Raw genomic sequence first — 143,381 nt, forward strand, 5'->3', positions numbered from 1 at the left:
AATATATTTTACACAATTTCTAAAAGGAATCAACTTCTGGAAATCATATCCAAGGTGTTAAACTTCATATTGAAATATATATAAAAACACAATTGTAGCCTACAGGAGGGTGACATACATTGCCTTCGGAAAGTATTCAGACCCCTTGATTTTCTCCACATTTTTACATTAGCCTTATTCTAAAATGGATTAAATAAAAATCCTCAGCAGTCTACACACAATACCCCATAATGACAAAGTGAAAACAGTTTAGAAATTTTAGTAAATGTATTAAGAATAAAACAGAAATACCTTATTTACATAAGTATTCAGACCCTTTGCTATGAGACTCAAAATTGAGCTTGGGTGCATCCTGTTTCCACTGATCATCCTTGATGTTTCTACAACTTGATTGGAGTCCACCTGTGGTAAATTCAATTGATTGGACATGATTTGGAAAGGCACACACCTGTCTATATAAAAAGGTCCCACAGTTGACAGTGCATGTCAGAGCAAAAACCAAGCCATGAGGTCGATGGAATTGTCCGTAGAGCTCCGAGACAGGATTGTGTCGAGGCACAGATCTGGGGAATGTCTGCAGCATTGAAGGTCCCCAAGAACACAGTGGCCTCCATCATTCTTAAATGGAAGCAGTTTGGAACCACCAAGACTCTTCCTAGAGCTGGCCCCCAGGCCAAACTGAGCAATCGGGGGAGAAGTGCCTTGGTCAGGGAGGTGACCAAGAACCCGATGGTCACTCTGACAGAGCTCCAGAGTTCCTCTGTGGAGATGGGAGAACCTTCCAGAAGGACAACCATCTCTGCAGCACTACACCAAATCAGGCCTTTATGGTAGATTGGCCAGACGGAAGCCACTCCTCAGTAAAACACACGACAGCCCGCTTGGAATTTGCCAAAAGGCACCTAAAAAGACTCAGACCATGAGAAACAACATTCTCTGGTCTGATGAAACCAAGATTGAACTCTTTGGCCTGAATGCCAAGTGCCACATCTGGAGGAAACCTTGCACCATCCCTACGGTGAAGCATGGTGGTGGCAGCATCATGCTGTGGGGATGTTTTTCAGCAGCAGGGACTGGGAGTCAGGATCGACGGAAAGATGAGTGGAGCAAAGTACAGAGAGATCCTTGATGAAAACCTGCTCCAGAGTGCTCAGGACCTCAGACTGGGGGCGAAGGTTCACCTTCCAACAGGACAACGACCCTAAGCACACAGCCAAGACAATGCAGGAGTGGCTTTGGGACAAGTCTCTGAATGTCCTTGAGTGGCCCAGCCAGAGCCCGGACTTGAACCCGATCAAACATCTCTCGAGAGACCTGAAAATAGCTGTGCAGCGACGCTCCCCATCCAACATGACAGAGCTTGAGAGGATCTGCAGAGAAGAATAGGAGAAACTCCCCAAATACAGGTGTGCCAAGCTTGTAGCGTCATACCCAAGAAGACTCGATGCTTTAGTCACTGCCAAAGGTGCTTCAACAAAGTACTAAGGGTCTGAATACTTCTGTAAAATGTGATATTTCAGTTGTTTGCTTTGTCATTATGGGGTATTGTGTGTAGATTGAGGATAAAATATTTAGATTTTAGAATAAGGCTGTAACGTAACAAAATGTGGAAAAAGTCAAGGGGTCTGAATACTTTCTGAAGGCACTGTATGTGTCTAGAAAGAAAGTGTTAGCACACCAGAACATTACAAGCTGAAGCTGAACAGTCTCAAACATTTCATACAGTAGTTCAATATAGAAACCAAAGTTGCTTATGCTCTGCATACACATAGCTCTGACCATCGCTAAACAAAAGCTCAACTAGAGGCAATTAATTTCCTCTCACATGTACAATATATCAAACACACCATATGCTGACAATCATATACTGCGGACAGTAAAACGTAATTTTTTCAGAGCAAGAAAACTCCTCTGTGTTTATCACAAAGATAAGCGTAGTTGAACGGTTAGTTATTTGGGGCTTCATGGGAGTAAGTCATCTTAAAAAAGGCCCAGTGCAGTCAAAATTGTGTTTTATATTATACGGTCAAGTAGCTGATGAAAGTCCTATCAAAATTGTTGCTTGAAAGTTTTTTGCAACAAAAGCTATTTTTGCCCAATTTAATTGAAGTATATTACAGTAAGTACAGTTGTTACCCAGAAATGACTTGATATAAAAACTGCTCCATTGGACGTTTAATACTGACATGTGGGACCCATGGAATTACAAACTGACCCTTAGCATTTAAACGTATTGAACTATGGTATATTTTACACTTCTAACTCAGTATTGGTGACCTACCAACAATCTGTTTTCATGGAACTGTAGTCATGCATATATACTGGTACCATAAATTCATGAAACTTTCCCTGGAAAAAATCTGTTTTGACCAATATCAGTAACAGAAAAAAATGTTTTATATACAGAAATAGGTGCTCATTCAATTGTACCAGATTGTCAGGCTGAGCAGAGAATTCACACATGCCCCTTACTCCAATGAGTCAGACAAATAGTTAATAAGATTAGGTCTAGGTAGTTTGCAGAACCATTTACACATCAAGAAGAAGAAAAAACAAATCAAAAATGCAATAAAAAGGTATTACACATACACGCAAAGGGGACATGATCTTACTAAACCCTTGCCTTCCAAAATTCATCAGTAATAGAACAATTGTTTCACTACTTTCACTGTTAAGGTACAGTAACAGTTTAGCAAACAAACATTCCTCTGTAGTGCAAACTATCGAGCAGTCGGTTCTAATAATGTCTGTTCCATAACTTTGAACTTTGTTCTCAGGAAGAAATACATTATTTCAGTCATATGCAGATAGTTCTAGGTGGCACAAGAAAACACGCGCTTAAAATGTATGTTTTTTTTTTTTTTTTTATATAAGGGCATATTAACATGGACGGGTGGAGGGGAACTGCAATGCAAGTGAAAAAACATCAAGCATAGTTAGAGGATTTTTGCAGTTACCATAAGACACCTTGTGGACAGGAAGACACTGGTAATCTTCAGAAGGCTGTTAGAAGTGTCGTGACCTGGCAGTTTAAAAACACACACTGAAAAGGCGTGACCGACAAAAGTGGGAACCTCAGTTTTGCAGAGAGCAAAACATCAATCCCAAAATTGTGAAAAAGAGACCACAAGAACCCTTAAATCCAGTTGTCTGTGGAAGTCAATATGCCAGGGCATTCAGCTCAAAAGTGTGTTCAAGTTCCTGATATCACAGTGAGTTTAATTATAGATTATCTTCTTTCTGTTGTATAAAATAATTAACTATAGGTATGTATTTATGTAGCTAAGCCTTTACAGCAAGATATTTCAGTGCTGATGTGACCAGATAAGGGACCCAAACAAGGTGGCTGGAAGAAACTAGTAGACATGGTGGATGGAGGGAGAAACAATGCTTTGGCAACATCTCTATAGGGGTAGTATTTTGGCTCAGTCTCACTAGTTGGTGAAGCAGCTAGTTAGCAAAAGGAGGCATGAGGATGTTTGCTGTCTAGCACAAGTGTCGCAAGGCAGTATGTCCCAATGGCAATTCTCCCGGCAGCAAAAGCGGAGTACTTTCTCCGAAGGGCTCAAACGCTTGTTGGTACAGTCCATGCTTCTCATGACAATTCTGTTATCAATGACCAGTCTGTGAGGAACGAGTACTGAATATCTTCAACACATGTATATTCCAGTTTCATTATATCCCATCAACCCTTGTGTCCAAAAGCTTGAGAGTTTAGAGGGTTGTTGTATGTGAGCAGGTGCAGGTTAAATCAAACTCCCCACCCCTGCTAAATAGACATGGTCCCTTAGGCATAGATCTGCCCAGGTCGAGTGTTGTCCCCAAGGCGGTCCTGGCTGGGCTGGTGCTTGGTGTCGTTGGACTTTATGACACTGGCATAGTCGAAGATCCCTACCTCCAGGTTCTTAGCCCTAAGGGCTGCAGTATGAAGTTTCTCCAGAAAGTCAGGCATACCTATGAGGGAGGAGGGCAACAGTTGATAACCAGGAACGAGGATGACATACAACCACAGGGAAAACCATATGATAGCAGTGAAGACTGTAGACCACAATGACCTACTGTTTTTGTTTTACTTTTAAAAGGGTTTAATTGAATAGGCCCGAACGTGACTTTCCATCCAGATAACAAAAGTAAAATCAGACCATGAAGCAAAGCACTGAGCTACAATACCAACAGATCCAGTTCGTTGGTCATGTTGAAATCAGCCAATTACTATAGCCCAGCTACCTCAGGCTAAAAATAAAATGATCCCTCGCCCATTGAGTTACGTCTCAATAATTGTGCATAGTCAGTGGCTGCATTTGATGGAAAGATCAGGATTTGATTGTTACTTTTGTGCCCTACTGCCCTTCAGTGAAGCACTTTGTGTCGCTTCAGATAATAAATGTTTTTATTGTTGATATTCCAACAATGACTACATTCAGTTTACACCTAGGGATAATCATTAAGCTTAGTGAAGAGAAACAAGGAGAATGAGAGCTCACCACTGGACACCATCCAGCTCACACAGTAGCGGGGAAAGGCGGTCTGAGGGTCGTCGCTGTAGGTCAGAAGGTAGTCAAAGCCATTCTGTGGGACAGGACGACATGACAAGGTCAGATACTGTAATCCAACATGCACACAAACAGCATAGAACTAAAATCTTGCCCTATGGTGACATTATCTATGTTTTATGATATTCACCTCATCAAAGGTCTTGTGAGGGCGGATGACCATCTTGGACTGGTATGAGTGGACTCTGACGTAGTCCTGAGTTTCTGGGACTCCAGGATGCTGAACCGCTCTAAAATGGCACAAAAAAAGGATGGGAGAGGAGAGAGCAAAACAAAAAAGATTCCAAGCAACAACAAAAATAAACACAAAAAATATGAAACGTAGAGCTGGGTGATATGGCCAAAATATCACAGTAGTTTGTGACAACACATACATTCTAAGTGATTTCAATGAGTCTCTCCATTCTGATTGTTTTATATTGTTCAATTCAACCCAAAATAATTTCCTGCACTCATGAGAATTTCCACACTGCCACGTAGGACTGCACAATATGGGCAAAAATAACTAGGCCTTATTTTTAACCAAATGTTGCAATTGCGATTTGACTTGCGATTTAGATGAAAACACTTGGGTGAACTGTTGGACTCATGTAAATAGACTTCATTCTAATTCTATAGTTAGAATATAAATAACAGTAGGCAATTTGAATACAGTGTTGTTTGACATGACAACGAATGAAAATGCCAGGACAGAGTTATTGTGACAGGGTAGGAAACAAAGTGATGGTCAGTGTTTCCTAGGGGACCCTATAATCTTTGGCTAAATTAAATGTTTCTTCATGTAGCCAACATGAATGCTTTGCCTATTCCTCTCTGATTTAGAAGATACCGTTGCACAAACATGCTGATTTAAGCCTACACCAGCACTGGTATCAGGCTGTATTAGCTAGCTACTTTTGTGCTGACTCAGTACATTTATTAGCATTAGCGGCTAACATGATTTAGCTAAAACTTGCTAAGAAAAAGACAAATTAGTGTAATTAGATAACGCTTGTGGATTTATATTAAGAAGCAAAATGGAAACATCGTTGTCATCAACATTGTTGCATTGACCATGAAGACTGAATGCAAGTGTCTTGTGGTCAAGGAACAACAAATGCGCTCCTTGAATGACGGGGCGGGGCTAGGTCTGTGTGGAAAGAGGCATGGCGAGAGAGCAGAGAGGTAGGACTCAAGTAGCGGTGTAAACTATAAAAATTGACATTACACACACAGCATATCACATTTAATAAACCAAACATTCAAAATACTGTTATAGAAGGTAAAGTAAAAACCCATAATGCACACGTTTTTGAATTAGGGCTGTCAAAGTTAACACGTTAGTTAAGTTGACAGTAACACCATACCTTTGACGCATTTAATCACATCAATTTTTTCACCCAAAAGTCTGTTCCGCACAGACCCTTTTGAGCGCAACACGTTCTTGTCCACTCAGTCAGCAGCTAGAAGTCTCTCTTGTGATGCTAAAACATCCACTATGCTAAAATGACCAGATTTTGTAGATTCGTGGAAATAAAAAAACATGTCATGGAACAATATTCCATTTTTCCTAGCCCTTTCAAATACTTGTATAGGGCTAATTGGGGACATTGTCGGGATAGGCCACCAAAATTGGGGACGTCTGTTCACTCTACACTATGCAACACATTTGAAGGAAAACGTACAGAAAGTTCAACCATAAACACATTCCCAGGCGTTTCTTTAGATAACAGGAAAAACATTTGCACAGAAGTAGCTAGCTAGTTAAAGGGATACTTCAGGATTTTGGCAATGAAGACAAACTTCTTACTTCCCAAAACTCAGATGAACTCGTGGATACCATTTGTATGTTTCTGCGTACAGTTTGAAGGAAGTTGCTAACTAGTGTTTGTGCAATTGCTAACTAGCATTAGCACAATGACTGGAATTCTATGGTAACTGCCAGTAGATACCATAGACTTTGTCATTGCGCTAACGCTAGTTAGCATTGACTCGCAAAACTACCTCATTTCCTTCATACTGGATGCAAAGACATAAAAATGGTATCCATGAGTTAATCTGACTCCGGGGAAGAAGATAAAGGGCTTCATTGCCAAAATCCCAAAGTATCCCTTTAATTTAATGTTAGCTAACCAAATGAGAACATTTAGAATGCCATGCATGGCTGAATGCCTCTAGATTCAACTCAATAATTTTACACAGTTATAGTTCTCAGGTCAAAAGATTTAAGCAATTTATCCCAATTCGCAAGTAGGTAGAAGCTTGACTAGTTCATGTTGGAAGAACAGATTAGAAGTAGCCTAGGCTAGATTTAACATAAACCTGGATACTGTTATGGTCTTAGAATTTAGTTCATTTGGGGCTTTATTCCCCTATAAATCAAAATATATTATACCTACAACCCAATGTGGTTTAAATGGAAACATCTTTAATTAGGGTCATATTTCAACAATAAAAATAAAAAAATGATTAATTGTAGTTACCAACAGAAAACAATGCGATTAACTTGATTCATTATTTTAAATTGTTTGACAGCCCTAATTTCAATAGAACTATTTGACATGAAGTCACTCACCTGGAGATCAGGACCATCAGATTATTCTCCACATCAACGTCATAGCGACGCACATAAACATAGTCTCTCGAGTACATGGGATACTGTGGGAAGATAATACAACAAATCAAAAATCCAACAAATGTAGGATAACTAGTTGTTGCCATCTGTGGACTATGACACAGCCCTTATTTCAGGGAAACATTCCTTTCTCTTCATAAAATATAATACTGTATGCTTGCATACATCTGTAATAATCAACTCGAGAACACATGAGCAAGGCAAAAACATGCAGCACTCAGTATATAAATGTTACATTGTAACAGAGAAACCACTGAGGAAACGAAAGCATATCTTTGATAAGAACGAGTTCTGCATTTCTAGTGTGCAAGTTGGCAGGGGGAACTTACAGGGAAATGTGTGGCCCAGTGCACAACCTCTGAGCCGGTGTTGACGTCCCTGTCCACCACCTCCAGCTTAAGAACTAGAGCATCCCACTTTTTCCTGTACTCTGTGTCCAACTGCGGCAAAGGGCAGAGCGTGAGACGAGAGGAACAGATGCTTAATTTAGCACACACGCAACACCTAGAGCTACATATCTCCACACAAACCTTACACTCCACCAAGGGCATTTGGGTAAACAGACATGTACAAAACGAGCTAAGTACAGAGATAAGCACAGACACGCAAAGAGAGCGTATGAACATTCAGGACATCTGGTGCTGAATGTACACAAAACCACTTGCACATATTCTACAGAATAATTTCTTAACAGGTTCATTAGCTAGGTTTCCATCCAATTGGCAACAGATTTTTCATGTGAATGTTAAAATCAGCATAAAAACAATTTGCACATTTTCCCTAAGTTTCCATTAAATTGACTTGTTGGGGATAAAAGGGTGTGTGATGTAGTGCACATAAACACCTTTTGCAGTTACATTTCCATGTACCGAATAAAAAAAGACAAATGCAATGAGTTTCCATAGCATTTAACTCTACCGATGGTTTGCTCACAAATAAATGGTGCGTTATATAGCGAGTTCCCCCACTCTGGTATTGGCACATGCGCTCTCGTCAATAGCTTGCAGATACAGTGAGATTATTAAGGACAAAAAAGTGATATTTTTTATTTGTCAAATGGCAGCCAAGCATCAATGATCACGTCACCAGAATAAGACCCTTCATATTTATTGGAAAGAAGCATCAAGCTCATAACCTTGCACTTTCACCACCCTGTGAAGTTCATCATTTTTTCATCTGTACCCTAATAAACTACATGCTTTCCCAAAAAGTCGTAGTGGGAGGACCACAAAACATGTCATTGCGTGACTAAGTTTACTTCGATTAAAGCGTTTCCACTGACATGGAAACCTGGTTAGTGAAAGCACAGGTTTCCTCTTGCACACAAATGTTTTGTTTTTTGTATTCAAAATTAACTATTACACCAAGTCAAGACAGTTAGCATAAAATAAACTAGCTTAGTACCTGAACATTGAAGAACTGTCTGGGGGTGACATCGTTGTAAGAACCCAAAACTGTGAAAAGATTAGAGGGAAAAGTGTGTTGAGTGTTAATGATGACATGAAGATGATGATCATGGCAATAAGAAGAGGGAAAAGAGTGCAAATGTACATCAAAAAGGTTGATGAAATTATGACATGCCATATAATCAAATAGAAAAAGGTATTTGGAAAGTATTATGACCCCTTGACTTTTTCCATATTTTGTTTACGTCTACACACAATACCCCATAATGACAAAGCAAATACTTTTTGCAATTTAATTATTTTTTAAACTGAAACATTTACATAAGTATTCAGACCCTTTACTCAGTACTTTGTTGAAGCACCTTAGGCAGTGATTACAGCCTTGAGTCTTCTTGGGTATGGCGCTACAAGCTTGTCACACCTGTATTTGGAGAGTTTCTCCTATTCTTCTCTGCAGATCCTCTCAAGCTCGGTCAGGTTGGATGGGGAGCATCACTGCCCAGCAATTTTCATGTCTCTCCAGAGATGTTCGATCGGGTTCAAGTCCGGGCTCTGGCTGGGCCACTCAGAGACTTGTCCCGAAGCCACTCCTGCGTTGTCTTGGCTGTGTGCTTAGTGTCGTTGTCCTGTTGGAAGGTGAACCTTTGCCCCAGTCTGAGGTCCTGAGCAGGTTTTCATCAAGGATATCTCTGTAATTTGCTCTGTTCAACTTTCCCTTGATCCTGACTAGTCTCCCAGTCCCTGCTGCTGAAAAACATCACCACAGCATGATGCCACCACCATGCTTCACCGTAGGGATGGTGCCAGATTTCCTCCATTCAGGTCAAAGAGTTCAATCTTGGTTTCTTCAGACCAGAGAATCTTGTTTGTCATGGTCTGAGAGTCCTTTCGGTGCCTTTTGTCAAACTCAAAGCGGGCTGTCGTGCCTTTTACTGAGGAGTTGCTTCCGTCTGGCCACTTTACCATAAAGTCCTAATTGGTGGAGTGCTGCAGAGATTATTGTCTTTCTGGAAGGTTATCCCATCTCCACAGAAAACTCTAGAGCTCTGTCAGAATGACCATCGGGTTCTTGGTCACCACCCTGACCAAGGCTCTTCTCCCCAGATTGCTCAGTTTGGCCGGGCGGCCAGCTCTAGGAAGAGTCTTAGTGATTCCAAACTTCTTCCATTTAAGAATGGAGGCCACTGGACCTTCAATGTTAGACATTTTCTGGTACCCTTCCCCAGATCTGTGCCTCGACACAATCCTGTCTCGGAGCTCTACGGACAATTCCTTCGACCTCATGGCTTGGTTTTTGCTCTGACATGCACGGTCAACTGTGGGACCTTTTTAAGACATTCCAAATCATGTCCAATCAATTGAATTTACCACAGGTGGACTCCAATCAAGTTATAGAAACATCAAGGATGATCAATGGAAACATGATGCACCGGAGCTCAATTTCAAGTTTCATAGCAAAGGGTCTGAATACTTATTTAAATAAAGGTATAATTTTTGTATCTTTTTTTTTTGCAAACATTTCTAAACACCTGTTTTCGCTTTGTCATTATGGGGTATTGTGTGTAGATTGACGAGGAAATGTTTTTATTTAATCAATTTTAGATTAAGGCTGTACCATAACAAAATGTGGAAAAGGTGAAGGGGTCTGAATACTTTCCAAATGCACTGTATACTGCATGTTCTGGGTATCAACAAAGCTATAAGTGACAATGCAGGCTGACCTCTGTATTCCCACAAGTGGCTTCCCTCAATGGACCGCCTCCACACTTTGAAGTTATTCTTCTCCATGACAACCTCCCAGCCAGTCTCCACCTGCCCTGCAGCCTTCTCCTTTTCTGAAGATGCACTCAGATTCTTCACCTTCTCCAAAGCTTGGAGCTCTAGTCCACATCTGGGGAAGTGTACAGGGATAGAGATCTTACCACAAGCGACATACCACGGTACCAACACGTCATGATACCAACATTTTAGAATACTGTAGTACCATTTGTCATTACGGATCCCCATTAGCGACTGCCAAGGCAGCAGCTACTCTTCTTGGGGTCCAACCACAATTTACATGCAATAAAACAATACATAACACCTTATTACACACTAGTCTACCATAACATATTAACAATAAAATCAATGGTACAGCAAAATAACAATATTAAAATGTGTGTGATGAGAGTGCGTGTTAGCATGTGTTTGCGAATGCTGTGTGTGTGTGTGTGTGTGTGTGTGTGTCTCTCTCTTCACAGTCCGCGCTGTTCCAGAAAGTGTAGTTTTATCTGTTTTTTTAAATCTGATTTTACTGCTTGACTAAGTTACATGATGTGGAATAGAGTTCCATGTGGTCATGGCTCTATGTAGTACTGTGCGTTTCCCATAGTCTGTTCTGGACTTGGGGACTGTGAAGAGACCTCTGGTGGCATGTCTCGTCGGGTATGCATGGGTGTCCGAGCTGTGTGCCAGCATTCCAAACAGACAGCTGTCTACACCTCTTAAAAAAAAAAAAAAGTAGTGATTAAGTCACTCTCCTCCACTTTGAGCCATGAGAGATTGACATGCATATTATTAATGTTTGCTCTCTGTGTACATCCGAGGGCCAGCCGTGCTGCCCTGTTCTGAGCCAACTGCAATTTTCCCAAGTCCCTCCTTGTGGCACCTGACCACACTACTAAACAGTAGTCTAGGTGTGACAAAACTAGGGCCTGTAGGACCTGCCTTGTTGATAGTGCTGTTAAGAATGCAGAGCAGCGCTTTATTATGAACAGACTTCTCCCCATCCTAGCTACTGTTGTATCAATACGTTTTCACCATTATATGTAATAATATGTTTCCAATCCAGGGTTACTCCAAGCAGTTTAGTCACCTCAACTTGCTCAATTTCCACATTATTCATTACGAGATGTAGTTGAGGTTTAGGGTTTAGTGAATGATTTGACCCAAATACAATGCTTTTAGTTTTGGAAATATTTAGGACTAACATTTCCTTGCCACCCATTCCGAAACTAACTGCAACTCTTAAGTGTTGCAGTTATTTAAGTTGCTGTAGCAGCTGACGTGTATAGCGTTGAGTCATCCGCATACATAGACACACTGGCTTTAGTATAGATGGAAAAAAGTAAGGGGCCTAAACAGCTGCCCTGGGGAATTCCTGATTTTACCTGGATTATGTTGGAGAGGCTTCCATTAAAGAACACCCTCTGTGTTCTGTTACTTGTCTAACTCTTTATCCACATTATAGCAGGGGGTGTAAAGCCATAACACATACGTTTTTCCAGCAGCAAACTATGATCGATAATGTCAAAAGCCGCACTGAAGTCTAACAAAACAGCCCCCACAATCTTTTTCATACATTTCTCTCAGCCCATCAGTCATTTGTGTAAGTGCTGTGGTTGTTGAATGTCCTTCTCTATAAGCATGCTGAAAGTTTGTTGTCAATTTGTGTACTGTAAAATAGCATCGTATCTGGTCAAACCCTATTTTTTCCCCAATCGTTTACTAAGGGTTGGTAACAGGCTAATTGGTTGGCTATTTGAGCCAGTAAAGGTGGCTTTACTATTCTTAGGTAGTGGAATGACGTTTGCTTCCCTCCAAGCCTTGGGGCACATACATTCTAGTAGGCTTAAATAGAAAATATGGCAAATAGGAGTGGCAATATAGTCCGCTATTATCCTCAGAAATTTTCCATCCAAGTTGTCAGAGACCTGTGGCTTGTCATTGTTAATAGACCATTTTTTCACCTCTTTCACACTCACTTTCATAATTTGGGTCAGATATACTTGGATGTGTAGTGTCAGCAATTGTTGCTGGCATGTCATGCCTAAGTTTGCTAATCTTGCCAATTTAAAAAATAAAGTAGTTGGCAATATCAGTTGGTTTTGTGATGAATGAGCCATCTGATTCAATGAATGATGGAGCTGAGTTTGCCTTTTTTCCCTAAATGTAATTTAAGGTGCTCCAAAACTTTTTACTATCATTCTTTAATGTCATTTATCCTTGTTTCATAATGTTGTTTCTTCTTTTTATTCAGTTTAGTCACATGATTTCTCAATTTGCAATTCGTTTGCCAATCGGTTGTGCAGCCAGACTTATTTGCCTTATCCCTCTCAACCATACATTTTTTCAATTCCTCATCAATCCATGGGGATTTAAGTCTTTACAGTCATTTTCTTAAATTGGGTGCATGCTTATTAGTAACTGGAATTAGCAATTTCATAAATGCGTCAAGTGCAGTGTCTGTCTGCTCCTCATTACACACCACGGACCAACATTCTTTACATCAACAACATAGGAATCACTAAACTTATTGTATGACCTCTTATACATATATATTAGGCCCAGCCTTTGGAACTTTGGTTTTCCTAGATATGGCTACTATATTGTGATCACTACATCCAATGGATTTGGATACTGCTTTCAAACAAATCTCTGCAGCATTAGTAAAGATATGATCAATACATGTTGATGATTTAATTCCTGTACTGTTTGTAACTACCCTGGTAGGTTGACTGATAACCTGAACCAGGTTGCAGGCACTGGTTACAGTTTGAAGCTTTCTCTTGAGTGGGCAGCCTGATGAAAGCCAGTCAATATTTAAAATCACACAGAAAGTATACCTCTCTATTGACATCACATACATTATCAAGCATTTCACACGTTATCCAGATACTGACTGTTAGCACTTGGTTGTCTTTAGCAGCTTCCCACCAGAATTGGCTTTAGGTGAGGCAGATGAACCTGTATCCATATTACTTCAACAGTATTTAACATGAGATCCTCTCTAATCGTCACAGGAATGTGGTTCTGAATATAAACAGCAACACCTATATTTCTATAAATATATTCTATATTTTCTGTAAATGTTATAACCTTGTATTGCTACCACTGTATCCTCAAAGGTATTATCTAAGTAAGTTTCAGAGATAGTCAGAATATGAATGTCATCTGTTACTAGCTAATTATTGATTTCATGAACCTTGTTTCTTAAGCTCATACGTTAACGTGGGCTATTTTAAGCACTTTTCTTCTGTGATGCTTACTTGTTTTTATTGCTTTACTTGGAAGCTTAGCAGCAGTAGATGTGGTCATGTTATTTATGTTAGTGCAGGGTGAGCTGCACACAGTGGCCTTCCTCCTCGGGCACACCGGCTCAGTGCTAACAGTATAAATCTGGTTCTTAGGCACATGATTACTGCATACAATAGCTGTAGGATCAGCAGAGGCATTCAGGACAGTTAGAGGGACATAAATTAGGTTACTTATATTGTGTCTACCGATGCCCCTGTTGTAATGTACATTTGCTGAAGCATTTTGACAACTCTGTCACAATTCTAGGGATTAGCTGAGCTGGGCTTGGGTCATTTTATATGACACTACCAACTTTTTCAGCCCTACCGATCTAAAAAAAAACCTGCTGGTGCCTGTTATAAAATGTTTATAAAGTCAGTTGAATTTAAGTAACAGCCACTAGTCTCTTGTATGCGCAGGTCCAATAATATCCACTTCACTTTCAATGCGCATATCACGCGTGCCAGCTGTAATCAGCCAGCTGCATCCCCTACCAGCCCTCACACACCTGCTTCTCTCTGTCTGCTCTTCATCCACGTCTATTCCTCCGTTTTAAAATATAATTTAGCAGTGATGGAGAGCGGGGGACGCAGTCCCAGACCCTGATGAGTCTTAGATTTGTACATTTGTTACATTGGAGCAGCGCGCAAAGCGAGCAATGTTGATACATTGTATAATTTCATCGCTTGTTATAACCAAGAGCACACACCAGTCTGAGTAGACTTTGCAAGTTCATGCAGCCTCTGAGTGGTGACGTAACTTACTCTGCGACCTTGAAGGAGTTTTTTTGACTTTCTCTGCAAGGTCTCCCTTTTGTTGAATGACGAGTAATGGTGCTTCGAGGGTGACTATTTTTAATGTGTGCAGAGGGTACCTGGTTCAAGCCCATGTAGGGAAGGAAGCAAAACTGTTACATTGATGCTATTGACCTAGATCACTGGGTGAATTGATAAGATTATACGAAAGAGATTGTCCTACCAACCCATGACGGATAGGATAACATAGTGATTTAAGTTGCCTCCCTGTGAATAGATGTTTTGACTTTAAAATAATTTGTCATCTGCTAAAGTACCGTTAGAAAGACAGCGGTAGTGGATGAAAGAGATTGTAGAGGGTTTTCGGTGTTAAAAATAAAGTAGGTTAATTGGAAGATGAGAAATGTTGCATTGGATTGTTTAAGTAGACTGGTATTAAAATAATTATTTCTAGTAAGGTCAATAAATGTTATTATGCAGTTGTGGTTTGTGGATATAATTTACTAATGCCATGATTTAGAAATTGGGTGAAAGAGTCGGGCTAGCTGTGCTATATCGGGATATAAAGGACGCAGAGGGTAAATGTTTAATTATTAAATTCTATAGTTTGTTTAAACAACAGTGAGTTATGCAGACACTTCATTAATTTAAAAAAAACGATAATCTGTTTCTGGTAGTTTTTACTATTAGGCTGATGGAGTAGTAAAAAATGTTTTGTAAGTTCTGAAGTTAAACAATAGGTTATTTTAGAACATCAATGCAACAAGTGGAGATGATTACATTACCAAAAAGGGGTTATAAGTTTAGAGAGAAGGTGTAGTCAACTCAATGAAACGTGGCATGTTAAGGAAGGCATAGGAGATGGTCTAGTAAAATGTGTGAGTCTTATAATTAGGTCGTAAAAAGGGCCTGGCTATTTTTGTTTGTTGTTTTCCAATTGGGTTTTTCAAATAACCACACACAACCCACCTATTACAATGGTAATAGGGTTGTTATTTTTATTTTAGGGGGTTTTAAAATGGGTCAAAGATGATACGTCTTAAAGTAGCACACACATGGAGCTTTATGAAGTTTTTTCTTTTATGAGTAAGTTTTGGGTAAACACGTGATTTCTTTTGAGAAGAAATGTCATGAGGACTTACTGTACGCTTGGGCTACATAACATTTATGAAATGTTTTTACTTGTTAATGATTAGTTTATACTATAGAGTGCAACACTTCTTTGAAGGGTTTGAATGACCTCTGAACTCTGTCCTGACTTTCTAGTGTGAATTGATCACCCACACTGGAAAGCCTAGAGGCATGGGATGAGGAATTTAAGGAAATTTATAATACTGATAATTATGAAGAAGTTTATAATTTGGCAATAGTCATATCTATGATTCTGACCAGAGAGCTAGTCCGGAATGAGGAACACCTGGCGCTAGTCAATGTTGATATTACTTTAAGGGATACAAGTACGTTTAAGTATTATCAAATGTAATTTTAAGGTCATTTATTATTTTGGTTTAACAAACAATGTCGTTGTTTTGTTTTTGAACGCATGAATCATGGGGGGGGGGGAGTACTGCTCGTGGTAAATATGCAAATTGTATTAAGAATATGAGCAGTAGTAATGAATGTGTTAGATTACATTTTTTAAGTGAAAGTGTATGTGTGGTATAAGGCAGAATGTAGAGGCGGCCTGTCTATCAAACTAGTGACCTATAACAAGCTGCAAAAATGTGCACACCCTAATATCAAGGCTTCTACTGACTGATATGAAGACAGGATATAGTAGCATACGGTGTCGCACCTAACAATGTTGCCAAGACTTTCTTCCCAAAGGGTGAAGGCTTCTCTGCCAAACCTAGCAGGAGAATCTGGGCATTGTATGCACCTGGGAGACTGGCGGTAAAGGATTAAAGAAGTCAGATGGACAAAACCTAGGTGGGGAGGTCAGTACTAGGTGTTGCTGGCTATCTCGATGGAGGGGAAGTAAGAGCGAGAGATACCTGCATCTATTTGTCCCACTGTAGGAGTATTCCAAATCAGAGGAGGAAGATGGCGTCGCCACTGCGGAGCATTGTTTTCTTTTGTGTCTGTGTTTTTGCAGCAGGGACTCAACTTCCCTATTGGTACGCTGCAAGGAGGACACACTCCACAGAGCGATGTTAATAAATGGAGAAGAATTCTGCATGATCCTAGACCATAGTGAAGGAAGAAGGGTCAGATCTAAAAAGGACCATACATCGTCACCCAGTCTACACCAACGGATGTATGGATAGAGGGGAGATCGACCTGGTATCATCTAAACCGATGCAACAGAGTACTACGAGGAAACCGACGACCTAGAGATGAGGATGCTGGAGCTGACGAGGATCAGGTGATGGGAGACGATGGCAAGAGGAATTCTACTGATGAGCTACGTGTGATGGCTGATTCCCTCGGAGGAAGGACAGACCTACAAGATCTTCCAGAATTTCAAGAATCACCTGACTGTCACATCATTCATTTATCTGTATTTGGAGGGTTTACCTAACAGAAATTGGGAAGTATATTAGAAATTGGTATTAAGAATAATTGGTAAAACATAATTATTTGTCATATAAGTCAATGCTTATATGGTTTCTTGGATTAGAAATGAAATCAACTGTTATGTTTAGTCTTTTATTGAGGTAAATACAGATGGTGTCTTGATGCATAGCAGGGATAATTTGGCATAGAATGGTGTGAACCTTAAAAATAAATAATCTCTGAACCGGCTGAAGATGAATATCGGAGGCGTTGAAGACGTTCCTAAACAGCACCACTTCTACCTGCAACCGGTGTACAACAGCCAATCGAAGCTTTCAACTGATTTTCTCATGTTTTTATATCGAGAGAGTGGGACAGGAGTCCACCATTGAGTGAGAATGGAGAAAGATCGGATCAAATACAACATTTCTCATGTTGTTGGTATAATGGTTGGCAAATGAACAAGACAATGGGGTGTAGAGATAGATGGTGGTGACTGAGACATTGAAGTTGGGATATTGTCATGGGCAATGCATTTTGAGCTATGAAGATGTCTGAAGAACATAATGAAGAGACGCCAGAAGATTTAAGTGCCGGAGAAAAAAGGGGATGCTTAGCTGTGGTAATAAAAACATTGATTTATCTAAATTTGATAATTTGGGTAAGAGGTATATACACTGCTAAATTAATAGTATTAATAATGCATTGAGATAATGATCTGTAGTTATTCTCAGGATGAGGAATGTCATAATAGAATTATGGATATTTATACTGTATGTTAATACAAGTGTACATTGTGACAGTTGTAATGGGTGATAAAGTTGAGGGTTTTAATTTTGAGTGATAGGACCAATGTGAATCACTAAGAATTGTCATTTGTAAGTCGCTCTGGGTAAGAGCATCTGCTAAATGATGTAAATGTAAAGTACAACATGATTCTCCCCCTATAATCACATACATTCCCCCTTTATCTACTATAATAGCATCCAATGCTATGCGATTATCAATTGCATAGTGTCCCATGAGTGACATTTCAGACCCAATTGCTTGGATATTCAAGACTGTTAATAGTTACAATATTCAACTCTGTTCAACCCTGACTCTGTTCCCCTAATATGCCTGGGGAGAGATACACATGCTTGCCATCAGAATTGGAAGGTATTGGGAATGTAACTAAAGCTATGGGAAATATTAGAGACATACAGAAAGGTATTAAGAGTACGAATAGAGATGCAAAGATTGTGGGGGAATATGGTAATTTAAACACTGTTGAAGTCTAATGTTTTTAGTGATAATTCAATAGGAACATGGAAAGCAAGACTGAAGTTATTTTTATTGGGATATATTCATTTGAATATAATTTCCATGTAACTTACAAATTGTCATGAATCAAGAGGTTAGGAATTCATTTGTATGTTGTGTTTGGGTCAATTAATGTTATATTAATGGAATTCTTCTTGCAACAACAAAAATAAAGAAAATGAGGGATTGTTATAATGATTTGTGATGGGGGGGTATTTAGTTAACAGCTGGTACACAATTCACTAATATTAAAGGAAGTCTCGGTTCTGCTCGCCCAAGTTAGAATACCTCATGATAAGCTGTAGATCATCCTACTTACCAAGAGAGTTTTAATCTACACTGAACAACAATTTCATTTTACTGAGTTACAGTTCACAAGGAAATCAGTCAATTGAAATAAATTCATTAGGCCCTAATCTATGGATTTCACATGACTGGGAATACCGATATGCATCTGTTGGTCACAGGTACCTTAAAATTAAAAAAGGTAGGGATGTGGATCGGAAAACCAGGCAGTATCTGGTGCAACCACCATTTGCCTCATGCAGTGTGACACATCTCCTTCGCATAGAGTTGATCAGGCTGTTGATTGTGGCCTGTGGAATGTTGTCCCACTCTTCAATGGCTGTGCGAAGTTGCTGGATATTGGCGGAACTGGAACATGCTGTCGTACACGTTGATCCAGAGCATGGAAGGAGTGGGACATTTTCAGCTTCCAGGAATTGTGTACAGATCCTTGCGACATGGGGCCGTGCATTATCATGTTGAAACATGAGGTGAGGGCGGCGGATTAATGGCAATCTCACAGCATCTCTGTGTATTCAAATTGACAGCGATAAAATAGAATTGTATTCGTGGTCCGTAGCTTATGCATGCCCATACCATAACCCCACTATGGGGCACTCGGTTCACAACGTTGACATCAGCAAACCGCTCACCCACACGATGCCATACGTGGTCTGCGGTTGTGAGGCCGGTTGGACATATGGCCAAAATTCTCTAAAACGACTTTGGAGGCGATTTATGGAAGATAAATAAACATTCTAGCCTCTGGCAACAGCTCTGGAGGACATTCCTGCATTCAGCATGCCAATTGCACGCTCCCTCAACTTGAGACATCTGTGGCATTGTGTTGTATGACAAAACCGCACATTCATTTTCATCAGATGACAACAGAAGTGCAATGCTTTGTCTGGCAGTCACACAAGTAAATGAGTTTACAATGAAAAAAAGGTATATTTGCAAAAACGATGCATGGCTATCATAGTTCTGTATCACAGAAAGAATGTAGCCAGCTACATTTCCTAATGTTTTTCTTAAAGTTAATCTTGCATTTTACCGGAGAAAAGTAGGCTGGCTACACCGAAAACAGTAGCTACACTTACCTGTTGGTGAATTCTCATCTGATTGGAGAAGTGCAACTGAAGCACAAAAATAGTCTGTTCGTATTAGGTTTTTTTCTGCGTGGAAAAACGCAAAATTCTGCGTTAACTAGCAAGTTAAGCTTAGGGGTCGCGTTATCTAAGTAAGTGGCTGAATTAATAAGGTGACGGGGCATCATATTGCATTAGCTTTCTGCCGTGTTTGAGAAATCCAAGCCCTTTGGATGAGTTATGAGTCTTGATTTCCTTGCAGGTTTTTTTCTTCTCCTCTCCGTTCTCGGCTGTCTACTGCTCCCCAATCTTCTCCAAGCATAGCAGGCAGGCCCGTTGCCCTAGCGACTCCACACAGAGAGTACGGTTCGTCCTACAGACAAGCATGTCAAAACTTTGTTCATTTGCACAATGTCGCTGGTTTACAGTCACTTTTAAATGTCACAACTCACCAAAAATGTACTACCTATACATGTATAACTTTGAGCTGGATTTGCCTTTTTTTGCAATTTCTTTGCGCTCGTTAGAATATTTACACTGAACAAAAATATAAAACGCAACATGTAGTGTTGGTCCCATGTTTCATGAGCTGAAATAAGATTCCAGAAAATGTTCCATACGCAAAAAAAAGCTTCTCTCTCAAATGTTGAACAAATTTGTTTACATCCCTGTTGGTCAACATTTCTCCTTTGCCAAGATAATCAATCCACCTGACAGGTGTGGCATATCAAGAAGCTGATTAACAGCATGATCATTACAGAGGTGCACCTTGTGCTGGGTATGGCAACTGCTTGGCATTCGACCGTAAGGCGCTACAGAGGGTAGTGAGTACAGACAAGTACATCACTGGGGCCGAGCTCCCTGCCATCCAGGATGTCTATACCAGGCGGTGTCAGAGGAAAGCCCTAAAATTTGTCAAGCACTCCAGACACCCAAGTCATACGGTTCTCTGCTACCGCATGTCAAGCGGTACTGGAGCGCCAAGTCTGGGACCAAAAGGCTCCTGAACAGCTTCTACCCCCAAACCATAAAACTGCTTAACAGTTAATCAAATGGCTACCCTGACTATTTGCATTGACCCCCTTTTTATTTGCACTGACTCTTGCACCGGCTCTATGAACACTCACTGGAGTTTACACATACAGTGGGGAGAACAAGTATTTGATACACTGCCGATTTTGCAGGTGTTCCTACTTACAAAGCATGTAGAGGTCTGTGATTTTTATCATAGGTACACTTCAACTGTGAGAGACGGAATCTAAAACAAAAATCCACAAAATCACTATGATTTGTAAGTAATTAATTTGCATTTTATTGCATGACATAAGTATTTGATACATCAGAAAAGCAGAACTTAATATTTGGTACAGAAACCTTTGTTTGCAATTACAGAGATCATACGTTTCCTGTAGGTCTTGACCAGGTTTGCACACACACTGCAGCAGGGATTTTGGCCCACTCCTCCATACAGACCTTCTCCAGATCCTTCAGGTTTTCGGGGGCTGTCGCTGGGCAATACGGACTTTCAGCTCCCCTCCAAAGATTTTCTATTGGGTTCAGGTCTGGAGACTGGCTAGGCCACTCCAGGACCTTGAGATGCTTCTTACGGAGCCACTCCTTAGTTGCCCTGGCTGTGTGTGTCGGGTCGTTGTCATGCTGGAAGACCCAGCCACGACCCATCTTCAATGCTCTTACTGAGGGAAGGAGGTTGTTGGCCAAGATCTCACGATACATGGCCACACATCCATCCTCCCCTCAATACGGTGCAGTCGTCCTTTCCCCTTTGCAGAAAAGCATCCCTAAAGAATGATGTTTCCACCACCATGCTTCACGGTTGGGATGGTGTTCTTGGGGTTGTACTCATCCTTCTTCTTCCTCCAAATACGGCGAGTGGAGTTGAGACAAAAATAGAGCTTTTTGGTCTAATCAGACCACATGACCTTCTCCCATTCTTCCTCTGGATCATCCAGATGGTCATTGGCAAACTTCAGACAAATACTTATGTCATGCAATAAAATGCAAACTAATTACTTAAAAATCATACAATGTGATTTTCTGGATTTTTGTTTTAGATTCCATCTCTCACAGTTGAAGTGTACCTATGATAAAAATGACAGACCTCTACATGCTTTGTAAGTAGGAAAACCTGCAAAATCGGCAGTGTATCAAATACTTGTTCTCCCCACTGTACATACTACATTGACACTCCAACACATACCTTTCAGAAAGTAATCACACCCTTGACTTTTTCCACTGTTACAGCCAGCATTTAAAATGTATTAATTTAGATTTTTTTTGTCACTGGCATACTCACAATACTCCATAATATCAAAGTGGAATTATGTTTATTGAAATGTTGAGTCAAGAATTATTCAACCCCTTTTATGGCAGGACTAAATACATTTAGGAGTAAACATTTACTTGACAAGTCACATAAAGTGCATGGACTGTGTGCAATAAGTGTTTAACATGATTTTTGAATGACTACCTCATCTCTGTCCCCCACAGATACAATTACCTGTAAGGTCCTGCAGTCGAGCAGTGAATTTCAAATACAGATTCAACCAAAGTCCAGGGAGGATTTCCAATGCCTCACAAAGGGCACCCATTGGTAGATGGGTAAAAAAAAATGTCCTTTCTAACTCAGTTGCCAGATAGGAAGGAAACCGCTCAGGGATTTCACCATGAGGCCAAGTGACTTTAAAATAGTTACAGAGTTTAATGACTGTGATAGGAGAAACCTGAGGATGGATCAACAACATTGTAGTTACTCCACAATACTAACCTAATTGACAGTGAAAAGAAGAAAGCCTGTACAGAATAAAAAAAATATTCCAAAACATGCATCCTGTTTGCAACAAGGCACTAAAGTAATACTGCAAAAAATGTGGCAAAGAAATTAACTTTTTGTCCTGAATACAATCTTATGTTTGGGGCAAATCCAATACATTACTGAGTACCACTCTCCATATGTTCAAGCATAGTGGTGGCTACATCGTGCTATGGGTATGCTTGTAATCGTTAAGGACTGGGGAATTTTTCACGATAAAAAAAACAAAAACAGAATGGAGCTAATCACAGGCAAAATCCTAGAGGAAAACCTTGTTCCGTCTGCTTTCCACCAGACACTGGGAGAGGAATTCACTTTTCAGCAGGACAATAACCTAAAACACATTGCCAAATCTACACTGGAGTTACTTACCCAGAATACAATGAATGTTCCTGAGTGGCCCGATTTTACAGTTTTGACTTAAATCTACTTGAACATCTATGGTAAAAACCTGAAAATGGTTGTCTAGCAATGATCAACAACCAATTTGACAGAGCTTGAAGAATTTTGAAAATAATAAAATGGCTAAATGTTGCACAATCCAGGTGTGGAAAGCTCTTAAAAGACTTACCCAGAAAGACTCACAGCCGCAATCGTTGCCAAGGGTGCTTCTACAAAGTATTGAGTCAGGGGTGTGAATACATATACATTAGATCTGTTTTTCATTTAATAGATTTGCTAAAATCTAAAAACATATTTTCACTTTGTCATTATGAGGTATTGTGTGTAGATGGGTGAGAATTTTTATTTAATCCATTTTGAATTCAGGCTGTAACAACAAAATGTGGAATAAATCAAAAGGGTATGCATACTTTCTGAAGGCACTGTAGACTACATACGCTCACACGCATATTGACGCCACTCACACACGCTGCTGCTACGCTGTTTATTATATGTTGATTGCTGCGGAGGGGAGGACGGCTCATAACGAGCCAATGGAATGGCATCTAACACATGGAAACCATGTTTGATGTATTTGATACCATTCCACTAATTCCACTCGGGCCATTACCCAAATTAAGGTGCCACCAACCTCCTGTGGTTGATTGCCTAGTCACTTTTACCCCTACCTACATGTACATAATTACCTCCACTACCACATACCCCTGCAAATTGACTCGGTACCGTTACTCCTTGTATATAGTGTTAGCCATTTTGTGTTACTATTTCCTTTTTTGTTAATTTCGCAATTTTTAACTCTGCATTGTTGGGAAAGGGCTTGTAAGTAAGCATTTCACGGTAAAGTCTACACCTGTTGTAGTCAGCGCATAGGACAAATACAATTGTATTTGAAGCGAAGCATATTGCCCGCTTTCACCTTACAGGACAAGATTGAAGCAAAGGTAGGCCTAACATTCCACACCTGCATTAAACAATTGGGAAAAATCTGTGTACAATGTGGCACAGTACAATATGCACACGTTTAACATGATAAGCTGGGTGGTTCGAGCCCTGAATGTTGATTGCCTGACTGCCACACGGGTATGACATGTATGTTTACAGTTTTACGTTGATAACCAGTTTATAATAGCAATAAGGCACCTCGGGGGTTTGTGGTATATGGCCAATATACCACGGCTAAGGGCTGTATCCAGCAACTCCGCGTTGCGTCGTGTTTAAGAACAGCCCTTGATGTGGTATTGTCCATACACCACACCGCCTCTGGCCTTAATGGTTAATTGTAAGTAACGTTAACAGCATGTACCTGTGTAGTTCTTCATCTCGAACCTTCTCGTCCTCCCACATGAATACACCAGCCAGTGCAGCCACAAGCTTCCCCGTGGAGGCGTGCTTGCTCTGGAGTCGACGCCATATGCTTCCTACCAGGGTCCACCTGGTTCGCTCCGAGTACAGGTTTGAGTAAAGCTCTCCAATCTGATAAGCGCGTCGAAGCCTCTGGCCGGTCACAAAGCTACAATGGTTGGCAAAAATTGACAGCAGGCCTTGCTTCTTCTTGTCAGACCGCACTTTTTCACTCGTGCCCACCCCCGATCTCTGGAGCCATGACAACAACAGGCCCATGCGTCGTCCCATCCATGAGGTGGTTTCGGATTTGCCCTTGCCGATTCCCTGTCTCAGTGAATTACTGCTTTGAAGCCTAACAGCACATACACTGATTTCACATAATGCTATAGGCCGCCGTTGTATAGACTGAAACATGCTGCAGGTTGTGCAAGAGCAAGTTCAACTAGAAGTGACCGTTAATTAAGGCAAGTCTTTGGATTGGAACACTCGTTACCAACAATGATGTGACGCTGTCAATATTGACGGCAAACTAACAACTAAGAATAATTTGCATAGCTATATTAAGCAAACCACACTGCCAAATATGCAGATTGCGCCAACGTTAGCTTGTTAGTTTACAGGCTTAAGGTGACAAAGTATCAAGGTCCCATGCTCATAATAAATGTATGACGTTAGCTTACTAGCTAACGTAAGTTACGCAAGACAAGAGCACGAGCCAAGCACTATCTACCATGGAACGGATCTTTACACAACAGTGGGCAGATAACGTACAGTTTTTGAATAGTCGTATAAACCGCTATTACTTTTAATTGTCCTCAATTCGGTTAAATTACTAGCTCACCAATTTCACGTTTTTCTTACACATCGCAGTCAGTCAACCTGATCCGTAGCTTTCACACCCCTCGGAAAGGACCCTCCTTATTTGGACAACACAATTCTTATTGGGCATTCATCATTGGGGTGCAATTTTCATTGGCAGAAGTCGGTGTCAATCTTTTGATTAGCCACTAGCAAGTTAAGTTGTGATCCTGACGTCATTCTGCCTTGAAGGACCACGATAAAGGTGAAAAGGAGTCTATGCAAATGCACAGTTGCATTAGCTAGGTAATCAGAAATAATGCTAAACGAAAAAAACTATACAGTTAAATCATTGAACAAATATTGTCAATATTGAAAGTGAAATATAATATGGACAGCAATTATCTTTGCAGTCAACGATGGATCAAATTGAAATGACAACCATTGTCCGCCAGGTGGTGCAGTAGATTTCACTCTACTGCTCTTATGCAATGATGTACAGGGCTTTGTCCATACCGAAAATTCGCCTCTTCCTCTCTGGCCATACAAAAGAGGAAACGTATAGGTTTCCGTTAATTGTATACCTCAATGCTAGGTTCTTATATCATACTTTCTTTAGTGAAAAGGGATGAACAGCTATCCTTGAGATGAAAGTAGCTAAACTACACTACAAAGAAAAGTAGCTGACTACTTTGAAACAAGTGAGGTGGCTAAGCATAATAATTGTAGAAGGATTACTTTTATACTATCCCAGGTATTCCTTAAAGAGGTAGGGTTTCATGTGTCTCCGGAAGGTGGTCAGTGACTCCGCTGTCCTGGCGTCGTGAGGGAGCTTGTTCCACCATTGGGGTGCCAGAGCAGCGAACAGTTTTGTCTGGGATGAGCGGGAACTGTGCTTCCGCAGAGGTAGGGGGACCAGCAGGCCAGAGGTGGAAGAACGCAATGCCCTCGTTTGGGTGTATGGACTGATCAGAGCCTGAAGGTAAGGAGGTGCCGTTCCCCTCACAGCTCCGTAGGCAAGCACCATGGTCTTGTAGCAGATGCGAGATTCAACTGGAAGTCAGTGGAGTGTGCAGAGGAGCGGGGTGACCTGAGAGAACTTGGGAAGGTTGAACACCAGACGGACTGCAGCGGTCTGGATGAGTTGTAGGGGTTTAATGGCACAGGCAGGGAGCCCAGCCAACAGCGAGTTGCAGTAATCCAGACGGGAGATGACAAGTGCCTGGATTAGGACCTGTGCCGCTTCCTGTGTAAGGTAGGGTCGTACTCTGCGAATGTTGTAGAGCATGAATCTACAGGATCGGGTCACCGCTTTGATGTTAGCGGAGAACGACAGGGGGTTGTCCAGGGTCACGCCAAGGTTCTTTGCACTCTGGGAGGAGGACACAACGGAGTTGTCAACCGTGATTTCGAGATCATGGAGCGGGCAGTCCTTCCCCGGGAGGAAGAGCAGCTCCGTCTTGCCGAGGTTCAGCTTGAGGTGGTGATCCGACATCCACACTGATATGTCTGCCAGACATGCAGAGATGCGATTCGCCACCTGGTTATCAGAAGGGGGAAAGGAGAAGATTAATTGTGTGTCGTCTGCGTAGCAATGATAGGAGAGACGATGTGAGGATATGACAGAGCCAAGTGACTTGGTGTATAGAGAGAATAGGAGAGGGCCTAGAACTGAGCCCTGGAGGACACCAGTGGTGAGAGCATGTGGTGCGGAGACAGATTTTCACCACGCCACCTGGTAGGAGCGACCTGTCAGGTAGGACGCAATCCAAGAGTGAGCCGCGCCGGAGATGCCCAACTCGGAGAGGGTGGAGAGGAGGATCTGATGGTTCACAGTATCAAAGGCAGCAGATAGGTCTAGAAGGATGAGAGCAGAGGAGAGAGAGTTAGCTTTAGCAGTGCGGAGAGCCTCCGTGACACAGAGAAGAGCAGTCTCAGTTGAATGACCAGTCTTGAAACCTGACTGGTTTGGATCAAGAAGGTCATTCTGAGAGAGATAGCAGGAGAGTTGGCTATAGACGGCACGCGCAATAGTTTTGGAGAGAAAAGAAAGAAGGGAGACTGGTCTGTAGTTGTTGACATCGGAGGGATCGAGTGTAGGTTTTTTGAGGAGGGGTTCAACTCTCGCTTTCTTGAAGATGGAAGGGACATAGCCAGCGGACAAGGATGAGTTGATGAGCGAGACTTGGAGGGGAGTTGCAGTGATTTGTTTTTCAACAGGACAATGACCCAACACACCTCCAGACGGTGTAAGGGCTATTTGACCAAGAAGGAAAGTGATGGAGTGCTGCATCAGATGATCTGGCCTCCACAATCCCCCGATCTCAACCAAATTGAGATGGTTTGGGATGAGTCGGACCGCAGAGTGAAGGAAAAACAGTCAACTAGTGCTCAGCATATGTGGGAAGTCCTTCAAGACTGTTGGAAAAGCATTCCAGGTGAAGCTGGTTGAGAGAATTTGGTTACTACATGATTCCATATGTGTTATTTCATAGTTTTGATGTCTTCACTATTATTCTACAATGTAGAAAATAGTAAAAAAATAAAGAAAAACCGTTGAATGAGTAGGTGTTCTAAAACTTTTGACCGGTAGTGTATATAATGTTATTTGTTATAACCACAGACACGCAATATCTTTTTCATAGCCTTTATGGTGTTATATTCTGTCCATGTGCTTTTGAACATTCCTCCTCTAGTTCTGTGTAACTTGTGTGCTAAAATAGCTTTGGAGAATTAGCAATAGTACTGTTTGTCCATTTTGAGACACCGTAGCCAGTCTCAAACTTCCTCAAAATAGTCACAATTAGTCTAAGATAACTCAAGAAATCAGTCATTAATTTTGACATTTTTGTGGAGGAGATCTTAGTCGCACAATTTTACATTTAAGATGTTTGGTGCAGTATTTATCAATGAAAAAATGTGCATGAAAACGAGTCGTCTCTCGTTGAATAACAACAAAGACTTTATTGAAGAATCCCTATTGTTGACCAATCACCGACGAAGGGGTGTAAACTTCGGCTCCCGAATTTCGGTTGGCCTTGAGAAAAAAATTGTGTGTGCACGAACAGCCGACAAAACCCTTTCCGAAGTCCAAAACAACAAAAATGTCACCAAATGTTGTCATAATATATGCACGAACTCTTCCGAACTGTTTCGGCTGGGAAGCACGCGGACGCCTTTAGCCTCCTGCTTAAAGCCTTAGGCCTGTTCATTCTATAGCTCTACGCGGCCCCCTTGTAGCGCTTCCCAGTTACTGTTTCTTATGTAAATCATTGGTGCATCTATAATTGTCATATTGCCAATGTGCCTTACTATTCTTATAGCAGCGTTATTATGTTACGTCATTGTAATATTGTTTTATTGTTATATCCTGATATTGTATTGTAATTACTAATCATTCCTCTTTATTCTGTACTTTCAGAAACCACACATTTACAAACAGTGTTCAACATAATTTGCCATTAAACATCATAACTGGAAATGGAGTCGCTGACATCTTTCTTGCAAAAGATTGAGGTCAGCTTTTGTACGACTAGCAACATACAGTGAACGTACACTCCTTTACAGTATGACAGCAATCCAAGCATGGATTGCTGTCATACCTTGTCCATAGACTGCTTACAGGGTAAGGAAACCAGGCCTCCTGTAGCTCAGTTGATAGAGCATGGCGCTTGCAACGCCAGGGTTGTGGGTTCGATTTCCACGGGTGGCACTCACTAACTGTAAGTCGCTCTGGATAAGAGCGTCTGCTAAATGACTAAAATGTAAATGTAATCGTTGTTTTTTTTTGGGGGGGGTGAACTATCCCTTTAATTATAAATAATTATGCAAACTCCCACAACAATTGTTCAGATTTTCTAAATGTCAGACTGTTCTGATAAAATGTCACTAGGGTCAGACTGGGAAGGCTAGAGAACCATGTTTACACTGGAAAGCGGTAGGGGTGGCACAGATTTTTCTGGACATCCCTCTCTGGGAACACAGAGGGGAACAGTGGTGAAAAAAGTACCCAATTGTCATACTTGAGTAAAAGTAAAGATACCTTAATAGAAAATGACTCACGTAAAAGTGAGTCACCCAGGAAAATACTACTTGAGTAAAAGTCTAAAAATATTTGGTTTTAAATATACATATGTATCAAAAGTAAATGTAATTGCTCAAATATACTTAAGTATCAAAAGTAAAAGTCTAAATCATTTCAAATTCCTTATATGAAGCGAACCAGACGGCACCATTTTTTTAAACGGACAGCCAGGGGCACACTCCAACACTCAGACATAATTTACAAATGAAGCGTGTATTTAGTGTGTCCGCCAGATCGGAGGCAGTAGGGATGACCAGGGATGTTCTCTTGATAAGTGCGTGAATTTGACAACTTTCCTGTCCTGTTAAGCATTCAAAATGTAACTAGTACTTGATTTAGTACTTTTGGGTGTCAGGGAAAATGTATGGAGTAAAAAGTACACTATTTTCTTTAGGAATGTAGTGAAGTAAAAGTAAAAGTTAAATATAAATAGTAAAGTACAGATACCCCCCAAAAATACTTAAGTAGTACTTTAGTATTTTTACTTATGTACTTTACACCACTGGAGGGGAACATTTGGCAATGCACAATATTTGCAGCAGGTTTCGGTGAACTGCATTTATGCTCACATGCTTTAGCTAGTGCAGTGCCAATGTCTTCATTAAATACCATCAGAACCAGTGATGTAGTGGTAAACGCTACATTCACTGTGAATGAAGTAACGCTCCCTATATTTTCTATTCATTTTTCCGCGATTGTTGAGTAAACGCTTGCGCAAATTTGAAAAGTTGTATAAACAGTGTTTACATTCGTTTATCCACTACACCACTGATCAGAACATCCCCTCCCTTGTTTTGGGCCCACATAATAAAGGTTTAATAAAAATAAATAGATAATGGAAGGGGCATATTAACCTTGATGCAAAATGTGGGGCTTTTATCATCAAATTAATGGTCATTATGGACATTTCTGTTTAGCCACCACACTATATAATTCATGACAAATACTGTAAGATTTGAATAAATATTAGTCTGAGCTTAAATATAAGACGACGAATATGTGACTCCAATACAGATAAAAAATAAAAAAAAACATCATAATTCATTGAGAATTCATAACAACCTCTGTCTATCAATCTGCAGTCACCGGAAATAATGCATTGTTTACTCAAGAATAAAAAAATCTTCATGAAAATTCTTGGGATGTAGCTTTGAAAAAGATACTCCACTCACTGCATGCTGATAAAAGTGGTTTTGAAATTAGTTCCGCTATGCCTACCACATGCTACTGGAAAATGTGCTGCTTGCCTCTGTTTGTGAGTTTTTACAATCTATGACATTACATTTTATTGTGTGGGAATGTGCCATGAAGAGCCACACACAACCAAGTATATACATTTGTCATCAATGAATAATGAGGATACGGTGTAGCTCGATGATTGACAGGTATATCCAAGATGGGCATGACGAAGGGTGTATAACCAAAGCACCACCCTCTGATTCTCCATAAAGACAAGCACCGGCTCGTGACTCAATCAAAACTAGCTTTTACCGGAACTAACAAGAGCAGATGCGCCTGGTTTTTACTCTGAATTTATAGGAATATAACAGACTAAACGGCAAGAGTAGCTACGTTCATATAGTTATTTAGCTTTACATAGCTTTCTAAATTTGTTAAAGTTCAAACTAATCGTTTCCCGTGACTGTCTATTTCATGATCCCGCGCGCGCTACTGAGCAAATTGTGCGCGGGCTAGACATTAGCTAGTCTTCCTTTTCATCATTGACAACTTTTGCGACGTGTGGTAAGTTAAACTTGTCATTATTTTCAAATTCACAAATTATTCTATTTGTTACGTTTGTAAAACAGTGCGGTTTTAATTGGTAACTAACGTTTGCTCGTATTTCGTACTTTGACTCACTTATTTTTGTCAATAGGTACTAGCTAGTTCATGATATGACGTAAATGTAAATGTAAATAAACATCCGTATAACTAATGTTAACAAAATGTCTAACAAGTTAGCTAGCTACTATGGAAATATTTCCATCACATTGACAGTACGTTAGCTACATCGTGAGGATTATGAAATCAGATAGCAAGCGCTGACTAGCTAACGTTAGCTGTACTGTAACGTTACTAGCTTGACTAGCAAAGCTAATATCATTGAATAGAATAATTAATGAAGCGACGCTACCCATAGCCATTACGAAACGTGGCTTGTTAGTATAGCTAGCTAGCATGGCTTATATGGCGCGTATTGACTATTACATTTGTAAACTAGCGCATAGACAGCTGGCAATGTGGATAGCTTGCTAACTAGATAGAACATTCGCTAACGTTAGACATTGGTAATGTTGCTAGTGCGAGTCCAAAATTGAATGAATGACTCCTGGTATGCGTCGTATAAAGTTGGATTTCTCCGTAGCTGGCAAATTTTGGATGGCTGTTATAACCATGTTAAATGTATATCTATCGGACTTGTGTGTGTATATAGTTAGTTAGCTATTACATCGTCGTATATCAATGTGCTGCTATGTTACGTTGTCGTTGGTAATTTCTATTATGTGATCTCGCTAAAGTTAGCTTTGGTGAATGTCTTCCTACGCTACGAGTGCATCCCCCAAAATGGCTTCCTTTATTGGCTTATCTTGTCAGGCAAGCCAGTCTGTAGCTAACGGAAACCATTGTCATTGCACAGCGAGACATGATTATGGGAAGGAAGTTGGCTCAGTTTCGTAACGTAGCTAGGTAAAGTAGCTAATACAAAATGTAAAATACCGGCAGCTCTTAGCTTGCTAACTAGGTAGTTGTATTTATGCCTTTGACAGAGCAAGGGTTGGCGTTAAAAAAGTGAATTTTGTTTTCATACTGAAATTCTTATTGATTGCCCATAATTAAATGGCATGGCCACCCTTTAATTTCTATAAAGGGAAGAAGACATGGTCAGACTACTCTTTTGAGTAGATTTGCAATAGTGTTAACCATGCTTGTAGCTGAATTATGCTTTTTTCCCCCTAGTTGCCGTTGTGGGATTTGACTATCATAAATTGACCAGCAGCAGGTCTCTGACTCCTATTGTATATCCATGAATGGATGTGTTCTGAGGCACACTGATGTGCTAAAGTTGGAAGAAGGAATTTTGTTTGTTTTAGGTTGGAAGTGTTTACATAACTGACTTTCTCCAACTGTTGTTTTTCAGGATGTTCTGCCATTCACCTACAGTGACTGTTGAACAATGGGTGACCATTTAGTCTGCATGATAGCCCAGAGCCAAAGAAACCCTAACAAAGCTAGTAAAATTACAGGATAGCAATACGCCCACACTTTACCTCATTATAATTTTCAGTCAGGGACAACTCATAGGCTACTCTCAGTGAGTTTAGTTAACCCCCAAACCCCTACGGGTTAGGGTCTTGAAGAGAAGTTACTGTATACACACATCGATACCTCTTTCATTTTGCTGCTTGCAAATATCACATCTATTTTCATATACATTCCCTTATATATTGTGAAGCAAATAAATCTTTAGAGCAATCAATCACGCACAATGGTTTCGACAACTCTCGCAACCCTCACCCTGGCGGGCACCACACTAGGGATTATGGCCCAGGTCACTGGTGGACCACTGACAGACTACATGTGGCTCCTCATAGTGGGCTTTATCATCGCCTTCATCCTAGCCTTTTCTGTGGGGGCCAATGACGTGGCCAACTCGTTTGGTACTGCAGTGGGCTCTGGAGTGGTCACCTTGCGGCAGGCCTGCATCCTGGCCACTATCTTTGAGACCGTTGGCTCTGTGCTTCTGGGAGCCAAGGTCAGCGAGACCATCCGCAAGGGCATCATCGACGTGGGCATGTACAACGGCTCTGAACACGTGCTGATGGCTGGCTCTGTCAGCGCCATGTTTGGTGAGTGTTACATACCAAAAGGGTCTTATAATACATTTGTAAGAACATGGGTTTTATTCAATCTGGATTTCTTGTGTATGGTTTTACTCCGGTGTAATGTTTTGTCCCTCCCTGTTCAAGTTGACAATTTGGCATTTTATGCTAATTCTCAGGTTCTGCTGTATGGCAGTTGGTGGCCTCTTTTCTCAAGCTGCCCATCTCAGGTACCCACTGCATTGTGGGTGCTACCATTGGCTTCTCTCTGGTGGCCAGAGGTCAGCAGGGGGTCAGGTGGCTGGAACTCCTCCGGATTGGTGAGTCAACAGCTTCCATTATCCACAGCTTACTTTGACGTTATCGCCATTGTCTAAGTAAAATAAACAGCTACTATTACGACTTCAAGTCAGACATGTTTGTACAAGTAATGCAAGTGTCTGGTAGTGCTGAGGGATTAACTGAAATTTAGTTTTGTTTCAGTTAACTAATTGACAGATTCCATTTAGTTTGTTTTTTTGTGAGCCCAACGTGCCGTTTCTCTATAAAGAAATCAAATAATTCACGAGAGAAGTCAAGAACTATGTTGGACGCTGGGCTGAAGGGAGTTGTAGTTTTCACTAAGCAAATATTCAACCTAGTTCAGTGCAGAAATGTGGTAATTAACAACAATGACCATTGCACACCTGTTCTTTTCGGATCAGAGATGCCTGCTACGTTAGGTTGGATACACACAGACCGCACGAGAGAGGAATGTACACAATGACGAAAGGGGGATAGACAGTTTGTGAAAGTATGCCTTATATACTTTGAAGAACTAGTCAAATTAATTTGTCAGACCGCTCTGCAACATACTTAGGCAGGCTAGCTTAGCTAAATAGGATGACTAAAGTCCGTACCGTATGGGGGGCACAGAGATTACGTTGTCTTGCTGATTGGTACAGCCTGAGCAGAGATGAGATGATGACTTTAAGGAATGGAAAAAATGTATATATCAAATTTTACAGTGAAATGCGTGCTTACGAACCTTCCCAACAATGCAGAGTAAAAAATAAATAATATTAATAACTAACACGATAATTAAATACACAAGAATGGAGCTATATAAAGAGAGTACCAGTTTAAAAACTAAGTAATATACAGAACTGAAATATTGTGTTATTTCATAGCAATTTCTCTATTGATAATGGAATCTTTTAAAAGTTTTGGCAATTGAATGTTCACTATTTTTGGCTTTGGAATTCCCATAAAGAAATCTCAACAATTATTTTAGTTTCATAATGCATTTAATGAGTAAAAAAATTAAATACTGAACTGACTTCAAAAAGCACTAATCGCTCTGCGCTAGTGTCTGGTGTTCTTCCTGAGAGCACGGTGCAATGCTAATTGTTCTAATCTCCGCAGTTGCCTCCTGGTTCCTCTCCCCCCTTCTGTCTGGCATCATGTCAGGCGTCCTTTTCTACTTTGTACGTATGTTCATCTTGCACAAGGTAAGCTGAGTAAAATCCACTTATCTAAATCTAGATGTCCTTAAAAATTGTGTGAGGCTTCCTGTTGGAAATTGTTGTTGAAAATGTGCCAGACCATAAATGATGTCCCAAACAAGGTCATCAGAATAAAGCCATTCCTTGTTCTTTGAAAAGAAGTGTCGCTCTCCATGTCATTCTCCATGTAATCTCACGGGCCATCATGTCATATCAAATTTACGGACACACCCCCTATTCTGCCATCAAATGTAACCTGACAGTACAATAGAGAGCCTAGTGTTTCTGACTGTTCTGTTTGTCCCCTTGTAGAAAGACCCAGTGCCCAACGGTCTGAAGGCCCTGCCTGTCTTCTATGCTGTCACTATGATGATCAACCTGTTCTCCATCATCTTCACTGGAGCTCCAAGTGAGTATCGTTGGCCCACTCTGCCTTCACCATGCATGCCTGCCTGCAGCCACAGCCTAAAATAAACTGCTCCCTCAGCCAGCCAACGGGATCCCCACACTTTTTCCAAACTGAACAAGACTGTTTACTGTTCTCAGAGAAGGCCTGTTATTTTAACCTGTTGTGTTTTGGCACTTTTCTTGAGTGTGGTGTGGGTCATAACGGAATGAAATTGCAGAGAGGAGCACTGCACAACAGAGCTGGAAATGGGTTTTCTCTTTATTGTTTACGTCAATGTCTGTCCCTTTCCCACACGGAGGAGGAAAAATTGAAGTAAAGAGGGAGTTAGCTCTGCCAATGGCTGTCTTTTGCCTCTGTCAGTAGTGTCATGTAGAGCACAGCAAATATTTAGTCTGCTATATTCTTCACTTTTTAGTTTTGAAACTCTAATTAAATTAGCAACTTTTGCTCCTTTTTGTTCTCTTCTACCTACAGGACCGAACTGTTCAAGAAGTCAACTGGCCTGGGCCATTAAATGAAGTCTATAGGCTAGAGTATGCCCTGATATGCACTGTGTATAAATGTACACTCAGAGAGAGGAGTCTACATGCACTCAGTCACATACTGTACTGTTATGTCAGTCACACCTACATGTGAGTGTCCTGTACATGGGGACCTTTTATTCTGGGGTACCTCACATGAAGTTCCATACAGCGATTGCATTCCAGGAATCCTGCTGTTCAACGCATTCCCACACAACTGAGAAGAGATCAGGGAGTGATTTAATAGTAGAACCAGATATTACATACTGACATGTAGACCTACTGTATTCTCTCACACACACACACTGAGGAGGAAGTGTATCCTTACACGTACTGGCACACTTTTTAGACTCTGGCCACTGCCTGTAACTGGAGCCGGCTTATTACGAGGCTAATCCTGATCTTTAGCCACACTTGGTCAGTCACTTCCTCAAGTTATACATTCGGAAAGTATTCAGACCCCTTCCCTTTTTCCACATTTTGTTACGTTACAGCCTTATTCTAAAATTGATTAAATTGTTTTTTTTTCCGCTCATCAATCTACACACAATACCCCATAATGACAAAGCGAAAACAGGTTTTTAGAAATGTTTGCTAATTTATAAAAACAGATACCTTATTTACATACACTACCGTTAAAAAGTTTGGGGTCGCTTTCCTTGTTTTTGAAAGAAAAGCACACAAAAAATGTCCATTAAAATAACATCAAATTGATCAGAAATAGTAGACATTGTTAATGTTGTAAATGGCTATTGTAGTTGGAAACGGCTGATTTAAAAAAATAAAAATGGAATGTCTACATAGGCGTACAGAGGCCCATTATCAGCAACTATCAGTCCTGTGTTCCAGTGGCACGTTGTGTTTGCTAATCAAAGTTGATCATTTAAAAATACTAATTGATCATTAGAAAACCCTTTTGCAATTATGTTAGCACAGCTGAAAACTGTTGTGCTGATTTGAAGAAGCAATAAAACTGGCCTTCTTGAGACTAGTTGAGTATCTGAAGCATCAGCAATTTTGGGTTCGATTACAGGCTCAAAATGGCCAGAAACAAATAACTTTCTTCTGAAACTCGTCAGTCTATTCTTGTTCTGAGAAATGAAGGCTATTCCATGCGAGAAATTGCCAAGGAACTGAAGATCTCGTAAAACGCTGTGTACTACTCCCTTCACAGAACAGTGCAAACTGGCTCTAACCAGAGGAGTGGGAGGCCCCAGTGCACAACTGAGCAAGAGGACAAATACATTAGTGTCTAGTTTGAGAAACAGATGCCTCACAGGTCCTCAACTGGCAGCTTCATTAAATAGTACCCGCAAAACACAGTGAAGAGGCGACTCCGAGAGGCTGACCTTCTAGGCAGAGTTGCAAAGAAAAAGCCATATCTCAGACTGGCCAATAAAAATAAAAGATTAAGATGGGAAAAAGAACACAGGACAGAGGAAGATTGGAAAAAAGTGTTATGGACATCACAAAGAATAACATTTGTGAGATGCAGACCAAATGAAAAGATTGCTTGATGCCATCTGTCAAGCATGGTGGAGGCAATGTGATGGTCTGGGGGTGCATTGGTGGTGGTAAAGTGGGAGATTTGTTCAGGGTAAAAGAGAGCCTTCCTTCTTCAAGATATCACTCCATTTTGCAACGCCATGCCATACCCAGTGGATGGCGCTTGATTGGAGCCAATTTCCTCCTACAACAGGACAATGACCCAAAGCACAGCTCCAAACTATGCAATAACTATTTAGGGAAGAAGCAGTCAGCTGGTATTCTGTCTATAATGGAGTGGCCAGCACAGTCACCGGATCTCAACCCTATTGAGCTGTTCTGGGAGCAGCTTGACTGTATGGTACGTAAGAAGTGCCCTTCAAGCCAATCCAACTTGTGGGAGGTGCTTCAGGAAGTGAAATCTCTTCAGATTACCTCAACAAATTGACAACTAGAATGCCAAAGGTCTGCAAGGCTGTAATTGCTGCAAATGGAGGATTCTTTGACGAAAGCAAAGTTTGAAGGACACAATTATTATTTCAATTAAAAATCATTATTTCTAACCTTGTCAATGACTACATTTCCTATGCAGTTTGCTATATTTCCTATTCAAACTCATTTCATGTATGTTTTCATGGAAAACAAGGACATTTCTAAGTGACCCCAAACTTTTGAACAGTAGTGTAAGTATTCAGACCCTTTGCTCTGAGACTTGAAATTGAGGTCAGGTTAATCCTGTTTCTATTGCTTATCCTTGAGATGTTTCTACAACTTGATTGGAGTCCACCTGTGGTAAAATCAATTGATTGGACATGATTTGGAAAGGCACACACCTGTCTATATAAGGTCCCCCCACAGTTGACAGTGCATGTCAGAGCAAAAACCAAGCCATGAGGTCGAAGGAATTGTCCGTAGAGCTCCGAGACAGGGTTGTGTCGAGGCACAGATCTGAGGAAGGGTACCAGACAATGTCTGCAGCATTGAAGGTCCTCAAGAATACAGTGGCCTCCATCATTCTTAAATGGGAGAAGTTTGGAACCACCAAGACTCTTCCTAGAGCTGGCCGCCAAACTGAGCAATCGGGGGAGAAGGGCCTTGGTCAGGGAGGTGACCAAAAACCCAATGGTCACTCTGACAGAGCTCCAGAGTTCCTCTGTGGAGATGGGAGAACCTTCCAGAAGGACAACCATCTCTGCAGCACTCCACCAATTAGGACTTTATGGTAGAGTGGCCAGGTGGAAGGTGCTCCTCAGTAAAAGGCACATGACAGCCCGCTTGGAGTTTGCCAAAATGCACCTGAAGGACTCAGACCATGAGAAACAAGATTTTCTGGTCAGATGAAACCAAGATTGAACTCTTTGGCCTGAATGCCAAGTGTCACGTCTGTAGGAAACCTGGCACCATCCCTACGGTGAAGCGTGGTGGCAGCATCATGCTGTGGGGATGTTTTTCGGCGGCAGGGACTGGGAGACTAGTTAGGATCGAGGGAAAGATGAATGGATCAAAGTACAGAGAGCTCCTTGATGACAATCTGCTCCAGAGCGCTCAGGACCTCAGACTGGGGGCGAAGGTTCACCTTCCAACAGGACAACGACCCTAAGCACACAGCCAAGACAACGCAGGAGTGGCTTCGGGACAAGTCTCTGAATATCCTTGAGTGGCCCATCCAGAGCCCGGACTTGAACCCCATCGAACATCTCTGGAGAGACCTAAAAATAGCTGTGCAGCAACTCTCCCCATCCAACGTGACAGCTTGACAGGATCTGCAGAGAAGAATGGGAGAAACTCCCCAAATATAGGTGTGCCAAGCTTGTAGCGTCATACCCAAGAAGTCTCGAGGCTGTAATCGCTGCCAAAGGTGCTTCAACAAATTACTGATTAAAGGGTCTGAATACTTATGTAAATGTGATATTTCAGTTTTCTATTTTTATTTTAGCAAACATTTCTAAGCCTGTTTTTGCTTTGTCATTATGGGGTGTTGTGTGTAGATTGAGGAGAATAGAAACAAAACAATTTAATCAATTTTAGAATAAGGCTGTAACGTAACAAAATGTGGATAAAGTCAAGGGGTCTGAATATTTTCCGAATGCACTGTAAGTGGCTGAATTAAGAATTCAAAACGAGACATGAGTCCATGGTTAGTTTCTTCCTCCATTTTCCTTTTCTGGCACAGTTCATTCAGGTGCAATGTATCTAAGTGGGTTATACTATTTCAGAACACATTTCAGCTGTGTGCTCTCATGAGGAAGTATTTTGTCCTTGGAGGAACCACAGTAATCACAGGATAAGTAATGGATAGCACCAAAAATATTTCGTTTTTTTTCTGCATTTGGTCCCCGAGTTAAGTCGCTCTGGATAAGAGCGTCTGCTAAATGACTAAAATGTAAATGTAAATGTTGTAAAACGGTAGTGTAGTGGTGACTGATCTGCAAGTCTAATACAGCCCTTATTAAATTCAATGGGTGAAGAGGGGGGCGGAGTCAAGACCGAGAACTGTACATTTGGTCTCCTGTTTTAGAACTCCATGTTCCTCTGGTTTTACTTTAACATGGTGGTGTGAAAGCACAAAAACAATTTAACATGCCAGTCCTATACACAATAAAGCCAATCCTAGTGCCAGAGACCCCAGTTGGAACTAGTGAAAAATGAATGTAACTCGGGCCATAGGTCGAGTGGATCATTACCAGAAGAGACTTTAAAGTTCCACACCTTGTTAATCACCCTGACTCTTCATTTTAGCACATCTCTAGTTAGTCATTCTGAAGCTGTGTTTCCCAACTGGCAATTCGTCCCGCAGGCTTTTTATTATTTATATTTTTTCAAGTTTTATGTGCAAAAATAATTGTGTGTATATTACACACACACACACATTTGTACGTGTATATTGTTGTACATAAGACAGTAAAAACCCCAGCACATCAGCTATAAGTTACTTTAATTTTGGCAATCTGTTCCAAAGTATTCCCACGCGTAATAGCGATTTGTATGTGATCGTATACAAATCTAAGCAAGGTTTGAAATTGTTTTAGGAAAATTATCTGTTTTGGCTTCTTGCGGTCAATTTGTAGTCTACTAATTATACCACGGCTGAATCTAGTTGATGATCCCTGTAGAAGGGGCCATAGATTGAAAAGCTTTGCAGACAGAGGAAAGGGCTATGTCACCAATGTATAAGACCATGTCAACATTTTGACTACATTTGATTTGTGTAACCAACCAAGCAAATACATGTCCCCTCTAGTTACATAACCAGCCTGTCCTTCACTACCAACTGTGCACTTTCAAACAACATCCATAAAAAAGAAGAGGGATACAGTGGACACCCCCCTTGTCCCTGCATTTCAGGATGCGTTAGCTGGAATGCTAATTTTCTGCTTCGGTTCCCCTTTGAAAAACAAACGGCGGGTGGCTTGGTTGCTTAGGGGACACTAAACAATCAGGAAAATAGAAACACAGATGACAGTGTAGCAGCAAAGGGGTTTATTAAACTGCGCTGTGACTCAGAATACACATGGTATATGGCACTTCAAATTACTAATTATAAACTGGGTGGTTCGAGCCCTGAATGCTGATTGGCTGAAAGCCGTGCTATATCAGACCGTATACCAGGGGTATGACAACATAAATTTTTTACTCTTCTAATTACGTTGGTAACCAGTTTTATAATAGCAATAAGGCACCTCAGGGGTTTGTGGTATATGGCCAATATACCACGGCTAAGGGCTGATGTTACGCACAACGCAACACGGAGTGCCTGGATACAGCCCTTAGCCGTGGGCCTTATTGCTTAATTAGAACCTGATAGACCCTAATAGGTAAGCAACAGTAAGTTAGTGCCGCTGAAATAGTTTGAGTAGCCTCCTTTTATCTTCGTACAGTTAGGAAAAGCTGAGCGTTAAACTTTGAACAAAAGTAATTTAGTTAACTTTTTTTTTAGTCTGTCAACATTCTGTTTATACTACTAGTTGGTAGGAGGACAATGAAGAGGATAATTGGCCAAAGCCACCATCCCAAATATATAAGGAGTCATAAATGGTTATTTAACTGTACTGCCATGAGGGATGGGGCTGAACCGCTGTTGGAAAACAACAACAAACCATGTTATTGTGTAAAGTAGTCCACGGGATGCAGAGGTTACAAGGGAGGGGTTTGGAACGCAGCTGTGGTTAAATTCCACTTCCTGAGCCCTCTCTCATTCATCCCACTGTGTAGCTGTGGTGTATACACCCCTTTGTGTGGCTCTGTTTAAAACGACTGGGCCGTTGCTATTTTTTATTTTTATTGTCTCTGTAGAGATGTGATCCACTATAGGCCATCAACATGGAAATGTGCCTCGGCACATACTGAATAATACAGACCCCATTCTCTCCTCTTTCGGGGTCATTTATTTTTGCCCACTCTTAATTTGGCACCAGCCCCCCCCAAACAAATGTCTATCGGCCGCACCTGTTTTGGGCTGTCCCACAGCCACAGTCATTCGAGACTAGTCTAATGGAAGAAGCCTCAGCTGTTTTTGAAATAAAAAAATGTATACCGCCCCCTTCCCATTTCCTCTCCCTTCCTGGAGGGGGGTGAGTTTGTGTTGCGTAACTAAATACACATTGCTGATGTGCCACGGCCTGTAGTCTCCTGCCGCAGAATGTGAGTAGACTACCCAGGAGAGAGCATGGTGCACTCTGCCCTTTAACCAATACTGACTCACTGTTATCTCTGGGCCCTGGCCTTCATTTCCTTTGTTTGTTGTTCACATCCCAGTCTAGATTATTCATTTATTTTTATTATGCGTGATCATGGTCAACTTGAATTTTCGCGCAGCACTTGTTTTTTTACTCTGACCACGTTGCTGACTCTCCAACGTCGCTGGCTGCTGTTTTCCCAGGGGGATCTGTAATGGTCCGTCTCCCTGCCAACAGCATGCCCAAAACTGCGTTGACAACCCCACACAGACCCTCTGCAGTCTTGGCACCAGATGTCCTTTATGCTCCAGTGGACACTGTTAAAGTAAATGTGAAGGCCCCCTTGTTTAGTTCTTTTTTTATTCTCCCCAAGTCCTCTCATATAGCCATTTTAAGGCACTCACTGTCCATGTGCAGTTGGAGGCAGGGGTACATTTGGGTCACTGCGACATCCCTTGTTATTCACATGCTCTCCTCCATGCGGCATTGCGTAACTGCTCTATGGGCACGCACACATACCATATTTGACTGGGATATTTGCCACTTGCTGTGGCTCATCCTTGTAGCTATTGGTGGTGTATGTGTTTGAGGTAATACGAAATATGACTGTGCAATTAATGGAGAACTTGTAGCTTCCAATTGATCATTGTAGCATTTTACCCTCTTCATTTAAATGTATTTCTCTGTACTCAAAGTGTGTTTGTTTTATCCTATAGAAAATTATATTGTTTACTATGTTATGGTTGATATTGTATAATTTAGAAATATTTTGTAATGTAAATATAAGAACAGGCTTTTGTAATTCTACCACTTATAGGTGAGGGTCCAGATAGACAATTTAGTCACAATGCCAACTGTTTTCTACATCTTTAGAAAGGTAGCGCCTGCTGCCTTGTTTTTCAAAACCATCTATCCTCTCTCCATTTCCACCTCTGTATGTCACTCCTTGGTTACTCCAGTGCTTGGATTTGACAAGATCCCATGGTGGGGCACACTGCTCATCTCTTTGGCCTGTGGTGTGCTGACCGCCCTGTTGGTCTGGTTCATCGTCTGCCCACGCCTCAAGAAGAAGATTGAACGTAAGTCTCAATTTAGTTTTTCGTTCAGTTTTGGCACCCCTGTTACTAAATTGATAATTGATGTGCTTATTTGATAGAGAATTTCATTCCATGGTCTTACCTGGAAAATACGTTTTAAGTGTGGTTAGATTGATGCATTACATTAGGCACTGAACAAGTGTCAGGGATTAAAGGGACATTTTTACTTCATATTCATCATCTCCAGCATCACCCCAACATTAACATGTTTTGTAGTAAAAAAGATGGCAGAATATAAGTGTGATGTGATTTTTAACCAATTATGGGTCGGCATTGCCTACTAATTGTCTAATTGATTGATGTCATTGGAAACGCTTATCTTCCTCTATCCTTTTTATACAAAACATAGAAATGTGCCATTTTCAAGTATGTTAATTTCACGTATGTTATTTTACACATTAATTCTGTGTGGTGACAAGTTCTGAAGTCGGACTGTTTTATACTAATCAGCTTTGAATTGACAATGAGCTTAAAATGCAGGCTGATAATTGTGCTGGTCAAAAGTAGACCCATCTATTAATAGTCAAAGTCAATCGCATCACATGATGTTCTGAAATCCAGGATTTAAAAGTTAAAGACCCTTTCTTAAATAGCCTCCCTTTTATTTTAACTTCACTATAAAGGGCCAATGGTGCAGCTTGTGAAAGGTGAAACGCATGGGATGCTGAGGTCCATCTGGATGTCCGTGAATGAACTGTCTGGGACGGTCCTAGTCCAGAAGACAGAGGCAGCCTAATTGGATCATAGCGATCCACTAATGGGCCTTTACATCCTTGACTAGAATAGCCATGGGTAGAGTTAAGGCATTGACGCGAAGTTAGCAGTGCATCACTGTGCGTGTGACTCGACTGACGTGGCTGTAGTCAAATAAACAGCTAGCGCCTCTGGGAAAATGTAGATGATGCAATCGGGTCAACTGGCTAGGTAGCAGACCAAACTGATCAGACGACCACACGGTGGCCATATGTTTGCATTGAGTATCTAATTTGGTCTGAAACCACAAAGTCATGCAGGATACATTCATTTTCATACCTTATCTACATAGGCCTACATGTAAATGTTTTAGTCGATAGCACAATGTAAATATGCAAAAAAAAGTAAGTCATTATCTGATTTTATTGGTCATATACACATTTAGCAGACATTATTGCGCGAAATTAATCATTTTACCTGCGCTTATGAACACTGTCTCCCTCAATTTTAACGAGTTTACCCATGTAGTAATTAGGGCAGCTGCTTTTCTTTAGTTTTTCTGATCTGGTTATGCAATTCCTATGTGAACCTTAAATGCTGAGGTGTATAAGAACCATATGTGCCGTCTAGGGATGTAACGATCCACAGATGCGTATTGGTCCCCGATTCAAACCTTTAAGAAACGACTGCATCAGTCCGTGGAACCCAAACCCATCCAAATGTAGCATGCATCAGTCAGAAAATCGCAGATTCACATTTTTGTATTACTTTTGTTCTATCATCCGAAAATACCTAATATTTTGTGACAACTGATGCATCCTCTCCTTCAGTGACGAGCTAAGCATGTAACTGTTGACAGTCATTGATCTACAAGTCATTTTGCTTGCCGAACAACCCTAGGGAATATCAGTAGCCTAGTCAAACCGCGCACTGTGCCCAGGTTTGCGCGATGACCAATGCGAGGTAGGCAGCCTGTTCCTGATCTTCCACATCTGCATGGCACCTTGAGCATTCAAATGCTAAAATGGCTTGCGTGATATTGGGCTTTATTAGTTGTGGCAATTTGTAATTTACTAGGTTATTGTTATCTATGCGCTGAATTGTGTTTTACTGGAATAAAAGTAAGCTACCGGAGACACAACTCTCATCTGGCTATATCTGCTGAACAGGGCTTGCAATAGATCTTATTTAGATTGTTCAGGTTCACCATCGGGGGTGTATTAACTGTATTAATTGGTTATGTCATAGAAACAATAAATATTGATACATTACTAGCTAAAACACTTAATTGGCAAAAATTACAAGTTAATTAGTGGGTGACGGTGATTTCAGTGGGAGGACAACAAACAGGCTACATTGCCCCCCCTCCTCCCCCTAATCTGACAGTGGTAGATGCCTAGTCTCCCTTATGGATCAGATCAGGTTCATACATAGTATACACCCCTCAAACTCAACTCTGGACCTCGAAGCCAGTTCCACTGCTTGTTTTCATTGTTCCCCTCTAATCAAGGACTGATTTTAGACCTGGCACACCAGGTGGGTGCAATTAATTATCAGGTAGAACAGAGAACCAGCAGGCTCTGGACCTTGTAGGGTAAGCGTTGAATACCCCTGGTATACACCATAGACCTACATCACACACAAAAGTCAGCTCCGACAGATCCAGCTCAGAGGCCCAGCTCATGAGGTCCATCAGCAGCAGATTTAAATTTAGAGTGGAAAATTCATGTTTATGCAACAAATGTTATCGCATCGATTAGTTCTCGAATCACAACGACTCGTTTCAAATTAAAACGTACCCTTCCTGTATCGGAGCTTCTTGAAAGGGAAAGATGCACATCCCTAGTGCCATCTCACTGTACCGTATTCGTGTTTGGACTCGGCTCAGGCAGTCTAATTCCACCCTCTTCCCCTCCAGGAAAAATCAAGTCTTCAAGCCCCTCTGAGAGCCCCCTGATGGATAAGAGGGAACTGAGGGAGGAGCCTGTGCCCTCTACCATCCTGAAGCCTGTCCCTGAGGAGCCCCCTTCACCCCCTTCCCCTGCTGACCCAGACACCCCCTCCCCTGCCTTCCCCGCTGACCCAGACACTCCCTCCCAGGTTCCCCAAGAGGAGCGCAGGGTAACTTTTGACATTGGTGATTCTGAAGATGGCGACAACAAGGAAGGCAAGGAGTCTGAGAATGGCAACGCCAATGGTAAGTGTGAGTCATGGGGAGGTTATGGCTGCCTTGGTAAAGTGGTTGGGAAAAGTGAGAAAATGGGCTAAAAATATTTGGTAAATAAGTCGTTCATTCTCCTCCATGAGTAACTGACTACAGAGCTTGCTTGCGCTGTTCCTGACTTTTAAATATATTTGTATTCAGTCCAAAAAGTGCAGTTCAGCAATGATGTGCAATTCAGCAACGGCCCAGCCCACGTCCCCAGCAACGGTTACAGCCAGTATCATACGGTGCACAAGGACTCTGGCCTCTACAAGGACCTGCTGCACAAGCTCCACCTTGCCAAGGTAGGCGACTGCATGGGCGAGGCAGGCGACAGACCGATCCGCCGCAACAACAGCTACACCTCTTACACCATGGCCATCATCGGCATGCACGGGGACTTCCGGCCCAAAGAGGGCGAGTTCCACGCCAGCGAGGACAAGGGTACAGAGGAGAAGAAGAAGCGTGTGCGCATGGACAGCTACACCAGCTACTGCAACGCTGTGGCTGAGCACGGGGCTCCCGAGGGCCTGGGGGAGGCAGAGGTGACTCTGGAGATGGGAGAGGAGGACGCTGGCAGCAGCCGCAGCTCTCTGGAGGAGGATGGGCAGGACTGTGACCGCCCCGAGGTCTCTGAGCTCTTCAGGTTTCTCCAGATCCTCACCGCCTGCTTTGGCTCCTTCGCCCATGGAGGCAACGACGTCAGGTAGGGAGATGTTCCATCTTGGGTGAATAGTCATTTTACTGTCTTTTAAACAAATATTTATTGACAAGCAATAGGGTTGCTGCCTCTGTATGTTCATGTAGAGGGACCTTTTGTACCTGATTAGTATGTTAGTAACCTAGCCTCTTTTCTCCTGCAGCAATGCCATTGGTCCCTTGGTAGCTCTGTGGCTGGTTTACAATAGTGGTTCGGTGAACTCCAGTGCCCCCACACCCATCTGGCTGCTGTTGTACGGAGGAGTTGGCATCTGCCTCGGGCTCTGGGTGTGGGGTCGCAGGGTTATCCAGACCATGGGCAAGGACCTCACCCCCATCACGCCCTCCAGGTATGTACCAGACATCACAGAACTGACCAAATCAAACATTCAAATGGCACCCTTACAATATAACATTCCCCACAGACATGAGACTTCACAAAAACACCCCCAGGCTTCACACTGTCCATGAAATTGGACACATACACAGGCAGAACCAACCGGTGACTCAGGCCTGGTTTTCTTTCCCTTCGCAGTGGTTTCAGCATTGAACTTGCCTCAGCCCTGACCGTTGTGGTTGCCTCCAACATTGGCTTGCCTGTCTCCACCACCCACTGCAAGGTAAGCTGTTCAGACTCAGACACTGTGGTCTGATGCTGAGACATGAAGGGGAGTATGCCTTAGTAATGTGGAAGGCAGGGAGCAGTAAACAGGATGTCTGAATTTGGCGGTCAAAACTGCTTCTAATTTCCAATATAAAAAACTGAATCCAGTCTGCTACTGTCAGGGGGAGTGTTGGCCATTTCTTCTTAATGGTTCATGGATTCTAAGTAGTTAACAAAGGTCGGTGTGTTAATCATGTGTGTGTTGCCAGGTGGGCTCTGTGGTAGCGGTTGGCTGGCTGCGCTCCAGGAAGGGTGTGGACTGGCGTCTGTTCCGCAACATCTTTCTGGCCTGGTTTGTGACTGTGCCCATCTCTGGCCTGATCAGCGCTGCCATCATGGCCCTCTTCACCTATGTCATCCTGTGAGCCCAGGGCTGCCTGCACCCCACAACAGGGGAGGAGAGAACACACGCCCACTCGCACCAGGGGAGAGAGAGCGTAAAGAGAAGGTGTTGGAAGGCGGATATAGCCCGCTAACCCCTTGCCAACACACCCGAAGGAAAGAAATACATTTTTAAAAAATGTGTTAAAGGAAAAAAAGGACGTTGTGATATGGGCATGTGGTTCTTGGCTGCATCATTTCCAACCTTAAGTGATGGTTGTGTTCGTTTATGCTCCAGATCACTTCCAATGGGAACATTTTGTTTTCTTTGTCATTGTTTTTTTTTCTGACTTGGCAGAAATTATTTTTCAATGCTCATGATCTTGTAAAAATAGCTAATCAAATCATCAACTAAATGTTTTTTTTTATTATACTCCACTACTTTTTTTTAACCGTGTAATTATGTACATATGCCATATTCCTGTTTATAATCTTATTTTACAAGTTTGGATGACAAAACAACAATTACAATGCAGTATTAGCCTTTAGTGAAGGATCTATTTCTCCTGTCATACAGTGGGGGAAAAAAGTATTTAGTCAGCCACCAATTGTGCAAGTTCTCCCACTTAAAAAGATGAGAGAGGCCTGTAATTTTCATCATAGGTACACGTCAACTATGACAGACAAATTGAGAGAGAAAAATCCAAAAACACATTGTAGGATTTTTTATGAATTTATTTGCAAATTATGGTGGAAAATAAGTATTTGGTCACCTACAAACAAGCAAGATTTCTGGCTCTCACAGACCTGTAACTTCTTCTTTAAGAGGCTCCTCTGTCCTCCACTCGTTACCTGTATTAATGGCACCTGTTTGAACTTGTTATCAGTATAAAAGACACCTGTCCACAACCTCAAACAGTCACACTCCAAACTCCACTATGGCCAAGACCAAAGAGCTGTCAAAGGACACCAGAAACAAAAGTGTAGACCTGCACCAGGCTGGGAAGACTGAATCTGCAATAGGTAAGCAGCTTGGTTTGAAGAAATCAACTGTGGGAGCAATTATTAGGAAATGGAAGACATACAAGACCACTGATAATCTCCCTCGATCTGGGGCTCCACGCAAGATCTCACCCCGTGGGGTCAAAATGATCACAAGAACGGTGAGCAAAAATCCCAGAACCACACGGGGGGACCTAGTGAATGACCTGCAGAGAGCTGGGACCAAAGTAACAAAGCCTACCATCAGTAACACACTACGCCGCCAGGGACTCAAATCCTGCAGTGCCAGACGTGTACCCATGCTTAAGCCAGTACATGTCCAGGCCCGTCTGAAGTTTGCTAGAGTGCATTTGGATGATCCAGAAGAGGATTGGGAGAATGTCATATGGTCAGATGAAAACAAAATAGAACTTTTTGGTAAAAACTCAACTTGTTGTGTTTGGAGGACAAAGAATGCTGAGTTGCATCCAAAGAACACCATACCTACTGTGAAGCATGGGGGTGGAAACATGATGCTTTGGGGCTGTTTTTCTGCAAAGGGACCAGGACGACTGATCCATGTAAAGGAAAGAATGAATGGGGCCATGTATCGTGAGATTTTGAGTGAAAACCTCCTTCCATCAGCAAGGGCATTGAAGATGAAACGTGGCTGGGTCTTTCAGCATGACAATGATCCCAAACACACCGCCCGGGCAACGAAGGAATGGCTTCGTAAGAAGCATTTCAAGGTCCTGCATGGAGTAATGGGCCAAAATACCAGCCACAGTGTGTGAAAACCTTGTGAAGACTTACAGAAAACGTTTGACCTGTGTCATTGCCAACAAAGGGTATAAAACAAAGTATTGAGAAACTTTTGTTATTGACCAAATACTTATTTTCCACCATAATTTGAAAATAAATTCATTAAAAATCCTACAATGAGATTTTCTGGAGGAAAAAAATTCTCATTTTGTCTGTCATAGTTGACGTGTACCTATGATGAAAATTACAGGCCTCTCTCATCTTTTTAAGTGGGAGAACTTGCACAATTGGTGGCTGACTAAATACTTTTTTCCCCCACTGTACATAACACCTGCTCAAAATAACTTAGAATAAACAGTATTGTTTTTAGGTTGAAAGCAAGGTTATTGGTGTTCTCTACCTTTTTAAATGCCATTGTCAAGAGAATGTGTTTGCGTGTCTTTTTGTCACTAAACAATTTTAAGAATCGTGTGTGTACTTGGATCTGGTCGCCTTGTTTTTCCTTATGTGCAGGGGAGCTTCAGTTTTCCCCTTGCCATTTGCTGATCGAACTGAGTTTGACTGTTGTTACTCAGCCATTCAACAGAGCCCTTGGTCTGTAGAGAAGTACAGGAAATGTGCAAGGCCTTCTGAGCTAATTCTCTCAGCTTCACCTCTGCTTTCTCAACTTGTTACAATGATCCCTCAGGTTTTTTCTGTACTTTCTCTATTTGATTGGTTCTTTTGAAAGTTATTCTAAAGAAATTAAATTTTTATGCTGTGTCAGACTACCTAATTTAACTGAAACCTGCTCAACATGAAACCAGGCTGAGTAGAGGCCTCATTTGACAGGCAAATATATCCCTTTCTCATTGTCAACAACACAACACCTGGCTGTGGATTAGATCCCTCTGTCTATCCAGTTACCATAATGCTTTTGTTTTGAGCACAGATGGTGTTACTAGGTGACCTGACCTCTCACCTTACAAAGTTGAGCTCCCGCCACCCTGGCTTTTGGGGCATCATTATTTAATTGGGAAATTGGCTAAAATGTCTTCAAGACATGTTTTAAATGTCTGAAACAGTACAATCTTTTTTTCATCAGTGGTGGGTTGATAAATACAATTGTTTTAATGGGATCATTGTAAAAAGTTGAATTTCTCAACCATTTCCCAATTGTTTTGCCGCAAGTAAAAGATGAAACTATCTAGTACCGTACATCTGTATCTATTCTGGGTCTGCTTTAGCATTATTGATGGTGATAGCAGACCTTTTACCTGAAAACACAAGGTAAATCTGAACAAATGTACTGAAAGTTGGTAAATGCGGAGAGACACTCAAATGAGGCCCTTAGATTTCCTGTTACACTTGATTGCGTCAAACTAGACTGTAATGCGTTAGTTCTGCTCAAGCCTTCTGTTGTCTGTTTTGCAATTTAGCTGCAGAATTGTAACTTCCCTGTACTCTTGGTCTGTGGAATGTATACTTGCATACACATCAGGTTACTCTTGCCACTCTCACAGCTAAATGTTTTATATCTGGTTGATGAGATTAGTGTGAGAGACGTCAGGTTACTACCCTGAACCTGGTTAATGTTTTTGACCTGTGTGGTGTGGTGTGTGTGTGTGTGTGTGTGTGTGTGTGTGGACCTTGCCCGGATGCTCTGTTGGAAAGAGGGGGGCATACATTGCTGCTGTGATGCCACCAAGAGTTGCGGTACTGGGCTGCTACACTACTAAGCTCATTTAGACCTGTAGTTGCCTTAAATTAGCTTTTATTTTTTGGGGCACCAAAGAAAATACTGGTTTGTTATGCACAGACAGAATACGGACTTGGAGGGAATAAAATATAAAAATGGAAAGCTACTAACTTGTATTTTTTCATTATTTTCTCGTGTATTCAAGATGTTTTGAAAGACTCACTTTTCATAAACCATGACATTCAAAATAAACCTCAACGACCTATTGCATAAGGATGGAGTCACACAGCAGTGGAATAGAATGGTGAGAGATGTTTCTCTTTATTGACAGTAAACTGTTCCGCTGCACAATGTTCTTCAGGTTCTCTAATGGAAGATGGTGGTAGGTCTGCAGGCTCCGCCTCCTCACATGATGCCTCCTGCAGACTCACTCTACCTCAGCTATGATGCAGAAAAAGTGAGAATTGATTCCTTTGTTTTATGACCATCACACACACAAGTATCCTACTCCCCTGCAGGAGTCTCAAAGCCACGTGTATGAATTATTCGTTAAACAACCCCAACCATTCATCGTCTCCTGGCGATTCATTCTAGCACAGAGTTGCTTAGGCCAATGAAAACCATTGATTCAAGAACATAAGGCCCCCTTTTATGCCCAGTAAAGTGCATTTTCAGGTTAACCCCATGATCTAGAAACTAGTTGTAAATTATTACACTATATCATATTTATTTGTTTTCAGGGTTCAAGATCCAGAGCCTAAAGAAGATGAAGTGCTGAACATTTAGATAAGGACCTTGACCTTGGTCCTATAGTTTGTCAAATATGTGCCTGCCTTGACTCATACAGGTTAGGAAAGGAACGGCGCATCTCGGGTCCAGAAATAACCCAGGACACAGCAGATGATACAGAATAAATCAAGCACAGATAAGCATCTGGGGACAGGCGTCTTGGAGTGCCCTAGATTTCTGTCCTAGATACACTAAAAGCTTTCAAACAATCAATCATGTTGCCGCTGACAGTGTCCTGTTCAACTAGTTTGACATCAGTGACTCATGGTCTGGGTCAAAGTCTCTCCATGGAGTGTTTTGGTTTGAGGTCAGGTCAATAAAGTCTAGCTCTATGATGTGATTTTCCTCATAAACTCAAAAAGAACTATTGACCTTGAAAACATTTTTGTTTGACAAAAGGTGTATAAAACATTTTTTACAGTGGCATAGTTCATAAAAAGTGTTTTTGCTGTCTGTTCATAAAATTAGCTTGTTAATAACTATAAAACTATTATACAACATGTTATGTTGATGTGCTCACTACAAAGCAACGTTTTTGGTACAACAAAGATGTCATTACTTGTTCGCATGAGTGTAATAAAAACATGTTTTCACTGCCAGGATGTGCCTGGCTGCTATTATACAGCTGTGGTAAAGGAAGTTATGTGTTTATTGTGTGTTGTAACATTCCCGTTTTACCAGACGGAAATGTGGAGAGTAACAGGAGGGGAAAGCCCTAATGAAGCCCTTTCCTTTACATTCTATTTCATCCCACTTGGGACACAGTCTGAACCTGAACCTTTACATTTTATGAGCAGTGGAAAATGTTCAACAACAGCTAGAGCAAACACACACACACATGCAAACACACATTTTTATGGAAAATGGATACTAGGTGGGTATAATTAAGAAATGATCACCTTCGTCTCTGGCTTTGTCCTCAATGAGCTCATCTGTGAAGAGAAAAAATAAGTATATTATATAACGTAGTGTATGTATCTACTCCCAGAGTCAACAAGACCATTTTCAGTTGTTCAAACTATTTACTAACAAGTAGATATTCATATCCTACCTACATTTGCCATTTCATCTGCTTCTTCAACGTTGGCTTCAAGGTGTTCTAGGAAGGGACAGAATATGTTAAAATCTTATTTTAACACAAAATGGTATACCAGTGAGTGAATGGCTGGTATTGTGTTTCATGTGAGTTTCAAATGTGTTGTGGATATTTTGTGTTACATTGGATAGAATCATCTTCTCTGAGTAACTTGAGAGAACATGAGACTCTCTGGTTCTATGCGTACCTCGCTTGTGCCTCATACCTGTGAGGAAAAAGAAAACCCAAGGTTGTGAGGGTATATTAAGAAAAGTCCTGCATGTGTTTTTACATGAGACAATTTGAAAAAGATTGAGAGGTAAATACTCACCATCTACATTCTCATCAGACTCAGACTCTGTTGGAGAACGGGAAACTTAGGCTTATACATGTACATGTATCGGCACGAATCTCAAATATATAATTTTAATAATTATCATAATAACTAAACAACCAAACATCCAGAGAATGTCTTGCTAAGACACACATGTCAGTCTTCTGACACTTTATTGCCATCTACAGGTGTGTCTTTAAACACCATCCATTCAACCTTTCCTTACCATGTTGGTCTGTCTCAACGTTTCTGTCTCTGTCTCTGTCTGCTGGAAAACGACACGAGGAAAGTTATAAGTAATCTAAACAAATTATGAAAAAAACCCATGTGCCGGTCAGTAACCAATCTTTTCCTGTGAGTGTTGTCATATCATATGCCATCTGCACTTACCCATGTCCTCCTCATGAGTGTCATTCTTCTCCTCTGTAAAACATTTATAGGACTACATTTACAAAAATGTATGGTTGATTAATAAGTATGCATGTTTACAGCAGACTTCAGTGCTTACCAGTATGTTGATCTTGAACAGCCTCTACCGTAGACAGAAGAATTACATTTGTTAAAGTAAAACAAGAGGTCAAATCTTATTATTTCACTATCAATGGGCCAAATGCACAAAAATACAGACAATGGCTCTGATGTCCCCTTATTCGTTTTTTAGAAGGGTAGGATTCCCTTACCCAAGTAGTGTACATCCTCACTCTGTGCATCCTCTGTAGATGGATGGAAATATGGAAATGACTGTTCTTTCATTGTGTTAATTGAAATTATTACAAATTATTTGCTGGGACAATTCTAGACAGGTCATAAACCTGAATCGTTGCCCGTGTCACTGTGTCTTACCACTCATTTGAGCTGCTTCAAACTCCTCCTGATCTGAGGACAGAGAAAGGCAGAGAAATGATTTTGATTAATGCAAGCTTTAGCACTATGAGCCATCTGTGCCCTAGAGTAGATTTTAAAAACTCCAGTTGAATTAGATTTCAGTCAAATTCATTCCAGTAGGTGCTGTGCGTGGAGCAAAAGCTCCTTTACAAGCGTCTCTGAGACATTGATCATTGTACCTCTCTTTTGCAGGTCACTTAGCTGCTCCAGCCCCACTGGAAAAAGTGAGAAAGTTGCATTCAGTTTTTTTTTAACACAAACACTTTTTTTAAACCATTGATAAAGTGCTGCTTTTAATGTCTGTGTGTCCTTGTTGTGTTTTTATGGTGTATTTACTGGTAATGAATGTACTGTATGTATTGGCTTGCACAATAAAATGTCCCCTCTGGGGGATTAATAAAGTACTATCTTATCTTATTTTGTCTTATGAGTTGCATGAGTTGTCAGGGAGGCATTGCACTCAAAAACATCAACATCAACATTATCATCATCCATAATGGACTTTCTCACCTTCCTCACCAAATGTGTCCTCTTTTTCTGCCGATTCCAAGGATGCAGCCAGAGCTGGGGATGTCAAATTTGATTATTATATTAGCCAACACAACATAAATGATATGTGATTATATCCAACCCCGCCCAAAACAGCGCTGAATTGGGAGCTTAAAGAGTGTGTGGCCGTTCTCGTTCTTCAATAATAATATGCTATTTAGCAGACGCTTTTATCCAAAGCGACTTACAGTCATGCGTGCATACATTTTTTTTTGTGTATGGGTGGTCCCGGGGATCGAACCCACTACCTTGGCATTACAAGCGCCGTGCTCTACCAGCTGAGCTACAGAGGACCACTATTATTATATCCAGCCAACTCACATTTTCCTCGGGCCATGTCAGCAATTAAATGTAAGGATTCAATAGAACACCAATCACATAAAAAAAGGCTAAGGGCCTTATTTACATTACCATTGCACAATAAATCATGAAACAGCATTGCAACTAGCATCAGCAGTACAGGGCTTCATCAAATGTCACAGCTGAGGGATATTTTAAACAAAAATATATTGGAGAAGTTTAAAACTTTATGACATTGAGAAAATAGACCACACAATTATCATACCAGTATGGAATCCTGCTGCAGCCAGAAAGAGGAATATGGGCACTCCGACTCTCATCTTGGCTCCGTGGTTGGTTGTAGAAGGTGCTATAGTGTCAGTCCAAACTGGGTATTGTGTTTTTGTCGGTCATTGGCCCTTTTATACTTTTCATCTCTTTCATCACATGCTTTGCATGGACAGGCGGCTGTGGTACCATTGTCCCTCCCTACCTGGGGGCAGCTGGGTGGCACATTCCGGCCACAACACAGACGTGTCATTATTCAGGGTGTGAATGCCACCCATTGTCAGCTCTTCTGTCAGATGCCCCTTTATTTGGGGTGCTGGTGCGTGTTTGGAAAGGGTGTTTGTAGGACAGTCTTTCCATGTTGTCAAAAGAAAACCTCATTTCCTTTCTGGAATAACATTTTTGTATTTTTATTGTGTATCATTGAGGCTGTGTTCTGATGTGGGGTACAGACCATCTTAGTGAGACAATTCATCCATTGTGCACACAGACCTGATGATGTCCATTTTGGTACAAAGCATTCCATTTTTATTCTAATTTGTTTGGGAAAAGTGAATGATATCTGTATGACATTTGAATTCCCCAGTCATCTTTCACAATATCATTGCTACTTTTTTTCACAGTGACATCTGTGTTTCTAGCAATATGACCCAGCTTTTAGTGACTGAAAAGTGTTGGGAAAGCTACTTTGAAAATATAGTTTACCCAGCTACCAATTACTTCACACTGAAGAAGTTGAGCTACAGTAAAGCTACCCTTAATAAAAATATAGTTTGTTTAACTAAAGTTACTAACTGCATGAACGCATAACTCTGCAGTCTGATGTTAACAGTTTAGTGCAACCTGTGTGAAAGCCAGAGTGAGACGATTTGTTTTGCAAAAATATTTAGTGGTAGTTGAAGTAGCTAGCTACACAGCTACAGGGCAGTGTTAACTAATAAAAACACTACGAGGCTTTGAATTTGGTTAAACTACCACCAAGCTATGGCAAAAGGTAGTTCACTTACTAGTTGAATTACATGTAGTGGAACTACTCCCCAACACTGCAAATGTCACAGAGCCAATGGCCTCATCTGCAGATAGAAAATGTGGTTTGTCCAGTTTGTTGAAGAACGAGGCGATTTGCATCTTCGGGGCCTGGCAGAGCATGTATTGAATAATTAAAGATGACATTCATCACTTCAGTGTGTCGGCTCTTTATTATGATTGTAAACATTGATTTCAAGACTCCCATTATTTTGCTGAGAATCCATAGAAAACCATGTCAAATAGTGCATAAAACATATCACAACTACAAATTACAATTTCACATTTGTTTACAAACGCTTACATTTAATCTGTGCCAATTTTGGGGATTCAAATCAACTGGTCTCAAAATACTCTCCCTCTTCCATCAAATATAGTTTTTCCAATATAGGACTTTTCTGTAAAATGTGTCATATTATTCGAACAAAGTGCATCCTCTACTACGGTTGTACAGTATCACACATTATCACAAAAAAAACCTAAACACTTCTAAAAGTGCATTAGAAAGGCTGAACCAATTATGGTTGCTCTCAAAGTAATTCTAGACAAATGACAGAGAAATGTGTCATTTACCTCCCAGAATAGAAGACAATTATTTTCTGAAGGATACATGTCACTCACAGTAAAATAAATGTACTTTGTGTTCTTATATTTCACTTTGGTCCCCATGGAAAACTAGTTTTATGGCACAATTTGCTCATCACATACATGACAAAAACAGAGACAAAATATTTTCTGAAAGCAAGTAGAAAGGCTGATACCCAGATGTAAAGAGCATTGCTTAGTAATTTCAAAGGCACAATTTAGAAACATGTAAATACACTGCAGTACATTTTCAAACAACATCAAATGATCCGTGCGAATATGCAGTCTAATGGCTTTAACTATATTTCTAACATGAAAACATTTTAAACTAGAAAAAGTACAGGGGTTTGTTCTTCATGGGTGTTTTCATAATTGTATAACACCAAAACTTTTCAAATTATCTGTTGGCCAATTTCCTTTGCAAGAACCTTTACATTGCAAAACCACAAATTTCACCAAACAATTTGCTTTACAACCTTTTCAACATTACGCCAGAGGTAGAGCGCTTGAGACGCAGCAGGAAGACATACAGAAATTGGTTTAGATGGTCCCTCGTCACAGGGTACATTTTCCAGATGTATTTGACACTTATTTCTAAATGCAGAAAGTTAGCAGTATCTAGGGCAGCTATATATTTGAAAACCCAATTGCCTTGTCTTTTCAATCATTTTACTTTTACCCTGCAGTATAGCATACAGTGAGTGAAAAAAATATTTGATCCCCTGCTGATTTTGTACGTTTGCCCACTGACAAAGACATGATCAGTCTATAATTTTAATGGTAGGTTTATTTGAACAGTGAGAGACAGAATAACAACAAATAAATCCAGAAACACTAAAATAACACATCCTAGATCTGAATGAATGAAATAATCTTATTAAATACTTTTTTCTTTACATAGTTGAATGTGCTGACAACAAAATCACACAAAAATTATCAATGGAAATCAAATTTATCAACCCATGGAGGTCTGGATTTGGAGTCACCCTCAAAATTAAAGTGGAAAACCACACTACAGGCTGATCCAACTTTGATGTAATGTCCTTAAAACAAGTCAAAATGAGGCTCAGTAGTGTGTGTGGCCGCCACGTGCCTGTATGACCTCCCTACAACGCCTGGGCATGCTCCTGATGAGGTGGCGGATGGTCTCCTGAGGGATCTCCTCCCAGACCTGGACTAAAGCATCCGCCAACTCCTGGACAGTCTGTGGTGCAACGTGGCGTTGGTGGATGGAGCGAGACATGATGTCCCAGATGTGCTCAATTGGATTCAGGTCTGGGGAACGGGCGGGCCAGTCCATAGCATCAATGCCTTCCTCTTGCAGGAACTGCTGACACACTCCAGCCACATGAGGTGTATTGTCAATCAGTGTTGCTTCCTAAGTGGACAGTTTGATTTCACAGAAGTGTGATTGACTTGGAGTTACATTGTGTTGTTTAAGTGTTCCCTTTATTTTTTTGAGAAGTGTAAATTGATTTGCATTTTAATGAGGGAAATAAGTATTTGACCCCTCTGCAAAACATGACTTAGTACTTGGTGGCAAAACCCTTGTTTGCAATCACAGAGGTCAGACGTTTCTTGTAGTTGGCCACCAGGTTTGCACACATCTCAGGAGGGATTTTGTCCCACTCCTCTTTGCAGATCTTCTCCAAGTCATTAAGGTTTAGAGGCTGACGTTTGGCAACTCGAACCTTCAGCTCCCTCCACAGATTCTGTCTCTCACTGTTCAAATAAACCTACCATTAAAATTATAGACTGATCATTTCTTTGTCAGTGGGCAAACATACAAAATCAGCAGGGGATCAAATACTTTTTTCCCTCACTGTAGTTCCCTATGCTGTTGTCACATTGATCATTCTATATAGTACAGTACAAGAATACAATCAGCTTAAAATTGTGCGGCAATGTTGTAGTTGATATTATTTAAGTTAACATTTTCAAGAAAAAAAATATATCAAATTTAGTGGGTCAATGGATATCTTCAGTGTTAGATTCATAATTAGGCAGAACACCCCAGACACCTGTTCACCTGACAGGAGCATTTTAGTGTGGTATATATAAGAACTATATTATTGCCATTTCGCATGATTCACTCTTCTCCGCCTCTGCTATTCCTCCCTCCCGCTCTCTCTCTTCTTAGCTCTCCCCTCAGACATGTGTGCAGGTCCTCCTGGTCGATCCTGCCCGACTGGGCGTGCCAGCTGTGGTGTGCAAACAGTGCCAAGTTCCTAGCTGAGATGGCGCTCATATCCATGGTGCTGGCTGCCCACTCCACAACATTCAGGTAGTACAGGCGTTCATGGAGGATGAACGGAGGGGTCCCGCGGTGGGGTGGACTGTGAGTGGGATACACCAGTCACTTCGTCTCCGATAGGAACAGGTCCTGGAGCTGCTACTGGGACAGAGGCTGAGGAGAGAACACCTTCCACACCTTGCTCTCGCTGACTGGCGGGCGTGAGTAGCCTGGTGGGATGTGCACGGGGTCAATGGAGCTCAGGCTGTTGATGATGGAGCCCTTGGTGTCTGTGGTGAGAACGTCTGACACACTGAAGGTAGATGGCTTCTCAGAGGTCCCCAGGTAGGACACGTTAAGGAGACCGTGGACCAGGGTGATGACAGTCTGGTGGTAGCGCCCAGGGTACTGGGAGGGGATAGGAGGGGAGAAGCCTGCAAAGGTGATGTCAGACTTTCCCTGGTGGAGAAGTGTGGCCACGATCACTTTGTCATACAGGTAATGGGCGGAGCCAGAGTCCCCAACATAGTTCACCTCTTAAAGACTGGCTGTGGTACCTGTGAACAGGAGAAAGAGAGAATGAGTAGAGCCTTAGCATCTACAGAACAGATTTTAGACAACTTGCAGATTTATTTTACAATGAACTGTGCTGTTAGTTACTTCAGGCATTTATATATGTATATACAGTGTGTACCTGCTTTAGATGGTCGCAGCTTAACAGAGTTAGCAGTGACTCGTGCTGGGATGAGCTCTTCCTTGCTGTGGTACAGCAGTCCTGAGCACACCTTCATATTACCTCCGTCCACAGGCATGGGTATGCCCCTGCTATAGACATCTCCCCTGGAGACAACATCACATCACACCACACATTTCACAAGGATTAGTTCAGTTCCCTTATGTTTTCAAAAGTGATGTGAGTTCGTGAACAATTACTTATTTCTGAACTACTCTTTTTACTGACTCGATAGTCATCGTTCATTTTAGTTGTTTGTTTGACCTGCTGGCTGCAATGAATACAGCAGGATTAATAAGCGCTCCCCCGACTCAGTGGCTCCAGAGACGTGCTCCGACCACCAATTGTCTATCAGTGCGCACAGGAAAATTGATCATGCTGCATGCAGCATAGAGAAGAAAAATACACTGATAATTGATTGCATGGTGCAAGAATGACTGCAATTAATTTATTATTGAACGTTATGATGGACACAACTTTGTAGAACCAAAACATATAGCCTGCCTCTCTGCTCAACAAGCTTGAACTCGAGAACAAATCATTGTTTGGGGGGCTGCTGCGAACGATATTGTGCTAATCCCTCGCGGCAGTCAAGCAATTCCATTCCGCCAAGAGTCATTCACAATCTAGTCCGGTTGCTGTCACACCTATAGACCTAATTTCAAAGACATCAAGAAATATCGTTTGTGTATGCCTAGTAATCACAAATGTAGGCCTACATTGTTTGAAACACACTTTTATACGTCTCAGTCACAAATGATAGCTCCAATAAGCCCCCGCTATGGTGAATGAGGCTTGTAGTATCATGATTATTTCGAGTTTTTAGTTCACAGGTAGAGGGTCCTGCGTGTTCTGGGCAATACTGAATCAAATGAACAAAATGAGTCGAACGATTCGTTCTTTTGACTCAACAATTTGAAAGGACCCGAGTCAGTAAAAAGAGCCGAACTTCCCGTCACTAGTTTTCAAGACAAAATAGATTTGATTGGATGGCCACATAAGACCACTCGAAACCACTTATCGCACTAAAGTCTTTTGTTAAAAACTTACCTACAAAACCACTGATGCGGACACTTTGGCCATGGTTCACATGGGTGACAGGTGCCACGACGTTGTTGAGGAAGCTCTGAGAAAAGCCCTCCCCCAACATGGCCTCCTCCAGCATCTGATTGGCTAGTGTGAGGAAACTGTCACCACCCATTGCAAGCAGGAGCTTCTCCACACTTGTGAAGGAGTAGCTGAACTGCTAGTACTGGTAGATTCTGGAAAAACAAGAATCAAAACATCACATACCTACAATTAGCACTCTTCTCTCATTAACAACATTTGTATTTCATAATAAAGGTTTTGACTGCTGTGCTGTAAATAGACAGGTAGCAGAATCTAAAGTCTCACCTCATGAACTTGTCCAGAACACTTTCCACCCACATCTGCAGGAAGTTGAACCTGTACCGCCGAAGCAGGCGCAGGAAGTTCACAATAAACCAGTCACTCTCTTCAAAGGTAAGCTCCTTTCCATGGGACATCCCATCTATGGGAAAGACCTGAGAGAAACAGGGGAGAAATAGAGATGGGTGTCATATTAGTCCATCTGTGCATGTGTACAGCACTCTTTCAGGAACAAGCAAGTGTATCTCTGATAGGCTAACATGTCTCACCTAGTTTTTCAAGGAAGCGCTTCATGTGCAGGTTTAGGGGGTGGATAACTGCACCCCCCCGTCTCGTACTCATAGCCCCCGATGTTCTAGGTGGCCAGTCGCCCCGTGCCTGGCTCAAACACATCGATCTTCACCACTGCCCCAAACTCCTGTCTCAGGAAGTAAGCTGTTGCTGTGCCACCGATGCCTGCTCCAACCACAGCTGTACAATGTCATTCAAAGTCCAAGGGGATTAAAATGAACAATTCACAAGTAAAAAAAATTGTCATAAATATGTGTCCTCTGAAATAGAAATGCTCTCTGGGCCAATATAACTAAATTCATGACAAAGACAATGGAATGTGGAGTCTGGACTAGGATTGGTTTACCTATTGTCTTGGGTGGAGTTCTGAGTTCTGGAGTTGAGGCTAGAGTCCCAAGAACAGGAGTGCCCTGATTGACAGAGTTTTCGAAATCATCATAGGCTTTCATTTATTTCCAAGCAAGGGCATCTGAGTAGAGATTAAAGAAACCATCATTCAATGACAGAAATAACATAGGCTACATTCACAACTGATCAGTAGTCAGAAACATGTCACTTTAATATGATTGTGTGATATTTTAAAAACATCTATGATATCACCCCACTTTGTTAGCTAAAGTCAAACAATTATAAAGGTCTGATAAGTGTGCACTGCTCACCATTTCAAAAGTCAGTAGAGGGTTAGACTTCTCAAAGAGTTCACGATTAAGTTTTACTACGAGTTTACAGAGGATCTTTAAAACGCATCATGCTATTTACTAATCTAACTAGTAATTTAGTCAAAGTCACTGAGAAAAAATATAATAGAGAATAAGCACAGTGTTGTAAAAGTTTAAAGTTTGGACTTTAAACTAAGTGGAGAGTTCGGTCAAATATATCTATAACTAACTCTGCTTCGGTCACGTCGCGACCTTATTTGGAACCGGAAATTACCACACTAATGGCGGAAGCTAGAGCGGATGTGACGCAATTGCCATTAGAACGAAGAGGCATGGTTTCACGGAGGTGACCTACACTTTGAAACAGTAATGTAACAAAGCTTCTAATCTTGCAATAGCATACTGTATGTCATTGGGGTGGCTGTTATTTAGCTTTGCAACGTAGCCAAAACGTATCTTCTAACAGTTATAATTCAGCTTGAATACCCACGCTACTGAGAGCAACATTTGAGATGGCAGAGGCACATCAAGCTCGTGTACAGAAAACCATAGAGGATATGGTTCAAAGTTTAGAACGGGACCACATCCGCAAGATGCAAGTAAGTGGTCATGGAAATGCAATTTCAGCTATGTTCAATACATACAATGTAATCCAGTATATTGTGCAGTGCATTATCTACCAACTTCAGTTTTACAAATCGCCCTCATTCTCCAAGTATAGATAATTTGCCACCTTTTATTGACAACACGTAGGCTTCTATCAGGTGCACAGTTCAAATCTTTCTTGTGCATGTACCCAGGGACTCATGTTCAAGTGCAGTGCAGAGTGTTGCGAGCGCTCCACAGACTCCATGTCGCAGGTGCACAATTGTATTGAACGCTGCCACACTCCTCTGGCGCAGGCCCAAGGACTAGTGACCAATGAACTAGAGAAATTTCAGGTGAGTTTCATGTGGTGTTATTATGTGCTTGATTATCATGAGAAAACATACAGAGAATGTGTAGTAATTAACATTCTGTCTCCCCATGCCCAGGACCGGCTGACCAGGTGCACCATGCACTGCAATGACAAGGCCAGGGACCTGTTTGACTCTGGGGCCAAGGAGCCAGCCGTGCGGGCCATGATGGAGAACTGTGTGGGCAGCTGTGTGGACGACCACGTCAACCTGATCCCCAGCATGACGCACAGACTCAAAGAGAACCTGGACTCTATTCCACAGTGAGGAGGAGGGAAGAGCTTACTTCAGATGCATGATACAGCCTGGACTCCATACTACAGTGACAAAGGGGTTCATAAAGTTTACTCTGTCATCTCAGACTCTAATAACAGTGAGGAAGTATAAACAGCAGACTCAAAGATGACAGTGAAAAAGAGAGTTAGAAATGGCAGATCCAATACCTCAGTGAGGGAAAGGGACATGGGGGTTGTACAGCTTGCAGGAATTAGATTTGGGTCCTGGTAAAAGATTAATTCGAGTCCATGCTGTCAGGGAGGGTGGGGGATATACTCCCGCTCAGAGTCAAAGAAACTACACATCCCCTGCAAACTGACTGTATGTTTCTATGTAGCACTTACTGTTTATTGGTTGAACCTACAGACCAGACAGCCAGCTGAACTTACTCAGCAGACCTATGCCATTACAGAACTGTCTAACATACAAAATACCGGTAACTATGTGTGAAGGTATTTATTACTTGTCCTGATAGCCTAGCTGTTGTATGATTGGAGTCTTTATTCTGCCTCAGTACTCTGAATATTTGCAACCTGTTCCTCTATCCTCTAGCATGATCTCTGTGCTGTTTGTTTTGTGTGAACTACGCATGTTCTGTGATTGTCTTTCCCTCCATCACTATTTCAGTTTTTATATGAAAATTCAAGCAGATGGTAAAAAAGGATGGAATTGCATTGGGATTGACTTTTAGCCTGAATTATCCTTTACCTAGCTGTCTTTTGGCAATTCATCAGAACATTTTCAGTAGAGTTGAACTTGATAGTAATGCACCAACACACACCTTATAAACATCCAGCTTTTGAAAATGCACGTTTTAATAACGATAAACATGGTGGAATAATCTCTGTATAATGTACAAATGGATGCACAGACACTAATGGTAAAAAACGACTTGACATTATATGAGTGAGGATATTACAGCATTATATAATGAATGACTGCAAAGACAAGTGTAAAGGTAAGCCATCACTGTAGATCAAACTGACAGTAGATCAATACAATACTGCCATGCCAAAATAAATATTTGTCCAACACACCTTACAATACATTATGGCATTTATATTACAATTATATCTAAAATTTAGATTAAACCTATGTTTTGAAGAAAGAAAATAAGTGTGCAAAGCTGTTATCAAGGCAAAGGGTGGCTACTTTGAAGAATCTAAAATATATTAAGATTAGTTTAACACTTTTTTGGTTACTACATGATTCCATATGTGTTATTTCATAGTTTTGATGTCTTCACTATTATTCTACAATGTAGAAAATAGTAAAAATAAAGAAAAACTCTTGAATGAGTTGGTGTGTCCAAACTTTTGACTGGTACTGTATATATACTGAACAAAAATATAAACGCAACATGTAAAGTGTTGGTCCCATGTTTCATGAGCTGAAATAAAAGATCCCAGAAATGTTCCATATGCACAGAAAGCTTATTTCTGTTGCCAGAGAATTTGGGTGGTGGACCATTCTTGATACACATGGGAAACTGTTGAGTGTGAAAAACCTAGCAGGTTTCAGTTCTTGACACAAACCAATACGCCTGGCACCTACTACCATACCCTGTTCAAAGGCACTTAAATATTTTGTCTTGCCCATTCACCCTCTGAATGGCGCACATACACAATCCATGTCTTGGCTTGAAAATCCTTCTTTACCTGGACAGTATAGTGGCTGACATACTCTTAATTAATTAGCAATACAGTAATTACAGAGAGGATAGTAATGGATGTACAGAAATAGTAACAGATAATTCCCTGTGAGAGACATGAGATGGTCACACACTTCTGATAGCACCACAGCCCACTGGTGTGGACAATTTATTTGCAGTTTAAGTTTTTTTTTTCTCACTTTTTCTTTCATTAAAAAAATGAAAAATAAATAATACAAAAAAGACATGTCAAAGGAATGAAATAAAAATGTTTTACATTCAAATAATGAATATGTTATAAAAGGAATGCTGAAGAATAAAATATTTTTTTTAACTAACAACATATCCCAGAACACACTAGACTGGGATATAGAGCATGCAGATGCCAGGGTTGTGTTTGGGGGGTAGAAGTTGTGGGCCACAGCTTGGGACCAGGATGTCAGAGAGGGGCCATGGAAGATGCTGGTGTGGGACAAGGACAGGATTAGCCTGTATTATAAGTGTGGAGCTGGCATCAGGATACACTGCGGGCGCTGTTCTCTGGTTCAGGGGCATCAGGACGGCGGTCCATATGAGGAGATGTGTACTGGAAGTTACAGCACACATAGAGAGGGAAGGACAAGAGCCGACTGTCCAGGTTCATCACCACATACTCCTGGTAGGAAGAAAGAAAGACAAATAGGGGGAGCACAGAATGTAAGTTACAGCAATAGTTATATGGTCCGATTCAGGCAATACTTATATAGTGATATGTTCATTTCAAGAGCGGAGGAAAGTTTCAGAACATGTGGATTATGTATGGTCTGACTGACCCATAGACATTAAAACCAGTAGATAGTGATAGTGTTGACGTCATCCATGTTTTCCTATGGACAACTCCCGATGGCGTAATAAAGCCGGAAGTATTTGAATTTGAAGCGCGCCATATTGCTGAATGGGGCTGAATGGGACCCCACAAAAAATCGCTAAGGATCATGGTGAAAGTGGCCGTAACTAGCAAAGGATCATGGTCGATGTAGTCGTTGTCATCCTGCCTGAGAGTCAACCTTAATGTCTATGGAGGCTCCTCGTAGCCTGCCGGCCTGTGATTGGTCTGTGTCAGCACGTGGTCCTGTGTGACGACAAATGTAGTAGTAAATGGATCACTATTTAATTAAATATCTTGATTTGTAGCAAACTTTAAAATAATTCACAGTTGATTATAATAAACCAATTTTAGAGCCCAAAACGACAGTTCTGGCGATCGTAATTTACAAGTAAGCTTTCTAGAGCAGACCAGGGCTTTTGGCAGCGCTGGGTTGCTACGCAGTAGCCGACCAGCAGAGCACGTTACTTCACGCTCCAGACCGGACACTGGGGGCTTGGACTGACCTGGTCTTTCTCCAGGGTGAGTAGCTGGTAACCAGTGGATCGACTACACACCAGCTTACCACTGTTATCAAAGGAGGCCAGGCGTAACCTGAACAGAGAGAGGGACAAACATTGAGTGAGAGGCTAGTCAGGCCTGGTAGAACACAGGTAAATCAAATGGCAGTTACACAGAACATAATTATACCATTACTACTCCACACACAATGCAATGCCAACATTTGAAATCTGTCCTTTGTGTGTTGTGCTGACTACAGCCTAGGTCCTGTCTGCAGCATGGAACACTAACCTGTATGCTAGATGTCTCTGAGGCTGCAGACTCACAGCTCCCCCACATGGTTGGCTCAGCGTATTCCTCTTGAACACTATAAAGCGATTGGTGTAGGTCACCAGCAGGTCAAAGCCAAAGTTGAAGCCTGTCCAACGCCAACAGTACTGAGAGAATAAAAAGTTAAAACATTATATTTTATTTGATGTTTTGTTTGAAGTTCTTATAGAGTGATTATTCTGAATAAATGATGAAAATGATGTCCTTATTACACAGAGACTAATGGTCTGACTCACATCGCCATCTTTGGTCAGTTTCCTGCCACATCGCATACTACTTGACTCAAACTCCTCCTTATTGGCATCCTGTGGGCTACGGACACACAACACACATGCCTTACTATACAAGCGGAAATATATTTTCAGTCACTGAATATCACAGAATGGAATGAATGTTGTTATGGAGTGATGTTGCTGGTTTGGAGCTCCAGTTCTCACCCATTGTCATTGTCGTGTTCCGTCCGTAGCATGGCAAACCACTGGCTCTTGTACACGGAGGTCAGCCAATCTGGTATGAGGAGTTTTACAGAGGAAATAAAAATGACTACTAAAACTGTCCTGAGTGAATGTGAAACATAAATCATTATCCAAATCATCACCCTTACCTGGTGGGAGAATGTTGTCTCTCTCCAGGATGCGTGCGGAAGCCAAGTCATTGATGATGTATTGTAGGCGCACATGGCTGAAGACAGGAGTAAAGGGGGCGCCGTCCTCTGCTTTTAAGAAGGGCTCCTCCTCTCCCAACTCTGCAACATAAGGGCCATTAGAAAATACTGGTCAGTCAGTGTCTGTGTGTATATTCTACAGCCCTGTGTTCAGATAGATGTGTAGCTAGCTGTGGACATGCCCTGTGGAACAGAACGTACCAGTCCTGCGTTTGCAAAGCCAGGCGTCGGCATCAGCCAGCAGCTGCTTGATGGGACCGTCCCAGGATGGATTGAGCTGCAGGAACATCCACTGAGGAGAGAGAGTTACAAAGAGAGGGTATGAATGAGAGAGAAGGGATGGGGGAGATAAATCAACAGTCTTCCTTACAGAAACAGCCTTAGCCTTTAGAAACAGTCCCTAAGGCTACAGTAGTACCTTTTTCAGAGTGGTGTAGACGTCCATCTCCACCTGCATGACGAACAGGTCAGACGACTGGATCAGCTGTTCTATCACGTCTACTCTGCAGATACAGCACAGAAACAACACTGCTCACTGACACTGACACTGACCACACAACACTTAGACCAGGGGGGTCAAACGTCCGGCCCGCGGGCCGGATTAGGCCCGCAAACGGGTTTAATCCGGCCCGCGAGATGATTTTGTAAAGTATAAAAATGCGCTGCAATTTTTCAATAAAATAAACTGCTGTTCCAATTGCGTCCACTGGATGGCGCAATAGCAATTGTGTTAAGCAAGCAAACTGTTTATACCGGGGCAGAGCAAGTAGGTCAAGTCTGTGTTTACTCACAGCCGAGACATCAGTGACGCTGCAGTGAAAGCTAGCTACCTCATTGCTAATGAAATCGCAGTGGCTTCAAAACCATTTAGTGAGGGTGAATTTGTAAAAACATGCATGATGAAGGCAGCTGAGATTGTGTGCCCTGAAAAGCGTCAGGCTTTTGTAAATATCAGCCTGACAAGAAACACAGTTGCAGACAGGATTTCCGATCTTTCAGTGGATTTGGACAGCCAGTTGAAGCAAAAAGTAAAGTCATTTATTGCGTTTTCGGTTGCAATTGATGAAAGCACGGACATTACAGATGTTGCACAACTGGCCATTTTCATCCGCGGAGTTGATGACACATTGACCGTCACCGAGGAGTTCGTGGAGTTGGTGCCGATGACAGATACAACGACAGCAGCTGATATTTTTACCGCACTCGTCTGCGCGCTGGACAGGGTCGGAGTGGACTGGTCCCGCGCTGTCATCCTGGCTACAGATGGTGCGCCCTCAATGATCGGGAAAAAAGCAGGCGTTGTGACAAAGTTCAGAGAGAAAGTGCAATCTGCAAATGGAGGACGTGATTTTTGACTTTTCACTGTATTTTGCACCAGGAGGCTTTGTGTTGCAAGTCATTAAAGATGGATAACGTCATGAAGGTGGTCATCCAAACTGTTAATTTCATCCGATCCAGAAGCCTGAATCACCGTCAGTTTGACAGCCTTCTCAGAGAGAAAGACCACATCTATGGCCTGCCATACCACACTGAGGTAAGATGGTTAAGCCGAGGTGCTGAGGCGTTTCTTTGATTTACGAGAAGAAATTGAACAGTGTTAGAATTCCATTCCGCAGAATGGATGCAGGACCTTGCATTTATGGTGGATGTTACAGAGCACCTGAATAACTTGAACAAACAGCTGCAAGGGTGCAACAAAGTTGTCACGCAGTATTATGACAGCATACGTTCTTTCAAGTTGAAGCTGTCATTGTGGGAGACGCAACTTGCCGGTGGTGATGCAGCTCACTTCCCCTGTCTGAAAAATGTGTGCGCGACCCAACATGTGGCAGATATTAAGTGGTTCAAAGATAAAATAACGGGACTGTTACGGGAGTTTGAGCAACGCTTTCAGATTTTTGGTGAACTGGAGAAAGACTTCAACGTTTTTTGCTCGCCATTCACCGTGAATCCCTCTGATCTGCCCGTCAGCATCCAACTTGAAATAATAGACTTGCAGTGTGACTCAGATTTGAAGGGCAAATTTGCCGCAGCTGGCTTGGACACATTTAATCAGAATCTCTTGCCAGGTTATCCTGAAGTTGGCTGCCACTCAGGATGTGACGCCTGATATTGATGCGCTGGTGAAAGCTAAAAGATGCCAGGTATCAGGAGTCAAATAAACTATGCAACCCCACTTAAAGTGCTACATGAGACACCCTGATATAGTTCTGTGATCTGTGATATACTTCTGTGAATCACTGAGGCATTGTGTGTTTGTGTGTTCTTTGTCCTCAGAACTTTCAAATAACTTGAGGTGTTTTATGATTAATAGTGATGTTGTGCTTTTGGACACACTGTCCTCAGGCTCCAGCTTTATGTTTGTATGTTTTTATGTTGATGTGCTATTGTTTTTATTTTATTTGTATATTTAACCTATTCTTGACTCTGTGGTTCTTGCACTTGTTTGGGGAACAGGATTTCATTCTTTTTATCTACATTTCTGCCTGAGAAATGACCCCCTGATATAGTTCTGTGATCTGTGAAACAGCTCTGTTAATCACTGAGGCATTGTGTGTTTGTGTTCTTTTTCTTTAGAATTTTCAAATAAACTTGACGTGTTTTATGATTAATAGTGATGTTGTGCTTGTACTATTTTGGACACACTGTCCTCAGGCTCCAGCTTTATGTTGTATGTTGATCGTATTAAAACAAAGAAAACAGTTGTTGTTTTTAAGTTATATATACCATGATTTTTCCGGTCCGGCCCACTTGGGAATAGATTTTCCTCCATGTGGCCCCTGAGCTAAAATGAGTTTGACACCCCTGACTTGGACTATTACAAGTATGTATAAGCCCTAGGGAAAAATAGGAAAACATTGAAGATACACACCCCAGCTCCTTCATGAGGTCAACATTCTGATGGGTCATGAGGTTATTGTGGAGCCATTCCAGACACCTGCAGGAGACACACAAGCATACGCATGTAGAGTGATAAGAATATGATTAACTATGTATTTTCGATTATCTAATTTTATTCAATAGGAGTGTAATGATGGGGCTTACTTCTTCATGACAGAGTCCAGGCCGTAGATGCTGGCAGAGGAGTAGTAGCCACACACAGTCTTGACACTGACATTCTCCTTCATGGTCTCACCACACTGCTGGATCAGACCATCCTGCAAAGATGCACAAGGCATGGCATTTTATCGCCTTTGATAATCTATTCTCATTCAGTAAATTACATTCCAGCAAGTTCAACTTCCAACTCACACATATCACTATCATCTCAACATTATATACTGTTACATTCCATGTATTCTATGTAAAGATACTGTAGTGTGATATGATGATAATCTACTGACCAGTTGGAGCATACAAGCTCCTGCTAGGATACTGACGACCCTGCTGGGCTTGATCAGAACATCATCCCGGTACAGCGATCCAAACACTACCTGCAGAGCTAAACACACACACACACACACACACACACACAGAGAAAATCAAGATAAATGCGTATAGTAACTGCAAAAAAGGAGTTCAGTGACATAAACAAAGCAATTTGTGGTGTTTTATTCCTGGAAGTGACTGAAGTCCTCACCCTCTGTGTCGATGTTCTGGTCTGGGATCTCTAACGGTATGACCATCATGTTAGACTCCTTCCAGGAGCCACTGAACATGCTGGAGAAATACCCTGACTACATAAATAAGAACATCATGTCGGGAGAGGAGGAGAGACAGAGACAGCGAGAGCGAGAGAGAGAGAGAGAGAGAGGAATGAGTCACAGGCATTGGCTTTGTAGAGAATAAAGTGTGTAGTGTACACAGAACAGTGTACTAACCTGGCACAGGTACACTTTGTGCAGGTTCCACTCCTGCCCCAGGGCACAGATGCGGATGTCACTGTTCTCCCCGTTCAGGAACAAGGTCTGATAGATGTACTTAGAGGTGCTCTTCAGCTTCTTCCTGTTACAGTTTCAAAACAAACCAGAACAACGCAGGCCAAGGTTAGAAACAGGCTGGCCATATGAAAGATGTGCAAATACCTCACCTGTTCTGTAAGTGTGTTTGTCTCTTACTCTGGCCCACTGTGTGTGTGTGTGTGGGTTTATGAAATTGTGTGTATTTCCAGTGTGATGTGTGCGTGACTCTTCTCACCTCCATGGTGTGTCCAGTAAGGCATCTTCCTCATCAGGCTCACTCTCGCAGTCGCACTGTGCAGTCCGTTTCCTCTTTCTGTATTCACATCCATGCTTGCCACTGGCACATGCAGTCTCAACTGCTTCCTCAGGATCCTGGGACGAGGCCTGTAACCGGCTGCCCTGAGTGCCCATCTCGCCCCTGCACACTACACACAAAACAAGACCATCTGCAACATCAAATGGATGGATCTATTGTCATTTATACAAGCTTCATTACTCAGGGGTATACAATAGCAAGTCACTTTTGTTGTTGAGTAACAATTTCTTTAAATTATTATTTAGGTTCAGACCTGGAGAACTCTCACATAACAGTTGTTCATACATGTCAAAGCACGAATTCTGAACACACGTCCTGCCCTCAGGTCTGACATCAACAATATTAGCTAACAAACTCAGGCACTGTGTTCAGCTAACATATAATTACATTGTTGTGGTTGCAACAGCTGCAGCGGTAGATAACTTACCTAGAAAGCTACATAAACTAGCCAGCTACCCACACAACAACAAGTAGTAGCAACCCTTAGCTTGTGACCGGGTAGCTAATGAATGCAATAGCTTGCTAATGTATGATATTACTGAAATGTACCTGATGTATCTACAACTTACAAGGCTAACTCTTCGACTAGCAAGTTTTGTTGTCAATTAGGTAGTCTAGTTTGCTAGCCAGATCAGCTGTGACAGGTCACTATAGGTAAACAACAAGCCTTTTCAGCTATGTTGCGTTTAAAATGATTGAACAAAAGACAAGAAGATATTGCAGAGCTAGCTAATCCGGCCAAATACGATCTACCAATAGCTGGAGCATCATTATGAATGTTTCAAAGGATATCTCAAGAACACATTTCAAGTTGTCTTTCAACTATTCATAGCTAGAACAATGCAGATTAGATTCCACAGACTAGCTAGCTAGGTCCATGTCTTCTTCTAGCGTGCTAACTATAATGTGCTTCACGCGCTTCTGCGCATTATTGCCATCTACTGTAGTAGTGGAGATATGCAGATGTGGACAGGCTACCTGGTAACTACTGTAGGAATATGTTTGTATTGGAGGATTGTTTAACCAGATGTATAGATCTTTTAAAATGTGTAGGTGACCAAGGGGACTCCCAGAAACAATCCAATGAGGGGATACGATTATCTGGCCCGGGTTACCCCCGTGGGTAGTCTGCACTCGGTGATTGCATTTCTTTTGGAACCGGGCTGTCTCTCAGGCATTATCCAGGTGCCTGTTCAAAACCCACGGCGAAATCGGCACACAAGAAAAAACGTGTGACGTAGTTGAGGGCAACGCTAGATTAAACACGTGGAGTAATTAATAGGATTATGTGTTTTCACATGCAAAAGTGATTGCTTTGGATAAAAACTAGTTAGAAAATTCAAACATGTATTTTATGGAAAAGAGATGTATGTTTTTGAACGATGCACCTTGTTGACAACATGACCGAGCGGCGCAGATTACTGTTCGAATTGAGAAGGGCGCTCCTCCCTCACAGTTTTTGCCCGTTCACTGACCGTCGTTGCGGACAAAGACCAGTGCGGAGTCGTCACTAGTTAACACAGCCACAAAGGCATATTAACCCCGCCTAGTTCTACAGTTTGTTGTTAAAATCTTATTTTAAACCTAACCACACTGCAAATGTATGCCTAATCTTAAATGAAGACCAAAAAACAAATTTTTTCTTTCATAATTTTTACGATATAACCTATTTTGACATTGTGGCTGTGCTATGTAGTGGAAACCGGTGCACCACGGCTCAGGTTAACATTTAACATTTTAGTCATTTAGCAGACGCTCTTATCCAGAGCGACTTACAGGAGCAATTAGGGTTAAGTGCCTTGCTCAAGGGCACATCGACAGATTTTTCACCTAGTCGGCTCGGGGATTAGAACCAGCGACCTTTCGGTTGCTGGCACAACGCTCTTAACCACTAAGCTATCTGCCGCCCCATAACGTAATTTCCTCGTTATTTCAGGAGGTAAATATGTTTTTCCTAACCAAAGATCCTTGGGATGTCCCTACCCTAAACCCTAACCTTAAACCCCCCTAAGGTCGATGTCCACGCCCCCGCGGAAATCGAATTAGCATAATAAAATAATCCCCATAAAAATCCATCAATTTAAGATAGAGATATCTGTTTTTTTTTTGCATTGGATGTGTCTCAATCCATGGCATCCGAATATGTTGCACTTCAGCATTTGCAGTAAAAGGTGACAGAGCTAGAAAGGTGTTTGTCAGACCATGAGACATCCCGAAAATCGGCCTTCTTGTCTGTAGAGTCTGAACGGGTTTGACCCCTCTATGGAAAAATGAGACTCTCACGAACACAATGATGTTCTCAGTTTTGCTCCATGACCCCCACAATAGTCTTGGGACTAGTCTGAAGTCGGTACAGCTGATCTGCCAACTAATATGACCTCTCTGTGGAAAAGTGAGACTCTCACCAACACCTACATGTCGGTTGTTTTGCTCTGGGATGCACACAGACCTCACAAGACTCTTCTGAAGGTCCCCTGGTGCCAGTTGTATACTGTTTAGTGCCAAAAATAAGGGGTTAAATACATGTACAAAGATTAATATACAGTACCTGTCAAAAGTTTGGACACACCTACTAATTCCAGGGTTTCTCTTTATTTTTACTATGTTCTACATTGTAGAATAATAGTGAAGACATCAAAACTATGAAATAACACATATGGAATCATGTAGTAACCAAAAAAGTGTTAAACAAATCAAAATATATTTTATATTTGAGATTCTTTAAATAGCCACCCTTTGCCTTGATGACAGCTTTGCACACTCTTGGCATTCTCTCAACCAGTTTCACCTGGAATGCTTTTTCAACAGTCATATGCTGAGCACTTGTTGGCTGCTTTTCCCCTTCACTCTGCCGTCCGACCCATCCCAAACCATCTCAATTGGGTTGAGGTCGGGGGATTGTGGAGGCCAGGTCATCTGATGCAGCACTCCATCACTCTCCTTCTTGGTAAAATAGCCCTTACACAGCCTGGAGTTGTGTTGGGTCATTGTCCTGTTGAAAAACAAATGATAGTCCCACTGAACCCAAACCAGATGGAAAAATCTCCAATTTGAACTCCAGACCAAAGGACACATTTCCACCGTTCTAATGTCCATTGCTCGTGTTTCTTGGCCCAAGCAAGTCTCTTCTTCTTATTGGTGTCCTTTATTAGTGGTTTCTTTGCAGCAATTCGACCATGAAGGCCTGATTCACACAGTCTCATCTGAACAGTTGATGTTGAGATGTGTCTGTTACTTTAACTCTTTGAAGCATTTATTTGGGCTGCAATTTCTGAGGCTGGTAACTCTAATGAACTTATCATCTGCAGCAAAGGTAACACTGGGTCTTCCATTCCTGTGTCGGTCCTCATGAGAGCCAGTTTCATCATAGCGCTTGATGGTTTTTGCGACTGCACTTGAAAAAACGTTCAAAGTTCTTGAAATGTTCCGTATTGCCTGACCTTCATCTCTTAAAGTAATGATGGACAGTCGTTTCTCTTTGCTTATTTGAGCTGTTCTTGCCATAATGTGGACTTGGTCTTTTACCAAATAGGGCTATCTTCTGTATACCCCCCCTACCTTGTCACAACACAACTGATTGGCTCAAATGCATTAAGAAGGAAAGAAATTCCACAAATTAACTTTTAACAAGGCACACCTGTTAATTGAAATGCATTCCAGGTGACTACCCCATGAAGCTGGTTGAGAGAATGCCAAGTGTGCAAAGCTGTCATCAAGGCAAAGCGTGACTATTTGAAGAATCTCAAATATAAAATATATTTTGATTTGTTTAACGCTTTTTTGGATACTACATGATTCCATATGTGTTATTTCATAATTTTGATGGCGTCACTATTATTCTACAATGTAAAAAATAGTAAAAATAAAGAAAAACCCTTGAATGAGTAGGTGTGTCCAAACTTTTAACTGGTGGTGTATATATATATATATATATATATATATATATATATATATAAATATGTTTCCTGATCTTTCTTATATCTCTCAGATATAGGACAGACACTTCAGAACAAACTTCCTATCTGTTGTTCCATGTAGTGAATCTTGTCAAAGTTGCGCCAATTCAAATCTGGTATTAGGAACAAAAGAGGTCAACACGACTTCTAAGATATACTAGTTATTTTAATTAATGCAAAAACCTTCAATGGTAAATATGATGTTTCGTATATACGGGCTCCTTGAAATACCTCGCAGGGCACTTCAGAGAACTAAATCCATTGTTTCAGATTGTTCTTCAAATACTCTTACAGAGAGAGAGTTCCCACCTCTCTGCTGGCCAATCAGAGTAGAGACTTGAGCGTGGTTTAGACTTACTCAGCCTATCCGTTGACGCACAGGCTAGTCCCCCGCCTCTTAGCGCATCCCTGTTTCCAGGCATACGTTTATCATAACAACCTGTCATAGTGAGAAGAGCCAGCTCCCCTAGACACCATTCCTACGTCCAAGGATGGTTCAAAGATCACAAAGAACCAGTATAGTCTAGCATTTGGAGACACAAATCCTTATCTCATTTTACCCCCTAAAACAGCTCTTCACATCAATCACAGCTTGCCAGGTGACACAACCTACATCAGCACAGTCCAGAATGCATTCCTTCTAAGTTAGTCATCCCATCAATTAGGAGAATAATAAATCCCCCATAATCTGTTATTCAATGCGTTTGTATGGGCTAATAGCAGTAAGGCCAAATAAAAATGTTCATCAAATATATTTCAATATATCCTTTTTTATATATACTTTCGGTTTTGTACACCAGCTTCAAACAGCTGACAATCCAATATTTTGCGTTATGGAAAATATATTTCACACGGTTTAGATGGTACAGTAATTCTCTACACTATGCTTGCTTGTTTTGTCACATAAAGTGAAATTAGGCGAACTATTAGAATCTTAGCAACCAGGAAATGGTGGAGCGATTTCTGCATAGTGCATCTTTAACCCTTACCTTAACCATTTCAAATTTCAATTTCAATGAGGTAGAAACGTCCCAAGGATCCTGGATTGGATGTACCAAAGATTATTCTACTTTTACTATGCCTGCTACATTAGGTTATTCTCATCCCAACCGCTTGGGGCATACCATTTCCGTATCCCCTCTATGAGTAGGTGTGTCTCGTGGAAAAACCAACCAATAGACTATGAGCACTGTTTCAGGTTCCCAGTCGATTTTCCAGACAACTTTCCTTAGGCTAGTACACGGACTGTGACACGTACCCAACAGTTTACGTGTGTTGAATAACTACTTGGGGTAGGGAAAAGGAGGGGAATTGTACTATTAGGGTGACATCCCTGTCAAAATATCAAGTGTTTGTATAACCGAGTTGGAAGCATGAAGGCAGGGGCGTGCGACAATGCTAATGCAGGTATGTAACAAGGGCCAGCATTGTTGTTGTTTTGTAACCAGTGATCATTGAGCAGCTCTGCTTTCAGGAAATTGTTACAGGGTTTATAGTAGTCAGCATATCCGAACCGCTTGCTTTCAGCTGCACTAGGGTCGACAGCATTCTTGTGTATATTAAGACACCATCTAGTCGCTCGGAAAAGGGAAAACATACCTCAATACAGGGATAAGAAATGCGTTGTTCTCCGAATTGTCCCATTATCCCAACTGTTACACAAATAAGATTGAACAACTTTTAGTTTTTAAATAAACTGCTGTTTTCCTCCTCATGCTAAGAAGCAGTGGCAACAGCAGCCAGAATGGCAAATTGTGTTGAACATAGGAGCTGATTGGTAGGCCGTCATTGTAAATAAGAAATTGTTCTTAATTAACTTGCCTAGTTAAATAAAGGTTAAATAATAAATACAAATTGCTGCTGTGGCTTCTGCTACCTAGCATGAGGACGAAAATGACAGTTTCTAGAAAAACGAGCAGTCGTTCAATCTTCTCAGTGTAACAGTTAGGATAATGGGACAATTAGGGGTATAACGCATTTCTCGTCTCAGGATTGAGGTACGTTTTGGGAGCCATATCTCGCGCCAGCTCCGCAGTGTCTTAATATACACGGCATATGCTTTCCGACCCTAGTGCAGCTGTAAGTAAGTGGGTTGGATCTGCTGACTAGGTTTATAACAATATGATACATTGATTATCATGAGTTACATTGCATCCCAGTTATTGAATTGCAATATACACAATCAGCATATAATCAGGAACAACAAAGGACTTATAGTTCCTTATGAATTATAATACACTGTGGCATAAATACTGTACACATACCTATGGCATTCTTGTGAACAGTAGGGTAAAGGTGTTTCTCAGAAGTGTGAATTGGTATGCATATTTTCCCCTTCTCTCTTAGGTGCTCCTTTCATTGAGCAGTCCTCAGGACAGGGAGACTTGTCTGGGAGCAGTGATGAGGGGGAAGGGACCATGGACAAGGACCCAGTACCAGCAGCAGAGAGGGCAGTGGAGACTGAGAGCATGATGAAACGGCTGTTTGGGTTTGAGAAGGAGGACCTGTCCTCCTGGCATCGCTTGGTGTGTCTCCTAAACCGCCCCACTGACCCTGCTTCTCTGGGCATCTTCCGCTTCCTGTTTGGTGAGCTCTGTCATCTCCACTAAGTTTAGTTACCCTTGGTCAAAATGGCTGCAGGGTCTGGCATTTTAATTTGTGCCTGAGAATCGAATAAATCGCATTAAGAAGTTGAGTTTCATATGCAAGTCAAATCATCTGCTGGTGGTCAGGTGAGTGTAGTCTTGTGTAATCTCTCTTGTTGTTCTAATCTTCTGTGTGTCTTCCCCTGTCTCTGTCCCCAGGCATGATAATGGCTATAGACATTACACAGGAGCGAGGCCTTAGCCACCTGGATTACAAGTACCTGGATGGAGCTCCTGTTTGCCGCTTCCCTCTCTTCAACTTCCTGCAGCCGCTGCCTCTTGATTATATGTACCTGGTCTATGTGGTGATGCTCTTTGGTAGGTCAAGTTCTGAATCAGTGATTGGAACAGCTGCTGTATGTTGTCCCCTTTGTGTGTGGGTTTATGTGATAGTGTTGATATGCTTTCATCTTTTTAATGTGTGTTGATGGATGTCTTTTTATAGGTGCTGTGGGAATCATGTTGGGCTGTTTCTACCGCCTCTCCTGTCTCATGTTCATATCCACCTACTGGTACATCTTCTTCCTGGACAAAACAGCATGGAACAACCACTCTTACCTCTACGGCCTCATTGGCTTCCAGCTCACATTCATGGACGCCAACAGATACTGGTGAGTTGCAGAACTCTTATGAAACCATTACTATACATTTGTTAAACAGATAATATATTTGTTAGATTGAAGTTGTTTGTATCTTTCCGTGTGAGTGTGTTTGCCTGCATGCATTTATGTACATACAGTATATTATTATTTTCAGGTCAATAGATGGATTACGTAATCCTAAAAAAAAGAACGGCCAAGTTCCACTTTGGAACTACACTCTTCTGAGGTTTCAGGTCTGTGCCAAATTCATTCTATTGAGTTCATGGACACTTTACTTTACTACTCTATCAAGGGTATCTGCCTTATAACATGTGTATGATAAACTTTGAGGACACTACAATAATATGAATATCTTCATCTTTTTCCTTGGTAGATTTTCATAGTATACTTCATTGCTGGAATCAAGAAACTGGATGCAGACTGGGTACAGGGATACTCCATGTCATACTTGGCACACCATTGGCTTTTTGACCCTTTCAGGTTAGTTAACATTTTTAGATTACATTTTAGTAATTTAGCAGACATGCTTATCTAGAGCGACTTACAGCAGTGAGTGCATATATTTTCATATTTTTTCATACTGGTCCCCCGTGGGAATCAAACCCACAACCCTGGTATTAAAAGCGCCATGCTTAGGGCCAGGTGTCCCCCCCCCTTTTCATTTATTCTACCCTGCATTTCGATCATCCGACCTCAAGAGGCCAATAAGGCACCTGCTCACACCACCTGTGAATTGTCACATGTGCATTCCATGACCATCTAACTTTTTTTTTTATTCGCTATAGAAATACATGTTAAAAACGTACACTACAGGTCAAAAGTTTAGAACCCCTACTCATTCAAGGGTTTTTCTTTATTTTTACTATTTTCTACAATGTAGAATAATAGTGAAGACATCAAAACTATGAAATAACATATATGGAATCATGTAGTAACCAAAAAAGGGTTAAACAAATCAAAATATATTTGAGATTCTTCAAATAGCCACCCTTTGCCTTGAGGACAGCTTTGCACACTCTTGGCATTCTCTCAACCAGCTTCACCTGGAATGCTTTTCCAACACTCTTGAAGGAGTTCCCACATATGCTGAGCACTTGTTGGCTGCTTTTCCTTCACTCTGCGGTCCGACTCATCCCAAACCATCTCAATTTGGTTGAGGTCGGGGTATTGTGGAGGCCAGGTCATCTAATGCAGCACTCCATCACTCTCCTTCTTGGTAAAATAGCCCTTACACAGCCTGGAGGTGTGTTGGGTCATTGTCCTGTTGAAAAACAAATGATAGTCCCACTAAGCCCAAACCAGATGGGATGGCGTATCGCTGCAGAATGCTGTGGTAGCCATGCTGGTTAAGTGTGCCTTGAATTGTAAATAAATCACAGACAGTGTCTCCAGCAAAGCACCATAATACCACCTCCTCGATGCTTTACGGTGGGAAATACACATGCGGATATCATCCGTTCACCCACACCGTATCTCACAAAGACACGGCGGTTGGAACCAAAAATCTCCAATTTGGACTCCAGACCAAAGGACACATTTCCACCGGTCTAATGTCCATTGCTCATGTTTCTTGGCCCAAGCAAGTCTCTTCTTCTTATTGGTGTCCTTTATTAGTGGTTTCTTTGCAGCAATTCGACCATGAAGGCCTGATTCACACAGTCTCATCTGAACAGTTGATGTTGAGATGTGTCTGTTACTTGAACTCTGTGAAGCATTTATTTGGGCTGCAATTTCTGAGGCTGGTAACTCTAATGAACTTATCCTCTGCAGCAGAGGTAACACTGGGTCTTCCATTCCTGTGGCGAGCCTCATGAGAGCCAGTTTCATCATAGCGCTTGATGGTTTTTGGGACTGCACTTGAAGAAACTTTCAAAGTTCTTGACATTTTCCATATTGACTGACCTTCATGTCTTAAAGTAATGATGGACTGTCGTTTCTCTTTGCTTATTTGAGCTGTTCTTGCCATAATGTGGACATGGTCTTTTACTAAATAGGGCTATCTTCTGTATACCTTGTCACAACACAACTGATTGGCTCAAACGCATTAAGAACTAAATAAATTCCACAAATTAACTTTTAACAAGGCACACCTGTTAATTGAAATGCATTCCAGGTGACTACCTCATGAAGCTGGTTGAGAGAATTCCAAGAGTGTACGAAGCTGTTATCAAGGCGAAGGGTGGCTATTTGAAGATTCTGAAATATAAAGTATATTTTGATTTGTTTAACACTTTTGTGGTTACTACATGATTCCATATGTGTTATTTCATGGTTTTGATGTCTTCACTATTATTCTACAATGTAGAAAATAGTAAAAATAAAGAAAAACCCTTGAATGAGTAGGTGTTCTAAAACTTTTGAGCGGCAGTGTAAATGCTGAGGATATGGCTTTTGCAAGTGCCAACATCACTCTCAAAAAAGTAGACAATCCCAAAACACACATGTAAAGAACGGAGGCGCAGACTAGTCAAAAAAACACAAAGCATCTCCATAATAACGGACGAATGCACTGACACACAAGACCGATATGTTCTTCATATTTTCAAGGACAACTGGGTGAAGACGTTAAAGTTTTTCTGGCTGATACAGTGTATTTACAGGCAGGGAACTATTCAACAGTGTCAGAATATCATTCCGAGGACCTGCGCTTTTACGTGCGCTTTGTAGAGTCGGAGAAGCGTATCTCCAAACAATGCGGTCTTAACAGAGTTGGAGAATTTGTTGGGTTATTTCTATAACTAATGAAAATAGGCTAGACATTTATGTTCTGAAAAGTCAACATTTTCCCCTCTACATTTTCTGATATAAAATGCCTATCAAACCCATATGTTAAGAACAGACAATGAATACGTTGTGAAATATTTGTGTTGATTGATGTTGTCTTGTTCTGTAAGGATGAGACTGTTTCGATATGTCCTCCACAACCTTCTATGGTAGAAGCATTCTCATAATCTAAGGCTAAATTGCAGGTTTTGCAGAATATATTGTTGTCTGCAAAGAGCGCCCCAGCGGGGTATTGTCGCGCTATTTTATTGAAGCGATATTCTGATTTGGAATTTTGTATATAATTTTTTTAATATTTTCTGGTTGGATTCATAGTCCCCTTTTAACTGTAGTAATTGCCCCACTTTTATAACCTCAGATCAGGGATTGAGTCTGTTGGAGAGGATCAGTTTGAGCAAAGTGAGGTGTAGAATCACTGATCTAAAAATAGTATTCCCTGCCAAATAATAGGCTTTGTGCAATTAAGATTCGTATGCCACGCCTCCCCTGGTTTAGGACGCACAACCAGACATTGAATGATTGATTGGAGGTAGCTTGTGTCAATTAAAGAGCATTTCCTAGGATTTCTGCCTGCAGCAAAACTAGTGGATAATACTGGAAATACTGGTAAAAGAAAACCCCCACAAAAAAAATAATACTAAAACGCCTGGCTCTAACCATGCTCTACTAACTGAGCCACACAGGACCATACAAATGGTATTTATCAGACTTCAATACAAATGTATTGAGGGCCATGCTCCGTCATCTTTTGGAACGGCTTAAATAAAACAGCCCCATGTGGGATTATATGTATTTCTTTACCCTTTGCGTCTGTCCCACAGGATGATTCTTCCTAATGAAATGGTGAGTCTGCTGGTGATCCATGGAGGTGGTCTTTGTCTGGACCTGTCTGCCGGCTACCTGCTGTTTTTTGATGCCACACGCCCTTTTGGCATTTTCTTTGTCAGCTACTTCCACTGCATGAACTCTCAACTCTTCAGCATCGGTGAGAGTCTTTTCGGTCATCATAATATAAGAGGTCATACAATAAGTTTTGTAGTGATTCCTATGTTGTTGATGTAAAGAATATTTGTTGGTCCGTGGTGTGTAATGAGGAGCAAACAGACGTTGCACTTGACACATTTATGAAATTGCTTATCCCAGTTACTAATAAGCATATACCAATTAAGAAAATGACTGTAAAAACGGTTAAATCCCTGTGGATTGATGAGGAATTGAAAAATTGTATGGTTGAGGGGGATGAGGCAAAAGGAATGGCAAATAAGTATGGCTACACAACTGATTGGCAAACGTGCTGCAAATTGAGAAATGATGTGACTAAACTGAATAAAAAGAAGAAGAAACTACACTATGAAACAAAGATAAATTACATAAAGAATTATAGTAAAAAGCTTTGGAGCACCTTCAATGACATTTTGGGGGAAAAGGCAAACTCGGCTCCATCATTCATTGAATCAGATGGCACATTCATCACAAAACCGACTGATATTGCCAGCTACTTTAATTATTTTTTTCATTGGCAAGATTAGCAAACTTAGGCATGACATGCCAGCAACAAACGCTGACACTACACATCCAAGTATATCTGACCAAATTATGAAAGACAAGAATTGTAATTTAGAATTCCGTAAAGTGAGTGTGGAAAAGGTGATCTTTATTTATTTATTGTTGTCTATCAACAATGACAAGCCACCGGGGTCTGACAACTTGGATGGAAAATTACTGAGGATAATAGCGGACGATATTGCCACTCCTATTTGCCATATCTTCAATTTAAGCCTACTAGAAAGTGTGTGGCCTAGAGGGAAGCAAAAGTCATTCCGCTACCTAAGAATAGTAAAGCCCCCTTTACTGGCTCAAATGGCCGACCAATCAGCCTGTTACCAACCATTAGTAAGGTTCTGGAAAAAATGGTGTTTCACCAGATACAATGCTATTTTACAGTAAACAAATTGACAAAAGACTTTCAGCATGCTTAAAGGGAAGGACATTCAACAAGCACAGCACTTACACAAATGACTGATGATTGGCTGAAAGAAATTGATGATAAAACAATTGTGGGGGCTGTTTTGTTAGACATCAGTGCGGCTTTTGACATTATCGATCATAGCCTGCTGCTGGAAAAACATATGTGTTATGGCTTTACACTGCCTGCTATATTGTGGATGAAGATTTACCTGTCTAACAGAACACAGAGGGTGTTCTTTAATGGAAGCCTCTCCAACATAATCCAGGTAGAATCAGGAATTCCCCATGGCAGCTGTCTAGGCCCCTTACTTTTTTCAATCTTTACTAACGACAAGCCACTGGCTTTGAGTAAAGACAGTGTGTCTATGTATGCAGATGACTCAACACTATACACATCAGCTACTACAGCGTCTGAAATGACTGCACCACTTAACACAGAGCTGCAGTTAGTTTCAGAATGGGTGGCAAGGAGTAAGTTAGTCCTAAATATTTCAAAAACTAAAAGCATTGTATTTGGGACAAATCATTCACTAAATCTTGTAATAAATAATGTGGAAATTTAGCAAGTTTAGGTGACTAAACTGCTTGGAGCAACCCTGGATTGTAAACTGTCATGGTCAAAACATATTGATACAACAGTAGCTAAGATGGGGAAAAATCTGTCCATAATAAAGCGCTGCTCTACCTTCTTAACAGCACTATCAACAAGGCAGGTCCTACAGGCTCTAGTTTTGTCGCACCTGGACTACTGTTCAGTCGTGTGGTCAGGTGCCACAAAGAGGGACTTAAGAAAATTGCAATTGGCTCAGAACAGGTCAGCACGGCTGGCCCTTGGATGTACACAGAGAGCAAACATTAATAATATGCATGTCAATCTCTCCTGGCTCAAAGTGGAGGAGAGATTGACTTAATCACTACTTGTATTTGTGAGAGGTATTGACATGTTGAACACACCGAGCTGTCTGTTTAAACGACTAGCACACAGCTCAGACACCCATGCATACCCCACAAGAAATGCCACCAGAGGTCTCTTCACAGTCCCCAAGTCCAGAACAGACTATGGGAGGCGCACAGTACTACATAGAGCCATGACTACATGGAACTCTATTCCACATCAGGTAACTGATGCAAGCAGTAGAATCAGATTTTAAAAACCAGATAAAAATAAACCTTATGGAACAGCGGGGACTGTGAAGCAACGCAAACATAGACACATGCATACACACACATGATAACATACGCACTATACGCACACTTACGCAAGGATTTTGTGTTGTAGATATGTGGTAGTGGAGTAGGGGCCTGAGGGCACACACTTAGTGTGTTGTGAAATCTGTTATGAATGTATTGTCATGTTTTAAAAAAATTGTATAACTGCCTTAATTTTGCCGGACCCCAGGAACAGTAGCTGTTGCCTTGGCGGCAGCTAATGGGGATCCGTAATAACTACAAATAATGAGAATAGCAAATGTTACTGTATAATAGAAGCTACATAATTCAACACTGTATGTATAGTCCGTTGCACTCTGGGATGATGTCCCATTTTGGATGGTTGCTTGTAGCCGTGGTGCATAATCATTAGAGGATTCCATAGATAAGGAAATAAGATTCATGTTCACTTGTACTGAGGGCAACATAATGCAAGCAGACTCCTGTGGCCCAGAGGACGTTTTCAAAACAATATTTTCTTTAATGATCCACTATTTAAGTTAATCTATAACCCCCTATTGATCACAAATGCTACTATTATTGTCCTTTATTTTATCTCCAGGTATGTTTGCCTACACTATGCTGGCCACGAGTCCTCTCTTCTGCTACCCTGACTGGCCCAGGCACTTCTTTGCCCGCTTCCCAAAGATCCTCAGGCCCGTGCTGCCGATCACGTCTCCTCCCCCACAGCCCAGCACCTCCTGTGTTTACCCAGAGACCCAGCACACATCTACGGGACCACAGGACACCCCTCCTGCCCCCATGGCCTCCAAAACACAGTTTAAACACAAGCTGGCAACCCTGTTCACCATTCTGTACCTGGCTGAACAGTTCTTCCTGCCTTACTCTCACTTCATCACACAGGTACTACTCCTGTAGAAATGGAAGATGCGTTTACAGTGACCAACTTGTAGTCCTTTCCATGTATTGAATCAAGAAATCGGCAGCATTTGATTTGAATGCCTTGATTTAAATGTCACAGTTGTGAGTCACTGAGTGTACCGCTGTCAGCTAAAGTTATTTCCCAACCCTACGGGTTACCAGAATAATTGCTCAATCAGTGTCAACACTGCTATCAGTCTGCAGTAAACAGTAGTGTGGAGTAGCTTGAGTCAGCAGAACGGGGGTTCGTTTCCCACGGGGGGCCAGTATGAAAATGTATGCACTCACTAATTGTAAGTCACTCTGGATAAGAGCGTCTGTTAAATGACTACAATGTAAATGACTACAATGTAGTATATTTTATATTTGAGATTCTTCAAATAGCCACCCTTTGCACACTCTTAGCATTCTCTCAACCAGCTTCATGAGGTAGTCACCTGGAATGCATTTCAATTAACAGGTGTGCCTTGTTAAAAGTTAATTTGTGGAATTTCTTTCCTTCTTAATGCGTTTGAGCCAATCAGTTGTGTTGTGACAAGGTAGGGGAAGAAGATAGCCCTATTTGGTAAAAGACCAAGTCCATATTATGGCAAGAACAGCTCAAATAAGCAAAGAGAAACGAAAGTCCATCGTTACTTTAAGACATGAAGGTTAGTCAATACAGAACATTTCAAGAACTTAGAAAGTTTCTTAAAGTGCAGTCTCAAAAACCATCAAATGCTATGATGAAACTGGCTCTCATGAGGACCGCCACAGGAATGGAACACCCAGAGTTACCGCTGCTGCAGAGGATAAGTTCATTAGCGTTACCAGCCTCAGAAATTGCAGCCCAAATAAAAGTAACAGTCACATCTCAACATCAACTGTTCAGAGCAGACTGTGTGAATCAGGCCTTCATGGTCGAATTGCTGCAAAGAAACCACTACTAAAGGACACCAATAAGAAGAAGAGACTTGCTTGGGCCAAGAAACACGAGCAATGGACATTAGACCGGTGGAAATTTGTCCTTTGGTCTGGAGTCCAAATTGGAGATTTTTGGTTCCAACCGCCATGTCTTTGTGAGACGTGGTGTGGGTGGACGGATGATCTCCGCATGGTGACACTGTCTGTGATTTATTTCGAATTCAAGGCACACTTAACCAGCATGGCTACCACAGCATTCTGCATCGATACACCTTCCCATCTTGTTTGGGCTTAGTGGGACTATCATTTGTTTTTCAACAGGACAATGACACAACACACCTCCACTTTTTTGGTTACTACATGATTCCATATGTGTTATTTCATAGTTTTGATGTCTTCACTATTATTCTACAATGTAGAAAATAGTAAAAATTAAGAAAAACCCTTGAATGAGTAGGTGTTCTAAAACTTTTGACCAGTAGTGTGTGTATATATCTAGCTTTTCTCTTTTTGACCTAGGGCTATAACAACTGGACCAATGGCCTGTATGGGTACTCCTGGGACATGATGGTCCACTCCCGATCCCACCAGCATGTCAAGATCACCTACAGAGACGGAAAAACAGGAGATGTCGGATACCTCAACCCTGGGGTGAGCCATTGAACTATAATACAAATATCGAATCAGACTCCTAGGAAGGGTTAGAAAGCACGTGGAAAAAGGGAGGAACTCGGGGAGACATGGGGAATGTGACACTAGGGATAATAAGCTCAAGTCGATTTAATTAACCATTCAACATCCCATTAAAACAATAATAGCATGTTGGTTTCACTTTAAATGAACTACAACATACAGAAATTCATCATAAGCCTACGTACAGTAGGACAGAGGTTGTTTGGAAAACCGGACATGTTGGGAATGGAGGTGGCTCGTGATGTTCATTCATTTACTTTAAAAAAACATATCAAACCTTTATAGAAAAAATTGATGGCATATTTACATTTTACAATTGAATTATTAACTTATCTGTGACAATATCTGGGAGAAGGTGGATCTGAGTACCTCATACTGCAAAACTCATGAAGGTGTTATGACTGGTTCCATAAAGGTGAAGCAAAGTGTTAATGTTCTGTGGCACACCTGTAGGTGTTCACTCAGAGTCGGCGATGGAAGGACCATGGGGACATGCTGAAGCAGTACGCCACCTGCCTGAGCCTCCACCTGCCTCACTACAACATCTCTGACCCAGAGATCTACTTCGACATATGGGTGTCCATCAATGAACGCTTCCAACAACGGTACTAGATAGCCTTTCTGTGATCTTTTACATCCTCCATATAGATAGAAATGTTCTTCGCTGTACAGTTTGGTCTTGAATTCTCTTTCCATCCGTTAGGATCTTTGACCCCCGTGTGAACATTGTGAAGGCAGACTGGTCACCATTCCGCCTAAATCCCTGGCTCATGCCTCTGCTGGTGGACCTCTCTCCCTGGAGGACCAAGTTCCAGGAGATCGAAGGCTCGTTGGACAACCAGACAGAGATAGTCTTCATCGCAGACTTCCCAGGTTTGGGGTCTTCGCCCTCTCCCTCTCCCTCATTGTTTTCCATTGAGAGTATTTAACATGGTGATCACTAGGTCCTCGCCCAAAGTCAATTTAAATATATATTGTGTATGTGTTGGTTCATTTTGCCTCTAGGTCTCCACTTAGAGAACTATGTCAGTGAGGACCTGGGCAACACCAGTGTTCAGGTGCTGCAGGGCCAGCTGAATGTTGAGATAGTGGATGAGAAGAAGAACTACACGCTCCAACCTGGAGAGCAGAAGCAGGTATGATCCCTCATCACCCCACCTGCTATAGCCAGCCTATAATGACACCCTTCACCTGGATGACAGCTGTACTGTAGTCATTATCATGGGCTGAAACTTACTGCTAAACATAAGGTTCACATTCCAGTTGCCATGCTGTGGCTAGGAGTACTCATTGTGTGTGTGTGTGTGTGTGTATGAGAGAGCAGCTTCCTGCTGGGGCCTACCATAAGGTGTACACAGTGTCTGAGGGGCCGTCCTGCTACATGTACATCTACGTCAACACCACAGAGGCAGCGCTTCAGAGGAACTTCACTAAGCTGTTTGAGCTGCAGGAGCGGGTCCGCAACGGAACAGGTCAGGGCTTAAATGTACACACGACAGCAATTAACACATACAACAGGAACTAACACACATGATGGAAGTGCTGAGCTAACACAGCGTTTCGCCCCACAGAAACCGAACCCCTCCCTCCAGAGCTCCAGCCACTCATCACTGGAGAAAATGATGAGGGGTCAGAGGCCAATGTGATGGATCCCGTCGTTCAGCTGTTCCTACGGCGACAGCGGAGAATGAAAGAAGTAAAGAAGCGCAGGGAAGCCAATGTGTACGAAAGGCTGAACCGGTTTACTGTGAAAAAGTACTACATGTTGCGGCGAGCGTGAGTGTTGTTTTCAGTGCAACTACCAAAACTCATGACAAAACCATGCAATTCCTCCTGTTTCCACTGGTATCCTGCAGTGGCTTGGTTTAATGTAGACATTTGCTTTGTAGGAGTAAGTGTCATAAACACATGTGCCTTATATTTAGTCTGAGTGTACCATGCTCTCTGTGTTGTAGGTTCCTGATGACAGCCATTGCAATGCGTAACCTGGCGGTGGGCCTCCCTCCTCTGGAGCAGCTGACCAGGGAAGTGGCCTTCGCGAACATGAAGGAACCAGAGACGGAGGCCAACCAGGACCTCAAGGATGAAGTCGGCCACGATGAGCTCTAGGAGTGTGTAAATCATTTTTAAGTGAATGTGCTTGGATGACAGTGAGAATACGCTAGTCTGTTACTACACTGGGTACACCAACCCAGTAAGCCAAATGATTTTCATTTGAATGGTTTTGAACATTTGGAAATGTTTGAAATTATGCAGGGGCAACTTTCTGATTGTCTTATGACTGATCTTCCTGTTTAACTGAAAAAATACATTCCTAGGTTGTGCAAGATCACATTGTTCATTTTGGTCTTATTTCTATATTGCCAGAAGTATTATAATTTTAAATCCAACATGCACCTTCACAAAATGTATCTCTTTGCTATGCCTAACTTTAATTAGTTTTTTTTTTTAATTGAGACTGACTCCAGTTGTGAAAAGTGGTAGAGCTGAACTTTATATGCTACAGGTAACTGCCAAAATCTTAAAACCCCCGAAGTTTGATGTCCACTCCCCCGCGGAAATCGAATTAGCATAATACAACTCTTATGGGTTAATAGGGTGTTGGGCCACCACGAGCCAGAACAGATTCAATGCACCATGGCATAGATTCTACAAGTGTCTGGAGCTCCATTGGAGGGAGGCGACTCCATTCTTCAACGAGAAATTGTTGATGGTGGTGGAAAACACTGTCTCTGGCGCTGCTCCAGACTATTCTATAAGTGTTCAATTGGGTTGAGCTCTGGTGACTGAGATGGCCATGGCATATGGTTTACATCATTTTCATGCTCATCATACCGTTTGGTGACCACTCGTGTCCTGTGGATGGGGGCGTTGTCATCCATTCGGGGCACAGCCATGGTAACCAAAATAATGGCCTGCCCAGCATTTTTATACATGACCTTAAGCATGATGGGATGTTAATTGCTTAATTAACTCAGGAACCACACCTGTGTGAAAGCACCTGCTTTCAATATACTTTGTATCCCTCATTTACTCAAGCGGTTCCATTATTTTGGCACTTACCTGTAGCGTTACTCTGAGACCAAATTATGATGTTGTGCATTATGAAACCGATGGTAACAAGTCAAACATTGTCACCATTTGCATTCCAAAATGCAGTTGGTACTTTTCAAATAAAGAGCCTGAGCATGAAATAAATGGCATTCTCAGTGTTTGAACTTAAAAGCTCATGACCATGCATGTTTCAGATTTTGTCAACCTTTAATACATGGGGCAAAAGTTTTATGAATATGTAGTCAACACAAATGCAAGGAAGTTTCACTCATGATTTGAGAAAAAAAATAAACCATTATGGAAATGTCATGCTTTATTGCCATCAGTCTTCATCATGATTACTGTGCTCTACCTAAAGTGCTACAGTATCATTAATGGTAGGGTGTCATGGCACAACCTACATACTGTACAGGACATACATATACAAGGTAGATTCAAAAATCACTGGATTTATCAACACAGGCATGATTTTATCTCAGTTGAAGTGGACAGTTCTATACATGACTGCTCAACTAACCCAAGTTTACCTTTCATTTAATAAATGGAAAATCCTTCACTTTAAAGCTAGAATCCTTAGTTGTTGCCAGGCGAAATCGTGCATCATCAGCTCATTGTTATGGTCGGATGTATCTAAATAAATGTCACTAGAAAACAGCTTAAACGCAAATGCAGCTAATTTGCTATTATTCTGGCTGTTGACGTGACTGTGTTAGCCGTAGTTGGCTGGTAAGAACGTTGCCAGCAAGCATGGCAAGGGAAAGAAAGAACGGACGACTGGGTCGCGTCTATTAAGAACAAAAATAAGTAACAACTGGGTCGCGTCCCTGGTGATAGAAGTGGAAAGATGAGAAAGTATGAATTCACTTATCAAAATGAAAATATACTCAAACATGTTATTTTTACCTATAAATATGTGCTTTAGTGTTATTTTCTTTGGCAACTGTGGTATAAGCGGGGTAAACGCCTCTGTTCTGTACATTACCTTGGAAAAATGAACCTCGAAGGGACTGCATCATCCATTATTTCCAAGGTAATGTACTGAAAGTTGGCGTTTATCCCATGCATAGCCATTGATTCTTGAAAAGTATAACTTAAATGCCTCATGAGATTAGTTTAACTGTTGTACCCCCATCAGAACCCAAAATATAAGCTTGTTTTAATCCAATGTTTGTAAATGTAAACAAACACTATCCTCAAAACATGGTTAAAACTAATGTTGATATCATGGATGGTCAGTCCTTGCATCCATAGCTCTGTCTATGAATTTGAGAGAGGCTACATTTCTCCAGCCCCATCCCTCAGCTTTCTATCGAAATGGATGCAGGATGACCACTGTTGTTTTATTAAAGGATTCTAGCTTTAAGTGTGCTAATGTCCACCCCACATTACAGAGACCACATTGGATAGAAATATCAAGGATGACAGAGAATTCTAGTCAACAGAATGTCCAGACCATCCTCATGTCTTTTAGAGTATCTATATTATTAGCCACCCATAATTGTCTAATGAATGACAAAGTAATGTTAGACCAACTAAGCTCAACTTACTTCGAAAAAGTATCAACTGTGTATGAGGCTTATCAATTACACACACAGCATGACCATATGCGGAACATTACTGCATCGCTAAGATCTGTAGTGCTTCAGTCACTTTAAATTTGATCAAAAATGACTGGCATGTAAATGGCCTTTTTGTAGGTTTACAGCAGCAGTCCCGGTAGGTTTACAGCAGCAGTCCCAAGTTCAAAAAGACCAGCAATGTACCACATTGATCTTCTTAAAATAAAGGGACACACTCAAAGTTGAGGTAAGGCAGACGAACATAAGACAGCTTATTACACTGACAGTACAAGTTCAGCTTCCCTTTTTATATTTCAGCTTTTTATCACCCGTTTGATGTGTTTGATCAGTTGCCCTTCATTAATCCATAGCTAATATATTAGAGTTAAGTGTTTGACCTAGTAATGTTATTTCACCAACATATCACAGTGTAAAACTGCTCAAGGTCTCACCTTAATTTGAGTGAAAGACCATTAGTAGATGGATACAGCCTGTGGGTCCATGAGGCCGAGCCTATATGCATATGCATTACCTTAAATGTTGTCATAACATCATGATAGTGTTATTCTTTGAATAACAATTATTCAGAAAATGCATTTCTTTGAGGCATTTGCTCTAAAATATTATCAAGATATTCATTAACACAGAAACAAACTACAAAATGTTATATCCACACACAACTATTAGAATGTTTACAAAATTCAGACTCTTACTAGCTGTTAATTTCTTAATCATCTCTTTCTCTTCATGAGTTAGTAGTAAGTCCTCCAAGCTGGCATACAGTCACTCTACCTTGGTTGAAGGTCTGGGTAGAATATTCCATGTATCACTCCTTCTATGACAACATTACAAAATGTATCTATGGGGGGAACAAAGCAAAGTAAAACCGATTTGTTCTATACAATATTACATTTCCCCTTCAAATTATTATTGTATTTACATGATCATTTGTATTCCATCGAGCTTCTATTTTCTATTTTGTAGTATTATTTTTTTCTATTCTTATTGTTGTCGCATTATTGAGGGAGAGCATTTTATTGTACTGTGTCCACCATGTGTATCCTGTGCATATGACAAATACACTTGACTTGATTAAATATTACACAAAATAGATCTCTTTAATATTGCAACCATATTGACTGTATATTCATGGGCAGTCTGAAGATGTGTAAAGATATGTTACCGTGGGTGGACGGGAGCAGGTAGGGGTCTCTATGGTAGAGCATGGCCGGCTGATGGGTCAGTTTACTAGAGAGACCAGAAAGGAGAAGGAGAAGTCAAGGTGGTGAAGGTTCACAAGTCTAATAAAGCCAATGTTCTGATAAAATTACTCAGAATAGTTAGCAATCTGAACTTGCATTTTGACATTATACTTTGGAATTAGCCTACAACACATACACTACTATAAACCTAATCAACTATACAACATAAAAATCACTTAACAAACCTTGACTCTTCAGATTCAGTTTCAAATGACCTTTAAAGAAAAAGAAAAAAGGCAAGATTGACAATCAGTTTGGAGATGTTATATAGAGGAACTATTTTATTGCACAGATGAGATGTTCTAAAAGTAGCCCCGCTTTTATAGGGCACATTGTATAAAAACTCACCCACAACTTTCTGTTTTTGGCAGCGAGGGAAAGTGGCGGATGTTGAGGAAATCCAGGAATATCTTTGGGAGAACTTCATTCTCCATAATTATAGTCTGTTGAATAACAGACACAAGAAAAACAAAAGCAAATGGAAGTCAGGGGAAAAAGCTAAATGTAGGCCTATTGATACAAAAGATTGAGTGTGTGGATTCAGAGGAACTAGTCAGTTGTAGGCCTGTGGTTGTATTCTCATTACCTGTAGGTAGAGTTCCAGACCGTGTCTTCTCTGCTCCAGAACTTTGGGAATCCAGTTCCGTACATGCTTAGAGGGGATCTCAGGTGGCTTTATACTCCTCTTCAGCTGAAAGAAGCAAATATCTAATTGAGCATGGTCACAGAGCAATCTGTGGATTAGGGTAGAGGAAACTTTCAAAGCCTAGCTCAAGCTGATTCCACTAATTATCACCCCACTAACCTAGCCCAGCCTTATAATATTATTGACTATGATGGCCCAGGATGTTGCAGAGTACAATATAGGTTTTAAAAGTAAAGTGGGCTCTGTTCTTGCACCACGAATAGAAGTCAGTCTTTTGCATGGTCGTGACAGAAAATAATCAATGGTACACAAAAACTCACCATTTTATGCAGATTATGAAATTCACTGTAGCGCTTCTTCACTGTATGCTGTCTGCCATTCATTAACACCTCGATTTTAAAGACCTGGGGATGAAAAATATCCACAGAAATGTGAAATTAATGTGAATGTACAGGCCAATAGATTTGACAAAATGCTTTGAACAAATTCACATTTGACAGTTATGGCCATTTAAAACAATACACTAGTTAGACAAAACTGCTCTTTCGTGACTTTGCTATCAAAGGGAAACAGTAGGGAAGAGAGGCAATTTGTTAAAGACTTCCAAGTTTCACATCCTGTCAAAGCTACAATGCCTTGCAAAAGTATTCATTCCCATTGGCGTTTTTCCTATTTTGTTGCATTACAACCTGTAAGTTAAATGGATTTTTATTTGGATTTAATGTAATGGACATATACAAAACAGTCCAAATTGGTGAAGTCAAATGAAAAAAATAACTAGTTCCAAAAAATTCTAAAAGATAAATGACGGAAAAGTGGTGTGTGCATATGTATTCACCCCCTTTGCTATGAAGCCCCTAAATAAGATCTGGTGCAACCAAATACCTTCAGAAGTCACATAATTAGTTAAATAAAGTCCACCTGTGTGCAATCTAAGTGTCACATGATCTGTCACATGATCTCAGTATATATACACCTGTTCTGAAAGGCCCCAGAATCTGCAACACCACTAAGCAAGGGGAACCATGAAGACCAAGGAGCTCTCCAAACAGGTCTGGGACAAAGTTGTGGAGAAGTACAGATCAGGGTTGGGTTATAAAAAAATATCAGAAACTTTGAACATCCCATGGAGCACCATTAAATCCATTATTAAGAAATGGAAAGAATATGGCACCACAACAAACCTGCCAAGAGAGGGCCGCCCACCAAAAAACTCAGACCAGGCAAGGAGGGCATTAATCAGAGGCGCAACAAAGATAACCCTGAAGGAGCTGCAAAGCTCCACAGCGGAGATTGGAGTATCTGTCCATAGGACCACTTTAAGCCGTACACTCCACAGAGCTGGGCTTTACGGAAGAGTGGCCAGAAAAAAGCCATTGCTTAAAGAAAAAAAGAAGCAAACACATTTGAAGCAAACACGAGACTCCCCAAACATATGGAAGAAGGTACTCTGGTCAGAGACTAAAATTGAGCTTTTTGGCCATCAAGGAAAACGCTATGTCTGGCGCAAACCCAACACCTCATCACCCCGAGAACACCATCCATGTTTTTCATCAGCAGGGACTGGGAAACTGGTCAGAATTGAAGGAATGATGGATGGCGCTAAATACAGGGAAATTATTGAGGGAAACCTGTTTCAGTCTTCCAGAGATTTGAGACTGGGACGGAGGTTCACCTTCCAGCAGGACAATGATCCTAAGCATACTGCTAAAGCAACACTCGAGTGGTTTAAGGGGGATGAATAGTTATGCACACTCAAGTTCTGTTTTTTTTGTCTTATTTCTTGTTTGTTTCACAAATAATTTGCATCTTCAAAGTGGTAGGCATGTTGTGTAAATCAAGTGATACAAACCACCAAAAAATCCATTTTTATTCCAGGTTGTAAGGCAACAAAATAGGAAACATGCCAAGGGGGGAAAATACTTTCGCAAGCCACTGTATCAGTCAAAATCTGTTTCTACGGTCTCTTGTCAATATGTTATAGAATGGAATGGTTCGCGCCCAACCGGGTCTTCTCTACTCCCACTCTAGTCACGTCAAGTTTGCCTTTATAGTAGCTAACATTACTCAAATGTAAATAGCTAAGATACTCTTGGTTTGTTTTCAACCATTTGTTGCAAACCTGCAATGTTATGATTGTTGTTCTGCGGTTTTTGCTCAGGCTTAACGTTACTGGTGCAGAGGACATTCAAGATCTCTTACCGTGTACCCTTTCTCAATCGGATTATCCTCTGAACGGAACGATGGAATGGAAATCCTGACGTTATGCATTTTGTCAAAACAACTCCGACACTAAATGCATAAAACCCTGAGATATATATGAACTTGCAAACACATACGGAGGTTTTGGTAGCCAGCTAGCTACATAGCGTTGGAATGGGTTCTTCTTCTTGTTTTGACTGTAGAGTATGGAAGTGCAATAAAGTCACACTGCTGCTCTCTACTTGGGAGGAGAGGTATTACGACCGCGAGCCACAAAAATCAATCAACCAACTAACCAAACAATTTGTATCTCAGATTAATCAACTGTGTGAAAACCAGTTAAATAAGAAAACAAAATCACAATGAATGTCACAATGATTTATTCAAGTAGATTTCCTGGAATACATAAAAACGGTGCAGTAATATGAGCTTTTTTCATTGCATAAATATCAAACAAAACAGGACAAAAGAGATAGCTAGCAGACTAACCATAAGTAAAAGCATTTCACAAAACAAATTAATCCTAATTTTCTCCTTGAATATTTGGTTCAGAGCACGGGCACAGTATGTACAGTATCCAGTACTTTATGGGCAATACTTTTACTCAGGGATGAGCAACTTGCGAGCAAAACATTTTAGTGGCCCACCTCTTGACAGAGGATACATTTTAGAATTAATTTCCTGCAATTCTACAAATTTTTCCACAGGGCGTAGAGAAAATGTTGCCGTTTTAAAATACGTTTGCTGCAATTCTACACATTTTGCCATGAGACGGAGAGAATATTTTGCAATTCTATAACTAATTTCCTGCAAAATTTCGTTTTTGGAAGTTGATCCCTGGGCCTACAAAAACTGATCTGTGTACTGCTAATATATACTAATTTCCAAAACCTTAAGGTCATTAAAAAAATCTAAAGTGACCTTGAACTTGAGTTGTAAACATACAAGCTATAGCAAGCAAATGTGAATAATGATAGAAGAAATGGGTGAAAGGGATGATATGTTTGACATAAAACACATAAAACGATTAGGGAAATATGCCATGGTTAAAATCATCTGTATCTCACTATGCGCTACATTCTGTGCTCTTCAAGCAAGCTGAAGATGGATTCCATACCATGTGGTGCTGAATATTGTAATTGATATGTAAAAACAAGCAATTTCAACAAATATTGGGGGGGTTTAACATCTGAAATTCAATTTATTTGGTTTAGACCTTTTAAAACCAACTATTGTTATGTAATATATAGGCTATACTTTTAATTCTAAACCTATCAAGTAATTCAATCCATATTTTATTACCTCCTCACTGAACTTACAGAATGGCTTTACAAAAACATGTTTAGGTACAAAAGGCTTCTTAACAGCTTCTACCCCCAAGCCATTAGACTCCTGAACAGCTAATCAAATGGCTACCCGGACTATTTGCATGTGAAAATTAAAATGTTATTTGATTTAATTTAGGCATAACATGAACCTAAGAGTTTTTCTTTACATTAACCTGAAAAAATTGGTAAACTGTCAACTTGATAAGAGTATGGCCATTTTTACATAATTGCAGTTATCCATGTGTGCTTTGGCTGTCATGGAGTTTTCACAGAATTGCTTCTCAGTGGTTTGGAGAATGACTTTCCCCTCTTAATAGCTGAGAAGAAAAGAAGAAAGCATTTCATCACATACAGCACATACAGGATAATATTTCCTGTAATGTGAGTTATGATTATTAGATGTTCACAATACGTTTATAATGGATTACTGTCTGGCACACTATAGTGAATAAAATGCTGAGTAATCATGTGTTGAAACTAGACCTACTCCTACCTCCTACACTAAAAAGTATGCACAATAGCATGTAAAATTAGATGAGGAGTTTCAAGACTCACTGTGAGACGTGACATCCTGACACATAAGCGTAGTTGCCAGTGTAGCGAACCTCACAGCGCACAATGTTGTTGCTGTAGTCAGACTCTGGAACCTGATAGCTGGGGTTCACACTGATCTAAAGCACAAAAAGAGCAAAAGGGGTGAAAGTACAAATGTTTCATAGCGTTTCATAAAAACAATGGAAATTCTTCTCAGAGGTGGTATGGGAATATGGGACACAGTGTTCAGCTACAAAGTGCCAATAATGTCATCTGTTTTTGTGACAAACCTTGAGGACATAGTTCCCAGGTTTCACATCTGTAATATCAATCCACTGGCAGTCAATGTCTGCGTTATAGGTATCATAACATCCTGGACTCAAGCCCTATAACCAAAGGAGCAACATGAAACCTCTGATTAGACAACAGTAAGAAGCACTCACATGCCATTACAGAGTATCAGGGTTGGGGTCAATTCCATTTCAATTCCATTCATTTTCAGGAAGTACACTGAAATTCCAATTCCAATTATGTTCAATGCTTTTAAATGAGGAACATGTGGAATTGGAATTTGGTTTACTTTCTGAATTGACTGGAATTGACCCCAACCCTGCAGAGTTTTTAACTGCATGTATGTGTTTTGCTGGACGTCATACCCTGGTACTAAACAACTAGTCATACAATCTAGACATGCAATTATTAGTTGAGAGATGAGATAATCATCCATGGTTGGACATTTATGATTATTTTTTTTATTAGGATCCCCATTAGCCGACGCCAATGGTGACAGCTAGTCTTCCTGGGGTCGGATTGGTCAACATGACATAAAGCAACAAGGGTTGTGTTGGTAACCTGGGTGTGTGAGGTGCAAGCAAAGCGTCTGTAGTAGCCATAGTCACAGGAGCTGTCCTCCAGGCAGAAGCTGGCCTTGTGTCCCTCAGCCACACTCCTCCCACCGGAATCCAGCAGGTCATAGTGGCTGAACTCATCCATGCTGTGGTAATGCCTGGAGAGAAGCAGGACAATGGAGGTTGATCAGTGTAAAATAACTGATTCAATAACTTTGTCATCACTTTGGCTGGCATTCAATCAAACATTTGCTGTAGAAAAATGAAAAATGTTTGTTCCAATGCTGAGGAATGCATTTTTTTATGGTTTCAGGTCTAGATCCAGTCAATGAGACTGAGACTTACAAATCAGTTGTACAAAAACCTACAGGATGTAAGTCAATATGTTCATTGGAACTCTGCCAAACGTACCCCATACTTGATGTTAGTACATTATGTGACTTCCTTCAGAGCATAGCTATGGGCTGAGGTAATGTGAAATGCAGACTTCTGTGGAATGAAGAGAACTGGCATCTTTTGAATGTATTCATTAAGACAAGGTTATAGACGTCTCTCTCTGAAGGTTCTGGCTACACATCCAGAATCACATTCCTCATGTGCAGTACAAGTAATGTTTTGGAGTCAAATATTTTGAAGTGGAAATTGGAGTCAAATAGATTGCCATAAATTGATGCATTGCTATATTTGCCAGACAAATCAGTCTGATGAGACCAGTATGTTAATGATCAATAGAAGGACATTAATCCACTCTGTAAGAGATAGAAGGAAAAAGAAAGAACAGCACAAAAAATACAGTGTTTGTGTAACTGGCAGACGGAGACAGAGAAACACACAGTTCTGGAGAGAGGTGGAAAGGCATATAGACAGACAGACATTGGGAGAGACTCACTGGTGACAACTGTGCCATTCCCAGGAGTAGCGCGGTCTGCTTGGCAGGAAGTCAGCCGTCCCCTGGTTCTTCACACGTTGTGGGAACCTCAGCAGCATGCGGGTGTCATAGTCTCTCGCTCTGTATGCTGAACTGCCCCACCAAAACAACATCACAAACTGAATACACTTTGGACACAGAATTGAATCGAGTGCATTTATAAGCCAAATACCTTCTTTTCAATAAAGCGTATGGTCTTAAATTTCTGGGAAAGGTTTGGTACAGCGAGGAGTGATTCCTTTCGAGAAGGATATGGTTGTTTGGGTTAGTTTTGATAATGAGTTTACCAGTCTGACTAGTGATGATTTCTCCATGTAAACGGAGGAGAGTTTAAACGGTTTGTTGAATTATACCAGTCGACCCTTACAACTGGTGGCAGGATTCTATTTATCCACAAAATGCATGTGTGTGCTGCTCTAGGGCAACCCTAAACCACAAACACTCAAGAGTTACAACTCACACAATCTGACACACAATTAAGTTGTTGGACAATAAGCTTCTATTTAAATCCCGTAGTGTTTGTTCCAATAGTACCTTGACAAGCAGTTCTCTTCATTTGCACATCGGAGGTTGTACATAGGAACTCTCTGGACATATGCAGAGGCTTGAATGTAGTATGCGTCTGGCACAAGATCAGGCAGACCTAGAGGATATGTATTTGTCTTAATCACAAATTATTGTTATATGAAGAAAAACAAAACAATAACACAGAACTTATATTTTTAAAGCTACATGTACTGGGAAAATAATTCTGCATCAAATGCATCTCGAATTCTAACCCATTCAACCATTCTTACCGTTCTGATGGTACCTTGTGCCATATCCAGGTCTCTCTCTGCGTCTGGGACTCTCATACACGTCATAGTAATTGTAGTAAGGATTATCTGAATCTGAGGTCTTGTATGGGTTGTAAGGATCATCCCCTGCCATCACGTCTTCTCTTCTCGGCGATGGGGACGGTTTGTCCTGTGTCCCATTCGTCGTCCCATTCGTCGTGTCATTCGCCTTCGTTTCTGCATGGCCACTTGGATGGGCATCCTGCTGCTGGTGCCCCTGTCCCCTAGGGGGCCTTGGAACTCGAGGTAGTAGCCAGCCTGGGCGCGCTCCTGCGCGGGACACTGTGTGGATAGATGAGGGAAGCGGTCTCGAGGAATCAGAGGGTTTGTTGGCTTCCCCGTCGCTAATGATGGTGACAGGTCGGGTTTGCTCTTTATCGGCGCCTTTTTGCTTTGGTGGTCGATATTCCGAGCCGTGACTCAGAAGGCTAAAAACTTTACCGTTGTGCGCCCATTGTATTGTCTGCTGTAATGTACCTGCGGCTTGGTTATTTCGTGTCCTTGTCTCTGGTGGATTCCGCTGAGATTGGACAGTTTGAAGTATGCAAACGAATAAACATACGTGCGCACACGCATAAAGCGTGACAAATGTACGCGCTCCCATAATACAACTAAATAGATTATGACTGATAATTACTACAATTTTAATTTATGTGGTATATCATTTTCCCGTTGAAAATAAAGTACATTCAATTACTTTTCAAAGTAAGTCTAATTTACCCTACATTAAATGCTGAAAAACCTGCACCAGTATTGCTATGTTCCCCACGCAACCTCACATCGTTCTGTTCCGAGGCTTGCAGATGCGCTAAGAGTGGGGAGGAGGAGGAGTTGAACATTTGAAGTTTCTAATTCCGTTGTTAGACAAACCCAGAATGGTATGGTGCTCATGTAACAACTGGATGGATAGGCTACCTGACGCAGAACCTCCTAATGGGTCTGCTCCAGAGTTTGATAACAGAAAACCATGTGTTATGTTTTTCTTGCACTGTCTGAACTTATTATAACTTTCTGACATCAGGCTATGGGCAGTGTAATTAAAAAGAGGTGCAGATGTGTAGCCTAAAAACTAACCATGTTAACTAACTAATCAGTTAAATGACAAATATTTATATATGAAACATTTCAACAGGTCCCTCTGTTAGTAAAATAATCCCTATGTCACTTTGGTCAAGATGGAATCACTGATGTGTGGACTCTGCTAATGACTGCTTAGGGCTTGCAAAAGCACATCACAGTATAAGCACATAATCACAGTCACAATGCCTTTCTGCAATTACCCCACCCAGGAAATACATCTGGGAGAACACACACACACCATTTTATAAAGTCAGACTAGTTAAGACAATTCTGACGTTTGCAACAGTAGGCCTATTTCTTATAGTATGTGATAAGAAAATAACAAGCTCCTTGGCCAGATCAGCAGGAACGCAAATGTTATGATAAATAGCACTTACTTTGTTGGATGACCTGACAAAAGTGCAACCTCATGGTGCCAAAATGATCTTGGCACATCAACTTTCTCACAGGAGGAGCTCTAAAATGTAAACATGATTGCATGATGGGTTTACAACATGTCATTGTGACATCCACTCACATAAACCAAAACTGAACAAAAAAATCCAGCTTCTTTCCTTTTGGCCCTTTTTGGCAATATGTTGCTCTTATTTTTAAGCTTTGCTATATGAATTTATGCAGCAGTTATTCTATACAATAAACACATTGCAGTCTCTATGTTCTTTCATTTGGGACTGTTTCATTGTTGCCTCAGATTGCAGTATGACCACGTTGACCCTTAAAGTCCTGGACAAATCGGGAACTTTTACTCTTCCCTTGCAGTATGCCAAAGATAACACTTCCCTGTTGTTAACACTAGGGACATAATATAGAGTTGGGTAATCTTAATCAATGGTTTTCATTTTTCTCTGTCTAGTCATCTGGGAAATGTATTTTTTAAATGACTGACCACAGTAGCCACGACTGTACTGCAGTACCAGCTGGAAAATCATCAGAACGCAATACATTCTAATCCCTCAATCCACAGCCAACACTATCAAAATGCATACTCTGTGAAAAAAGATGTAAAGAAATACACACTAAGATTTTAGTCTTACATATCCTGAAACTGTAAGGCAGCCATATTACTTCCATATCCACATTTTACACTAGGTGGCAGATTGTAGCAAACTGAAGTAATTCATCTGGTTTCTTACTGTCCCATAGTTTTGTAATAGGAATGTTTTCCATTGGGCACTGGGCACTTTTCTATTAGTCATTATTAATTAAACAGTCTTGTACGTTGCAGTTTGTTAGACTAATCAATGTGTCCACGAAGGCCTTTTCATCGACCACACAAAGAGACAATCTTAATGGAAACCTGGAAAGAAGCACTTGTTTATGACCTCCTAAAATTATAATAAATTACCATATTTTTTTGTGTGTGCCTAAATCGGCTTAGAATTAGCCATTGACATAGACCACACACTGTGGAAAAATCCAACTTTATAGAATTGGCTGGCCAGTACTGAATTATAAAATAGTCTGCTCTGCACGTTTCAGACCAGAGTCACATGACTTGACATCATTCCTTGTGTAAGCTCTTTAAAGGCGAGTCAGAGCCAAGAGGCATTATTTGATCCACCCAAATTGTGTCCTCCCTCCGAACATCTTGGAATTGTCTAAGACACAGAGATGAATAGCAGACATTTGATCCAGTGAGGTGGAGTAACCATCAGCCTCATATATAATCAAGACACACAGTTCAATCTAAAATAAGCAACAATGACAACCATGGGGATACAATTATCTATTTACATTTACAGGGCCCTCAAAAGTAAAAGTAGAAATACTTTCCTGTCTTTGGAAAGTACATCAAATCAAATGTTATTGGTCGCATACACATATTTAGCAGATATTATTGAGGGTGTAGCAAAATGCTTGTGTTCCTAGCTCCAACAATGCAGTAGTATCTAAAAAGTCACAACAATAAACATCAATCTAAAAGTAAAATAATAGAATTAAGAAATATATAAATATTAGGACGAGCAATGTCGAAGTGGCATTGACTAGAATACAGTTGAATACAGTATATACATGTGAGATGAGTAAAACAGTATGTCAACATTATTAAAGTGATATATATATACTGAGTATACAAAACATTAAGAACATTAAGAACACAAATGGTGCAATTAACATAATTTGACACTATAGTCACTTTAATAATGTTTACATACTGTTTTACTAATCTCATATGTATATACTGTATTCTACTGTATTCTAATCAATGCCACTTCGACATTGCTCGAAGTGGCATTGTATTTCTCCTTTTACTTTTGAGGGCCCTGTAAATGTAAATAGATCATCGTATCCCCGTGGTTGTTGTTGTTGCTTATTTTAGATTGAACTGTGTGTCTTGATTATATCTGAGGCCGATGGCTACTCAACCTCACTGGATCAAATGTCTGCTATTCATCTCTGTGTCTTAGACAACTCTCTCTCTCTATATATATATATAGTTACTTTATTGAGGAAACATTTAGTTGTGCCTTGCAAAAGTATTCAGACTGCTTTGAATTCCTCACATTTTATTGTTACAAAGTGGGATTAAAATTGATTTAATTAAATTTTTTTGTCAACAATCTACACAAAATACTCTGTCAGTGGAGGAAAAATTATATTAAAAAATAAAAAATAAAAAACATAACTAATATATAGTTGTTGCATAAGTATTCAACCCCTTTGTTTAGGCAATAAAATGTGGCTTAACAAATCACATAATAAGTTACATGGACTCACTCTGTGAAATAATAGGGGTTGACATGATTTTTGAATGATTAACCCTTCCTCTGTCCCCCATAGATACAACATCTGTAAGGTCCCTCAGTCAAGTATTGAATTTTCAAGCACAGATTCAACTACAAAGACCAGGTAGGTTTTTAGAAAGCTTCATAAAGAAGGGCAGCAATTGGTAGATGGGTAAAAATAACAAATCAGACATTGAATATCTCTTTAAGCATAGTCAAGTTAATAATTATGTGGATTATGTATTAAACCACCCAGACACATCAAATATACAGTGGGGAAAAAAAGTATTTAGTCAGCCACCAATTGTGCAAGTTCTCCCACTTAAAAAGATGAGAGAGGCCTGTAATTTTCATCATAGGTACATGTCAACTATGACAGACAAAATGAGAACAGAAATTCCAGAAAATAACGTTGTAGGATTTTTTATGAATTTATTTGCAAATTATGGTGGAAAATAAGTATTTGGTCAATAACAAAAGTTTCTCAATTTGTTATATACCCCTTGTTGGCAATGACACAGGTCAAACGTTTTCTGTAAGTCTTCACAAGGTTTTCACACACTGTTGCTGGTATTTTGGCCCATTCCTCTCCTCTAGAGCAGTGATGTTTTGGGGCTGTCGCTGGGCAACACAGACTTTCAACTCCCTCCAAAGATTTTCTATGGGGTTGAGATCTGGAGACTGGCTAGGCCACTCCAGGACCTTGAAATGCTTCTTACGAAGCCACTCCTTCGTTGCCCGGGAGGTGTGTTTGGGATCATTGTCATGCTAAAAGACCCAGCCACGTTTCATCTTCAATGCCCTTGCTGATGGAAGGAGGTTTTCACTCAAAATCTCACGATACATGGCCCCATTCATTCTTTCCTTTACACGGATCAGTCGTCCTGGTCCCTTTGCAGAAAAACAGCCCCAAAGCATGAAGTTTCCACCCCCATGCTTCACAGTAGGTATGGTGTTCTTTGGATGCAACTCAGCATTCTTTGTCCTCCAAACACGATGAGTTGAGTTTTTACCAAAAAGTTATATTTTGGTTTCATCTGACCATATGACATTCTCCCAATCCTCTTCTGGATCATCCAAATGCACTCTAGCAAACTTCAGACGGGCCTGGACATGTACTGGCTTAAGCAGGGGGACACGTCTGGCAATGCAGGATTTGAGTCCCTGGCAGAGTAGTTGTTACTGATGGTAGGCTTTGTTACTTTGGTCCCAGCTCTCTGCAGGTCATTCACTAGGTCCCCCCGTGTGGTTCTGGTATTTTTGCTCACCGTTCTTGTGATCATTTTGACCCCACGGGGTGAGATCTTGCGTGGAGCCCCAGATCGAGGGAGATTATCAGTGGTCTTGTATGTCTTCCATTTCCTAATAATTGCTCCCACAGTTGATTTCTTCAAACCAAGCTGCTTACCTATTGCAGATTCAGTCTTCCCAGCCTGGTGCAGGTCTACAATTTTGTTTCTGGTGTCCTTTGACAGCTCTTTGGTCTTGACCATAGTGGAGTTTGGAGTGTGACTGTTTGAGGATGTGGACAGGTGTCTTTAATACTGATAACAAGTTCAAACAGGTGCCATTAATACAGGTAACGAGTGGAGGACAGAGGAGCCTCTTAAAGAAGAAGTTACAGGTCTGTGAGAGCCAGAAATCTTGCTTGTTTGTAGGTGACCAAATACTTATTTTCCACCATAATTTGCAAATAAATTCATAAAAAATCCTACAATGTGATTTTCTGGATTTCTTTTTCTCAATTTGTCTGTCATAGTTGACGTGTACCTATGATGAAAATGACAGGCCTCTCTCATCTTTTTAAGTGGGAGAACTTGCACAATTGGTGGCTGACTAAATACTTTTTTCCCCCACTGTACATTCATCCTTCTGAACTGAGCTGCAGGACATGAATTAAACTGCTCAGGGATGTTACCATGAGGCCATTGGTGACTTTAAAACAGCTACAGAGTTCAATGGCTGTGATGGGAGAAAACTGAGGATGGATTAACAACATTGTAGTGACTCCACAATAATGACCTAAATAAAGGACAGTGAAAAAAATAAATATATATATATACAGAATAAAAAATATTCCAAAACACGCATCTTTTATGCAACAGGGCACTAAAGTAATACTGCAAAAAAACACAGGAAATGAATAAACTTTAAAAAGAAATGGGGTGGAGCTAAGCACAGGCAAAATCCTAGAGGGAAATGCTTACTTACAAGCCCTTAACCAACAATTACGTTTTTTTTTTTTTATAAAAAAGTGTTAAGTAAAAAAAAATCAAAGCAAATAACTAAAGAGCAGCAGTAAAGTAAAATAACAGTAGGGAGGCTATATACAGGGGGGTACCGGTACAGAGGCAATCTGCGGGGGCACCAGCTAGTCGAGGTAATTGAGGTAATATGTACATGTGGGTAGAGTTAAAGTGACTATGCATAAATAATAAACAGAGTAGCAGCAGCGTAAAAGAGGGGGTGGGGTGGGGTGGAGGCGCAGTGCAAATAGTCCGGGTAGCTATGAGTAGCTGTTCAGGAGTCTTATGGCTTGGGGGTAGAAGCTGTTGAGAAGCCTTTTGGACCTAGACTTGGCGGTCCGGTACCGCTTGCCGTGCGGTAGCAGAGAGAACAGTCTATGACTAGGGTGGCTGGAGTCCTTGACAATTTTTCCTCTGACACCGCCTGGTATAGAGGTCCTCGATGGCAGGAAGCTTGGCCCCAGTGATGTAATGGGCCGTACCCACAACCCTCTGTAGTACCTTGCGGTCGGAGGCCGAGCAGTTGCCATACTAGGCGGTGATGCAACCAGTCAGGATGCTCTCAATGGTGCAGCTGTATAACTTTTTGAGGATCTGAGGACCCATGCCAAATCTTTTCAAATCTTAATCCCACTTTGTAACACAAGAAAATGTGAAGAAATCCAAGTGGTCTGAATAATTTTGCAATGCACTGTATGTGGTGGTCCCACATAGCTATCTTAAGATCAATGCACTAACTGTAAGTCGCTCTGGATAAGAGCATCTGCTAAATGACTAAAATGTAAATGTAAAGTATTCCATTAGGTCGTATATGCCACATAGATTTCTTATAAGTAGAGTTCTATTTCCAGTAAAATCCAACAGATGGCCTATCTTTCCAGAGAAAGAGGAGGGAAGACATTTTGATTATTAATTTTGATTATGTTTTGGACATGATTTGATTGCAGAGACTAGACTCCTATGATTCAGCATACTAATAGTAACACACCAATAGTTCCCCAAAAAGGAAAAATTATGCACAGGTGTTTTTGGGTTGGTTCCGCTTGGTACACTGAAACAGAACCATCTGTACTGGGTTATGGTTGTTTTTCCTCGTAACTCATTGAATCACTTCCCATGCAGACTCCACTCTCTCCGGTAAGGGCAGCAGTGTTCCCTAGACAGTGGAACCACATCTGCAAGCCATTAACCCAGTTCGTTTGTCCACGTTGCTGGAATTCTCGCTTTCTGACTTTGGGCCCAGACAGCCTAGTGGACACACTAAGAATTATTCAAAGACGACCACTTATGGACAGCAAAATAAAAAAGAAAGTTTGGATAAGAAACAGTAGAAAATGAGGCAGCAGGCATAGTGGTGATCCTATTATGGCCTCCTCCTCTCCCTCACATTCACCCCAATACAGCTTATTCGTTTACCCCCCCCAAGTCTTCTATTCAGTCACAATTTCCTAATCTATATCCCCTTTGCAATCTCATTCAAATTACTTATCAATTCTTTACTTTCACATATTTTGGTCACAATTTCCAACACCACTAAGCATTTGAAACCAGGTTGCCACTTCTACACTGCAGACAAATAAACATCCAGACAGATAATTTCAATGTTTTTTTCTTTCATAGACAGCAGGTTTCCATTACTCAACTCAACTTAAGAGTCTAGAACTGAATCTGGGCAGCACACACATATACACAACACAGGCAACGTGGCATTCTGCACGTAGGCTGCCAAATACTTGTAGGCCCATACACAGGATCCAGGAGGAGGAGCCTCTTCCACTGTACTGCCGCGGCCCACAACTACACAGGAGCTTCTGGTTTCACTCCCACTCCATAATGATCAATACTTTTCAACCTCCTAAAGTCTGGCATCTGAAATGCATGGGAGGAGGAAGTCTGTGACTCCAAGTGCATGAACCCTGGACTTTTGAATGTTTGAACTTTGCACATACCAAACGCATAATGTAATGATGTCTAATTCATTTATCTTCTTTCCATGGAAAATCGTCAGTGTGCATTGTCTGGGAAACATGGAAGCAAATATTGAAAGAAATGTACAGGATGTAGTAAAAGCAGGAAGGACCGAGATGTGAGGGGGGAGAATTATATAAAAGAGAAAGCCAGGTCGGAATGATAACAGGTTGGACCAAAAATTCTAAGCAAATGTCTTTGAGGTAGTCATAATGAAGTCACTGCAACTCACTTCACCAATGCATATGAAAAAACACATTGGCACCATCTATTGGGCGTATAATCTATTGCAGTCAACCAGCAAAACAGCTTTGAACACACCGACTGTGTCATTGCGTTTTGGTACACCAGAAGTACATTCATTTCCAATGGAACGCTGCGTTTGCCTTGCAGCATTGCGTTGCAGAGCAGTGCGTTCTGTGTGGTGCATATGTTGGATTTATAGAACGTATGCGTCAAACTGTATGCGTAAACGGGTTGACAGAAATGGTAGCAGAAGGTGAATGTTGAACTTTTGTTGCACACATATCTAGATGATGCTGCATACTATTTTGCGCAAATACACAGTCGGTGTGTTCAAAGCGTTAGTTTTGAAGTTAGTGGGCAAGGTGCGAATTACGGGGAAGCCTGGGGGAGCTCAGCTTCACTGAATGAGATGTTAGCTCCCTCAAATGCAACAAAAGTCAAACCTTGGGGGGATTGGGGGTCTCTAAATAATGCTAATTTAACCATTCTCTATTTGTTCAAAATGTAGTGGTAAATATATTTTACAGTGGTAAATTAAACAAACACCCCCATCTATCTGTCATGGTTTAAACCATTAATTAAACATACACCATCTATCTGTCACGGTTTAAACCATTTATTTCTATGTGGAGGCACTGTCCACTCAGTAGTGCTGGATTTCGGCCTCAGCTGAGCTCCTGTACGCATAGATTTTCCTTTGTATGTCCTCATTTTGCCATTTGTTTGCTATGGGTCCTTGATAAAAATAGCCTTTATTCCAACGCATTAGATTTATCCATTGATTTATCATTGTTTGCTTTTATCAGCCAGCTATTTAGTGCGCTCATTGCACTGTTTTTCAGGTACGCGCAGGTACGTGGATCAGAAAACCAGTCAGTATCTGGAGTGACCACCATTTGCCTCATGCAGCAGGACACATCTCCTTCGCATAGAGTTAATCAGGCTGTTTATTGTGGCCTGTGGAATGTTGTCCCACTCCTCTTCAAAGGCTGTGCAAAGTTGCTGGATATTGGCGGGAACTGGAACACACTGTCGTACACGTCAATCCAGAGCATCCCAAACATATTTTTTTTTTATTATTTTAATTTTTTTCTGGGGGGATGGATCAGCTTAATATTGCAGATAGACTGCATCTTCTATCAATGTAATTGTCTGCATCACTTCCAATCCCCCATGTTTTATTTTTATTTTTTATATATATATTCCCCTTTATTACTTTTCAACCCCACCATCCTTTCCCTACTTGGAGTAAATTAGTGAACAACAACGCCCAGGCCTCTACTTCCGGTCTATACTTACTATCTACACCTTATGGACAGAGTTAATTTTACAATAATTCTATATCTATATCTATATATATATATATATATATATCTATATATATATATATATATATATATTTTTTTATTTTTTTGCTCCTGAACTTCTTCTACTCTCAACCTCTCCGATCATTTTCATGATGTCCATCCGGTTTGCTTCTAAATGCCATATCTTTCTAACTGTGCTCTTTCCCAAAAGCTCCCAACATACAACCTATATACTTATTATGGACACAGTATGCTTACATTATTAGCTATCTTTGTTATTATTTGTTGTTATTTGTTATTAGTCCCATCCTTCAACTCTATTCAATACCTCCCATCTATCTCTTAACACCATCCATATAGGATTTCTATTTGCCATATATATTTCAACCGTACTGTGATGTGTTACAAAAGTTCTGAACCTTTCTATTCTCATTGCTTCTACAGATTGTGAATTAAAAATAAACATTTTTTGCTAAAAGTATTATTATATTATTTATTGATTGACTATGACTTTTCAGATCACCCAGTAATGCTATCTGCAAGGTTAGTTCCAGGTAAATATTGCAATCCTTTAGCCATTCCTGGACCTGTGTCCAAAAACAAGCTACAAATGGACAGAACCAAAACAAATGATCTAATGATTCTATCTCTTCACAGCAAAATCTGCAGAGCTGGGAAGATTGTATCCCCCCATATAAATAACATTCTATTGGTAGCAAGAATTGTATATAATAATTTAAATTGAAAGATTCTAATTTTTGAATCCGGTGTCGTTTTGCGTGTCAGTTCATAAACACTATGCCATGGGATCGGTACGTCAAAGATCTCTTCCCAACTATTTTGCAATCTATATGGGACGGCTGTCAATCCTTTGGTCCTTAAGTGAAACTGATATACTTTTTTTATTTATCACAGTTTTCCTTAACCAATTATGTTCTTTAATGCAAGGCCGACAGACAAGTTCCTTACTTTCTCCCCCTTCAACTTTCCTCTTCCACTTTTGCGGTAAGGCTGCAATTATTTGGTTGTAATTTTGGGTAGAGCAGACATTTCCATATGTTTTTGTTAGCTGCATGTGCGACATAACTCCACCAGTCCTACCGATGATATCATTTACGAAGATTATACCTTTTTTAAACATTCTGTCAAAAAATAAAGGTTTTTTGTCAATTAGTATATTTGAATTTAACCACAATATTTGTTGCATTATTTGTTCTGTCGTTTCTGGAGGATTAAATTGAAATTGCAACCAACTTTCTATGGCTTGTTTTAGAAATAGTGACATTTGGGAGATTATTTCCTTTTCAAATAACTGAAAGTGAGAGGTTGTAATCTGAATAAAGGGAAAAAGGCCTTTCTTGAACAGTGGGTGAGACAATCTTACAAATTTGCTTGAGAACCAGTTCGGATTTAAGTATAACTTTTGGATGACTGAAGATTTTAGTGATAGGTTTAATGCTTTAATATTTAATAATTTCTGTCCTCCGAATTCATATTCATTATATAAATATGCTCTTTTAATTTTGTCTGGCTTGCCGTTCCAAATAAAATTGAATATTTTTTTCTCATATAATTTAAAAAACTGTTTGCTAGGCGTAGGCAAGACCATAAGCAAATAGGTAAACTGGGATAATACTAAAGAGTTAATCAGGGTGATTTTTCCACAAATTGACAGGTATTTTCCTTTCCATGGTAGTAGGATCTTATCTATTTTTGCTAACTTTCTATTAAAATGTATTGAAGTGAGATCATTTATTTCCTTTGGGATATGTATTCCGAGTATATCTACATCACCATCAGACCATTTTATTGGTAAACTACATGGTAATGTAAAAATTGTATTTTTTAGTGATCCAATACGTAATATAGTACATTTGTCATAATTTGGTTTTAATCCAGAGAGGTTAGAAAATGTATCTAGATCCTCTATGAGGCTGTGGAGGGATTCTAGTTGTGGATCTAAAAGAAAACATGAATCATCTGCGTACAATGACACCTTTGTTTTTAAGCCCTGTATTTTTAATCCTCTGATATTATTATTGGATCTGATTTTAATAGCTAACATCTCAACGGCCACAATAAATAGATATGCCGATAGTGGACAACCTTGTTTCACTCCTCTTGACAGTTTAAAACTTTCTGAGAAATAGCCATTATTTACTATCTTACACCTAGGGTTACTATACATGATTTTGACCCATTTTATAAGAGATTCTCCAAAATTGAAATGCTCCAGGCATTTATATATAAATTCCAGTCGAACTTTATCAAATGCCTTTTCGAAGTCTGCTATGAATAGCAGGCCTGGTTTCCCATATTTTCCATAGTGTTCTATTGTTTCCAATACTTTCCTTATATTATCTCCAATGTATCTTCCATGTAAAAAACCTGTCTGATTAGAATGAATAATATCCGACAATACCTTTTTAATTCTATGCGCTATACATTTTGCTAGGATTTTTGCATCACAACACTGAAGTGTAAGTGGCCTCCAATTTTGAAAATGGACTGGATCTTTATATTTTCCACTTGTATCCTGTTTCAGTAATAATGAGATCAGACCTTCTTCTTGAGTGTCAGATAATCTACCATTTACATAGGAGTGGTTAAAACATGCTAATAACGTTCCTCTTAGTATATCAAAAAAGGTTTGGTATACCTCGATTGGTATGCCATCCAACCCTGGAGTTTTCCCCGGACTTAAAGTCTTTAATTGCATCCAGAAGTTCCTCCTCTGTAATTTCACCTTCACATGAGTCTTTCTGTGTGGCTGTTAATTTGACATTATCAATAGAAAAAAAAATCTCTACAATTAGCTTCAGTTAGAGGAGATGGAGGCGACTGAAAAGAAAACATATGCTTAAAATACTTTGTTTCTTCCTTCAAAATATCATTAGGTGAATTATGGGTGACTCCGTCAATTGTAACCAGTATCATTAAGTTCTTTTTGGTAGCATTCCTATGTTGAAGATTAAAAAAAAATTTTGTGCATTTTTCCCCATATTCCATCCAGTTTGCTTTATTTTTATAATATATTACACTTGATCTTTCTTGAATAAGTTTTTCCATTTCTTTTTGTTTTTCCTCTAATTTATTCTGAGCCTCTATGTTACAGTTTTTATTGCCATCTATCTGTTCTGTTAGACTTTCTATTTCCTTTCTTAGTATAAACTCTTTTGACCTAAATTGCTTTTGTTTTCGAGATGAGTACTGAATTGCATGGCCTCTAAAGGCACATTTAAAGGTGTCCCATACAATAAGGGGATTCGCTGTACCTATGTTATGTTGGAAAAAGTCAGTTATAAATTCCTTTGTTCTAATTATAAATAAATTATCATCTAATAGGCTTTGATTAAATTTCCAATATCCTCGCCCACGTGGAAATTCAGTCAGAGTAATGTATATGCCTATTATATGATGGTCCGACCGCATTCTGTCCCCTATCAACACTTTTTTTACTTTTGGTGCCAACGAGAATGAGATAAGAAAGAAGTCAAGACGACTAGCTTGATTCAGTCTCCGCCATGTATATCTCACTAGATCAGCATATTTAAGCCTCCATATATCTACTAGTTCTAATGTATCCATGACATTCACAATTTCCTTAAGAGCATGTGGGTGATTGTTTGTGGTGTGATTTCCTTTTCGGTCCATTGAGCTATTTAAAACAGTATTATAATCCCCCACCATAATAATATTGTCTTGAGTTGCTTGCAGGCTTGATAATTTATTATATATATTGTCAAAGAATTGTGGATCATCATTATTTGGTCCGTAAAGGTTAATGAGCCATATCTGTTTATGGTCCAATACCATATTTAAAATAATCCATCTACCTTGCGTATCTATTTGGACAATTTGCACATTCGGATCGAAATTACTATTAATTAATATCATCACCCCTTTTGAATTTCTTTGCCCATGGGAGAAGTATATTTCCCCCCATTCTTTTTTCCACGCTACTTCATCTCGAATTGTTGAATGAGTTTCCTGTATACAATAGATATTATATTCCTTCTCTTTGAGCCATGTAAATATTGTTCTTCTTTTGTTATTATCAGCTAAGCCATTACAATTATAACTGGCTATACTTATTTCACCATACACCATAATGAGATACAAGTTTCAAGTCTATTTATCATTATATATGTTTGTAAATTTACCAATAAAAAATAGCGTAATGATTGAGTGTCCATATAGCTGTACCGTGATATTTGCATTGCTACGGAGTAACCCTTCAATTGTTCTCCACTAATTCCCCCGCTAAAGCCCCTCCCCATCCCAAGTTGAGCCGTCATCCCAGTGATCAGCATCCCACCCACGTCCCTCCGTATCCCTAAGGCCCCGAGAGGCCAGGACCCATCCATCGAAAACAGCACACAGTGCCACCCACAAAACAGAAGCAGGTTAACCGCCAAAAGCATTTCCAATGCTTTCACCTCTATATATATATATCTATATAACTATTATTATTTTTTTAAATTATGCATATCCTATTTTCCATCATTATCAATTAATATGCGTAATAATGTCGGCAGTTCACGCATAGGATTCTAACATATAACCAGGATTGCCATTGTATTACATTTAATTCATTGACAAGCAATTATTATCCTAGCAAATAATTCCCGCGGTCCATCCCATACCCCCCAACATCCCCCCCACAACAGATGCCAGACAAGCACACATGCACATACTCACATACTCCAACACACTCAACCCCCCTCCTCCACAATCCACCATAAAATCCGATACTCAACGGCTGTTATATCCCAGAGCCCAACTCGAGAAATAACTTGATCTACGAGTGCACATACAGTTAAAGCTGATTGAGAAAGCATGCAGATTGAGCAGAAATTGATAACAATGTGAGATTTGATTAATCTACTTAATCTATGTCAAGTCCTAGGTGATGGAGATCAGATCCACCCTCTTCACCTGAGACACAAACACTCTGATCCCCTGTTGTAACCATTTTCCCAAGCATCTCCATGTGGTCAGACCTTTGATTATTTTGTGCCACCTGGGCCACAATGATAAACCCCCTCTCTGATTGTCCGAGTGTGACCCCCTCCCCATGGGTTACTGCAGCCAGTGTTGCCAGCACTGTCACTACCTGGGTGGGCGTACCCCACCGGAATCCCCACCGGCTAGGTAAAAGGTCGTCAAGGTTCTCATTAGCAGCTTTGAGAATTTCCTTGTATATTATGCTCTCCCATCAGGGGGCTCTGGCTTTGTAGGACCAACCCTGCCAGGCAGGCTCAGAATCTTGAGGGGGCGGTGCTGCTCAAGTAGGTCTCTGACCGCATTTATTTCTCTATTTAGGCTGCATATTCACAGCAGGTCCATAAAATAGATGGGAACTTCTCTTTGGTGTATGGGTCACTCAGGTGGGTGTCCAGGTTATAGGGTTAGGGATCTTTCCATCATGATAGGACAATGAATAATTAGATTAGATGTATACTATATTTAAAAATGTATATCCCTCATCTACACAAAATTGAAAGCTCTCTCTCTCACTACCCCTGTTCATAGACCCCCGGTCGGCTCTGGGATATGCAACCATTTCCCCTCTCACTCACTTAACGCCGCACCTTTTCAAACACAAAAATGCACACCACATGGTTGACTGCGGAAGAAATGGGCCGAGCGTGCAAACGCACTCCGCATCCACATCTGCTGCAAGGGGGAAAGGACGCCAGAGAGAACACAGGACCAACCACAACAACCATCCGCCAAAACAACAACCTCCCGCCAAAAAATCCATGTTCTAATTATTTGTATATAAAGATGTATTATTCTGCTTGTTATATCGTTTTATCCATTTATAAAATACTATACTTACTATAAATGTTATTTAATATTACAATCCCTATCATTGCTAGTATCAGGTGCTCCAATATTTGACTCCTCTATTACAACTTTTAGAATAGCCATGGAGTAGTCTTTGTGTCTCTGAACATTTGGTTGTCAATATATAATTTATCCACCACTAGTGCAACACGTTTCCCTTTTAATCTGTATCCCAAACATGCTCAATGGGGGACGTCTGGTGAGTATGCACGGTATCTCTGTGCATTCAAATTGCCATCGATAAAATGCAATTGTGTTCGTTGTCCGTAGCTTATGCCTGCCCATACCATAACCCCACCGCCACCATGGGGCCCTCTGTTCACAACGTTGACATCAGCAAACCGCTCGCCCACACGACGCCATACAAATCAAATCAAATCAAATCAAATGTTATTGGTCACATGCGCCGAATACAACAGGTGCAGACATTGCAGTGAAATGCTTACTTACAGCCCTTAACCAACAGTGCATTTATTTTAAACAAAAAAAGTAAGAATAAAACAACAACAACAAAAAAGTGTTGAGAAAAAAAGAGCAGAAGTAAAATAAAGTGACAGTAGGGAGGCTATATATACAGTAAAATAAAGTGACAGTAGGGAGGCTATATACAGTGGGGGAAAAAAGTATTTAGTCAGCCACCAATTGTGCAAGTTCTCCCACTTAAAAGGATGAGAGAGGCCTGTAATTTTCATCATAGGTACACGTCAACTATGACAGACAAAATGAGGAAAAAAATCCAGAAAATCACATTGTAGGATTTTTAATGAATTTATTTGCAAATTATGGTGGAAAATAAGTATTTGGTCAATAACAAAAGTTTCTCAATACTTTGTTATATACCCTTTGTTGGCAATGACACAGGTCAAACGTTTTCTGTAAGTCTTCACAAGGTTTTCACACACTGTTGCTGGTATTTTGGTCCATTCCTCCATGCATATCTCCTCTAGAGCAGTGATGTTTTGGGGCTGTCGCTGGGCAACACAGACTTTCAACTCCCTCCAAAGATTTTCTATGGGGTTGAGATCTGGAGACTGGCTAGGCCACTCCAGGACCTTGAAATGCTTCTTACGAAGCCACTCCTTCGTTGCCCGGGCAGTGTGTTTGGGATCATTGTCATGCTGAAAGACCCAGCCACGTTTCATCTTCAATGCCCTTGCTGATGGAAGGAGGTTTTCACTCAAAATCTCACGATACATGGCCCCATTCATTCTTTCCTTTACACGGATCAGTCGTCCTGGTCCCTTTGCAGAAAAACAGCCCCAAAGCATGATGTTTCCACCCCCATGCTTCACAGTAGGTATGGTGTTCTTTGGATGCAACTCAGCATTCTTTGTTCTCCAAACACGACAAGTTGAGTTTTTACCAAAAAAGTTATATTTTGGTTTCATCTGACCATATGACATTCTCCCAATCCTCTTCTGGATCATCCAAATGCACTCTAGCAAACTTCAGACGGGCCTGGACATGTACTGGCTTAAGCAGGGGGACACGTCTGGCACTGCAGGACTTTGAGTCCCTGGCGGCGTAGTGTGTTACTGATGGTAGGCTTTGTTACTTTGGTCCCAGCTCTCTGCAGGTCATTCACTAGGTCCCCCGTGTGGTTCTGGTTTTTCTCACCGTTCTTGTGATAATTTTGACCCCACGGGGTGAGATCTTGCGTGGAGCCCCAGATCGAGGGAGATTATCAGTGGTCTTGTATGTCTTCCATTTCCTAATAATTGCTCCCACAGTTGATTTCTTCAAACCAAGCTGCTTACATATTGCAGATTCAGTCTTCCCAGCCTGGTGCAGGTCTACAATTTTGTTTCTGGTGTCCTTTGACAGCACTTTGGTCTTGGCCATAGTGGAGTTTGGAGTGTGACTGTTTGAGGTTGTGGACAGGTGTCTTTTATACTGATAACAAGTTCAAACAGGTGCCATTAATACAGGTAACGAGTGGAGGACAGAGGAGCCTCTTAAAGAAGAAGTTACAGGTCTGTGAGAGCCAGAAATCTTGCTTGTTTGTAGGTGACCAAATACTTATTTTCCACCATAATTTGCAAATAAATTCATTAAAAATCCTACAATGTGATTTTCTGAATTTTTTTCCCTCATTTTGTCTGTCATAGTTGACGTGTACCTATGATGAAAATTACAGGCCTCCCTCATCTTTTTAAGTGGGAGAACATGCACAATTGGTGGGTGACTAAATACTTTTTTCCCCCACTGTATACAGGGGGGTACCGTTGCAGAGTCAATGTGCGGGGGCACCGGCTAGTTGAGGTAGTTGAGGTAATATGTACATGTGGGTAGAGTTAAAGTGACTATGCATAAATACTTAACAGAGTAGCAGCAGCGTAAAAAGGATGGGGTGGGGGGGCAGTGCAAATAGTCCGGGTAGCCATGATTAGCTGTTCAGGAGTCTTATGGCTTGGGGGTAGAAGCTGTTGAGAAGTCTTTTGGACCTAGACTTGGCACTCCGGTACCGCTTGCCGTGCGGTAGCAGAGAGAACAGTCTATGACTAGGGTGGCTGGAGTCTTTGACAATTTTGAGGGCCTTCCTCTGACACCGCCTGGTATAGAGGTCCTGGATGGCAGGGAGCTTTGCCCCAGTGATGTACTGGGCCGTACGCACTACCCTCTGTAGTGCCTTGCGGTCAGAGGCCAAGCAGTTGCCATACCAGGCGGTGATGCAACCAGTCAGGATGCTCTCGATGGTGCAGCTGTAGAATTTTTTTGAGGATCTGAGGACCCATGCCAAATCTTTTTAGTCTCCTGAGGGGGAATAGGCTTTGTCGTGCCCTCTTCACGACTGTCTTGGTGTGTTTGGACCATGATAGTTCGTTGGTGATGTGGACACCAAGGAACTTGAAGCTCTCAACCTGTTCCACTACAGCCCCGTCGATGAGAATGGGGCGTGCTCAGTCCTCTTTTTTTTCTGTAGTCCACAATCATCTCCTTTGTCTTGGTCACGTTGAGGGAGAGGTTGTTGTCCTGGCACCACACGGCTAGATCTCTGACCTCCTCCCTATAGGCTGTCTCATCGTTGTCGGTGATCAGGCCTACCACTGTTGTGTCGTCGGCAAACTTAATGATGGTGTTGGAGTCGTGCCTGGCCATGCAGTCATGGGTGAACAGAGAGTACAGGAGGGGACTGAGCACGCACCCCTGAGGGGCCCCCGTGTTGAGGATCAGTGTGGCAGATGTGTTGTTACCTACCCTTACCACCTGGGGGCGGCCCGTCAGGAAGTCCAGGATCCAGTTGCAGAGGGAGGTGTTTAGTCCCAGGATCCTTAGCTTAGTGATGAGCTTAGAGGGCACTATGGTGTACACACTGTCTGCCATCTGCCTGGTACAGGTGCACCTGTGTAACGATCATGCTGTTTAATCAGCTTCTTGTTATGCCACACCTGTCAAGGTGGATGGATTATCTTGGCAAAGAGAAATGCTCACTAACAGGGATGTAAACAAATTTGAGCACACCATTTTAGAGAAATAAGCTTTTTGTGCTTATGGAAAAATTCTGGGATCTTTTATTTCAGCTCCTGAAACATGGGACCAAATTACATGTTGTGTTTATATTTTTCTTCAGTATAGTAGACCATTTATTTAGCTTTATAATTTTTTTACAATAGTTGTTTTCTTTCCTGGATCAGCTGATGATGGGCGACAATATCACTAGACAACTAGCCTACAGCTAGACACCAATGCACATCCAACAAGTAGGCTATACATTAATGACAGTAGGCCTATAACTTAGTGCATTTTCCGAGATCTCCAAGATCTGTGATTTGTACAGGGTTTAAGTTCAATGTTCTAATTCAATTGTTAGATGCCTAATAATGACAAATAACACTGTCATAAATGTAATTCATGTAAGGAAAGAAAGGTATTGTTTTTGTCACGATCTGTGAAGACTCCAAGCATTACTTCATGAATTATGGACAACTCATGAACTAGGGTGTAAAACATGTTTTGATTCAACTCATGTCTTACACTGAATGAATGGAGGCTACCCGTTCTGCATGTATTCATGTGTAAAATTGCCTCGGCAGAGAGGGTAGGCCTAGTGGAGGGTAAACGCAAGTAAACGCTGTTTGCCCACCTTTTTCCGAAAAATGCATTTTATAGGGAGTATTTGTTTTTTTACTGCAACAAGCAATCAGAGTTTACCCACCTATTTTTTTGTACCACTACATCACTGGCTACCAGTAGGCCTATTTGAAGTTCTTGGTAATACACATTGTAGCCTAGTGTAGTAAGTTGACCGTGTGTGTTAGGTTGACCAAATTGACCAAAAAATGTCAATTTGTCAGCAAGACGCATCAATTAATGTTGGCCTAATCAATGGCAATCGCTGAATGCCATTAGCACACTTTTGGGGGTTTTGTAATATTTGTGTATTTCCATGAGTATACATGGTTTGGATGCTGGAATTATTGGACGAACATGCACAGGTAGCCTACTTTTTGAAGTGATTTGTTTGACAATCAGATGAAAATATTATGACTGGTTGTGTTCATGACACATTAAAGGGTAATACATTTTTACAGTTTAAATTATGTCTTTATTAATAGGCCAATACAAACATTTTTAGAAGAATAGACATAGTGCCATCTTTACTCAGAAGTTGCCCGTACCAAACAGAGTGAAGAGTATCTTGGTGGACATTTCACAAAGCAGTTGTATTTGAATAAACTTACACAACATTATTTGTGTCTCCAACTCTCTATTAATGTAGTCTACCTTGTGTGGTTGGTGGTTAGAATCTGTTTGTGCAGTTTACATTCATGTGATGGGTCGTCAGTATAGTGTTCTCCTTTTACCCTTGGCTTGCAGTCAGAGGGTCATCCAAGCAACTCCATCAACTTATCCATTTTGAGTTGACACTCCATGACACGTTAGAGACACAGAACGTTAAACGACATGTAGCTTTACATTTTGCTTTCAATGTCAGGTCAGAGAGAAAACCTGTTTTCACATCAGAATCCGGAAATCTCTGCCTGGAGAACCAAAACTCCATCAGCATCCACAAAGTCTGGAGCAGGTTCACAGAGTGGTGAAAGTTTGTCGTTTGTGTAGTTCAGGAATGTGATGAGGGCTGATGTGCGGTGAGTGTGCATCCCTAGCAGAGTCTCCAGCCAGTTTGTGGATTTCACTGACCAAGTACTCCAGCACGCCAGCCAAAAACACGGAAGCTCTACACCCGACCTGTTCGGCGTACTTCCCTGCCCGCAAAAGTCTATGAATTCTTCCAATTGGGAACACAAGTCCAGTACGGACAGAGAGACTATTATTTTGCTTTGCCCTTCCCTTTCATTCTTTTTTAGCCCAAGAATGAGAATGTATGAAACGACCATACTATGAGTAGAGACGCGGTCCGGGACTGCACTCCACATGTACTGTACACAAATAATCTACGCATGGTTTCATTGGCAACCTTCTTCTTCTTCTTCTTCTTCTTCTTCTTCTTCATCATGGCATTCGCACATTTGTTTGTGCATCCCGCCACCTACTGTGGGATAGTGGGTAGTCGATCACGTTACCTTTTGTGATACAAAAATTAAAAGGAAGGGGGAAAGGGAAAAAAAGGCATCACCAACTAACTGTACACTTATATACCACTATTTCATACAAAAATACCCCATTCCACTTCTTTGATCCTAACTGATTTTACACCTCTTTTGTTCAACACACTTTGTAACTCTTCTGCAGGAAAACCTTGTACACCCAAGTACTTATCTGCAGCTGCCACCACAACATCTATTTTCTGTGATTTCAAATCAAATCAAATGTATTTATAAAGCCCTTTTTACATCAGCAGATGTAAAAGGAGATGTAAAGCCAACCTTACTGAAGCACAAATTCACATCACTCTGTATTGGCCTAGGCCTACTACTTACCCTTGACCCATCATCCTCTACTCTCTTCACTGCCTCAGCATATGACACCTTCTGTTCTACTCCGACCCCGGCAACCTCAACCTGTCTCTGTCGCACTGGGCACTTCTGATCCCCAGAAACATGGGCATCCCCACAATTGACACACACTGTTTTTTCCACAGATACTACACATTCCTTTGTCCCATGCCCTCCTACACATTTCTCACATCTTGGAATCTCCCTCCTACACAGAGCACCTTAGTGGGTTTGGCACAAAAACTCTCACGGGATAACTGACAAATCCTAACATGACTTTGTCAGGTAAAGACTCTGCTTCAAAACTCAAAAGGACAGACAATATCTTCTCAGTTTTGCCACGCTCGCCACCGGGTCTGCGTCGCACCAAACGGCAGGCGTCACAGATACAGGGAATCTTCCATTTCAGTTGTACCACCTCAACACTTAACACCACCCCAGTAATCACTCTTTTCAAAGGTGCCCTGCTCTGGAGAGCAAAGCAAGTCACAGGTCTTGTCCTAAGGCACTTGATGCAAAGCGCCCCATCCCTCTGTGTCATAAGACCACTTCAAGCTACCTTCACCGATTTAACAGCACACAACTTATTTTCTACCCAACTTGATACAACATATGGGTCAGCCAAAAGGCTGGAATCCACTTTCTCCAAAAATGTCACTCCCACTGGGCCAGATTTATCCTTTGCATGACCATCAGGACGAGGCTCGGACTCAGAGGTCTTCACCACACCTGCAACCGCAGGTAATTCATCCTCACTCTCATCAGGTTCAATTTCTGAGCTATCAGAGACAGCAGAGTGCGGTTTGTACTTGGCGCTATTCTTCCTCAACACACGTCTTCCCTCTACACTTGGCTCTTCTCTTTCTTCCTCGCTGTCCATAACCACTTCTATCCATTCACCACGCTCTTGCCATGTCTTCATCCGTTGTATTGCTTGCAGAACACACACTGAGGACGTTTTTCCAAAACCCAACTTTTGTTCCCCAGCCCAATTTACAAATAAAATAAAATAAAATGTTATTGGTCACATACACATGTTTAGCAGATGTTATTGCAGGTGTAGCGAAATGCTTGTGTTTCTAGCTCCAACAGCGCAGTAATATCTAACAAGTAATATCTAACAATTTCACAACAACAAACACACATCTAAAGTAAAGGAATGGAATTGAGAATATATAAATATTTGGACGAGCAATGCCGGAGCGGCATAGACTAAAATACAGTAGAATATAATAGAGTATATACATATGAGATGAGTAATGCAAAATATGTAAACATTATTAAAGTGACTAGGTTCCATTATTAAAGTGGCCAGTGATTTCAAGTCTATGTACAGTTGAAGTCGGAAGTTTACATACACTTTAGCCAAATACATTTAAACTCAGTTTTTCACAATTCCTGACATTTAATCCTAATAAAAATTCCCTGTCTTAGGTCAGTTAGGATCACCACTTTTATTTTAAGAATGTGAAATGTCAGAATAATAGTAGAGCGAATTATTTATTTCAGCTTTTATTTCTTTCATCACATTCCCAGTGGGTCAGAAGTTAACATAGACTCAATTAGTATTTGTTAGCATTGCTTTTCAATTGTTTAACTTGGGTCAAACGTTTCGGGTAGCCTTCCACAAGCTTCCCACAATAAGTTGGGTGAATTTTGGCCCATTCCTCCTGACAGAGCTGGTGTAACTGAGTCAGGTTTGTAGGCCTCCTTGCTCACACACGCTTTTTCAGTTCTGCCCACAAATTTGAGATCAGGGCTTTGTGATGGCCACTCCAATACCTTGACTTTGTTGTCCTTAAGCAATTTTGCCACAACTTTGGAAGTATGCTTGGGGTCATTGTCCATTTGGAAGACCCATTTGCGACCAAGCTTTAACTTCCTGACTGATGTCTTGAGATGTTGCTTCAATATATCCACATAATTTTCCTTCCTCATCTATTTTGTGAAGTGTACTAGTCCCTCCTGCAGCAAAGCACCCCCACAGCATGATGCTGCCACCCCCGTGCTTCACGGTTTGGATGGTGTTCTTCGGCTTGCAAGTTTCCCCCCTTTTCCTCCAAACATAACGATGGTCATTATGACCAAATAGTTCTATTTTTGTTTCATCAGACCAGAGGACATTTCTCCAAAAAGTACGATCTTTGTCCCCATGTACAATTGCAAACCGTAGTCTGGCTTTTTAATGGCGGTTTTGGAGCAGTGGCTTCTTCCTTGCTGAGCGACCTTTCAGGTTATGTCGATTTAGGTCTCATTTTACTGTGGATATAGATAATTTTGTACCGGTTTCCTCCAGCATCTTCACAAGGTCCTTTGCTGTTGTTCTGGGATTGATTTGCACTTTTCACACCAAAGTACGTTCATCTCTAGGAGACAGAACGCGTCTCCTTCCTGAGCGGTATGGCATTTGGAAATGTCTCCCAAGGATGAACCAGACTTGTGGAGGTCTACATTTTGTTTTCTGAGGTCTTGGCTGATTTCTTTTGATTTTCCCATGATGTCAAGCAAAGAGGCACTGAGTTTGAAGGTAGGCCTTGAAATACATCCACAGGTACACCTCCAATGGACTCAAATGATGTCAATTAGCCTATCCGAAGCTTCTAAAGCCATGACATCATTTTCCTGAATTTTCCAAGCTGTTTAAAGGCACAGTCAACTTAGTGTATGTAAACCTCTGACCCACTGGAATTGTGATACAGTGAATTTTAAGTGACAATTGTTGGAAAAATTACTTGTGTCATGCACAAAGTAGATGTCCTAACCGACTTGGCAAAACTATAGTTTGTTAACAAGAAATTTGTGGAGTGGTTGAAAAACTACTTTTAATGACTCCAACCTAAGTGTACGTAAACTTCCGTATTCAACTGTACATAGGGCAGCAGCCTCTAAGGTGCCAGTGATGGCTATTTAACAGTCTGATGGCCTTGAGATAGAAGCTCTTTTTCAGTTTCTTGGTCCCAGCTTTGATGCACCTGTCCTGACCTCGCTTTCTGGATGATAGCGGGGTGAACAGGCAGTGGCTAGGGTGGTTGTTGTCCTTGATGATCTTTTTGGCCTTCCTGTGACATCGGGTGCTGTAGGTGTCCTGGAGGGCAGGTAGTTTGCCCCCGGTGATGCGTTGGGCAGACCGCACCACCCTCTGAAGAGCCCTGCGGTTGCGGGCGGTGCAGTTGCCGTACCAGGCGGTGATACAGCCCGACAAGATGCTCTCAATTGTGTATCTGTAAAAGTTTGTGAGGGTTTTAGGTGCCAAGCCACATTTCTTCAGCCTCCTGAGGGTGAAGTGGCACTGTTGCACCTTCTTCACCACACTGTCTGTGTGGGTGGACCATTTCAGTTTGCAGAGGTGTGGACTCGAGTCATGTGACTTGGACTCGAGTCAGACTCGAGTCATGAATTTGATGACTTCAGACTCGACTTCGACAAAATGTACAAAGACTTGCAACTCGACTTGGACTTTAACATCAATGACTCGTGACTTCACTTGGACTTGCGCCTTATGACTCGAGAAGACTTGCTACTTCCCATGAAAACTGGGGAAAATTTTTTTCACCGGCCGCGCCACTCTCCGTTTATCTGCATCTGTGAAAAAAATTTGCACCATCCACCTGTATGCATACAGAAGCGCGCGCTGCCTGCACGTTATCCAATCACTGTAGTCCCACGTTGTTTTGATTCGACAGCATCTAAGCAGGCACATTGCAAGACAACCAATGAAGCACATCAAGCAACAACGCGCCAGTTGTCAAAATGATACCGAAGATAGTTTGGTTTGGCTATAAAAATTACGAGGTAGTCGACAAAAAACGAGTTGCAATCTGCAAAACATGCGGATCGAAGATTACAGACGGAGCTGCCACAACGTCCAACTTTGTTCGACACCTGAAGTTGCACAAAGAAAGGTAAGTTTTGAACGAATGCTACGCACCTTATCGGATGTACCGTAACTTACTAGCTAGCTGCTGCATATTTACTGTATCAACGAGACAAACGCACGTCTCCCTTGCTGGTTCATGCTTACAAAAATATGGATTTTTGAACTGCTATTATATGGACATTCTAAAACGCTTTCGTGAAAAAACGCTTAACGTTCTTTAATGTACTAAGACAGTGTTATTAAAAGACCAAACTCTGTAAATATCATATTAATAAAGTATACTATGTACAAAACATCAGATGAGCCCAGAATATGAACGCAAACACGTTTAATAACACGTTGAGTGTTTTCCTCCCATGAAAACCATTATAAGAAAAGGCTTAACATGTCTTATGTAGGCTACTATGTATTCTGGGCTCATCTGATGTTTTGTACATAGTATACTTTATTGATATGATATTTACTTAGTTTGGTCTTTTAATAACACTGTCTTAGTACATAAGACACGTTAAGCCTTTTCTTATAATGGTTTTCTATGGGAGGAAAACGCAACGTGTTATTAAACGTGTTTGCGTTCATATTCTGGGCTCATCTGATGTTTTGTACATAGTATGCTTTATTAATATGATATTTGCAGAGTTTGGTCTTATAATATTACTGTCTTAGTATATTAAGCATTAAGCAACGTTAAGCGTTTTTCACGTTAAGCGTTTTAGAATTCAGTTTCAGAGTTGCTGGTGTGCTGCCTCATTGAGGTCGTTTATGTAATTTTGGTTAATCACAACTAAGCAGAACTGTCGCTGAAGACAAAATATCACAATTAAACAATGAATGCACCCCCTTTCACAACTCGGATGTAGTTGGTGCATCCCTAAACCCATCCAAGTACAACAGGAAACATAGTAAGACGTATACATTGTAAAGAGGAAAATGATAACACAGTCACAGTAGATCCACCATTAGCCTTCCCTTTTCATATCATGCCCAAACAGCAGACAGCGCATGGACAGAGTGCTACCGTAGTCTACAGTAGGTCTGTGAGGCAGCGCACCACTGGGATCTATACAGTATATAATAAAATAATAACGATTATAGTAGTAATGTTCAGAGATGCAATAGATTATTATAGTGCAGTTCTTAACTAATGGGAATATTGTTTAGCTTATTTTTGGTTTAATTTGGTTTACTTTAGTTATTTAATTTATTCAATTATTTTGTTTTTCTATACTTTTCATGCCAACTTGCCATGGCCCCCCTAGAACCCCCTCACGGCACCCAAGGGTCCCCGTCCCCACTTTGAAAACCACTGCTATAAAGCATATGACTTCAGTTTCTTGAGGGAAAGGGCTTTCTTATGAATTTTGAAGCAGTGAAAATATTCTTAATATTGCATACACTGAAACTGAAATGTATTATCGTAAACCGTAGTGTACAATAGGCAATGAATATTAACACAACAACATTGATATGAGTAAAGAGTAGTTTCAAATACAACATGTGTGGCTGTAAAGGATTTTCTGACATCTGTTTCATATTCTTCTCTGTTACAGGTATGAAGAATACCAGATGAACAAAATCATCGTAGATGAACCACAACAGCCTTCAATCTCACAATTCCTTGACACTCGTGTAGGGCGTTACAGCCTGACCCACCCACAGCAGAAGGCCATCTCCAATGCGATACTGTCTGACTTGATTATTGATTGCAATTTCCCTCTGTCTATTGTGGAAAATAAGAGCTTTCGTCACTTTCTGGCTGTGCTGGACAGCAAGTATACCCCAGTATGTCGCCGAACGCTGACCACAAAAACAGAGAGCCTTGCTGAGGAGAGACGGTCAAAGTTAAAAACTCAATTGAGCAACACTGACCATGTTTCAGTCACTGTGGACATTTGGTCTGATCGAAAGATGAGGGGATTCCTTGGTGTCACTGTGCACTGGATGGAGCGAGATGCAGAGTGGGTACAGCTAAAGACTAATCTCTTGGCCTGCAACCGCTTCAAAGGCTCTCACACAGCAGAGCGAATCTGTGACCAATTTGAGGCAATATGTGATGAATACAACATCAAAGCTAAATTGGACTATATAATTAGTGACAATGCTGCTAACATGCGCAAGGCATTTACAGTCTGCTTCCCCAGCGAACAGGAGGAAGATGAAGATGCTGGAGATAATCTTGATGATCCTGAGCTATGGCATGACTTAACCCAAGAAGACCAGCAAACCGTCGATGCTGCTATGGCAAAGAAACAGCGCCTGCAGTGTTTTGCACACACATTGCAGCTGGTTGTGGGAGACGGTTTGAAAGAAACAAAAGCGGCATGTCCTTCTCTCTCCAAGTTATCAAAACTTAGCTCCCTGCTCCACACAAGCACAACGTTTAAAGACATCTTCGATGGTGAATTTGGGGAGCACAGAGGCATCCCTGCTGCAGTGAGCACGAGGTGGAATTCCACACTGCGGCAGGTAAAAGCAGTCCTTCATTGTGATCAGCAAAAGCTCTGCGCAGTTCTTGAGAAGGCCGGGCATAAAGAACTGTCATTCACACCACGAGAGTGGAATCTGCTGAAGGAGTTGGTGGACATCTTAAAACCGTTCGGAGAAGCAACTGATTTGACACAGGGGAGAAAGTCATTACAATCAGTGCAGTTGTTCCATCCATCTTGTCCCTCAATCACCATCTTGAGAAGCTGAAGCCTCAAGTTCGTTTCCTGAGTGGCCTGGTCAGAGGTCTGCAGGCATCCCTGAAAAAAAGATTTCTTGGGATCTTCATTAATGTAAAAATGGCCCAGTCTCAAGAAGGGATCACTGCCCCCTTTTTCAGACACAGTCTACCTGAAAGCAGCTGCCTTGGATCCAGCCTTTTTGTCTGCTGTGGATTGAGCCCCATGTGCTGGTCAACCGTGACATCAAGGCAGAGGTGGCACAACGAGTTAAAGGTAAATATTATTGACTTGCAATGCAACTTAAATGCAACGTACAATAATTTGATCTTAATCTGATATAGGATCTAATGTGATATTAATCTGACTTTAACAATAATAAAAAAATTCAGTCTTGAACAGTATCATCAACATCAGAAATAAGGGCTCTTTTGTTTCTGCTGTTGTGACACGTTTTTATTTTTATTTTTAGAATTGATCCTGCAAGATGCTGCAGAGACAGAGCAGCCTGTGCCGGTGCCTGCTGAAGAAGAACTAGAGGACATGGAAGGAGAAGGGCTGTTTGCTGCATACCATAAGAGGCAGAAAAGGGATGTTGGGACCCCACCAGCAGTACAGCTAAGTCACTACATTGACATGGCAGAAGGACAGAATGCCCTTTTGTTCTGGGCACTGAACAGTAAGACTCTTCCTTCACTCTTTCAAGTAGCCATCCGAGTCTTGGCAGTGCCTGCTTCTAGTGCTCCAGTGGAGTGAGTTTTCAGCCATGGTGGCATCATTCTGCGTCCCCATCGTGCACAAATGACTGACAGACTTTTGGCCAATTTGATCTTTTGCAAATGCAATGCAGTATAGGGGCCTCCCTCCACCTGTCCACAGCACGCATGCGCGCATCCACACTCACTCTCTGCTCATCACCTGTCCACACAGCTCTCTCTCTCCTGTGGTAGGAGTTTCACATGGAGTAAGATCTGTTCATTTGCAGTGCAGGTTCCCACACTGTTTTTACTTCCAGAGCTTTGGTGTTTGTCCTTCCCCGTAAAACCATTTTCTCTCTCTCTCTCTCTCTCTCTCTCTCTCTCTCTCTCTCTCTCTCTCTCTCTCTCTCTCTCTCTCTCTCTCTCTCTCTCTCTCTCTCTCTCTCTCTCTCTCTCTCTCTCTCTCTCTCTCCTCTCTCTCTCTCTCTCTGCATTGTTCTAGTGCAATATGCTGTTCAAATACAAGCATTTTTTTTGTGAAAATTAAATGTTATGTTTTTTGCTGTATTTGATTAATGTTATTGTATAAAAAGGTTTAAATAAATACAAATCTTACAGACATACATGATTTGTATACATTTTATTTCTGTGGTAAGAGGACTTGAAATGACTCGAAACTAAAATGGTAGGACTTTGGACTCGACTTGAGACTTGATGGCTTTGACTTTTGACTCGACTTGGGACTTGCCTCATCTTTGACTCGACTTGACTCGGGACTCGAGGGCAAAGACTTGAGACTTACTTGTGACTTGCATAACAATGACTTTGTCCCACCTCTGTCAGTTTGTCAGTGATGTGTACGCCGAGGAACTTGAAGCTTTCCACCTTCTCCACTGCGGTCTCGTCGATGTGGACAGGTGGGTCCTCCCTCTGCTGTTTCCTGAAATCCACGATCAACTCCTTTGTTTTGTGGATGTTGAGTGAGAGGTTATTTTCCTGGCACCACACTCTCAGAGCCCTCACCTCCTCCCTGTAGGCTGACTCGTCATTGTTGGTAATCAGGCATACTGCTGTTGTGTCGTCTGCAAACTTGATGATTGATGACTGGCCACGCAGTCATGGGTGAACAGGGAGTACGGGGGGGCTGAGCACGCACCCTTGTGGGGCCTCTGTGTTGAGGATCAGTGAAGTGGAGGTTTTGTTTCCTACCTTCACTACCTGGGGGGGGCTGAGCACGCACCCTTGTGGGGCCTCTGTGTTGAGGATCAGTGAAGTGGAGGTTTTGTTTCCTACCTTCACTACCTGGGGGCGGCTTTTCAGGAAGTCCAGGACCCAGTTGCACAGGGCGGGGTTCAGACCCAGGGCCCGAGCTTAATGATGAGCTTGGATACTATGATGTTGAATGCTGAGCTATAGTCAATGAACAGCATTCTTACATAGATATTCCTCTTGTCCAGATGGGATAGGGCAGTATGCAGTGCGATGGCGATTGCATCGTCTGTGGATCTATTGGGGCGGTAAGCAAATTGAAGTGGGTCTAGGGTATCAGGTAGTTGTGATATGATCCTTGACTAGTCTCTCAAAGCACTTCATGATGACAGAAGTGGGTGCTACGAAGCGATAGTCATTTAGTTCAGTTACCTCTGCTTTCTTGGGTACAGGAACAATGGTGGACATCTTGACGCATGCTGGGACAGCAGACTGGGATAGGGAGAGATTGAATATGTCCGTAAACACTCCAGCCAGCTGGTCTGCGCATGCTCTGAGGACGCGGCTAGGGATGCCGTCTGGGCCGGCAGCCTTGCGAGGGTTAACACGCTTAAATGTCTTACTCACGTCGGCCACGGAGAAGTAGAGCCCACAGTCCTTGGTAGCTGGTCGTGTCGGTGGCACTGTGTTATCCTCAAAGCGGGCGGAAAAGGTGTTTTGCTTATCCGGAAGCAAGACGTCTGTGTCCGCCTGTTTTGCCTGTTTGATTGCCTTATGGAGGGAATAACTACACTGTTTGTATACTGCCATAATCCCAGTCACCTTGCCATGGTTAAATGCGGTGGTTCGCGCTTTCAGTTTTGCGCGAATGCTGCCATCAATCCACGGTTTCTGGGTTAGGTAGGTTTTAATAGTCACAGTGGGTACAACATCTCCTATACATTTCCTGATAAACTCAGTCACCGTATCTGTGTATTTGTCGATATTATTCTCAGAGTGTTGGTGCTGTCATCTTCAGGACAGGAATACCGGCTTACTTAACGGAGGAATAAACACACATGTTCATCGTTGGTGTTTCAACCAGAACACGGGAAAATGCCCATTCTTTATTTTTGCACATGCGCAGTTGTACATCTCTCATAGGGCATAACTGTACCAGTGTAAGAACACAATTTATAACATATTAGTCTATATGTTAACACCCCCACTTGCTCTTATACTGTACAAGTCGTATTCAACCTAACTATCAACACATTTAGCTTACAGTTATACATCTCACAAATGTCAGTTTACATTCCAAACATATAACCCAATAATTTTTCATTTTTGAACTTCGTTACAGGTTTAGTCAAAACATCTGCAACCATGTCTGCCGTTGGACAATATTCAATACTTATTTGCCATCACTGAGCACAGATCGAATGAAATGATATCTGATGTCAACATGTTTACATCTCTGACGACATACTGGATTCTTTGACAGAGCAATTGCACCTTGGTTATCTTCAAAGATTGTTACTGGTGCATATTGGCACTCACTATCCATCTGGCCCAATAACTGTACAAGGTACAAACTTTCTTGTGTAGTAGCAGCCAGTGCCATGTACTCTGCTTCACATGTAGATAAAGCTACTGTTGGCTGCTTCTTAGACCTCCATGAAATAACAGGTCCACATTTAGTTAAACTAAAACAATACCCTGTTATGCTTCGTCTGTCACTTTGATCTGCTGCCCAATCAGCATCACTATATGCTACGAGGTTGAGTTTTCCACCCCCTTTTTTTGTAACACAACTCCTGATTCATTGTCCCCTTCAAGTACCTCAACACATGTTTAGCTGTTATCCAGTGTTGCTCTTTTGGTTCTGATAGGTATTGTGACAGCTTGCTGACAATCCAACTGATATCCGGTCTTGTACATGTCATAACATATATCAAGCTGCCTATCACTTCACGATACCTTTTTGAATCAATAGGTTCACCATCACCATCAAAGTTTGTTTTTTTGTTCACATGGTGTTGACCTTGTTTTACAGTCTGACATACCAAACCTTTCCAGTATCTTGGTTATGTACCTTGTTTGGCTCATCTTTATTTTCCCTTCACTTTGTGTAAAATCAATGCCTAGGAAATGTCTAAGCCTCCCAAGATCTTTCATCTTACATTTTTCACTTAACATTTATTTTACACTTGTGAGTGAGTCACTATCACTAGCAGCGATAATTAGATCATCGACCCAAATTATCAAAATGATCCTTTCTGTTGCAGTTTGTTTGTTGTAAACACAGTGATCAGCTGGGTTCTGTGTAAAACCATTTTCACTAAGGTGATCATGCAACACTTTGTTCCAGTTCCTTCCTGATTGTTTCAGGCCGTACAGTGACTTGTTCAGTTTGCAGACTAGTTGCTCACCTGTATCTGACCTGACTTCAAAACCCTCTGGTTGCTCCATGTACACTTCACAGTCAATAGGAGCATGTAGATATGCTGTTTTGACATCCATCTGATGTAACTCTAAGTCATACTGAGCTGCTAGCTGCATCATACAACGTACTGATGTCATATTTGCAGTTGGAGAAAAAGTCTCCTTATAGTCTATTCCTGCCACTTGACTATATCCCTTTGCAACATATCTTGCCTTGTATGTCTCAGTCTCATCTGAATTGTTTTTGACCGCATAGACCCACCTGCCCCCACTGCATTTTTACCCTCTGGCAGTGTGGTCAATGTGAATGTATCATTTTCCCTAAGGGAATCCATCTCCTCCTTCATAGCAGTAGCCCAAATCTCTGATTTTGGTGAAATCATTGCTTCTTTGAAGGTTTGTGGTGCATTGCACATTACTCTGTAGCAGTAGTCAACACTAGGTGGTATCTGGTCATCACACTTCACTTTACACTCATAGTCTTTTAAGTACTGGGGCTTCTTCCTCTCTCTGTCTGGATAGCGTGGACTCTGACTATCTGAAGTCTCGATTTGCACATCATGTGTCTCTTCGGAATTTTGATCTGCCATCTTGGCTTTTGGCATGGGGGATTGAAATCTCTCCCCATGAAGATCATCACTCATTTCCAAATCTGTCTGAGTTTGGCGTTCGACTACACCTTTTGTAACGAACTTGACTAATCTGTTTTTAAGAACTTTTCCAGTGTCTGGGTAGTAGACTAGGTATGCTGGACTATTTTTATCATACCCGACAAAAATACCCTTTTCACATTTTGAGTCCAACTTTTTCTTGTTCTGTCTGTATGCATAGCAAACAGATCCAAATTCTTTCATCTTTGAAAGATCAGGCTTTCTCCCAGTAAACATGTAGTGTGGAGTCTGTCCTACACGCTTATTGTAACACCTATTGCGAATTACTGCAGCAGTCATTACAGCATATGTCCACAATTTCTTTGGTAGGTTGCTCTCAAGTAGCATGCATCTTGCCATTTCAAACAGTGTTCTCCAATTTCTCTCAGCGGTCCCATTTTGATGGGGTGAGTAAGGGGCTGAAGTTTCATGTCTTATGGCATTCTTACTGAGCAGTGACTGGAACTCTTTGGCTGTGTACTCTGTGCCATTATCTGACCTGACACACTTTATTTTTCCATAAGGGCCACATCAGCAATAAACTTCTCAGTAGCTTTTACAGTATCACTTTTTTGCTTTTAGGAAATATACAAAAACTGTCCCTGAATAATCATCCGTAAATGCTGAGTATATCTGAACCCATCTTTCGCCTCTGGCTCAATAGGGCCAGCCAAATCAGTGTGCACAAGCTCAAGAGCTGCTTTTGCCTTTTCATCAGGCTCTCTGTTTCTGCTCTGAACAAATTTTCCCTGTGTGCAGATTTCACAGTTGAGGGTAGATTTGTCAATCTTACCTGTGATTTTCATTCCCTCTGTCACATTTTCTAACTTTGACACATCCTCAAAATTACAGTGGCCAAGAATTTTGTGCCATGTGTGAATATCATAGCACCCATGACATCCATCATCATTTTCATCACTTACAGTGTTAAGATAGTAAAGTCTATCGTACTCCTCGATGTCAAAAGTGGTACCCTGTCGAAAGTTGACTGAAGCTCCGTTGGCCGTCGCTGCTTTAACAGAGAAAATGTCCGGTGGAAACGACGGCACGTACAGCGCCTTCGTCAGCGTTGTTTTCACCCGACGACCCGTGTTGTCTCTCAGGTAAACCTCCGCTGCACCTCTCCTCTCCGCGACACCATGCGTTCTTGTTCCGTCAGCCAGCTCCACAGAATGTTTTTCCGGTTTGAAAGTCTCGTCAAACTCCTTAAACTTCCCGATGTCCGTGACTATATGTGACGTTGCTCCCGTATCAACCATCAGCCCTTTTTGTTTCAGTCCACGAACCTGACAGTCACTTATTTTGAATGCAAATGTGTGGCCTTCAGCATCTGTTGCTTGTTTCACATTGTTTACCTGCATAATGTTCCCTTGGTTTCTCAAATGACTGCCTCGCCTGGTTCACCAACTACTTCTCAGATAGAGTTCAGTGTGTCAAATCGGAGGGCCTGTTGTCTGGACCTATGGCAGTCTCTATGGGGGTGCCACAGGGTTCAATTCTTGGGCCGACACTTTTCTCCGTGTATATCAATGATGTCGCTCTTGCTGCTGGTGACTCTCAGATCCACCTCTACGCAGACGACACCATTTTGTATACATCTGGCCCTTCATTGGACACTGTGTTAACAAACCTCCAAACGAGCTTCAATGCCATACAACACTCCTTCAGTAGCCTCCAACTGCTCTTAAACACTAGCAAAACTAAATGCATGCTTTTCAATCGAACGCTGCTGGCACCCGCCCCACCCGACTAGAATCACCACTCTTGACGGGTCTGACCTAGAGTATGTGGACAACTACAAATACCTAGGTGTCTGGTTAGACTGTAAACTCTCCTTCCAGACTCACATAAAGAATCTCCAATCCAAAGTTAAATATAGAATCGGCTTCCTATTTCACAACAAAGCCTCCTTCACTCATGCTGCCAAACATGCCCTCGTAAAACTGACTATCCTACCGATCCTTGACTTCGGCGATGTCATTTACAAAATAGCCTCCAACACTCTACTCAGCAAATTGGATGTAGTCTATCACAGTGCCATCCGTTTTGTCTCCAAAGCCCCATACGCTACCCACCACTGTGACCTGTACGCTCTTGTTGGCTGGTCCTCACTACATGTTCGTCGTCAAACCCACTGGCTCCAGGCCATCTATAAATCACTGCTAGGCAAATCCCCGCCTTATCTTAGCTCATTGGTCACCATAGCAGCACCCACCCGTAGTCTGCGCTCCAGCAGTTATATCTCACTGGTCATTCCCAAAGCCAACACCTCCTTTGGCCGCCATTCCTTCCAGTTCTCTGCTGCCAATGACTGGAACGAATTGCAAAAATCTCTGAAGCTGGAGACTCTTATCTCCCTCACTAACTTTAAGCATCAGTTGTCAGAGCACCTTACCGATCACTGCACCTGTACACAGCCCATCTGAAATTAGCCCACCCAACTACCTCATCCCTATATTGTTATTTATTTTGCTCTTTTGCACCCCAGTATCTCTATTTGCACATAATCTCTTGCACATCTAGCATTCCAGTGTTAATACTATTGTAATTATTTTGCACTATAGCCTATTTATTGCCTTACCTCCATAACTTGCTACATTTGCACACACTGTATATATATTTTCTGTTGTATTTTTGACTTTATGTTTTTTACCCCATATGTAACTCTGTGTTGTTTTTATCGCACTGCTTTGCTTTATCTTGGCCAGGTCGCAGTTGTAAATGAGAACTTGTTATCAACTGGCTTACCTGGTTAAATAAAGGTGAAATAAAATAAAATAAAAATTGTCTCTTCTTTTTCGTCTGCAATTTGCGTCAGTATGAGTGGAGCTCTTGCAAAAACTACACCACTGTCTCCGTTCTCTGTGCTCTCCAGTAACGGTACATTCCCGGGCCTTGTGCCCTTTCTGGCCACAGTTGAAGCAGGTTATCTCGGTCCCTTTATCTCTTCCTCTTGGCCAGCTAACTTTAATGTTACTTGCCTTCATCACGTTGTCGTCAGTGGAAATGGCGCTAAACTTCTCGGTGCTTTCATAGCTCCTCAACTTGGTTTTGAACTTGCCATAAGTTGTCGGCTCGTCACTCTGCGTTATGTGGATGGCAAACGGCTTAAATGATTCGGGCAAACCTTTCAGAATCATTGCAATCAACAGCCCGTCACTTAAAGTCTCTTCAGCATTCCTCAGTGCTGTAATAGCCCGTCTCAGCACGAATGATATAATCCATAACACTTTCGTCAGCAGCTTTCTGAAGAGAAGTTAGCTCAGTGTAGAGGCTAATCACACGTGGCTTCCCTTTACCTGCATAATGTTCCCTCAATATCTTCAACGCTTTTCTCCCATCATCTGCTGCTTCTCTCATTATCAGGGAAAGACTTTTATCATCCAAAACCTGTATCAATTCGGCGTAGGCTTCTTCATTTTTCTCTCCGTCTTCTTCATCTTCATCCACGCTCAATATGGTGGCCTTTAGCCCTAGCAAACGCAAGTGTCCCAAAAACTTTGTCTCCCATAACTCATAGTTTTTTTCATCTCCGTCGAAACATAATCTATTCCATCGGCTTCCATGTTCCCTCCTGGGCCCATAACCTGTTGGTGCTGTCATCTTCAGGACAGGAATACCGGCTTACTTAACGGAGGAATAAACACACATGTTCATCGTTGGTGTTTCAACCAGAACGCGGGAAAATGCCCATTCTTTATTTTCGCACATGCGCAGTTGTACATCTCTCATAGGGCATAACTGTACCAGTGTAAGAACACAATTTATAACATATTAGTCTATATGTTAACACAGAGGCTACCCGGAACATATCCTAGTCCGCGTGGTCGAAACAATCTGGCCTCTCCATGCTTCCAGGCAACTTCTTGCATTCATAGCATCTCATAAATTCCTAAATACCAGTATAGATGGGTTAGATGAGAATGTCACAAAAAAATGCACACTCTTCAATGGGGCAGAAGGCAGTGTATTGTTGTGATTCTGTCTGGCCAGATAGCTAGCAACCATGACAAGAAACTACCATGTGGGGAATCGTACGTGGCTTGTTTCAGTTAGTTTTATCTGGTTCTTGATACTATGTTTTGTTTTGACGTGTTTTGACTGATGTCACGTCTATACTATGGCTGAAATTCGCTAGCTAGCTAACCAACTACTGTAACGATGTATTTGAGTGACAACAAGTGCTCATTGTGCAACTTTATTTATGTCTTCAATAAACATTGGAGACTAAATATAGTTTACATGTTGTCAACAATCTAAGCCAACACTGTCTGTTTTGCCCAATAGTTGCGCACACATTTATTTATACATTTATTTATACATTTATTTATACATTTATTTATAGACAACCAACCTGTCTATACGACTGGGAAAAATCTATTTGAACGCCCCTCCAACTGGTAAATACTAGTGGGAAACTAATCGATCATCTCTGAACTCCAACTTCTCCCACATGCTGAGCTCTGAAATCACATACTAAGAAAATTACCTTGATAATAGCCTTTTCGGCAGTTAAATGCAACAACAAAACATTATTTATAAAAATCAGTTAATAAGGTTTTTGAACACTATAATTTGTTTACGAGCATGATAGCTGGACTATTAGTATATGGTTGACTCAGCTTGTTTGCCAGCCAATCGGCAATCTCAACAAGTTCAAAGCATGTGAACACACACAACTCGTTGCTCCAAGCAGTATTTTCCGAGTTTCTCACTTGTTATGAACACAGCATTATATTTGTTTATATTTTGGATCTTGAATTACATACAGTTGAAGTCGGAAGTTTACATACACTTAGGTTGGAGTCATTAAAACTTGTTTTTCAACCACTCCACAAATTTCTTGTTAACAAACTATAGTTTCGGCAATCTACTTTGTGCATGACACAAGTAATTTTTCCAACAATTGTTTACAGACAGATTATTTCACTTATAATTCACTGTATCACAATTCCAGTGGGTCAGAAGTTTACATACACTAAGTTAACTGTGCCTTTAAACAGCTTGGAAAATTCCAGAAAATGATGTCATGGCTTTAGAATATTCTGATAGGCTAACTGACATCATTTGAGTCAATTGGAGGTGTACCTGTGGATGTATTTCAAGGCCTACCTTCAAACTCAGTGCCTCTTTGCTTGACATCATGGGAAAATGAAAATAAATCAGCCAAGACCTCAGAAAAAAATTGTAGACCTCCACAGGTCTGGCTCATCCTTGGGAGCAATTTCCAAACGCCTGAAGGTACCACGTTCATCTGTACAAAGAATAGTATGCAAGTATAAACACCATGGGACCACACAGCCACCATACCGCTCAGGAAGGAGACGCGTTCTGTTTCCTAGAGATGAACGTACTTTGGTGCGAAAAGTGCAAATCAATCCAAGAACAACAGCAAAGGACCATGTGAAGATGCTGGAGGAAACCGGTACAAAATGATCTATATCCACAGTAAAACGAGTCCTATATCGACATAACCTGAAAGGCCGCTCAGCAAGGAAGAAGCCACTTCTCCAAAACCGCCATTAAAAAGCCAGACTACGGTTTGCAATTGTACATGGGGACAAAGATCGTACTTTTTGGAGAAATGTCCTCTGGTCTGATGAAACAAAACAAGAACTGTTTGGCCATAATGACCATCGTTATGTTTGGAGGAAAAAGGGGGAACTTGCAAACCGAAAAACACCATCCCAACCGTGAAGCACGGGGGTGGCAGCGTCACGCTGTGGGGGTGCTTTGCTGCAGGAGGGACTAGTGCACTTCACAAAATAGATGGCATCATGAGGAAGGAAAATTATGTGGATATATTGAAGCAACATCTCAAGACATCAGTCAGGAAGTTAAAGCTTGGTCACAAATGGGTCTTCCAAATGGACAATGACCCCAAGCATACTTCCAATGTTGTGGCAAAATGGCTTAAAGAGAACAAAGTCAAGGTATTGGAGTGGCCATCACAAAGCCCTGACCTCAATCATATAGAACATTTGTGGGCAGAACTGAAAAAGCGTGTGTGAGCAAGGAGGCCTACAAACCTGACTCAGTTACACCAGCTCTGTCAGGAGGAATGGGCCAAAATTTACCCAACTTATTGTGGGAAGGTTGTGGAAGGCTACCCGAAACGTTTGACCCAAGTTAAACAATTTAAAGGCAATGCTACCAAATAATAATTGAGTGTATGTAAACTTCTGACCCACTGGGAATGTGATGAAAGAAATAAAAGCTGAAATAAATCATAAAAATAAAGGGGTGATCCTAATTGACCTAAGACAGGGAATTTTTATTAGGATTAAATGTCAGGAATTGTGAAAAACTGAGTTTAAATGTATTTTGCTAAGGTGTATGTAAACTTCTGACTTCAACTGTAGGTCCAGACTGTAATTACAGCATTCTTAATTCTGTAAAGTTACAAAGCCCAGGGATACTTTGCTGTGGGCCTTTTTTCAAACATCATCCCACATAAAGAAAAAGGTGTGCTACGTAGTATGGGGTGCTGTCGGATTTAATGGAACTTCAGAGTTCCGACTGGGAAGTTTAATTTGAACGACCCTCCAAGTAGTAATTATGCCACGTTCAAAACAACTGGGAACTCTGAAATCTCTGAGTTCAGTTCAGTATAATGAAGACAACTGGAACTTGGGTAAAAAACGAGGTCCGACTGAGAAAAATAATTTTAAATGGTCATCCAAGTCGGAATTCCAAGTCGGGAACTCTTTCTAGAGCTCCAACTTTCCAACATTAAGATCACTGACGTCATGATTTGACCTAGTTTTTTCAGAGTTCCCAGTTGTCTTGAAAGCACCATTACACAAGCCTAAACACTGAGAAAATGTTGATACCAAATGCCGCGTTGAAAACAATTGGGAACTCGAGATAAAATCATGACTTCAGTGATCTTCAGGTCAGAATGTCGGAGCTCTAGAAAGAGGCCAGAGTTCCTGAGTTGGAATTCCGAGTTGGATGACCGTTCAAATAGATTTGATCCAGTCGGAGCTTGTTTTTTTCCGAGTTCCCAGTTGTTTTGATCGCACTGAAGTCAGAAGTCTGAGATTTCCGAGTTCCGAGTTCCCAGTTGTTTTGAATGCGGCACGAGTTGCAGAGTTGTGACGTTTCACCACTTACCTTTTATATTTTCAACCAAAAGATGACAAGAGCTATTACAAAAAATTACAAACTTATCAATGTGGATAATGTAGATAACCAATTTTGACCATATTGTTAATGTCAAGCAAGCTAGCTAACTTTATTATTAGCAACGTTAGCTAGCTTATCAAGCTAGCTAAAATGTTATTGGTTGAAGAATTGGTCCGACTTCAAAAACACTTGAACGTAATCATGTCAGATTTACGACTTCCCATTTTCCAGTTTTTACTTCCCAAGAGCACATGAATGCCGCGTTCATGTCATGAATGATCCGAGGAACGACTTGTCTGCATAGGAGGAACGACTTGGAATGTTCAAGTGCTGGGAGCTCGAAAGGAATGCAAGAACCATTCTCTATTGACAGCCGAAATCACGGCCATGTTTGTTGACATTTTCAGTGGTGCGTGACATCAGAGTTCAGCATGTGGGAAAGATCGGGGTCCAAATATCATACTCAAGTTTCCTGGTCATAATTACGAGTTGGAGGGGCTTTCATCTGCATTTTTCCCAATAGGAAGGTCGTATTTACGAGATCCCGACATGACATGAACACGGCAGAATGCCCCATAAGGTCATTGCCATCTCTTTTTTTCAGCTCAACACTTGCAACAAGGAATACATTATGTCAACAGTACACACCATGAAAATAATTTTGCTGTCTTAGTTAAGAATTTAACATTTCTGATGCAGTTCATATTTATGCAATAAAACACATGAATACAGGGTTTCAATAAAATGTAATATTAGTCAAATAAACCATAAAAAGCAGTAAAGAAAATAGGTTACAGGTGCAGTACACATTTAAATAAGCACAACATTCAGGAAGTGTGCATAATCTTAATTTCTGTAGTTGTGTTATATAATATTTTGTTTTTTTCATTATATATGCTGTATATATAAAACATTGATAACTGACTTGAACATCTCAACTAACAATGTTAAGATTGTTTATAATAAGCTAATTATACAAAATATGTTACTAGAACTATTAGCTATTTACGGTAGTCCTACATGTTCAGTGCAAATGAATATGTTCGAGGTAAGATGCGTATAGAGGAATTCAGCAGTAGTTTTCCTTTTTGTTTATTTATACATTTACTCTATAATTTGTCTTTTGCATTCCTTTGCACAAATCAATGCATTAAAATTCACACAGTACTCCTTGATTTTTTGACACAGAATGAGTAAACAACATATACAAAGTCACAGTAACAAAGGCATAACAAAATATCAGAATGCAAATATATATATTTTTTATGCAATGAAAACGATATCGCCAGGCACCCCTATTTGGAACAACCCCACATTACCTCCAGCGTTTAATTACAACACCCTTAAGTCCTGGTTCCAAAGTGGCATCGTGAATTTTGAACGTGTGCTATGATGGAGAACTGCAGGGTGGTGTTGCTGCTGGGTCCTGGGGGTCAAGGAGGCCTCAAATCAGGGGGATCTAGAAAGGAATACAGAAGAAGAGGGTGAAGTTAGAAAAGACAGATGAATGGGTTATGGATGGGTGAAATGTCAACTCGGTGCAGAACTATTAAGTTATTAACTTATATTGAAGTTCAACCAATTACCTCATTGTCCTGGTCCTGTTGTTGTTGCTCCTGATTCTGATCCTCCTGCTGGTTCTTGTCCTGGTCGTGGTTCTGCTGTTTGGCCATTGTAGGTCTCTCCCTCCAGGCTTGGAGGTTTAATTGCGGGATACGGTTGCAGTTGGTGAGTCTGTTGTTCCCATTATTGGGGATGCTGAAGGCGTCAAGGGGCACGGTCGAAATGCCAGTGTTGTCACAGATGATCCGAGCCAGAGAGGCACGACTCAGGCTATCCCTCTGTGCTGAGGTGAAGACACCTGTGTTTTCATACCACAGCCTAGGGATCAACAGGCAAGATGAGGACACATGCATACGCTGACAGACAAAACACACTTGAACAACTCACAACACCACATCCAAAAACACACACCTGTCTCCCTGGCGGATCCTCTGGAACTGGGTGGCGATGAGGCAGGCAAAGAGAGGTCCGACTCGGCCCCTGACTACAAATGGTTCAGCCACGCCCCCCATCCACACGTCAATGTTAGCTGGGGTGCCGTAGAGCTGCAGCAATCTGCGGGCCAGGTCTCTGTTGTTCAGAACTACACCCAGCTCAGCCTCGTTTGAAGGCGTTGAGAGCCCACAGGATTTACGCCAAGCATTGTAGCCTAGGTTACGGGACAGAAATAAAATAATGACTGCATGGAACAGCTTGGTAGAGATATATCAAGGAAGAGAGAGAGAGATGGTTGACATTTTCTAGTTGGTGTTAACATGCCTAAAGGTTTAGCTGTGATGTAAGTAGAACGGTACAGATGTGTTTATCTGTGGTATCAGTATAGTGGTATGGAGGATAAGGCAAGTGTGTACCAGGCAGGCCATGGTCGCGTCCACGCTGCATGTTGAGGGAGCCCAGGTCCAGAGCCAGGTGTTCTACGAACTGGAAGAGTCTCTCCCTCACAGCGTCCACCAACATGTGATCTTGGGTGTTCAGCTTGGCTGGGCGACCCACCAGACCACGGATCAGAGGGTCGATACCACCTAAAGTAGGACAGAGAGAGAATATAATGTTTACATTTGTAACCTTTTCTCCATCATATACTGTTAATAATCCAGAGAGTGAATTAGCTTACAACTGGCAAGGGGTCTGCAAAGCATCCATCCCTATCTGTCCCACCACCACTCACCCTCAAACACCAGCCTCCAGGGCGTGAAGAAGGCCTTGAACAGGGGCACACTGGGGAACATGGTATTCTCCCTGTAGTTGCTGTCCAGGCGGGACAGCATGGGCTGGATGGCCAGGTGGGCAAAGCGGTAAGCTGCTGTAGCAAACACGTTGGCAATGCTGGGATCAACGTTCTCGTTGTATCCAGGGTAACGGCCCAGCTGCCGGGCCATGATGTCTGGGCCCACGATGTGCGGCAGGTAGTCCCGGAACACAAACAGCTAGGAGGGTGAGAGTAGATATATTTTTAGGTGTGTATTTGATAGGGAAGCTGTGTCAATGTGAGAATATTCAAGAATAGTTATGTGTGTGAGAACGAGAAGCATAGGGAAGGAGAGTGGGTGTTAGAAAGTATGCACTGGATGTCTAGTGGAGATAATGAACTGACACCATGGGTATTAGTGATATGTGTCAGTTTGTGGTACCTGGGTGTAGGCGCCCATGATCTTGCGAGCCTCCTGATAGAGTGTCTCAGCATCCCATTGTGGATTGAGACGACTCAGGGCACGGGCCAGACGGTTGTGCTCACGCATGAACAACGTGTGAATGGATGTTAAGGCTATGTTCTCATCCACACGGGCATCACCTGGTAGACAGAGACTTACTGGTGAGGCCAAATAGTGATTGAGATGAACATCATACACATTGTGAGTCTGTATCCAGATAACTGTTGCACATGAAAGTCAAAGAATTACTCTAATTTTCTATTTTTGTCATCA

The 143,381-nt window shown here is 41.3% G+C and overlaps 9 protein-coding genes and 1 pseudogene across 15 annotated transcripts in view; 3 read left to right on the forward strand and 7 right to left on the reverse strand.

The window, feature by feature from the left end:
• Positions 1-2,373: 2,373 nt before the first annotated feature.
• Positions 2,374-25,026, reverse strand: LOC121541758 (stAR-related lipid transfer protein 7, mitochondrial). Its single transcript, XM_041851042.2, has 8 exons — positions 24,090-25,026; positions 10,295-10,464; positions 8,572-8,621; positions 7,497-7,607; positions 7,108-7,190; positions 4,684-4,783; positions 4,485-4,569; positions 2,374-3,954 (listed from the first exon to the last, which is right to left on the reverse strand). The coding sequence occupies exons 1-8, from the start codon at positions 24,542-24,544 to the stop codon at positions 3,788-3,790; spliced, it is 1,221 nt and encodes a 406-aa protein (XP_041706976.1). The 5' UTR covers positions 24,545-25,026; the 3' UTR covers positions 2,374-3,787.
• Positions 25,027-30,455: 5,429 nt separating this feature from the next.
• LOC121541759 (sodium-dependent phosphate transporter 1-B-like) lies at positions 30,456-47,633 on the forward strand. Of its 2 annotated transcripts, XM_041851044.2 has the most exons (12): positions 30,456-30,755; positions 31,971-32,013; positions 32,152-32,860; positions 33,013-33,153; positions 34,238-34,323; positions 34,630-34,726; positions 42,368-42,487; positions 45,117-45,395; positions 45,564-46,107; positions 46,265-46,450; positions 46,636-46,720; positions 46,974-47,633. In XM_041851044.2, exons 3-12 carry the CDS (start codon positions 32,500-32,502, stop codon positions 47,127-47,129), a joined length of 2,055 nt encoding a protein of 684 aa, XP_041706978.1. In that variant the 5' UTR covers positions 30,456-30,755; positions 31,971-32,013; positions 32,152-32,499; the 3' UTR covers positions 47,130-47,633. The 2 variants fall into 2 exon arrangements, with proteins under 2 accessions (XP_041706978.1, XP_041706977.1); XM_041851043.2 differs by lacking the exon at positions 31,971-32,013.
• A 3,170-nt stretch (positions 47,634-50,803) lies between these two features.
• On the reverse strand, positions 50,804-54,825 carry LOC121541761 (high mobility group nucleosome-binding domain-containing protein 5). Of its 3 annotated transcripts, none has more exons than XM_041851046.1 (13): positions 54,704-54,825; positions 54,100-54,153; positions 53,769-53,804; positions 53,548-53,580; positions 53,385-53,417; positions 53,213-53,236; positions 53,095-53,127; positions 52,931-52,969; positions 52,702-52,728; positions 52,579-52,596; positions 52,347-52,394; positions 52,195-52,227; positions 50,804-50,947 (listed from the first exon to the last, which is right to left on the reverse strand). In XM_041851046.1, exons 1-13 carry the CDS (start codon positions 54,756-54,758, stop codon positions 50,934-50,936), a joined length of 447 nt encoding a protein of 148 aa, XP_041706980.1. In that variant the 5' UTR covers positions 54,759-54,825; the 3' UTR covers positions 50,804-50,933. The 3 variants fall into 3 exon arrangements, with proteins under 3 accessions (XP_041706980.1, XP_041706981.1, XP_041706979.1); XM_041851047.1 differs by having other exon boundaries at positions 52,351-52,394; positions 52,931-52,972; positions 54,704-54,824; XM_041851045.1 differs by having other exon boundaries at positions 52,931-52,972; positions 54,704-54,824.
• Positions 54,826-58,080: 3,255 nt separating this feature from the next.
• On the reverse strand, positions 58,081-61,865 carry LOC121541191 (annotated as a pseudogene).
• Positions 61,866-61,923: 58 nt separating this feature from the next.
• fam136a (family with sequence similarity 136 member A) lies at positions 61,924-63,494 on the forward strand. The gene is made up of 3 exons (XM_041850166.1): positions 61,924-62,220; positions 62,422-62,562; positions 62,656-63,494. Exons 1-3 carry the CDS (start codon positions 62,134-62,136, stop codon positions 62,842-62,844), a joined length of 417 nt encoding a protein of 138 aa, XP_041706100.1. The 5' UTR covers positions 61,924-62,133; the 3' UTR covers positions 62,845-63,494.
• Positions 63,495-64,638: 1,144 nt separating this feature from the next.
• Positions 64,639-71,985, reverse strand: LOC121541762 (germ cell-less protein-like 1). 4 transcript variants are annotated; one of them, XM_041851051.1, is made up of 15 exons: positions 71,652-71,985; positions 71,002-71,191; positions 70,686-70,809; positions 70,445-70,541; positions 70,209-70,306; positions 69,910-70,022; positions 69,737-69,802; positions 67,283-67,367; positions 67,066-67,156; positions 66,805-66,945; positions 66,638-66,707; positions 66,437-66,512; positions 66,162-66,307; positions 65,876-65,963; positions 64,639-65,159 (listed from the first exon to the last, which is right to left on the reverse strand). In XM_041851051.1, exons 2-15 carry the CDS (start codon positions 71,175-71,177, stop codon positions 65,019-65,021), a joined length of 1,512 nt encoding a protein of 503 aa, XP_041706985.1. In that variant the 5' UTR covers positions 71,178-71,191; positions 71,652-71,985; the 3' UTR covers positions 64,639-65,018. The 4 variants fall into 4 exon arrangements, with proteins under 4 accessions (XP_041706985.1, XP_041706984.1, XP_045063900.1 ...); XM_041851050.1 differs by having other exon boundaries at positions 71,510-71,985; XM_041851052.1 differs by adding an exon at positions 65,551-65,615 and having other exon boundaries at positions 65,106-65,159; positions 71,002-71,985.
• A 4,244-nt stretch (positions 71,986-76,229) lies between these two features.
• Positions 76,230-90,087, forward strand: ggcx (gamma-glutamyl carboxylase). Its single transcript, XM_041851053.2, has 15 exons — positions 76,230-76,445; positions 77,385-77,624; positions 77,843-78,001; positions 78,129-78,294; positions 78,440-78,518; positions 78,659-78,765; positions 81,891-82,054; positions 84,809-85,110; positions 86,551-86,682; positions 87,178-87,329; positions 87,428-87,597; positions 87,730-87,860; positions 88,049-88,196; positions 88,296-88,500; positions 88,680-90,087. The coding sequence occupies exons 1-15, from the start codon at positions 76,412-76,414 to the stop codon at positions 88,831-88,833; spliced, it is 2,343 nt and encodes a 780-aa protein (XP_041706987.2). The 5' UTR covers positions 76,230-76,411; the 3' UTR covers positions 88,834-90,087.
• Positions 90,088-91,008: 921 nt separating this feature from the next.
• On the reverse strand, positions 91,009-95,644 carry snx24 (sorting nexin 24). Its single transcript, XM_041851054.1, has 7 exons — positions 95,448-95,644; positions 93,566-93,649; positions 93,186-93,290; positions 92,948-93,042; positions 92,785-92,814; positions 92,521-92,585; positions 91,009-92,196 (listed from the first exon to the last, which is right to left on the reverse strand). Exons 1-7 carry the CDS (start codon positions 95,514-95,516, stop codon positions 92,126-92,128), a joined length of 519 nt encoding a protein of 172 aa, XP_041706988.1. The 5' UTR covers positions 95,517-95,644; the 3' UTR covers positions 91,009-92,125.
• Positions 95,645-95,810: 166 nt separating this feature from the next.
• loxa (lysyl oxidase a) lies at positions 95,811-100,723 on the reverse strand. Its single transcript, XM_041851055.1, has 7 exons — positions 99,883-100,723; positions 99,620-99,728; positions 99,047-99,178; positions 98,162-98,315; positions 97,600-97,695; positions 97,331-97,446; positions 95,811-97,092 (listed from the first exon to the last, which is right to left on the reverse strand). The coding sequence occupies exons 1-7, from the start codon at positions 100,523-100,525 to the stop codon at positions 97,086-97,088; spliced, it is 1,257 nt and encodes a 418-aa protein (XP_041706989.1). The 5' UTR covers positions 100,526-100,723; the 3' UTR covers positions 95,811-97,085.
• Positions 100,724-140,620: 39,897 nt separating this feature from the next.
• The window catches only part of LOC121541766 (eosinophil peroxidase), a 5,481-nt gene continuing 2,720 nt past the window's right edge, over positions 140,621-143,381 (reverse strand). Inside the window, exons 8-13 of the mRNA XM_041851056.2 lie at positions 143,088-143,248; positions 142,625-142,883; positions 142,308-142,478; positions 141,868-142,105; positions 141,480-141,774; positions 140,621-141,352 (exon numbers count right to left, since the gene is read on the reverse strand). Coding sequence (XP_041706990.1) covers positions 141,338-141,352; positions 141,480-141,774; positions 141,868-142,105; positions 142,308-142,478; positions 142,625-142,883; positions 143,088-143,248 — 1,139 coding nt within the window. The 3' untranslated portion in view covers positions 140,621-141,337. The remainder of the gene's footprint in view (positions 141,353-141,479; positions 141,775-141,867; positions 142,106-142,307; positions 142,479-142,624; positions 142,884-143,087; positions 143,249-143,381) is intronic.

This window comes from Coregonus clupeaformis, chromosome 27 (assembly GCF_020615455.1).
Source record: "Coregonus clupeaformis isolate EN_2021a chromosome 27, ASM2061545v1, whole genome shotgun sequence".
Taxonomy (NCBI): Eukaryota; Metazoa; Chordata; class Actinopteri; order Salmoniformes; family Salmonidae; genus Coregonus; species Coregonus clupeaformis.

Coding starts and splice junctions, on each gene's coding strand:
- LOC121541758 (XM_041851042.2), bottom strand. CDS start 24,544: ATGTTTCAGTCTATACAACGGCGGCCTATAGCATTATGTGAAATCAGT. Junction 7,608..8,571: donor GACAGTTCTTCAATGTTCAG/GTACTAAGCTAG, acceptor CCTTTGCCGCAG/TTGGACACAGAGTACAGGAA. Junction 7,191..7,496: donor ACTGGGCCACACATTTCCCT/GTAAGTTCCCCC, acceptor ATCTTCCCACAG/TATCCCATGTACTCGAGAGA.
- LOC121541759 (XM_041851044.2), top strand. CDS start 32,500: ATGGTTTCGACAACTCTCGCAACCCTCACCCTGGCGGGCACCACACTA. Junction 34,324..34,629: donor GTATGTTCATCTTGCACAAG/GTAAGCTGAGTA, acceptor GTCCCCTTGTAG/AAAGACCCAGTGCCCAACGG. Junction 46,451..46,635: donor ACCCCCATCACGCCCTCCAG/GTATGTACCAGA, acceptor TTCCCTTCGCAG/TGGTTTCAGCATTGAACTTG.
- LOC121541761 (XM_041851045.1), bottom strand. CDS start 54,758: ATGAGAGTCGGAGTGCCCATATTCCTCTTTCTGGCTGCAGCAGGATTC. Junction 52,973..53,094: donor CACTCATGAGGAGGACATGG/GTAAGTGCAGAT, acceptor GTCGTTTTCCAG/CAGACAGAGACAGAGACAGA. Junction 52,729..52,930: donor CGTTGAGACAGACCAACATG/GTAAGGAAAGGT, acceptor GTTCTCCAACAG/AGTCTGAGTCTGATGAGAAT.
- fam136a (XM_041850166.1), top strand. CDS start 62,134: ATGGCAGAGGCACATCAAGCTCGTGTACAGAAAACCATAGAGGATATG. Junction 62,221..62,421: donor ACCACATCCGCAAGATGCAA/GTAAGTGGTCAT, acceptor GCATGTACCCAG/GGACTCATGTTCAAGTGCAG. Junction 62,563..62,655: donor ATGAACTAGAGAAATTTCAG/GTGAGTTTCATG, acceptor CCCCATGCCCAG/GACCGGCTGACCAGGTGCAC.
- LOC121541762 (XM_041851051.1), bottom strand. CDS start 71,177: ATGGGCACTCAGGGCAGCCGGTTACAGGCCTCGTCCCAGGATCCTGAG. Junction 70,810..71,001: donor TTACTGGACACACCATGGAG/GTGAGAAGAGTC, acceptor AAACTGTAACAG/GAAGAAGCTGAAGAGCACCT. Junction 66,308..66,436: donor AACTGACCAAAGATGGCGAT/GTGAGTCAGACC, acceptor TTATTCTCTCAG/TACTGTTGGCGTTGGACAGG.
- ggcx (XM_041851053.2), top strand. CDS start 76,412: ATGAAGGCAGGGGCGTGCGACAATGCTAATGCAG. Junction 78,295..78,439: donor ATGGACGCCAACAGATACTG/GTGAGTTGCAGA, acceptor TATTATTTTCAG/GTCAATAGATGGATTACGTA. Junction 87,598..87,729: donor CTTCATCGCAGACTTCCCAG/GTTTGGGGTCTT, acceptor TTTTGCCTCTAG/GTCTCCACTTAGAGAACTAT.
- snx24 (XM_041851054.1), bottom strand. CDS start 95,516: ATGCATAACGTCAGGATTTCCATTCCATCGTTCCGTTCAGAGGATAAT. Junction 92,586..92,784: donor ACTGAATCTGAAGAGTCAAG/GTTTGTTAAGTG, acceptor TGGTCTCTCTAG/TAAACTGACCCATCAGCCGG. Junction 92,197..92,520: donor CCTGCTCCCGTCCACCCACG/GTAACATATCTT, acceptor TTCCCCCCATAG/ATACATTTTGTAATGTTGTC.
- loxa (XM_041851055.1), bottom strand. CDS start 100,525: ATGGGAGCGCGTACATTTGTCACGCTTTATGCGTGTGCGCACGTATGT. Junction 99,729..99,882: donor CACAAGGTACCATCAGAACG/GTAAGAATGGTT, acceptor CATATCCTCTAG/GTCTGCCTGATCTTGTGCCA. Junction 98,316..99,046: donor GAATGGCACAGTTGTCACCA/GTGAGTCTCTCC, acceptor GCTTCTCTCCAG/GCATTACCACAGCATGGATG.